This window comes from Hoplias malabaricus, chromosome X2 (genome assembly GCF_029633855.1).
Source record: "Hoplias malabaricus isolate fHopMal1 chromosome X2, fHopMal1.hap1, whole genome shotgun sequence".
Classification (NCBI taxonomy): domain Eukaryota; kingdom Metazoa; phylum Chordata; class Actinopteri; order Characiformes; family Erythrinidae; genus Hoplias; species Hoplias malabaricus.
The window spans coordinates 41,311,714-41,455,892 of NC_089819.1; the positions used below are offsets into that span (position 1 = coordinate 41,311,714).

The window sequence follows — 144,179 nt, forward strand, 5'->3', positions numbered from 1 at the left end:
GGTGGTTCCCCTTTTTAAAAAGGGGGATCGGAGGGTGTGTTCCATTTATAGGGGATCACACTCCTCAGCCTCCCGGTAAGGTCTATGCGGGGGTACTGGAGAAGAGAGTCCGACTGATAGTTGAACATCGGATCCAGGAGGAACAATGCGGATTCCGCCCCGGTCGTGGAACACAGGACCAGCTCTTTACCCTCGCTAGGATCCTGGAGGGTGCATGGGAGTTTGCTCAACCAGTCTACATGTGTTTTGTGGATCTGGAGAAGGCATTCGACCGTGTCCCTCGGGGTATTCTGTGGGGGGTGCTCAGGGAGTATGGGGTACTGGGCTCATTGTTACGAGCTATCCAGTCCCTGTACAAACAGAGCAGGAGTCTGGTTCATATGGCTGGCAGTAAGTTGGACTCTGTCAGGGCTGCCCGTTGTCACCGGTTCTGTTCACAATTTTTATGGACGGAATTTCTCGGCGTAGCCAAGTGGCGGAGGGTGTCCGGTTTGGTGGTTTCCATGGTTTCCGGTTTCCATGTCTGCTTTTTGCAGATGATGTGGTCTTGTTGGCTTCATCGAGCCGGGACCTCTTGCTGGACCAGTTTGCAGCCGAGTGTGAAGCGGTAGGGATGAGGATCAGCACCTCCAAGTCCGAGTCCATGGTACTTAGTCGGAAAAGGGTGGAGTGCTCTCTCCAGGTTAGAAGCGAGATCCTGCCTCAAGTGGAGGAGTTTAAATACCTCGGGGTCTTGTTCACGAGTGAGGGAAAGACGGAGCGTGAGATTGACAGGCGGATTGGTGCAGCGTCAGCAGTAATGCGGGCTCTGTACCGGTCCATTGTGGTGAAGAGAGAGCTGAGCAGAAAAGCAAAGCTCTCGATTTACCATTCAATCTACATCCCAACCCTCACCTATGGTCACGAGCTTTGGGTAGTGACCGAAAGAACGAGATTGCGGGTACAAGCGGCTGAAATGAGTTTTCTCCGCAGGATGTCTGGACTCTCCCTTAGAGACAGGGTTAGGAGCTCGGACATCCGGGAGAGACTCGGAGTGGAGCCGCTGCTCCTACACGTCGAGAGGAGCCAGCTGAGGTGGTTCGGGCATCTTGTTTGGATGCCTCCTGGACGCCTTCCTGGAGAGGTGTTCCGGGCTTGTCCAACAGGGAGGAGGCCCCGGGGCAGACCAAGAACACGCTGGAGAGACTACATGTCTCGACTGGCCTGGGAACGCCTCGGTATACCCCCGGAGGAGCTGGAGTCGGTGGCTGGGGAGAGGGAGGTCTGGGTTTCTTTGCTCCGACTGCTTCCCCCGCAACCCGGATAAGCGGTGGATAATGGATGGATGGATGGATGTTTGTTCTAAATGGTGTGATTTTTCTAGTTAATACAGTTCAGGTTTAGCGCTCCAGGAAACTACCAGACTAAGTGCATGCTTTTCTGCATATTACAGAAGAAGCTACTCAGCCAATCAGATCTGTTCGTTATGATAAGTGCTGTGATTTGTATGAGTGATAAACACAGGGCAGGGCTCTGGACACCACTGTCCAATAAAAATAGCCCAAGGGTAAAAGCTCTTTTGGGACACTTTGGGACAACAGTGTTTTGTGAGGTAAAACCTCTAATAAGAAGGGAATGATTACAGGTTGAAATGTTCTCATAACAGTGAACCAAGAGCCAATTCACTTGCTGTTAATGGACAGAGTCCTGCCCTCCAGCAATAAGAGCCAATCAGATTGCTGGTTATGAAAAAGCAGTAATGTCAAATGCAACAACAGGACTTTCAGCACTTTATTTACCTACACATTTTTTTCCCCCAAAATCATTGTTTTAGTTGTAAATTTTGCTTGAAATGGGAATAGGACATTTTATTTAGAGTATTTGATATTTTAAAACTAATTGCATTAAAGTGCAATTAGATTTGACATTCAGATGTTAACTTTTGCTATAACTACAAGGCTGCTTCAGTACGCAGGATATGGTACTGATCATTCATTCATTATCTGTATCCCTTATCCAGTCCAGAGCCTACCTGGAATCCTTGGACGCAAAGTGGGAATACACTCTGGAAGGGGCGCCAGTCCTTCACGGGCAACACACACACTCACATTCGGGCACCTTTGAGTCGCTAATCCACTTGTAAACGTGGTTTTTTTTTTTTTTTTTGGACTGTGGGAGGAAACCAGAGCACCCAGAGGAAACCAGAGCACCCGGAGGAAACCCACGCCAACACGGGGAGAACACACCAACTCCTCACAGACAGTCACCTGGAGCAGGAATAGAACCCACAACCTCCAGGTCCCTGGAGCTGTGTGACTGCGACACTACCTGCTGCGCCACCGTGCCGTCCTGGTACTGATCATAATGCCAATAAAGTTATACTCTATGTTCTGGACTTTTCTCTAGTTGGACCTTAATGAATTTTAATGAATTACCCCTCTTCTAAAGAATGTAAAGCTCTTTGGGTGTCTGTAGAGTGTAAGAGAGTGTGACTTGGACAATATAATTCAGGTGGTCTCAGTGTTTAGGCTGATATTCATTCATTCATTTTCTGTAATCACTTTATCCTGTTCAGGGTCGTGGTGGGTCTAGACTCTACCCAGAGTCACAGGGCACAAGCTAGGAACACACTCTTAACAGAGCTGTCCATAACAACGCAAATCACATACACACACATTCACAAACAGGAGGAACCCGGAGAAGCCCAGAGAGAACACACCATGTTCCTTACAGTCAGTAACGTGAGGTGGGGTCTGAACCCACAAACCCAGGATTCTGGTGCTGTGTGTCAGAGACATTACCTCTTGCGCCTCTATTCCACCCTGATTAGTGTATTGTATGTGTATTTCTGTCTTTCGCATTGTGTCAATGTTCTGTGCGTTTGTCATCAAATAAATATTAAACATTTATTTGACTGAGCATTCAACATGGAACTGGGACACCTCTGTGGTAAACAAATCCACTGTAATATGTTTGAAATTTGAATAAAACGTGTTATTACAACAGCAGTGTAAATTAGTCATTGCAATGCTGTGCTGTACAAACAAACTTGTTTATGAATTTTGGGATTAGTTTTGATTATAATGTGATTTTCAACATAATCCCTTTGGAGTGTGTTTTGGTGTGTTCTGAAATGTTCTGATGTGTTTGAGAGAGCGAGAGAGAATGTTTGAGCATGTGTTATTAATACTTTTTGACATTGCATACAAAATATATCATCAATCAAAAAATCAATCGCTATTATCCTGGTTTGCATCCCTCCCTCTTTCCCTCTCTCTCTCTCTCTCACCCTCTGTCTCTCTCGATTTCTTTCCCTTCAAACACACACTCACACACAGAGTTCTGTGGAACATTAAAGTTTGAACAAAACCGATTTAACCCTGTCATTAAGAGAAATGGCCACACAAATACAAATAAGTGCGAGTGTGTGTTTGGTTTTAAAGTTATAATAAATTTCTCTGTTGCTGTAGGCCACAGTAAAGCATTCCGAGAAATCAGATCTATCACTGTTTTTTTTAACTTTTTACTTATATCTTTATTTATCATCCTGTTTGTTTGCACACCCTTCCTTCCTTTCTGTGTATGTGTGTCTCATTAAGTTTGTGCTGTGATATTAACAAATGAAAATACAAAACTGTCAAATAGTCTGACCTTTACAGGCCTGGGGTGTGTGTTTATGACACTGTAGACATTGTAGATGTGATTGTGTGTTCTCCCTGTGTCCGTGTGGGTTTCCTCCGGGTGCTCTGGTGTCCTCCCACGGTCCAAAGACACACGTTGGTAGGTGGATTGGTGACTCGGAAGTGTCCATAAATGTGAGTGTGTGAGTGAATGTGTGAGTTTGTGTCACTCTGCGAAGGACTGGCGCCACCTCCGAACCCACAACCCCAGAACCCTGGATCTGTGTGACAGTGACACTACCTGTTACATCACCAATGCTGCTTTTTGTTATTTATAAGATACAAAATGAACAGATGATGGACATGAAAATATTTTGTTTACAAACCTGTTTTTAAAACTCTTGATTAATAACAGACCTGTCCTTTGCAAATATTTTCTTTTGACATGGATTCTTCTTTTAGCCTATATTTTGACATCACACTAATATTGTTAAATATGCAGGGTTTCACGTGCTGAGAGGGTGTTTGATCATATCATAGGCATTTAAAGGCATAGTTCACAATTGTAATCAAAAACACTTTGTACATTTCAGAAGATGTTTCCTCGCCATTTGCTAGCTCTCCAGTCTGTTTGCTTGCTGGAAACCAATCTGATGTGTTAAGTCCTGTATATGAGTGAAAAGACAAAATGGATAGGTTCATTATGGTAGTCTTTCTCTCCCTTATGACAGAGGCATCTGGAGTATTTGTAGACAATGGAGAGAATTCCATACATTGAAAAGCACGAACCGAAATGAGGATATTGCTTATAACTACTCCATAGAAGAGTAATATTGACTTATATTTGCTGTTTCACTTAAGGTGGAAATGTCTCCAAATTTGAGAGACGGCTAACTGCACTACAAAACTAAACAACTCAAGTTACAAATATAATTCAAACAGTAAATAACATCTTACAGACAAGTCAAACTTTGTCCACATTCAAACAACAGTTGTTTTTTCTCTTCAATCACACAGTCCAACTTTTAGCTTCGGAATGTTAACAATCAGAGAGAACTGCAATTGCCCACAATCTTAGATGTTCCCTTTAAGAGGCAAAATTTCACTTGGACTGTTTGAGACATTTCACAGAATACTCAATGTATTCCCTGCACCTCTGGACCTTTCAGTATATACTTGTTATAACTTTCCCATATCTGGAGAAACTCCAACTCCCAGTAGAGACAGAGAGTTAACAGATAAGACAGAGAACATAGCAGAGGACAAGAACAGAGAGAAAGAAACACACAGACCAAGTTTAAAGAGAGAAAGGGGCCAAAAGGAGAGAGTTTGTATGTTTTGGCCTTTTGTCGAGACATTCTGATGACTCAGGCTGCATGTATACATTCCATGGAATTGTGCTGCTCTCCTCAGCGTGGAATTTCCTGTTGGCTGTAATTATGAACACTGAGCTGAAATTAGAATAAAATCCGCTCCATTCACGGATGTAATTACTGACATTCAGAGGCTTGCTAATCCTCGTCTGGAGGAGTAGAGCGTGACCGCCGCGTTTCTCGCCTTCCTATGCCTGTTTGAAGCTGAAGGCCAGGAGTAACAGGGGTCACGGCAGAGCTCTGTTACAACCCCCCTCCCCCCAACACACACACACACAGACACACACATCTCTATTACTCTACCATCCACACACCCTCAAGCTGTCTCTATCCTTTCATGTTCTTGCATAGTGGACCTAAAGGCTTTTTCACGCTCCAGTCTGTCCACAGCCATTACACTCACACACTCAGTTTGGAAATGGATTTAAAGCTCAGTATGTCTATAATTATCACTAAACCGCTCTATATATAACACAGTCTACCTCTAACTAGCAATATACCTGGTCTATCTCCTTCTATCTGGTCCTATTTATCACTAATCCCATCTCAACCTACCCTAAACTATTAGCACTAAACCTACAACAAACTTATTCCATCTTCTACATGTACTCCGGTCCAACCTCTAACCTACAGGTATTGTTTTATTTCAAATTATAGCTCTACATCTTCAAACACACAAATGTTTATTTTAAACAGGTATTGACAGAAACGCACCTGAGGAGAAAGACACATTGACGTCCTGCTGCAGGTTTAACACACAGTCACATGGGCGCTTATCGATGTGGGTTGCCACACTCCACACTCCATTTAGAGAAGATGCTCCAATCGGTACACCTTAAAACTAACTGCTAGATGCCAACTGCTGCTGGCCAAGCAATCATTAGCCCCAGGCCGGACCCTTCTGTCCAGCGCTGAAAAGTAATTGATCCAAAACTGAAACTGTAATAGCTCCTTGCCATCCAGATCACTCCACAGGAAATCAATAGGTCTGTAGCCTTAGTGCTAATCATCACTACCAGAGACAGAGAGGGAGGAGTGCAGCTGAATTTTTCATGCCATCAAACCTATGGCTGTTAAGTCTTCAGAACATTAGCCCACAGGCCTGTTGACACACATTATGGTTTGTTTGCTACCATGTTTTTTTTTTTTTTTTTTACCCAGTTTTTGCCACACACTACATATGCCTCCTCCAATCACATGAAGATAATGAGCTGTACAGAGCAAAAGCTTTCACAAGCTTCACAGAGCTCAACAACCATAAAAAAGAATGCTTACTACTAACTCCCATCAGGTCAACACACTTTGAGAAGAACTCTAACTGCTAATTCTGTTACATCAGCTCAACATGCTTGAGGTTGAACACACTAAATGCCCATTTCTTTTGCACTCTACGGGCTGATTGCGAAAGGAAGGTTTGATTATGGCTTACTTATTGGTGGATTAGCATAGCTGCAGCGCTAGGTTGATTTCTCACTTCAGCTTAGAAACGCTAACGGACAAAGGCAATCAGGGTCCATACAGCCCTTCATTCTCAGGGAGAAAGAGAAGGACTTCTCTGTGGAAAAGCTTTTTAACCATAATCTTTTTGAAAAATTGACATTTTAATTTATTTTAAATCCTACCATTTTCCATGAGAACTATATTTCTGTTTTTATTTATGTCTCACTTATCTGCTTAAAAGGTGGCACATTTTTGTTACAGTAAAATGTAGCACCACGTGGTATTGGATAGAGAATTGCTACAGATTCATAATTGCATTCTCTCTCTCTCTCTCTCTCTCTCTCTCTCTCTCTCACACACACACACACACACACACACTGAAGAATGAGGGTTCATTATATGTCCAGTGAAACCCACTGTTAATAACCCCACCCCCTCTCTTGTTCTCTGGTGGCTGTAATGTTAGCTGGGGGCAACGATGGGCTGTTATTATGTTTCCCCTTTTTTTGCTGGGTAAACACAAACATAATCAAACTAAAAACAATGGCTGTATGTGAGCTTTCTCTGGGACTTTTCAAAGTTTTCTCTTGTCTTAACACCCCCAACACACACACACCCCCCATTTTCCTCATATTACCTTGCTTGCCCAGCTCCCTGCGGGAAACACACACACACACACACACACATAAACATTGAGATGAATATAAAGATGTTATTTTTGTTGTTTTGTTGCTCTTTTGCCTCTTTATCAGAGACACACACAACTGAAGTGAATAGTTGCTGGAAGAAAAGGACCAGCAACTGACAGAATATATCATAATGCATTGCACATTAAAAGCAATAATGAATGTTAGAATACAAATTATTAATTATTTTGGGTAATAATTTATTATAAGAAGTCATTCAAAATTACTGAGGCCTAAATATCCTTTCAAGTGTCTGTTGTTATCATCAGTTTGCTTTTAGAAAGTGCAATCATAATTGGCCTTTATTTGTGCTGGTTTATATTTATGTCTGTGATTAAGAAAGGCAAATGTAGGTGTTATGTGTCTGGATGAATGACAACAAACAATTTTCCAGTATATAACTTATTTTAATTAAACACTCTGCTGTATCTTTAAATCCTTTTAACCTGAAGAATCCTCAGCGTGTGTGATGTGGTTTGGAGTAAATCTTTGTGCTTCAAACCATTGTTGTTCTGCTTTGGGAAGCTTTGTGAAAGTAGCTCATTATAGCAGTTAGCATGCTAACACCTCCCCTGCTTATCCACCCACTGCTGGTACCACTTTAATATTTCATTCCATCATTACAGTGGGATGTGGTTCAGCAATAACTATGGAATTACACGTTATGGACACTACAGCAGGGATTAATCTTTTACATGTGACCTTATAGTTTTAACACTGTAAAACTGTTTGAATAATAATAATATGGCCATTTAGCAGTTGTCTTTATGTTTCATTAGCAAGAGAAACATTTAGATGTATAGCTCCCCACCACACACCCCCTTCCATAAACATTATTACATTATGACAAGGGTCCATAGTAAGAATACAACTGGACTGTGGTGGTTGGATTCTTACTGGTTTTAGATTAAAATTGTGCAACTGGTTGAAAAAAATGACAGATCGGTTTAATAGAATGACCTGAATTAATAAATATAAAGCATTTGGTTGAATAGGATTAACTACATGTTTGAAAAAAATTAGCTTAATGATTTAAAATTATACTTTGAACGGATTAGTAATTTAATGATACTGACGAAGCTTCTACATAGTATTTTGAAACTGGCTGAATAGGTTTAATTAACAGATTGAATGATATTGAACCAACTGGTTAAACAGGGTGTGTTCTCTTTGACTGGGGCAAGAGAGAACATGCTATTTGTCTAGGTGGTTGATTAGGGTTGACAAAGTGTTTGGATATATTCTAAGTGGTTGAATGGGATTGGCTAAGTGATTGGACATTAATTAACTGAAAGAATTGGAATAGTTGCCTGGTTGAAAACTGTTTTATATGAAAAATGTTTTGGTTGAACAGATTTAATTATATGATTGAACTAGTCCAGACGTGTCACAAAGTGAAAACAAACGGTGCATTATGAAATGTCCTGGGTGTGTTACTGCAATGTGGCCAAGGATTATAGATAGTCTCTAGACTCATTGCAACCCTATTTAAGATGAAGAGTTAACAGAACATGAATGAATGAATGAATGTATAACAAATGATAAATGGGACTTGTTTGAATTTGATTAGCTGAAAGGTTATTTATTGGTTAACTGGTTGAAATGGATCTAGGTCTTGGTTGAAGGGTTTCAGCATCTCTTGCTAGTGTTTTTCTTTGTAACAATTTTTTTTATAGACTACAATCTACAGCTATACCCTCCAGAACAATTCATTAAATTGCAAATCATTTTCACAACATATCAATGTCAAAATGCTGAGGAATCTGGGATAAATACTGAATGAATTTTTTTTTCCATTTGGCTAAATTTACTATTGTTTCTTTCTCTCTCTGCAGCAGAATAGCTGAGCCTTTGCAGATTACAGAATATCATTTATATATCAGCTGTGTGCTCCATTTAATAGCATCCCGTCACAGAGAGACAGAGGGTGAGGGAGAGAGACAGACATGAAACGACTGCAGAATGAGGAATGAGGGAAAAAAGAGAAGCTAAGACAGAGGGGATTAAGAGGTGGTGCCAGGATGAAGGGCAATATAGTCTCAAATTTGTTATAAATAATCATAAAACCCATTTACCTGCCAGAATACACTATACATATTTTAAAAGAACTGCCCAGGAATGAATTAATGAATAAATAAATAATCCTCATTTTTGACTAATTTTCTGTCCTTACCCCAGACCTGTCTAGACGTCTATAGTGATTGTGATTTGCGTTTTTTTTAATGGGCACTATGTGACTAATGTACTATTTTGATATATACACCCATGAGAATGGTCTCAGCTTTTTAAACAGACATTCTATAACAGGAGTCATGAATATGCAGACAGCGGTCCGGGTCTGGACCCAGACACTGTCCTATCCAGGTCTGGACCAGTAACTGATAAACTATAAAGAGTTGTTTAATTTTGAAGTTTTAAGCAGTGTGATTCTTCTAGTCATTGTCGTTCAGGTTTAGTGCTCCAGGAAATTCACAGAATAATCTTCTGCATATCAGCCAATCAGATCTGTGCATTATGATGAGTGCTGTGACTTGAATGAGTGACACATACAGGGCTCCAGACTCCGCTGTACGGATTACTGGTTAAAATTTTAAAAATAATTTTTCACTGTTAAAGTCCCATCATTCAACTTAATAAGCCAATCAGCTTGCTGTTAATGAATAAAGTCCTGCCCTTCAGCAGTAAGAGCCAGTCAGATTGCTGGTTATGGAAAAGAAGAATGTCAACCGCAACTACAAAAGTCATTAGTGAATTTATTTATGGTTTTTTTTTTGTCATTCTTTTATTTGTGAGGGCGGCACTGTGACACAGCAGGTTAGCGTCACAGTCACACAGCTCCAGGGACCTGGAGGTTGTGGGTTCGATTCCCGCTCCGGCTGACTCTCTGTGAGGAGTCTCCCTGTGTCCGCGTGGGTTTCCTCCGGGTGCTCCAGTTATCGTTATCATATCACTGTACCACAAGAAAGACAGACAAACTGGAAATGTTTTTATATTATTAAACCGCTATGTATTGTGGAATATTGGTCCGTAAGTAATGTACATGTGTTGTTCACTGGATTTATGGTGCATTGTGGGTAATAATCTAGTGTACTTTATAGGTAATCAAATCACTCACTGAGAATTCGGACAAAGTACAAAATGGCCGACACACTAAATAGTACACTAACCAGTGAATAGGGAACGACTTCAGACACAGCCAGAGACATGTTGCTGGATCTTTGTCTCATTCTGAGTTATAAGAACCAGCCGGTAATTTTGGGAAAAATATTTTGCTTTAGTTTTTACCCTATTTTCCCTTACTCTTGGGAAAGCCAGCTTTCCCCTGGCGTCCTGGACCTGCTTCCTGATGGGTGGCACGGTGGTGCAGCAGGTAGTGTCACAATCACACAGCTCCAGGGACCTGGAGGTTGTGGGTTAGATTCCCACTCTGGGTGACTGTCTGTGAGGAGCTGGTGTCTGTGTGGGTTTCCTCCGGGTGCTCCGGTTTCCTTCCACGTTGGTGGGTGGATTGGTGGCTCAAAAAGTGTCCGTAGGTGTGGGTGTGTGTGTGAATGTGTGTGTTGCCCTGTGAAGGACTGGCGCCCCCTCCAGGGTGTATTCCCGCCTTGCGCCAATGGCTCTGGACCCACCGTGACCCTGAACTGGATAAGCGGTTACAGATAATGAATGAATGAATGTTTACTGGCATTAGACCATGCTGGGGCAGTATCTCTAGGGACTTGTCCAGTTTAATAAGGGAAAAACATTTTTTGATGATGTCATTTAAAGGCAGGAAAAATTACTTTGGTGTGGATTTGATGTTTTGTTAGCGGGTGGCATGGTGGTGCAAGGGCATTGTTGCTGCCACACAGCTTTTGGGTCTTGAAGTCCTGGGATCAATCCTTGCCTCAGATCATTTTCTGTGGGGAAATTGGTGTGTTCTACCTGCATATCTGTGGGTTTCCTCCATGATAACTGGAGGAATAACTGGATAACTGGAGTTATCCACCGGATAACTGAACTGGATAAGCAGTTACAGACAATGAATGAGTTTTCAACTGGCACTGCCTTTACAGCTCAAAGGAAGAGTCAAAATGAACTACTTATAACTCATTCATAATTGAGACAAAGAAGGCTTTTGGGAAACACTTAAAGTTGTTCATAAATTGCTAAGATTAATCATTATTGGGAAATGCACCCAGATATTTTGTATTAATTTTCCACTGAACGTCACTAATCTGGATTATGAGCTCATTGAGGATTTAAACATGATAATGCTATATGCCACAAACGAGCTAACAATCCTGTGCACTGAAATGAAGACAAAGTTAAAGTCTACTATTAAATTTCAGTGTTTGTTAAAAATCATGATCAGCTCCTCAAACTGGAGCCTAGGAGTTATTAACTCTGAACTACATCACAGGACAAAGATTGTTGCTCTGTGTTTTGGGGATTATGAAAGTTTCAGTCGATGATGCTAGCAGCAGTGTTAGCTTGTAAGTAAATAGCTAGCATTAATCTTATTTAACTCCTTAATGAGCTGGTAATTCAGAGAAATGATATTCAGCGAAAAAAATAACACTGAACAAAAGTGGATCTGGGACTGAGACTGAATTTCTTATATCAGAGTTAAACACATTAGCCATGAATACAGAACATATCTATGTGTAAGAGACCGTTTTTCCTAGTAGTGATGCTTGATTAACTATGTGACTGACAGAGAATGCATGCAAACACACACACACTGTAATTTTAAGGAGTCTCCCAGGGGTTCTGTTTCTCAGTGTGTGTTCTCTGTTTTACACTATTTGCCTCATATTTATTGTGATTGTGTGTGTGTTATTACTGAGCTAAGTGCTAACATAGAGCAGCTCCTGCTGCGACTCTTACAGACTTAAGCTTTTTTTTTATTGTCATTCACCCTAGTTTCCACAGAGACCTCTTTCCCTCTCATTTTTCCCATCTCCCCTTTTTTCTTTCTATTTAATCCCCGTCTCACCATCTCTCTCCGGGTTGTGTGATTTTGTTTTTAAAAGAATAAATGAACATATGTGGGTCTTGATTAAAACTTTTAAATAAACAATCTGATGTGAACTGCAGCATTTTGGAAAAAAAAAAAAAAAAAACAGTCATGCACCACTGCTCAAGACACATATTAATTAGCTTAAACAGAACCAGAATGGGAAAGGTTCGGATTCAGCAGTGCTTACTGAAGGATAGACACACACACACACACACAGAAGGAGAGAGAGAGAAAAAGAGAGAGAGAGAGAGAGAGAGAGAATCATATGTGCATGAATATATAAATAAAGAAAACTGGTGAAAAATCATTCACAGAGAAAGGATTTGCCTTTTATCTTTTTAAAAAAATTTATTGCAAATATAGAAATAGATCTTTTTGTACAGAAATCGGAAAAGACAGGATGAAAAACATTAACAAAAAGATAGAAAAGTAATGAGTTTTTCATTGTTTTTTAATGTAAATGTCTAAACCAAAACAGAATCTGGAGAAAATGGGTATAAAATATATACAATTTGGAATGATGGCACTCTGGATTTAGCTTTGAGGCTAATGCTATGCCTCCCAGCCTGAGATAAAAATGCTACATTTACCAACACAGCTCACAACATGCACTATATGTGCAATAGTTTGTAGACACCTTATGATGAGTAAATTAAGGTAGTTGAAGCTACATGCATTGTGGATAGTGTGTATAATCTGTATAGAAACACTAAGAAACACTAAGGCTGTGGCCTGGTGGTTAGGGAACAGGGCTTATAACTGGACGGTTGCCGGCTTGATCCTGAGCAGGCAGGTCATGACTGAAGTGACCTTGAGCAAGGCACCTAACCCCCAACTGCTCCCTGGGCACTGTGGCTAGGGCTGCCTACCGCTCCAGGTATGTGTGCTCACTGCCCCCTAGTGTTCACATGTGTGTGTGTGAGTTTCACAGCACGGATTGGGTTAAATGCAGAGAGCAAATTCCTCTGTGAGCAAGCACAGTGGCCAATAAAGTAATTCTGATTCTAATTCTGATAATTAATGCCCCAGCACTGGGCCGTGGAGCAGCAGAACTGGTTTCTCTAGAGTGATGTACATCCATGCATGACCTTACTAATGATCCTGTGGCTGCCATCAAATCGTGACAAGATGGAAACTTAGAAATCTGAAGTGGTTTCGTAAATGTTTGGCAAAAAAAAAAAGTACAAGCAACAGAAACAATTGAATTGCACAAAATGTAGCTTAATTTAGTTTTAAGTAACAGTTTGGAATATTTTGTATTACATTACAGTACTCTGAGTCCTCTACTGTACTCAGAGATGATAATTATCTGTAAAGAACATGAAGGTTAGGGTGAGAAGTCTGCTGCCAAACTCTCTTCTTTCTTTTAATTGTTTCAAATTTAATCAAAGGCCCAAAGGCACTGTGCTACTTCTAGGCACTAACATCCACCCTAGCCTCTTAAGCTACCCCCACGTCTTAACACCCTCATCAAAAAATCCAATCAGCTGGATGCTAATAGCAGTACTCTGGCATGGTAGTGTAAGGGCAGAGGGCTATTGATCAGCAGATGGAATAATTTTGCAAGCGGCCATTGGTTGTTTGTGGAGTTTTCCCATCAGGCCGTGCATGTTAGAGATGCTGGCTGGGAGCCATAGCAATTAACCTCAAGCATGCTGGGAAAACAAGCCAACAATGGTGCTGGAGCACCATACGATAAACACACAAAACATTTCATTCCAGCACAGCCAAATTGTTCAAGTCTAAATATATAGGAACAGTGGGGTATTTCCCAAAGCAACATTCCTCAGTTTAGCCAGATAACCTAATACCAAAATTAGGCTTAATTAACATGAAAAGGGATGAGATGTACCATGCGCTTGAGTTGGCTAACTTAGCAACAGCACAAACAGATGCTAAAGAAAATTTGATTGAATTTGGCAAATATGAGAAACAGCTTCCTGCTCGTGGTAGAAACCAATTAGAATGACCACTAGGATGTGCTAAAGAAACCCACGGTTTAGCAGCCAACTTAAACCCAATGTATAGATTGTCTAATAGAAAAAGAAACAGAAAAGATTCTATTTAAATATCCTCAATTTTAGGCTTAAGCTAAGTTTGGGAAATACCCAATCTGTAATGGTGCACTCTTATCAGAACACCCCTAGGGTGTGCTAAATAAAAACACAAATTACATCAAAAACAAAATATTTCATTAAAAATTGTCCCCAGTGTAGTTTTGTAGGAACAAGAAGTGGACACTTAAAGAGACAGAAAAAAAACCCCACAAATAATATGAATAAAGAATAAAAAGCGATTTGTGGTGCAAATTCTGTTATATCAGCCTCTAGGGGTAACTAAAAAAATTACATGTTGTAAACATCAACGTGATGAATGAATAAAGGCAGTAAAAGAGAAGGATTACAGAATAAAGACAGAAGTTTCGGTTCCATAATTTGTTTTCGTAGTCGACATATATCCACTCAGTTTACACAACGATAAATTTCTGCTCGTTAAAAATACAGGAAGTCATGCAAATATAACACTATTTCATTTTAATCTCTCTTTTTTTCATGTCACTATATTTTTTGGAGCTGTCTCTAGTCTTTCATTGTTAACTCTTTAATTACAGATCATTGCACGACCCCGACCATATGGAGAATAAGACCCACCCCTTCAACAAACCCCATCCACCCACCCCACGGGAAAAACAAAAAAACAAACTAAAAAACAAACAAACAAACAAAAAAAAAACAAATACAGAACAGGCGCCGTAGAAAAACAGTCATTGATATATTTTTTTTTACAAAATTCACAGAGATTAATTTAATTTTTTAGGTTTTTAGAATATAATTCAAACAAGGTCAGTGACCAAAACATTATCTAACTGCGAGACCAACAAATAAATACATGAATAAGTCTATAAATTAATACATTTATCCACAAACATACAAACAGTCACAGATACATTGATGTGACAATTTTATCACAGACTGATTCCATAGTGTTCTCCTGATCAATATTACAGCAAATATTTAATATTTTAATAATATTTAATAATATCTGTTTGTGGGGGCAAAATGCTGAAATGGCAGGGTGAGGCTACTGTGAGTGAATGTCTACTCTAGTCACCTAGTGTAATAAAGTAGCAACTGTCCAATTAAACATTTCATACATTACTTCTTATATTTTATACATGCACGCACACACACATTGCAGATATTCATAAAGTGTGCTTGCTGCATAGGCATTTTTCTGTTGTTACAGAAAAAATAAAATGAAAAATCCAATGCTCTCCAGCTGAATCAAGGTGTAGCCTTGTTTCAGCTAGCCACCAGTCTTTGTCTGGTTCTGCTTCAAACAAACATGAGACTGTCATGGGGGAAACACTGGTCTACTTGCTCTACCACAGATCCAGCCCCAGCCCAAGGGGGACCCTGAAACCCTAATGGGCCACTACTGGCATGGGAAAATGAAAACTGGAAAAATAGAGCGGTGTGTCTCCTCACTTAAGGGCAAGGCCACACGATTCCTCTAGTTTTAAGTTCCACAAATTGCGAGGTGGTCTTTTGTAGCCTGTGCTCTAAATAAATGCACTTCTTTTAAACAGGAAAACTATACTTTGGGGTCAAATATGAGCACATAACTGAGATTAATTTTGATTAACTACATGAAGAATGTGATTAATCATGTTTCATTATTTTAGTAATTCTACACACCAAATATATACGTATATAGAGACAGTAGAACAGTGCACAAAGTTTCCAAAGAAACTGCAAGTTGTGGTCCTTCATCAGCTGTGCAAGCAAAGTGCTTCTGAATTTCCAAGTCGTCAGAGATTACATAATCAAACAAACAGAGTAAAGATGGAGCAGGGGCCTGTTTATACAAAGATTAAAAGCAGTGAAGTAGCTGTACTGCATTAGCTAATGCATCTGTCCATCACCAAACTGTGAGCGAGTGTGTATGTGTAGTTAATCTGACAGGCTGAATGTATTTTACACACTGTGTATGGGTCAGCATTATCTCTATACATACACACACACACACACGCAGACTCTTTAGACAGGTTCCCGATAGCAAAAATTTAAAAGGGAATTCAACCAACATTCCCCCATAATTTAAGTCATTTTTCTTTTTTCCACATTTCGTTTTTCCTCTATACATATTAGTCGATGCATGTCTTTATATATGCATTCATTTCACCATGGAAGCAAAGTTGATATTCTTGAGTGTTAATAAACACACATAGAAATTAAACCAATGATTATTGTAATAAACAGTGAGCTACATGTCAAACTGTGACATATGTAGAGCTTAACTGTAAGGAGTTGGACCAAGGTGAAATAGTTCTTCAGATTGATGGAGAATGTGTTCTATAAGGAACATTTCTGAAAATTATTCTGTATAGATTAATATTATAGATTATATAAATTTTCCATCAATATAAAGAACCATTTTACCATGCCAAGAACAATTTGGTTCGATATAGAACATTTGCCTTTACTAAGAGACCCTTAAAGAGCCCCCCTTTTTTTTAATTAATTAATTTTTCTATTTTACATGTATGCATTTTTCCTGGTAATTGCATGACATAATATGAATGTAGTAAATATAGTGCATTTTTTATTCTCGGAGTCTTCAAAGATTTTAACTAATTACTTAAAAAAAACCTGATTGGAAATTTCACAGATTTTTTTATTTATTATTATATAATATCACTGTATTGTGGGAGATTGTATGTAAAGCTATTTGAATTAATTCTGTGGTAAACGAAAGTAATGGAAGGCCTAAATGTCCTAAAGCAAACTAAGGGTGCAAGGCTGCAAGTGTAGAAGTGTAAGAACTGAGACATGGCACATGTCTATGTTACAGCGCTGTACACACTCCTACCTCTCCTTGGTTAAAATGCTGTGTAAGCGAAACTGATGTAAATACTGCTAAATATAGCATCATGTTTATCATCTCCGCCAAGCCACAACCTCTCCCTACAAAAAAAAAAAATAAATAAAAAAAAAGGCACAAAATTAATCTTCAGCAAAACCCTGTAAATCCAGGCCACGCCGCAGTCAGCACTGGTTCATTTTTAATGAGATGCTCAGCTCAGAAATGGAGGAAGAAGGATCAATACTTAAGATTCGAGACAAAGCCATGTTTAAGAGAATTCAATTTATACAAAGTTCTGCAGGGATTAACCCAGAGAAGGCTACTAAGAACCAAGCTAACCATCCAAAGTGTACACTTTTTTAAGTACGTTAACTACACTGCAAAAATGTCTTAACTTTTACTGTATTATCAGTTATGTTTCCTCTTAAGGAACTCATACTTTGGTACTGAGACTCAATTTTGATTGCTGGAGAGTTACATTTACTGCAGTCAGTAATTAAACTGAACTAAAAAGAGTTTTAGTGGATGATGGATTTTGCTAAAAGTAAAAAAGAAAAAAAAAACTGGACAATTTCACAAGACTGATTCAACCAAAGGTGTCAAATATTATGCTACACTGCTTATGCCAGGATCAGACTACACTATATTTTTACACAATATTACAGGTTTGATACTGAACAATCATCATTCACGTTCTTCCATGAGTTGATACGTCATCATGGAGGTAGGTGAAGAAACTGTCAGCAATGTCTATAGAAGCACCGTGTGTGTTCTGAAAAGAAAAAAAACAAACAAAAAAAACTATTTTGACTCATTCCTGGGTGTCATGAAGAGAAAACATCAAAGGCAGATGTATTATTGCCAAACATCTACAGACCCTTCCTCAGTTTAGCAGTTCCACCTCACAGCTGCAGCAGCACGGTCTCTTGTTCTCTTCTCCATGTTTATACATGTGTGCCAGAGAGTGCTCTTTCCTCCTATTGGTCAAAGAACATGCCGCAGAAGATGTCAAACTAGGTGGGAAAAAAAATCACACATGCCGAATATTTCATCAGGGTGTCATGCTGCATCCAAGACGTTACATCGCTGTACTTTGATTATGTCACAGTACATGGCCCATTCCATGTTCCCAAATATCATATATGGTTGTGACGCTGGAACATTGTTGGATTGTGTTGCAAAACTGGGGGGGATATTTGTATAGTCTGATCCCGGCATTATATATTCTATAATATTTTAAGTTCCTTTGTGTCTGCACTTCTTTGTTGGGCATTCCCTTTCACCTTCAAGTCAGTTTGTGTCTCTCTTTTGTCTGTTTCCCCTTTAACCCAGTACACTTTTAGTCTAGTCTGTTTGTAACTCTAGTCAGTCTTTGTACCTCTCTCTTGTCTGGTTCCCTTTCCCTCACTTTAACTCTTTGGTTGGTCTTTTTCTCTCTCTTCCCTCCAGTCTGTCTATTCCAGTTTGTGCCATTGTTCTATTTGTCTAAGATGTTTCTACTGTTTGTATTGTTGTTGCTTGAGTTTGTTAGTGTTTCCCTCTCTCTCTCTGATCTGGCAGTATTTCCCTCTGTCTCTAGTCAGTTAGTAATTCCCTATCCTGATCTGTCTAGGTCTAGTCTAGGTCTGTCTGTATCTGTCTCTCAGTCTAGGTCTCTCTGTATCCGTCTCTCAGTCTAGGTCTCTCTGTATCCGTCATTCAGTCTGTCTGTCTATTCCAGTTTGTGCCATTGTTCTATTTGTCTAAGATGTTTCTACTGTTTGTATTGTTGTTGCTTGAGTTTGTTAGTGTTTCCCTCTCTCTCTGATCTGGCAGTATTTCCCTCTGTCTCTAGTCAGTTAGTAATTCCCTATCCTGATCTGTCTAGGTCTAGTCTAGGTCTGTCTGTATCTGTCTCTCAGTCTAGGTCTCTCTGTATCCGTCTCTCAGTCTAGGACTGTCTGTATCTGTCTCTCAGTCTAGGTCTCTCTGTATCCGTCTCTCAGTCTAGGTCTGTCTGTATCCGTCTCTCAGTCTAGGACTGTCTGTATCTGTCTCTCAGTCTAGGTCTCTCTGTATCCGTCTCTCAGTCTAGGTCTGTCTCTATCCGTCATTCAGTCTAGGACTGTCTGTATCCGTCTCTCAGTCTAGGTCTGTCTGTATCCGTCATTCAGTCTAGGACTATCTGTATCTGTCTCTCAGTCTAGGTCTCTCTGTATCCGTCTCTCAGTCTAGGTCTGTCTGTATCCGTCATTCAGTCTATGACTGTCTGTATCTGTCTCTCAGTCTAGGTCTGTTATGTATCCGTCTCTCAGTCTAGGTCTGTCTGTATACGTCTCTCAGTCTAGGTCTCTCTGTATCCGTCTCTCAGTCTAGGTCTGTCTGTATCTGTCTCTCAGTCTAGGTCTGTCTAAATCTGTCTCTCAGTCTAGGTCTGTCTGTATCTGTCTCTCAGTCTAGGTCTGTTATGTATCCATCTTTCAGTCTAGGTTTTTCTGTATCCGTCTCTCAGTCTAGGTCTCTCTGTATCTGTCTCTCAGTGTAGGTCTGTCTGTATCTGTCTCTCAGTCTAGGTCTGTCTGAATCTATCTCTCAGAATAGGTCGGTCTGTATCTGTCAATCAGTCTAGGTCTGTTATGTATCTGTCTCTCAGTCTAGGTCTCTCTGTATCTGTCTCTCAGTCTAGGTCTTTCTGTATCTGTCTCTCAGTCTAGGTCTTTCTGTATCTGTCGCTCAGTCTAGGTCTGTCTAAATCTGTCTCTCAGTCTAGGTCTGTCTGTATCTGTCTCTCAGTCTAAGTCTGTCTGAATCTGTCAATCAGTCTAGGTCTGTTATGTATCCGTCTCTCAGTCTAGGTCTCTCTGTATCTGTCTCCCAGTCTAGGTCTGTCTGTATCTGTCGCTCAGTCTAGGTCTCTATTTAGCACTCTCTGTCCAGGTCTTCTGTTTGAGTAAATCTGTTGGTTTCCCATTTCAATAAAGTCTGTGTTATTGCATTTGCATCCGCCTCCACCAGTCCACCCAGTCCTGACAGTTGCAATTGTCTGTTTTTGAAATTAATACAAGTATTTTTCAGTGTTTTGTCATATCACCAAAAATATTATCACAAAAATTCCATGAAATATTGTGATATTATTTTATGGCCAGATCGTGCACCCCTAGTCTGATCACTTGTCTGATACAGCCTTGATATATTAGAATTATAGACCTGATGTCTTTGCCCCTAGTCTTTAACATTTTGTAAATGTGCAGAAACCATCATTTTCTTTTTTTAAACACAATATTCCTAGAAGTATTATTATTATTGGTGCAAATGTCTTTACAAAATCTTCACTTCAAAAAAAAAAACATCACACAATGGAAGGAAGCTGAGCATTTGCATTTTTTAAACATTGTAATAAAATGTTCCCACAGCCAAAATGGAATACTAGAACATTAAGGAAACTACATATTGTAGTGGAGTGTTCCCAAAACAAAAATGTTGTCTGGGCTTTCTTTTGCAAAGAAAAAATAATAATACCCATTAATATCAAGCCTACAGTAAAGTAGACTGAGACTAATTGTGTTTTTACTGTGCTTACTTCTCAGTTCTGTAAGTTCTCAGGGCTGTATTTCTGGAGCAGAACTGAGTAAATTACCCACTAGCATTTAACAACTGATCCTGTTAGCGAAGCCGCTTGGATTTTAAGGTGCTTTTTGTGGTTCCTCTGCCTGACCACAAGGCTTTAACCCAGAGAGGATCTGACAACCCTTGACCAGGTGATAGCAGTGTCAATAAAGTTTAAAGAAAAAAAATAAATAAATACTGCAACACAAATTAGAACACTAATTTCAAATTAGCAATCTCATACCCAGGGCCAGGGATCAATTATCTCAGAGATCAACTACATTTAAAACCACTACAACTATGAAAAAACTTGGAAATCTTTATAAAGAGTGACATCAGCTACTTTAAGATTCACTATTGTGGATATGTTTAAATAAGCAATTTAAATAAGAGATAATTCCTGTAATTTATGACATAGTTCCAAAAAAAAAAAAAAAACATTAATTTTACATTACCAAGAAATCACATTTACAGAGCAATTAAAGAAGGCACAAAAAGGAACTATGAACTTGAGACAAGCATATATTGATATAATGGTAGATAATGCTAGCATGTACTAAAATTTCTTTAATAAATCCTGTATTCATAAAGCTTTACAAATTCACAAGGTGTTGAATGACATGCACACATGTATTGTTACCACACAAACAGTTTATGATGTGATCATTTCAGGCTGAATGATACATTATAATATCATAAACACTAACACTGTTCTTATTAACATGTTGTAATGCACTGTGGAGCCTTACACAAGAATAATATACTCTTGTTATATATAATTATAATTACTAAGATCAACTATGCTGGCTTATTCCAGATATTATAAACTATTATATATGTAATATAATGCAATATAAATGCATTTATGAAGCCTTAAGTATCTAGGTTTAGATGGATATCTTGCTATTTTTATTTTGATACTTTAAATGCAGAATTGACATCTAAATAGGTAAATATTGATCAGGAGGTCACTATGGGGAAAAACAGACATTCAGTTGAACATTTTTTAACAAACAGACCATACAATTGAGAAAATAAATAATAATATATTAAGATATTCTTGAATAATAACATCAATAACAGAAACAGTGCAAAATTCAGTATCACTAGAAAGCAAATAAATATATCAATCAATAAATAAACAGTACACAAATACAGATCCTATCTCTCCCATGTTTGGCACCTTCCTTTGGGTTTAGTCTTGTGTTGTTTTCTTTTTCAAAAAATGCACTTAATTACCATGAGTCTCTGTAAACGTAGTCTATAAGATTTTACCTGGAAATGCACATATTTAATATATGAGTAGATGATGTAGGTGAATGTGATCTTGTACAAAACAGTGTGTTTTATGTGTATAACTTTCAAGTGAATGTTCATTTTACTGTATTTTACTCTTTGTAAATATGTCTATCAACCTTAAAAAATAGACTGAGTTTATGTGAAGTTTGTCACAGTTAGCCTCCGGTTTGTTTCCCAAAAAACAAAACAAACAAACAAAAACAGCTGTGTTTGTGTGTTTTGTGTAGGTTTATGAAAAAACCCAGCTGAAATAACTGACATAAAAAAATAAGAAATAAAAGGTAATGCACTATCATCAGTAATCAGTATTCTCCAGCAGATGAAAGCAGGTGAAAGCAGATTGAAAAAAAAATATATTGTTAAGTGAAATCATCTTAAATCTAGTCGTTATATTTAACATATCTATTTATGAGATGTTAAAATATTATTAGATTATTCAACTACTACTTTTTTTTATATGTTATGCAATTTCTATCAATAGAAATTGTCTTTTTCCACTGGCCCACATTATTTCACCTAACAATGTTATGATCTGCCACAAGAAAAACACATTTTCACTGGATGAAATTTCATAAAACAAGTACAGTTTTCTAGACATAATTCCATAACATTTTTACAAATATCTCATAATGAGAAAGATTAGGTATATGAACTAGACTTACAGTGATTTCACTTCATTTATTGCAGCAAATGTCAACCCTAAAAGCAATTATCTAAAATGCTTAGGTTTCAGAATAATACACATAAATACAATTCCTGGGGCACCGAAATTATTTCAGAACTGAATAACTACCACCACTGGAAAGAAACTTAATTTAATGATTTAGAGTTTTATTGTCACCATGTGGGTTTAATGATCACTTCACAAAGTACAGTTTAAAATGAGAACATAAGTCTTATGTGCAAAACCAAAATATAAAAAATATAAAACTAGTCCACAGTAAAAATGTTGAGGCCAGAAAGAGAGTACCCAAACTTATCAATAAGCCTGGTCCTTCACTAAATTGAATGTGATTTTAAATCACTGGTTAGTGTTTTGGATAAAGCATCTATGCAACCGATCAGCTTTGATAATCCCCCCAGTTAACTACACCACCCTACTCCAATAAGAATCTGTGGGTACAACTCAGAAGCCGAAAGCAGTAACAATATAAACATAGTTAGTCTGAATTAGAACATCTGCCAAATTCAATAAATCTAAACAGCATTACGGGCACAATTTGAACTTGTGGAGATGAGCTATACACCCTGTATTCAAATTAGTAGGGGATCAGTTTTTTCACATGGGAGTATCTTTCATTTATTAACAAGATTTTTTTTTTTTATGTTGGTCATCCTCCAGTCTTTTGTCATTGTTCACTGAATGCTGCCCACAGGACACCATTGGCTGGTTATTTTTGGTGGACTACAGTGACACTGAGGGGTTTGAAACACCTAATCCACTTGGTACCAGCACATTTAAAACTAACACACAACTACTGCATCAGCACTGAGAATGATCAACCACAGAGGGGGAGAACAAAGTATGCAGTGCTACAGATCTACAGACTACAGTCTAATTGTAGTACCACAAATTGTTCCTGTATGGGCAGTGGAGTTAAGTGAATGAATGAATGAATGAATGAAAAAATAAATAAATTTTTCCTATTGTTATTTGTGTTTCTATAAAGTTATTTTTAAAATAGTCTTTGCCATAACAGAAGGAATATACATCCACTGCTCTTCATTATGTTCTAGTTACTGGTATAATGTGTTTTTATTTGAAAAATTTCAGTCTGTTTGTTTTGTTTCCAATGAAAACCAAGTGTGTTCTTTAAAATACACTCACTGGAGACAAATTAGGGGTTAATATTAGTTAACCTTGGTTATTTTAAATATTAACATTCCTGTATATATTATACCGTTAGAAAAGCTTTAAAATGTGGAAATTCTGATAATAAGCTCACAGGACAAGAATGTCATTCACTCTCTATTTTTTTAAGATAATTTAAAATATTAAATCATCTAAATTTTTTTGTGACAAAAAGACAAGCCTAGCCAAACCTATTTTATCATACTCTCCTAAATCCTTGACATTTAGACACAGTACATCTTCATTTTTTTTTGTTTGTCATTGATGAGTTTTTAAGTGTTTTTTTTTTAAATGGCTAAATCCAATGTATAGTCTGTACATTTTACAGTAAATGTCTTTACTGTGACTTTGTGTGTGTGGGTGTGTGTGTTTTAATGGAAATGTCCAGTAAACTGTAAATTTTGCAGTAAAATACTGGTAGCTTAGATACAAGTAAAAGTCAGAATATCCAGATGTACTGTATTGTAATATAAAGAAAATTACTGTGAAAATTCTGGGAGAGTAACTTGTTACTCAACATTAGGATTCAGATCAAAAATCATTGACATCATGATAATGGAAATATTTTTATTTTTTTTTAAATAGTACTGACATTTACTGTAAAATTACAAGACTTACATGACTTAGTATTTATATACGGAAAGAACTTAATAAATTGATGTTTGTAGTGTGTGTGTGTGTGTGTGTATATATATATATATATATATATATATATATATACACGCACACACTGGAAACATCCATTTATTTTTTTCAGGTTCAACTGCACTGAAAACCAAGACCTCAAAAACTGACCAGTTTAAACAAGAAATTACCATTACCATCTTCCCAATCTTATTTTGCCTTTAACTCTAATGAAGTGGGAGCATAAAACATCTGTGTTAATAGTAAAGTTAATGTTATTAAGGCAAATGTATGTCCAGAGCTCCTCAGAGCCCAGAGCCTTCAGCTTCATCAGCTTCTCGACTGGTTCCCTGCTTCTTTCTTCCTCTTCCTCCAGGTGATAATCACTGTTTGGCTGATTAAGTCATGTCTGAGGCCCACAGAGTGGAAAAAAAAAATCGAAAACCCAAAACCCTCCAGACGCACTTGCATGGATTTTACAAAGACCCAGACATGGATCTCAAGGGAATCTTGGGCATTTAGATTTTTTCTGGTGTCAATTCTCAATTACAGTGAATTGATCACAGACTTTTACTGCATGGATGCCTGCTCTGGGCCAATCACAGTGGCTTTCAGAAATTTTCATTTTATTTTAGTCACGGAAAGCTCTGCATATTCTTGTCACTGAAAGATCAATATCGTTAAACAATATCAGAGCTGACAGCACTTGATGTTTTTCTCAAATTCACTCTCAGTTGTAGACCAAGTGTCAGAAGAACTGCAAAAATGATACCTTGATTACATTTAAGATTATAGTTTGATTATCATTACTTCGCCCAGCTGTGTCCCACATATTGTCCAAATCTCACAAGATTAGGGCTCTGTTATACCCTACACTGGTCTCATATCAAGTAACATAATTTTATTTTATATTTCTCATTATGAATTTCTCAAGGACATTACAAGACACCTGAACATATGTTTATATATAGATTTGGCTTGTTTTAAGTAATTTTTATGAAGTGAAAATGTTTCATTTCATTTGCAGATAAGACTTGTTCAAGAAGAGGATACTTTTGTTATTATCACGAAATACGGCTCAAGAAACAAGTGATCTTATCTGTCACTTTCTGAAGATAAAATATCTTAATGAAAATGTAGCTGAGAAATAGTTGAAAAATCCTGGAACATTCATAACACAATCTCATAATGACAAATAATAGATATATTGACTACATTTAAGATGCATTAACTTAATAACAAATCATTTTATGCAGTAATCACAAAATGTGACAGACCAATTAAACCTCATTGATTAAAACAGTGAGTGTCATTAGAGCCTAGTCACGTGTTCATTTAGTGAATCAATTAGCATAAAGGCCATTGATTTGCATAAAGTCCTCCCTCTATGGCCTTTATGCTGTCCAGAGATCATATGGTGACTCCAGAGGGTAATGACCTGACTGAAGAACGTACAATTAATTATAATCACATTTTCAGAGCTGGGCAGTGTTAATATCGGCACTCTCACAACCTCATGACACCCACCCTACAAAACGGCTAATTAATTTACCCAATTAAACTGGGTAAGGATATAGCAGCTTAAAAATGAATTAATTACACTGCCCCAATATTTTATACCTCTTCCTTTTTCACTGTGGTCTGGCGTAGTTAACAAAAATGCTGAGTATTTTCATCAGGTCTAATACACACTATATATCCAAACATTTGTGGACACCATTTAAAATGAGTGATATCAGATAAACCCTTTGTAAACATGCACTGACTTTGTGAAATCTCCATAGTAAAACATGCTTAGCTGTGAGGCAGAACAGCTATATTTCTGGGCCAATAGAGGAGAATCCAGTACTTTTGAGGTGATCTTTTATCCAGTGTCACTACCTGATTTCACTAGTTCTGAATGCTTAATGCCATGAAATTCTCATAGCAATGTTCTAATATCTACTGCAAAGTCTTTCTAGAAGTGAGCACAAATTAAAATTGAGTACGCTAAATTACAGGAGAAATGTTGAATGAACAGTTGTCCACAAATGTTTGACCATGTTTGGATTTAAAAGAAGGGATTTTTTTTACCCAGTCACATTCAGGGCTATTTATAATGGAAGATAATGTGAACAGTAAAATGCATTTTTCTCCACTGACAGTGTAATTTAGCATCAAGGCTTATTCAATATATAGGACTTCATCTGGCAGAGTGCTGTATATGAAAGAAATATCAGCAACCACAAGGACACAGCATCTGTATTAGGGTGAGCATATGTCTTAGGATTTACAGGTGCAAGTGGATATGATTAGCAAGTCTAACAACAGTCTGACTATACTTACATCCAATGCTACATCTAGCTGCCAATTGTAAAATAACCAGAATTCTGTATCTAATTCAATTTTCCTTCTCCCAAATTCCATACAGACCTTTCTTTTTGGTCAAATTTGTGCAAAGATCACAAATGAATAGCCAATCTCTTTTTCTCTCTCTGAGGCAAAAATGTGGAAAGTGTAATGAATTAGAACTGGCTAAGCTACAGAAGAAAAATAAATAAATATCTGCCTCAAAAACGCTATGCTTTCTGAATGCAAAGTATCTCCAAATCCTCCCTCTCTCCTCAACGCTCTGCATTGAACATGTGTAGACGTCTCAACTGAACAAGCTCGGTTTGAGCTTAAACAGAGACCAAGGAACGGGTGCCCAGATTGTTTGAGACCTAGGCTTCAGCCATGCTGCAATTTGTGCCATCAGTTAGAACTGACAACGATTAAATTGATGAGTATCCACCTAAGATCATCCCTACAGGCTTCGATTCTACACAAACACCAATGACTGATTATTTAAGTCTATTTTCCTGTTTGAAATAGTGCACATCACAAAAATATTTTTTAGAGCTTTCGGCCTTTCATTATATTAGTACCACATTTTCCTGTGCATTTATTATTAATTCCTTAAAGAATATAATTAAAACTTAATTTCTGTCACAATAGGGTCTAAAAGTACTTAGCTTAGTTTCTGCAGCCTTTGTGTCATTGTGCCTCTGGAACCATCTCACAGTTTCTGCTGAGCAGACACCCCCTTCCAGTAGTCAAGAATGTCATGCAGATCCTCATCCTTGGCAAACTGCACTTTCTTCCGGAGGGCGTGGCCAGCAGCAATGTAGGCCTCCTCTCGGTGGCTCTTCTTGTAGGGCCGAAAGCGCTCCCAGATTTTTAGGGTGGTCTCAGAGGAGTACTCTGGGCTGGACGAGTATCCCGAGTAGTTGTGGTGGCGAGGTGATAGCTGAGAGTAGGCAGCGTCCCTCTTGGTGCGAGAGAGGGGCTTCAGGAAGGAGGCCTTCGGGGCAGGGGAGTCGATGGCACCTTCATAGTAGAGAGCAGGGAAGGAGTGTCGGTGCTCTGAGCAGTGGTAGTCTGGGTGTACCTCTAGGAGGTACTGTGGTGCTGTGCCTCCTCCACCCGAACCACCACTGCCACCGCCGCCTCCCCCTCCTCCCCCGCTGCCACCTTCTCCCCTGCCATTGCTGCCCCCTTGGACACCCACCAGAGGAAGCATCTCAGTGGGTTCCCCGCAACCAACAGGGCTAAGGCTACCTTTCTCTAGGAACTTTGAAGAATCTGGGCTAAGAGGCTCAGGCACATCCAAGCTAAAGACTCGTGCATTCTTTATGGATCCTCCAGATGTGGCACCACAGCGGTTCTTTACATTTCCGGGAAGAACAACAGCCGCATCTGCACTCAGCTGCCGTTGTAATGGCCTTGCAGCAGTGGCAGGGGGTGGGTCCCTGTAAGGTGGTGAAAGAAAACCACCTCCACTAATGCCTGGTCTTTCAGAGAGGGGCAGAACAAGAGGTACAGGGGGCAGTGCAGGGATTTTGGGTGATGACATGATCTGGCATGTCTCTGTTATTGTTGGGGAAAGAGGGATGAGTACTCTGGCAGAGGACGTTACACTCTGTAAGGGAGGAGAAGGTGCGTTTTCATTAGTGGTAATAGCTGCAGCTGCTGCCGCAACACCTACAGAGTCCAACTTTAGTGCATCAATGCAATTGTTGATAATCTGGTTGACCTTGTCCACCTCCTTTGCGATGGTAGAGATCTCTGAGTTTGAGCCTCGACCATCGTCCTCAGAGTCTTCTCCAACATCAATCCCATTCTCTTCCCTCACAATCTCTTCCCTGGCTGCTGGTACAGATCCATCTCTCACTCGTTCTTCTCCACTGGCTGATGTCCGAACATCCATGTAGTTTCCCTTGCTGGTAGTCAATGCCTCAGAGAAGGCTGTGGCCATCTTCTCCACCTGTGGAAGGGAGGAAAGGCGAGAAGAGCTGGTGTTGGCAGAGCTATGGAGCATTCCCATGCTGGAGGAAGTGGACTGCGACATCTTGCTTTGGTGGTGCTGGTGGTGGACCTGTTCGTGGAGTTTCTGCAAGGCCGAAGGGTCATTGGCTGCTGCTGCTGCCGCCTCAGGCCCATAACGCATTTCCAAAATGGTTTTCTTGACACTGATGGACTTGTCCTTTTCCTCCTGCATCCGACGCCTGCGTAGGCAGTAGTATACCAAGCCCAACACAATGACCATGCCGAACAAACAGCCCAGGATGGTCATTATGTAGTGGGTGGTGGTAGAGGGGCCTTCTCGCAGGTCATCAGGTCCTGGGGATCTTGTTGCAAACTGTAAGCAGGTGTGATTATACCTTTGTGAATTTCTGATCGAGGCTACACAGAAGGTATAATCAGTGTGGGGCTTTAGGGTGTCAAGTTTGACGATTTGTTTCTTGCTTTTCAGGTTAATAATATCAGAAACGTAACTGTAGTTGTACTGAACTAGGACGTACATCTTGCTGTAAGGCTGAGGAATCTGGACCAGCAGTGAGGCTGCAGTGAGAGAAACGGATTGCAACCTAATGGTAGGGGTGTAGGACGGGCCTGCTGTTGATAATGCTGTGGGTTGATGGTATGATCCCATTTGTTCTGAAATACCTGGCCCTATCCCGGAGGAGTCCAGATCTGGAGGCAGGGAGGTTATGCCATGAATGATCATTCCATCCTTGCACATGGATGACAAGATGGAGCGAGCATTGCGCCCATGACTTGAGACTGGGCTTAGCAAAGGAAACCCAAAAAATTCTCTTGGAGTCTCACACTGCAGTCTGTCATAAGTGTGGGTGACATTGTTGAAGGCTTCCAGCCAGGTTAGGAAGCTGTACAGTTCACAGCCACAGTGGAAAGGATTCCCAGCAAGTTCGCATACCATTAAACGCCCAAGAACTGTAAAAGTGGATGAGTCTAGTTTGGCCAACTTATTGGAGGACAAATCAAGGCTGCTAAGACTGAGACACTCCCAGAAGGTATTGGTGGAAATGACCTCAATGATATTGTGCTGCAGGAACAAGCACTGCAACCTTCCCAGTCCTCGCAGCATGCCTTCAGTTAGGTTGGTCAGCTTGTTGTATCCTAGCTGGAGCACCTGCAAGTTGGCCTGTCCTGCAAAGGCTCCATCTTCAATGTAAGAGATGTCATTCTTGGTAAGGTTGAGATCGGTCAGGTTGGTGAAACGACTCATGGAGCTGAAGAAGATGGCTTTGAGCTTGTTCTCATTCAGACGAAGGTCATGCACTGTGTTGTTGATGTGCTGAGGAATAGTTTCATAGGGTGGCTGGTTCTGGCTGCATATCGCCAGCCATACGTAACCCTTATCTCCTTCAATAAGCCAGCAGTCACCCATCACTAATGAGGGTAGAGGGAGGAAAAGCAAAGGAAGGAGAAGGAATGAGAGAGCAGTGGAGGAAACTTGGGAAAGGCTGGGCCTGATCCTTCTTTTGGCCATTTTGTAAGTGGTTGTGAGGGATGAATTTGCTTTGATTGAGAGGAGAAAGGAAAGAGATTAGAATCCAAAATAAGGAAAAAATGGCCACGGAGTGAAAGGATTACTAAGACAGTTTCAGGAAACGGGTTTCCCCCAGGGCAGTCACAGCTGTTCCAGACACAAAGAGCCAAACATTGTCCCCATTTTAACTGTTCCACATTAAAGGCTTATAGCTTTGCTTGCCACTGCAGTGACTCATGACACCTGACCTTGTGACCTCACTCTACTCTTCTCTTTGGAATATGTCTGCTCCTGTTCACACAGTCAGTTAACCCAGTGAACCACAGCATCTGAGAAAGAGAAACAGAGGAGAGAATTTAGTATAGGCAAATTCTATTATTCTATTTTTTTTTTTTTTTTTTTTGTGGTAGCATCTGAAACATTAGATATTAGCCCAAAATATCTAACTAAGCTTGCGTTGAAAAATTAAAAAATTAAGTAAAATGAATAAAAATTTAAAATTGAATGGATTGTATTGTAAAACCTGAAGATTATATTGCTATAATCCATAGTTAATTCTGAAAAATCATTTTTATGAAGTTTTTATGTTACTACAGTTATTTGGGACAATCATTATAAAAACTAAGTTTGAATTCCACAGAATTTGCATGTGTATATTTTTGGTTAAATGTGTTGTAGATTTCAAAATCTTCTCACATGCTACCACAGTCATTCATTCATTATCTGTAACCACTTATCCAGTTCAGGGTCGCGGTGGGTCCAGAGCCTACCTGGAATCATTGGGCGCAAGGCTGGAATACACCCTGGAGGGGGCGCCAGTCCTTCACAGGGCAACACACACACTCACTCACACCTACAGACACTTTTGAGTCACCAATCCACCTACCAACGTGTGTTTTTGGACTGTGGGTGGAAACCGGAGCACTCGGAGGAAACCCACGCAGACATGGGGAGAACACACAAACTCCTCACAGACAGTCACCTGGAGCGGGAATCAAACCCACAACCTCCAGGTCCCTGGAGCTGTGTGACTGCGACACTACCTGCTGCGCCACCGTGCCGCCCCTACCACACTCAGTGAAGAAGTCTATAAAATGCAAATGAAGCAGGCAATAAAACAAACCTCTGTCTTTTCTGCAGTGTTTATGAGCTGACAATGTGTGGTTATAAAACCTTATTTGCCATCATGCTCTTTGGCTTTTCAGTGAAACAAGAACAAGAACCTGCTGAAAAACAACTACACTGCAAAAATGCTGTTTTATTAAGTGTAATGATCCAATCTAATGAAGATATGCAGTTTTTCCATTATAAGTGTGTTGTAAATTTTTTGTAGAAGTATATTAATTGTATTAAATAATTTTACCCAAATAAGCGTTCCTTAATCCATTGGAATTGTTCTACATCAGCCAATGGAATAAGACATTTTCACTGGATAAAATAACTTAAAATACTTATAACAAGAAAAACTGTATAGAAATAGAATCTAAATGGTGACCAGTCAGTGTTATTCACGATCAAATCTACAGTTCTAGCATAATTCCATAAATATTATGGGATTGCAGGTCTTCTGAGGATTCATTCTGGTTTATCTTAATTCACATTACACACTATAACACTCTGTTGTTTGTTGGTTTTTGGTTTTGAAAGCAAAAAGATTTGCAAAATAATAATGGATTTTTAATAATGGATTTTTGCAAAAGGATTTGCAAATGCCATACAATTGCCATCCCATATTTGCAGGGGAGCTAAAGCAACAGAAGTGACAAAACTTAGCTGTTAGCTACCCAAGCAAAAAAGTGAGAGAGAATTCATAAATTTGCTACATCACCACTCTGTGACAGACCAGCGTTGGGTTCATTTCCCAAAAGCATAGTTGCAACTACGTTAGCAACATACATAGTTGGAACGATGCAGTTGTGACACAAGTGTTTCTCATTGGAACTATCGAAGTAACTACGTTGGTAACTTGCATAGTCCGAACCATCGTTAAACAACACAGGTGTTTCTCAAAACCGCAGTTCCACCGAACGTTCGCAACACTGGCGTTAAGTTGTGTAGTTAGAACTACAGTTTCAGGTCTGTGGTTAGAAGCTTACTTCCTGGTGACTATATATATATATATACACACCAGTGGCGGATGCTGGTCTTTCAAGGAGATAAAGCTCAATTTCGGCCTACATCATAAAATGTGTCGGTTTATTTATACATAAATTCTACCCCTTGTGACGGTGGAGGGGATCAGCAGCACTCGCTGGACAGAAACTGCGATAGAAGTCAGAAAGAGTGATAGAAGTCAGTCTCCAATAACAAGCAGCTACAAAAAAAACCCACCAGAAATAGAAGCTCGATTTGTCACTAGTCGTTTTTAACAAAGAAAATGCCGCTAAGAGGTTTAAGAAAGTCTGGTTCAACTCAGAACAGAATGAAAATTTAATACTCCCACGGATCTCTATACCAAAGGATCGCTGATTCGCTCATTTCGCTGTCAATCAAAAAGGGATTCAGACAGATCATCCAATCATCATGCAGAAGCTGAGCGTCCGGGCCAGCCGAGGCCAGCCCACTGCCCCATAGACCCCCAGAGACGCTGAGTGTCCGATGGGCGGGACAAAGCCCAGCATTTATCCAATGACTCGTCCCGTTTCGCTGCACTTCGCTATTGAACTCTGTGGACGCTCAGTGTCCTCACTGTTTAAATCACTGTGAAACTGCGGGAATGATTGAGAGGAAAGCCGCGTCTTTACCAGTGATAAGAAGCTGATTGTGAACAAAAGCTGAGCGTGTTGTAGTGCATATTTATTCAATGACATGTACACACAACAGTATATATTTGATCACTTATTTTTTGACATTTTAGGAGAAGCTGAGCTTCCCTTGCAGTCTTAGAGCAATCGCCTCTGATACACACACGCACACACACACACACACACACACACACACACACACACACAAATCATAAATAAAATAATATAATATAGTGCAAATCATAAATAAAATAATATATTTACATAAGATTTAATACAAAAATGAGGGCAGTTTTAAACTTTTAAATAAAAACAATATAGCCTATAACTAAATTAAATGTTATTATAATTAATGTTTACATTTTATTTAATTTTATAACAATTATAAAAAGATTGAAAAATGTATATAAAAACCCTGGTATTAATACACAGTCATCATTTAAACTCTGGTTTTAAATACCTCATCATGATTTTTTTATATACCTGATGTTTTGAAATATGAATGACTATTATGAAATACACTGTGTTTTAATAAAAGGAACAGGAGAGCAATACTAAGATTAGCAACTTTCATTCCCTCAACACTGTGTTATGGTATTGTTTTCCAGCATTATTCTGTCTCATCTTGTCCCACTTGAAACAATAAAAACATTACATGTTTAAGTTATATGTCGGGAATATAATAACTTTAATGTAGTAGTTCAAGATGGATTTGAATATTATTTTATCTTCAGTTCACTGAAGGGATGTCAACATGTCTTTTTAAACAGGTACAGATTTATAAATTCATTCATTACTAAATCCACCACAGATCACATTTCCTGCAGAACTGTTGGACAGAATACATCTATTTCCTATTCCCCACCTCTAGGATGAGGAGTTGGGGCAGCATGTAAGCCTGATTTACAGGCCTTTTTTGAAGTAGGGAATGGGTAGAAGGGATTGGATGCAGAAAGGATCAATCAAGGTCTATAAAAGTAAAAAAAAAAAGCTACTCATTATACAACCAGTACATTAACACAAATAAAGAGCTATATTAATTACTCTCTGGTGGGTGGGGGACACTGGGGTCTGAGGAGCTATACACTGCACTGGCAGCAAATGCTTCAAAGTCAGTGGGTCTCGGTGAGGGCCTCTGTGTTGAGGCAGCAGGATGGGCAGATGAGCTCCCAGACTGAGGGGATTCTGGAGTCTAGGGGACAGCCCAGCCCTGGGGGAGAAATGGTTCTCTATAGAACCCTAAACACTTGAAGAACCTTAGTAAGATTAAAGGTTTCTTTGTATTATGAAAGTGTTCTTCAGACTGATGGCGAATGTGCTGTAGATGGCTCTATATAGCAACATTTAGAAAAGGGTCCTATACATCACAAAAAAAAGTGTTCTATTATTAGGATTTCAAACTTGTAACAATAAAGGAACCATTTATGGTGCCATATAGAAGCATTTTCTACAAGGTGCTCTATAGAACCATCTATAGTACATTCTTCATCAATCTGAAGAACACTTTCATGATGTAAAGAAGCTTTAACCATGCAAAGGTTCTTCAAGTGTTCTATATAGAACTGTTTTCTTTACTAAAGAACCCTTGTAGAACCATTTTTAAGTGTGAGATTAGGGCATAAACATATAGCAGTTGTTTTCTCACAGATTTCCCACCTGCTATAACTGTTTAATTAATACAGGACTCACCCAGATGTAAAAAAAAAAAAATGAGTGCAAACAAAGGATGAAAAAATACAGAGTAGCACATTAACTGTACCATTTGTGTGTGTGTGTAAAAAGATTCTATCATGTTGGTGTATATATTCATTCATTATCTGTAAGCGCTTATCCAGTTCAGGGTCGCAGTGGGTCCAGAGCCTACCTGGAATCATTGGGCACAAGGCGCCAGTCCTTCACAGGGCAACACACACACACACACACACACTTTTGAGTCGCCAACCCACCTACCAACGTGTGTTTTTGGATTGTGGGATGAACCCGGAGGAAACCCACGCGGACACGGGGAGAACACACCAACTCCTCACAGACAGTCACCCGGAGTGGGAATCGAACCCACAACCTCCAGGCCCCTGGAGCTGTGTGACTGCGCCACCGTGCCAACCTCATATATATATATAAATAAGCAGGGACGTCCCTGAGAAACATGTTGCTTGTGTAGCAGCATATATTGCTCCAAAAACTGGATGTACCTTTCAGAATTAATGTTGCCTTCACAGATGTGCCAGGTTACCCAGGCCATGGGCACTAACACACCTCCATACCATCAGAGATGCTGGCTTTTGAACTTTGCGCTGATAACAATCCAGACAGTCCATTTCCTCTTTGGCCCGGAGTACACGGCGTCCATGATTTCCAAAAACAATTTGGATCACTTTGCATCAGTCTATCTCAGAGGGATCGAAGGTCATGGGCATTCAATGCTGGTTTTAGGCCTTTCCTCTTTCTTGCAGAGATTTCTCCAGATTCTCTGAAACTTTTGATGGTATTATGGTCTGTAGATGATGAAATCCCTAAATTCCTTGCAACTGTAAGTTGAGAAACATTGTTCTTAAACTGTTGGACGATTTGCTCACGCAGTTGTTCACAAAGTGGTGAACCTCGCCCCTCCTTGCTTGTAAATGACTGAGCCCTTCTGGGATGCTCTCTTTATACCCAGTCATGACACTCACCTGTTTCCAATTAACCTGTTCACCTGTGGAATGTTCCAAACAGGTGTTTGTTGAGCATTCCTTAACTTTCCCAGTCTTTTATTGCCTCTGTCCCAACTTTTGAAACATGTTGCAGGCCTCAAATTCAAAATGAGTGAAAATTTGTAAAAAACAATAAAGTTTATCCATTTGAACATTAAATTGCTTGTCTTTGTAGTGTATTCAATTGAATATAGGTTGAAAAAGATTTGCAAATCGTCATATTCTGTTTTACATTTTACACAACGTACCAACTTCATTGGAATTACTTGTCAGGTTTAATTTGTGTAATTAAACATAAGAATTTTTTAGGACCTCAGTATCTACTCTAATTTATGAGAAGCAGCATTCCCCTGTACACACATTTGCTACCATAAACCAATGTATACATTTTGCATCCAGAAACATTTGTATATATTAGAAGACACAATGGCTTGACCAGGCTGTTTGGAATCTAAAATTAATAAATTGGATAAAATTGTATAGGAAAATGAATATAAATCTAATATGAAGGAAATGGCAGATGACAAATGGGAATCTTAATGCTCAAATAAGGTTTCTTTGCATTTATGGATCTTCAACCCCCCACACCCCACCCCTTTGCTAATACTGCTAATTGCTTTGTTTTTTGTGAATACATTAAATTATTGCACTTACTAGTGTTTTTAGACCAGGCCCAAAAATGAAAAATATAAGGTTCTGGTTTTCTGACAGTGGCCAAATGTGTCTTCATGTTTTGAACGTAATCATTTTGTTCATGTCCCATCCTCAATCCAAAGCTATCTCACACATATATTGAGCACTCTGAGATAAATTGTGGTTGCTCCCGGCAACTGTTAGAGCAATACATGAGGGTGTGGGTCTATTCCACAGTGGTCACTCCTCATTTCTGAAGCTTTCACACACCGTCCTCTCAAGCTTGAAACTGCGATTGAAATTGACGATTCAATCTCAGCCCCAAAGCTGATCAATTTGCGCTCGTCCTCCGGACTCAGTCGTAACAGGGAGATAGCCCCATCCCAGGAGCTCCGCCTCCCCGGAGGACCTCACTGTGTGCAGCTTGTTCCTGGCGGCAAAGACGTCCCAGAGCATGAACTCCATTTGAACAGTCTCTAAGGCTGCATTCAAATGTAATCATCTTCCTCATAAAGAGAGCGCTGTCTAAATAGAATCGCTTCGGGAGGCCATTCTGCAGTGCCTCTCTATCTCCACAGCGACAAACACAAAGAGCCTGGATGAGCCATCACAAAGGAACACACTTAAACATGTGTAGAGGGGCTTTTTTATCTGCACAAGAAGTAATCATGCTGCCCACAACAGAAGAAAATGAGAGAGGATATAAAGGACTCATCTATGGATGGCAGTTTAATTTATTTACGGTCTGCTGAGATGCTAGCATTTTTTTCTAGGGCTTTGTCAATCCCAAGAAACCTGAAGATTAAGTCAAGAGTCTTTTAGAACACCAACTCAATTTTCTTACATATTTCAAGTAGTTTGGAGTTAACCCAAATGTATCCCAATTTTAAGTCTAATGACTAATTTCTTTGATTAAACACGTTTCTCATAAACACATGACACTACAAGCTGGAAAGGTCAGTGCTGACAGAAAGTCAACAGAGCTTGACATGCATGGAGTAAAACAATTCGATTTGCACCTTAGCTCAAAAGGCTTCTACTGTATTGTCCCAGTAAGGGATGGATTACTAGAGATCAAACTCACAACATTATTATTATTATTATTATTATTATTATTATTATTATTATTATTATAATTACTATTATTGAAAGTGCTTTGTGTTACAATTAGTGCTGTCAGTGTCACTGCATTAATGCATGTGATTAATCTGTAAACTTGACCTTTTTTTACGAAAATTAATCATTCTTCCATTTAAACGTAGGCTGCTACTATTAAATTCAAAAAGTAGGTTTCATTATTTTTATGTTGAAATAGATTAAATGTCATAACTAATTCTCACTGTTACATCTCTCTCTCTCTCTCCCTCTCTCTCTCTCTCTCTCTCTCTCTCTCTCTCTCTCTCTCTCTCTCTCTCTCTCTCCACACACACATGTGCACACACACACGTGCATGTACTTCTGATTCCTTGGTTAATCCACACATATATCTCTTATAACATGTTTGAAGCTGGAATATGGAGGTGTTTTATTGTCTGACCTGTGAGCTGCACGCTGCAGTTGTCTTAACTTAGTTGTGTTTGATGTTAACTCCATCCCTGAAACTTTTACTCAACAAATTTGATTCTCATTTGAATACATTATATTACCAAACTTAGTCACTCGGCAATCCAAATAATTGAATTCAAGTGTTCCATTAAATTCCATGTCCACAGGTGCATAAAACCAAGCAGCTATTCATACAGGCTGCTTCTACAAACATTTGCTTCAACAACTCACTCTCAGGAGCTCAGTGTATTCCAGCATGGTAAAATGATAGGATGCCACCAGTGCAACAAGTCCAGTTGTGAAGTTTCCTCATTACTAAATATTACTATCTAATAACTTTAAGAATGGGATGTCACTCAAGTTCATATGTGTACAAAGACAGACAAGTGAACACTTTACAGTTTCCTCTACTTTGTTGTAGATACCATTCAAAATATATGTTTTATCTTCCTATGCCCCTCCCCCAAAATAAAGAATGAATAAATTAAGCCAAGGAAATACTAGCATTTTAACTTGCTATTCTTTATGATTAATCACAGAATGTTGTGATTAACACAATTATTATTTTTTAATTGACAGCACTAGACGTAATATGACATTTAGACATAATATGACATTTTGGTTTGGGTAGTAAAATGGCAGGAATAGGGATCCTAAAAAAATGCATTGAGTATTGTAGCGGATACATTACACCCTCTTAATTCATAATCTGAGCTACTTCCATTAGGCAGACATTACAGGATGCCAAAAGCCACCAGGAGTATTTACAGGAGGTCATTTCTACTAAATGCAGTGGAAATTAAGCATACTTTGGGATTAGGTTTTTTCGGTGTGTTTTTGTTATGTGTTTACATGCTGTCAGCATTGTTAATGCCATAAACAAATGTTTAATGTTGCTGAAATCCTGTATTAAAAGAGGTGTTTAAAACATTTAGACATATAACATATATAGTGAAATTTGTATAATATACTTCATGATGGGCCTAAGGCTTATTTTACCATAGTATGAAGAAAAAAGATGAAAAGAGAGAACACTCATGCACTGCACATAAAAATGAAACCAGCTTTAGTCATGATCCCCTCTCTCGTTATATTTCCACTTCTCTCTCTCCCACCCTTTCCGTCCCTTAATCTCAGGTCTCCTGAGGCTTTAGCCCTTCATTATTCTCTCTCTCTCTCTCTCTCTCTCTCTCTTTCTCTCTTTCTCTCTCTCTCTCTCTCATCCTCTACATAGGTTATATCATTTAATGTTACACCCACTTGACTTGCCCTCTCTCCCTCTTCCCTTCAGTTCAAATGGGTTTATTACCATCGCTAATTTACAGCAATATTGGCAAACAGTCCCCCACTCATTCACTAATGTTCACTCTCTCTCTCTCTCTCTCTCTCTCTCTCTCTCTCTCTCTCTCTCTCTCTCTCTCTCTCTCCTTTCCTCCCACTCTCTCTGATCCACTCCAGATGTGATTTAAACAGTGTAAGAACCAGAATCTCTGTATAAATCTCAGCTGTTTCTTTCTTTTTATACATTTTATTCCCATTTTCTCCCCAAACATTAGTTGTCATCGAATCCACCCTGAAACATTGCTAAGACTCCCACTAGTCACCAAAGTGACATCAGCCTGGGAGGATGAAGGCAAGCATATGCTTCCTGTGAGACACAAATCTAGCCTCCTCCTGTTTTCTATGCTGGTGTCATGACACTGGACAGATTCACATGCTGGAGGAGAACACCATTTGCCCAGAGCTGTCACATCAGCCAACAGAAAGCTGTTGAGCTGAAAGAGTACCATGGTGCATGTGTGATGGGGAGAGGAGAGGCCATCCTACCCTCCTAGAGAATGAGACTGCTTTGGTTCTAAAAGACAGCTATACCTAAGGAATTAGGGATTACCAGTATTCACATTTTTCATATCGTCAAATTTTAACATCTCCAAACATAAACATGGCTATACAATAAAATTGGTGGGGCCTACTTTTAGATCAATAAATGATCAGTCTAACTGCTCAGTGCAGTTGCTATTCTGACTGCAAAGTTCTGAGATACCAACACACATTCTGATGATAAAAACGTCTGAGAGAAACTGTCTGAGAGTACGATTTGTGCTGGACTAACAGAAAGAAAGGAATGAGACAGATTCTGCAGTGTTTGGAACCATAGCTGGCCAGCTAGGCTTAGATATGTGAGCTAAACATCACAGCACAGACCATGTTCCAGCAAACTGAGGCTCAAATCCCACATTAAGAGGATAAAGTCCCATACAGGTGCTACTTCTGGTGTTTATTTCTTTTAATGATGATGACTATGGCTTACAGCCAATGAAAACCCAAAAGTCATTATCTCACTAAATTAAAATGTTATATAAGGCTAATTTAAAAAATGATTTTTTTAATACAGAAATGGTGACCTACTGAAAAGTATGTATAGTATATGCACTCAATACTTAGTAGGGGCTCCTTTTGCATGAATTACTGCATCAATGTGGTGTGGCATGGAGGCGATCAGCCTGTGGCACTGCTGCAGTGTTAATGGAAGCCCAGGTTGCTTTGATAGCAGCCTTCAGCTCATCTGAATTGTTGGGTCAGGTATCTCTCATCTTCCACTTGATAATACCCCATATATTAGGCGTGCTCTCTGGCCAATCAAGCTAGGTGATACTCTTGTTATTAAATCAGGTATTGGTACTTTTGGCAGTGCCCAATCCTGCTGGAAAATGAAATCCGCATCTCCATAAAGCTTGTCAGCAGAGGGAAGCATGAAGTGCTTTAAAATTTCCCTTGGACTTGATATAACACAGTGGACCAACACAAGCAGATGACATGGCTCACTATACCTCAAGCAGCTTGGATTGTGTGCCTCTCCACCCTTCCTCCAGACTCTGACACCTTGATTTACAAATGAAATGCAAAATCTATTTTCATCTGAAAACAGGACTTTGGACACTGAGCAGCAGTCGAGTCCTTTTTCTCCTTGGCCCAGGTAACACACTTCTGGTGTTGTCTCTGGGTCATGAGTGGCTTGACACAAGGAATGCAACAGTAATGGCCCATGTACTGGATACGTCTGTGTGTGGTGGTTATCCCTGTTGCTTGTGCAGCTTTTCCCGCACTTTTTCTTTCCACTCACATTTCCATTAATATGCTTGGATACAACAGGAGGGTGTCAGTGCCTGCCTTCTGGACATGTGTCAAGTCAGCAGTCTTCCTCATGATTGTGTAGCCTACTGAACCAGACTTAGGAAAACTTTGCATGTGTTTAATTTTCTGAGATAATGACTTTTGGGTTTTCATTGGCTGTAAGCCATAATCATCAATATTAAAAGAAATAAATGCTCAAAATAGGTCATTCTGTTTGTAAAGAATCTACATAATATATGAGCTTCACTCTTTGAATTGAATTAATTAAATTTTTGATGATATTCTAATTTTCTGAGATGCACCAGTCTGTGAGCACACATTCCAGTGAAGGTTCTTCTGAGTGTTTTTGTTTGTTTTCAGCAGTCATCTCCTATAGCTAATATTTCCTCTGGCTCTCTTAAAGTCACACAAATGAGCTTATTTGATAATGTACTGACCAGACAAACAGAAAACAAAAATTGAACACCCATGACATGTCATTATTAGAATATCATCCTCATTTTAAGACAGAGACAACATTTTTATATTCGGTGGTATATGGTATTACTATTATACTGCCCCAGGACTAGCAGGTATACAATCAAATACATGGATATTGAACTCACCAAATCCAGAGCTATGTCAGGCTGAGATGAGCACTCGAGTTTGAATTGCACTTGAGTCGCATATAAATACATTTATTTCGACTTGTAACTCAACCCTATTGACCCCACCTTTGTCAAAAATAAAAACAAGCATCTTTCCATCATCATCCGGGCACAGTGCTTGAAAGATAGAGATCTCTTTCTCTCACTCTGTATTCATATTATTTAGTTGATTTTGGTGCATCACAAATGTATACTGTAATCCGTGGCACCTTAAAGCTGCAGTGAGATTTCGATTACATTGAGTATTCATTCACTTATCCAATTCAGGGTCGCTTGTGAGTCCAGAGCCTACCCGGAATAACTGGGTGCAAGGCGGGAACTCACCCTGGAGGGGGGCACCAGTCCTTCACAGGGTGACACACATATTCACTCACACACTCTGTACATTATGGACACTTTCTGAGTCGCCAATCCACCTACCAACATGTGTTTTTGGGCTGCAGGATGAAACCGGAGCACCTGGAGGAAACCCACATGGACAAAGGGAAAACACACCAAACTTCTCACAGACAGTCACCCGGAGGAAACCCACATGGACACGGGGAGAACACACCAAACTTCTCACAGACAGTCACCTGGAGTGGAGCTCGAACCCACAACCTCCAGGTCCCTGGAGCTGTGTGACTGTATATATATATATATATATATACACACAGAGTCACAGTTGTATTTTGTGAACATCTCTGGTGTCAGTTATTAATTACAGTCAAGTTGATAGCAAAAAGAACTGAGCAAAAACAACTACTCCTACATTCTTATTATTTCTTTCTAAAACAGAAGTCCATGTCAGACCCAGGATTCTTTATACGGTCATGACATCCACTACAGACTAACAGCACAATTTAAGTGTGATATATTTTCAATCTCTCTTTCTCTCTCTCTCTCTCTCTCTCTCTCTCTCTCTCTCTGGGATAGATTGACAGTACTGAAGCTCTACAAGCCACAGAGACATAATGGATAGAGGCTAAGGGTCAGAGACACTGCACTTCTGATACTCCTTCAGTTTTTTAATCCTCTCTCCAGCACTAATCTTCACTCCATTCATGCCTTCTCTTCTCTTTCTTTATTCTTTCATCCTCTCCTCCATGAAAACTGAAACCTACTTCTGAACTGCCATGGGAATAAAACTCTGCCTTACTCTTTAACAAACTAGTAAATGGATGCAAAACTTTCTTGTGTCCTAAAAATGCAAGTGTAGACAGTTATATAAAAGGTTAAAAAAACATCTTAAACTTCATGGTGTTCTCAATTTCACAGTTCCCCCCTGTCTTCTTCTTTTCCTCCATGACTGCTTTATCTGTGTATGTGGTCTGTGTGTGGAAATTATAGGTTAAAATAATACATGACTTCCCTCACTCTCAAATAAGCTCCACACAATGCAGCCTATATGCTGTTTTAGGCATAGAATCCAGAGAATGTAGGCCCTAAAAATTAATGAACTAACAAAGGGCCTTGAGAAAATCTACCTGTAATTACACAAATACACTATGTGCTCACTACACCTGCTGAGCTCCTACAGCTCCATATCCACTAGGGTGGCCAGATGTCCAGCTTCAGGCGGACAGCACATTTTTCAGCTCCCGGGGAAATAGTGTCAAGTCAGTTTCAGATATGTGTGAACTTTGTAGAAAGATATGTCCCACAAACTCCCGACCAATAGCAAACTTCTGGCAGCAGTGAGGAACGACCTTAAATATCACAAGTAGGTGTCAAGTTTCCTGAGTAAAATAATAAATAATGTTATAAATTCCTTGTTCAAAATTGTGAACTGTTATATAAGTTATTACCTCCATTATGTGTTGGAGTATCAATCCTCCTTGTTTCTGGAATGATGTCCTCTTTCTGAGGGTGAAAATAGCCATCCTATTATCTACCCAGTACTTCCCCATGCTTCATGGCTGACGCTGTGTAGTTACTGCAGTAATCCTGACCTGGGGTCAATCCTTATCTTTCCAGATAAGGATTAGTCCTACCGATTAAAAAAAAAAAAAACTTTAAGAATGATGTAACTTTAGGAAAGCAACATTTAGGAGTGTTCCTAAAAGCCTTTTTAGTCTCCAAGATTAATGAATGTTAATTACTTCTTTGTTGACTCCGCCTCTGCACCTACACTGAAGCAATGATTTACATACATTTTCACATGATTATCCCAGAATTGTATTCATTTACTTCTACAATTACTACACTGAAAATAAACCCCATTTAAATGCATTTACACATCTGTACGTAAATCAAGTAAAAAAATATATATGTGTGTGGGTGAAACATTATATGCGTTTATGTTCAGAATCAAACTAAGCACCTAAGGATTAGTCTCTAATACTAGGAACGTACTAACTACATAATCCAAGGTAGTAGATTAGATTTCTGTAGTTGTTAGATGTAGTATATGGGACACAATTACATTTTCAAAAGTGAATATTGATTTTCATAAAATTGTGTTTTATTTCAAGGTGCTGTTGCTGTGCATTGAACCAGCACACTTTTTTTATTAGGAAATCAGCAGACACTATCTTATTTGGGGGTGGCACGGTGGCGCAGCAGGTAGTGTCACACAGCTCCAGGGGCCTGGAGGTTGTGGGTTCGTTTCCTGCTCCGGGTGACTGTCTGTGAGGAGTTGGTGTGTTCTCCCCGTGTCCGCATGGCTTTCCTCCCGGTGCTCCGATTTCTTCCCACAGTCCAAAAAAAACACACGTTGGTAGGTGAATTGGCAACTCAAAAGTGTCCGTAGGTGTAAGTGAATGTGTGTGTGTCTGTGTTGTCCTGTGAAGGACTGGTGCCCCCTCCAGGGTGTATTCCCGCCTTGCGCCCAATGATTCCAAATAGGCTCTGGACCCACCGCGACCCTGAACTGGATAAGTGGTTACAGATAATGAATGAATGAATATCTTATTTGTGGCAGAACTGCACATGTTATGAAGTGTTTCTGGAAGGGCTAGTAATTTTAAGAATGTTCTTAAGTGCAATTTTATGTATTACTTAGAGTTACGAATGTTTTGGGAGACCCAGTACAGGTCTAGATAGCCTTGCGAATAACTGAGTATATATGTCCCTGGCAATATTAAGATTTGGGATTATAGGAATTTAAGAGTATGGGTCAATAGGATGAAATTAATATAGGACCCTGAGAATAAAAATAAAAATCACTGGGAATGTTGGGTTCTAAAATCATAAGACCCTCCGGAGATTTCAATCAGCAAATAAAAAGCAATTGATGATAACTCTGTTTACTTTGCTAAATAATAGCTGTGTAGATCTTACTAACTATGGTGGCAATGCCACTGCTTGTGTTCTTTCTTTTACAGCCTCCATCACTGTTCCTCTATTCATAGTCCTTCCACCACTTTCCTCCTTTTTCTCTTCTTTTTCTTTTCATTTTCCAGCTGTCATTTATCACAAAGCTCCTTTTAGACTGAGCAGTCAAACTTCTTCAAGCTTCCTGTCGGCACCACACTCGCTCCTGCTCTTTCTGATGCACAAGACAATCTCTCTCCACCCCCCCACCCCTCTCTTTACGCTGACTCTCCCCAGTTCTCCTGCAGAAAGTGAGATTTAATTAGAACCAGAGGCAGACAATGTTAATTATGTCTCTCTCCAAACAGGTGGACCAAGAGACGTTAGGGAGCCTTATTCACTCCCAAACCAAAACACTGTATTAGAGAGAGAGATAGAGGGAGAGAACGAAGGAAAAGAATGAAAGAAACAATGGAAACACAGAGTGAAGGAAAGTCACGCAACAGTGATCTCAATTCACAGCTCATGCTGAACAGATGCTGCTGTAGAAAAAGCATTCAAAATGTGGACAGAGCTAAGGCTACTGAAGGATGCAGCAATTATTTTATGTAAAATCCATTGGAATCAATGCTACTACGCGGAATATGCCCAAACACTTATGGAAACCCTTTAAAATGACTGAATTCACTACTTTAAATTTCACCCACTGTGGACACAGTATATATATTCTCTACAGAAAAGAAAGAAGTGAAATAGGATGCTAAGGGATGGCTGCACCTGAGCTGGAAATTATGCACTGGAAATACAAAGGCTAAGGAATATAGATCTCTAGAATCTAAAAATGTAGAGTTCATGAAATAGGGAGCACTGGGACCTATGAATATGGGGCCATCTTAATCCAGTCTTATTTATGAAATAAATAAAATTTCACAAATTTACTGAAGCCTCTTCTCCAGTTGATGCAAAATAAAAAAGAACAATTAATTAATTAACAAACCATTTTATGATTTAGATTGAACCTCTGCTTTATCCTCGTGAGGGAACAGTTTCACTCAACCTTCATTTAGTCAACGGCATCTGCTACTATTACTAGAGAGAAAAAGAGAGAGAGAGAAAGAGAGAGAGAGATACTTAAACCACACTATGTAATACATTTACATTTAAATTCATTCTTTCATTCATTCATTCATTCATTGACTGTAACTGCTTATCCAGTTCAGGGTCGCAGTGAGTCTAGGGCCTACCCAGAATCACTGGGCACAAGGTGGGAACACATCCTGGAGGGGGCGCCGGTCCTATGCAGAGCGACACGCACTCACACATTCACTTACACCTAGGGAACCTTTGGAGTCGCCAATACACCTACCAACGTGTGTTTTTGGACTGTGGGAGGAAACCGGAGCACCCGGAGGACACCAAAGTGGACACGAGGAGAACACACGAAGCTCCTCACAGACAGTCACCTGGAGCAGGGCTCAAACCCACAATGCCGGTACCCTAGAGCTGTATGACAGTGACACTACTTGTGGTGCAAACTTCAGGTGCAGCTTCAATAATCTGTAATAGGAAGAATGGGCCTGTGTTTCTGCTACTCTGGGCTCAGCACTGCAGAAAGTATGCTATTTAACTTTGGGAAGAGGGTAGAAAACCACACCCACCCACCACTCCCCCTTCCCCTTCCTATTGATTTCAATATAGTGCTGTAAAAATAAATTACACTAGGGGGAGCCCCAAGAGCAAGAACCCCAAATCTTACCTTGTGTTAAAAAGGAAAGTTCACAGAAAAATTTAATTGCTAGTTGCTCTCTTATTGCTATTGTGTTCTTCTGCCAGCATTTCTATGTTGTTTTGCTTCTCTCTCTTTCTCTCTCTCTCTCTCTCTCTCTCTCTCTCTCCTCTCTCTCTCTCTCTCTCTCTCTCTCTCTCTCAGGTGCCTGAATCAAACCCACTCTGCTTAGAATTAAACTGAATTGATTTCATTTTGAGATTAAACTAATATTATTTTTGTGAATGTGAGGCTGAAGTTCAGATCTGTGTCGTGATAAACACCTGTGTGATTTCAGGCGAAGGACAAGATTCATCAGCTCCATTTCTTTGCTTTTTTACTTGTCTTTTTTGTGTGTTTTATTTCAGAACCATCCAACTGTTCTGAGCTGCTGTTTGGAAGCAGTTGTTTAGAAGTGTTTATAGGTTTAGAAAGTTTCAAAATCTGCCTCTAAATCCAGGTAATTCCCCTCTATATACCAGAGGGGAATACTTAGTAGAAAACACACATACAAACACACACACACACACACACACACATTAGGTCAGGTACTGATACTGGACTGTTAGCTCCGGATCACAATCCAGAGAACACTGTTCCACTGTTCCACAGCCCAGTGCTTGGGGAGCTTTATTACAGCTGTAGCCTCCACTTGACATTGAGCATGGTGATTTTGATCTCATGTGCAGTTGCTCAGTGATCACACAGACAAGACAAGGCTACAAGAAATGGTCACAGAGACAAGGTAAGGTCACATGGAGTGATCACATAGATGAGACAAGGCCAATGGGAGGAATCACAGACAGGAAAATGCCAGAGGGAGCGAGCACAGACACATGACAAGGGCAGAGGGAGTGCTCCCAGACACAGGACAAGGCCAATTGGAACGAGTACAGACACAGGAGACAGGACAAGACACAGAGGGAGCATTCACAAAAATGGGACAAGCCCAGAGGGAGCAATCACAGAGACAGGCGACAGGACAAGTCCTGAAGGAAGGATCACAGACATGGGACAAGACCTGAGGGAGCGATCACAGAGAGAGGACAAGGCCAGAGAGAGTGATCACAGAGAGAGGACAAGGCCAGAGAGAGTGATCACAGAGAGAGGACAAGGCCAGAGAGAGTGATCACAGAAAGAGGACAAGGCCAGAGGAACCAATCACTGAAGTAATAGTAAACTGAAGAGACTGTGATAGATAACTACTATTACTTCTCAATCTGTACTATTGGCACCCAGCGTTTAAAATTGGAACTATAATACAGTTTCAAAACAGTTGAGTAATCCTTCTGCCTCTTTCTGCTCATTCCCAGACATGACGCTCGTCCAGGTTGCGGGAACGAGGAAAACTGAACGAACAAGCAAGAGACGATTTTAAGAACTATGGACAGTAATAGCTAAGAAGAATGTGCCATAATCAACATATTTACACAGAAAAGTGTTCATAATTTCACTAAAATATCTAACTACGCAAGAAAAAGTGAATGAGCACCCACTATTTTCCTGCATTTACAAGCTTTTACTGTCCAATTACATCTTAAATATTTAGACTAGACAAGGCTGGTGTATTTTCGTAGTCAAACAATTAGTTCCACCTTAAATGGGTCCTATAAGAGTTTTATTTGCCTTATTCTAAAGCTTCTTATTGAATACTCATTCCACTTTAAACATCTATGTGAAGCTAAAGCTAAAACTCATTTTGAAACACTTCTTATTTCCCATTTTATCCATTTAAAACACAGAACCAAGTGTCCATCATGCCACTAAAACATCTAGCACTACCTACTATTGAAACGCTTACAGTGCTAACATGTTTTAGTCATGTTGTTATTCACCTTCTTCATATAAAACACAAAAAACATCTTTCAAACGTCACTATGCCTGATTTTCTTTATATGAAATTCACAGCCTATGGTGTTCACTCCATTTAATCTATACTCCATTAAATTAGCCAGCTCTGGCTCTGTTCTCTTGCAAGTGTTGCTGCTTCTAAATTGCCTCCAACTTTCAAACACAAGGCCAATATTTCCTCTAATTGTACTCTGTCTCTGGTCATGGAGATTTTTAGAATGGCAGTGGGTCCGGTAAAATATAACATTAACTCAGTTCACTTGGTAATTTAGTTAGCTGCGAGATACTATGTGTTTAGACCTGGCAGCTGTTGGTTTGGACTGTAAACAGATTGGACAGAAGGTGGGATCACAGGAGCTCCACTCCAGACTGGGCACTTCTCAAAGAGATGCAGCAGTGTTTTAGCTTTCACAGTTTGTTTAATCTATGATCGCACACCCTGGACATTTTATGACTAAGTACAGTAAATATCATACAGATTGCTCCTTTAAGTATCCACACAGCAATGTTCAAAAAGGGGAAGAGACCATGGTCCTTATGTGAGGAGTTCTCATTATGGGTTTGCTCTGTTTGCTCTCGTTTCCTCCCACAGCCAAAAACACATGCTGGTAGGTGGATTGGCGACTCAAAAGCATTCATAGATATGTGTGAGTGTGTGTCGCCCCCTCTAGGGTGTGTTCCTGCCTTGCCCCCAATGATTCTGGGTAGGCTCTGGACCCACCGCAACCCTGAACTGCATAAATGGTTACAGACAATGAATGAATGAATGAATGAATGTAGTGCTTATCTCGTTCAGGGTCCTGTTGGGTTGGACCAGGAACACTCTCTGCATAGGGCACCTGTACATCACATCTCATGACCTCGTGTCGGTTTATTTATACATAAATTCTACCCTCCGTTCCTTTTCAAGAAAATGATCTGTGACCCTGTCGTACCAACAAGGGTTTTTTTTCCAGGGAACTGACTATTGTCCACTCAAAGGCCAGCAGAGCTAGGCTGCTTAAACGGCCTTGGCCCATTTGAAGTGTGTCCGCCTGTGAGTGCTTTGTGACGGTGGAGGGGCTCAGCAGCACCCGCTGGTCAGAAACTGCGATAGAAGTCAGAAAGAGTGATAGAATTCAGTCTCCAATAACAAGCAGCTACAAAAAAACCCACCAGAAATAGAAGCTTGATTTGTCGCTAGTCGTTTTTAACAAAGAAAATGCCGCTAAAAGGATTAAGAAAGTCTCCGGTTCAACTCAGAACAGAATGAAAATGTAATGCTCCCACGGATCTCTACACCAGAGGATCGCTGATTCGCTCATTTCGCTGTCAATCAAAAAGGGATTCAGTCTCAGACAGATCATCCAATCATCATGCAGAAGCTGAGCATCCGGGCCAGCCGAGGCCAGCCCACTGCCCCATAGACCCCCAGAGACGCTGAGCGTCCGATGGACAGGACAAAGCCCAGCTTGTATCCAATGACTCGTCTCGTTTCGCTGCACTTCGCTGCTTCGCTATTGAGCGTCCACACTGTTTAAAGCACTGTCTTTACCAGTGATAAGAAGCTGATTGTGAACAAAAGCTGAGCGCGTTGTAGTGCATATTTATTCAATGACATGTACACACAACAATATATATTTGATCACTTATTTTTTGACATTTTAGGGGAAGGTGAGCTTCCCTTGCAGTCTTAGTGCAATCGCCTCTGATTAGCAAAACCAATCAACCTACTTGGACTGTGGGTGGAAACTGGATCACCCAGAGGAAACTCACAAAGACACAGGGAGAACACACTCCTCACAGACAGTCACAAGCTGTAAGACTAAGACTATCTGACAACAATATAGAGTTTATTATTTAATTTTAATGTCTTTATTGTGGTTGTGTTGGTGTAGTTTGACATTTACCTTTATGAAATTAGCTTTTATAGTAGGTATGCCTTTCTTTTCACTTGGAATTTTGGATGTTTTCAGGGTAAGTAGTTGAACAATATTAATCCATGTGTGCTGAAGGCTGAGTAATTGTATTAGTACAGATGTGAATGTACGACAACTTTCATTCATGGTTTCAATAAGGATTGTAAGATAGCTCACTGAAGTCTGTGCTGTTTAATTAAAATCTGTAACAAACTACTCAGAAATACCCTTCAGATTCTTCTTGCCTTCATTGATTGGATGAGCAGGTCTAGATTGATGGATGGAGGTGGCAGATGTACACAATATATATATATATATATATATATATATATATATATATATATATATATATATACATATGTGTGTGTGTGTGTGTGTGTGTGAGCAATTTACACAAAAAGCTGTGCTTGTTACTACACTAAGAAAAGGCATGAATTTGTGTTAATTGTCAGACTGTCTGCAAGACACTAATTGTGGGGGGTTTAATTGGTTTGTGATTAGTGTGTCTTGTGGGCAGGGGAAGGAAGTGTTGAATATGAGGCACTCATGCTGTAGAGACAGAAATACTGTGGCCCTCCCGCGCTGGGGGAGGTATGTTTGTGTCTGGAGAGGTTTTGGAGCTGACAGTCGCCATGTGTTCCCTGGTGAGTTTCGTCGAGTTGCTGCCAGGACTTTCCTGAGAGTCAGAGCAGAGTATATTTGAAATGTTTGCCAGCCTCGCTACCTCCTCCTCTTCATCATGGCCATGACCTCATCAACATTGAGAGTGGGGCTCCAGATGAGTTCATCCAAAGCCAAAAGGAACGATCCCTGTGTAGGTTTTTATCCCCATAGGAAACAAAACAGTCTGGCTGTTACTGCTCCTCACTGCTGGGAAGAAGCAGTGGTTTTCTCTGCTGGAGATAATCCTGAGGAAATTCCTCTGAATATTTCTCCCTTTTAACATTTGGTTCACCTCTACCTTAATCATGTAGTAGATTAATACTTTGAGACCCAATGTATCACAGCATTCCATGAGATTAACTATCTCTATAATTGCTATACATTTTGTTTGTGAATCCTTGCGGAATTTCCTCCCAATTATGAATTGTCTACCTTGATCACACACACCACCAGCCTCAGGAGAGTGGGACACACTTGTGTTTCCTCTGAGACTCATGAGGCCAACCCACTGCTTCTTTTCAAACTGTCGCTAACACAATACCACGATACCATAACAGCTTAACACACTGGAGCTGCCAATTCTGGCACATCAGCTAGATAGCATTGTGGACAGAGAGATCGTGGGAGAAAAAGGACCATCCTACTTACCCAGAAAGCAAAGCCAATTACACTCTGTTGGACTCCAGTCCTTGGACAACTGGAGCATCACTTGGGATCAAACTTGCAATTTCCTGAGGATATGACCAACACTTAGACCACTGTACCACCTGGGAGCCCCCCTATTTTTATAACACTTCTGACTAGAGACGCTGTCACTGAACATCTTTAAAGAAATCTAAGCCCTAAAGGGGTCACCCACAGAGTAACAGGAAGAATTATTGAAAGAAAAAAGTACTCAAAAAAGTTATTTGTACAGAAATCTTATACAGGGAGTAGAAAGACTGACAGTATAATCAACTATATATGGCCTCTGTTTCCACAGTCTCCAGATTCTTCACAGTTTCACAAAAGAGTAAAGAACTGCACGCTTCCTGAGTGAGTTGCACATGTCTCAGAGCTTGTTAAGCATCAGGAAAAGCTTCTGTTCACAGGTAAACACGGAGACAGCCTTCACTGCAAATTCCTTTAAATCTCAGGACACTGACTCTTTTTTCTTTCTTTTTTATTCTTGTTCAGTAATTGTAAGTCGACAGATTAGTCCCTGGTACTGAAAGTAAATGCTTCACCATTTAAGGTGGACTTACCTCTTTGAATAAGTGGCCATCATTTCAACCATTTCCAGCTTTTAGATGGCTCTCATGACAATATTAAAATAAAGTTTACACTTTTTAACATGGAACAAAATATAATACTTTAGGATCACATTTGAGCAAATGAGCCAAATGTGATCAGTCATGATGGATTGTTTAGATCATTTGGTAACCCTAGGTATGACATTGCAGTGGTGTCACACTGTGTTCTGAAGCAGCTGATCCGAGTGTGGTCGAGTGTATCTGTGTCTGACGGAGAGATAAACAGAGGAGAAGTGGACAGTGAGGGATGAGTCTCATTGCTAACGCTGCAAGTCTTGAGAGATTTACTCAGGGTCTGTCTGAGACGATGATGTCATCACCTGTCTCATTAAGGACAGTGATTGATGAAGGTAAGAGCGGTAGAAAGAAAAAGAGAGAGCGAGAGAGAGACAGATTTGAGTGAGGAGTGAGACAGGCATGAGGCTCTTCACTGAAGGTGAAATGTTGTCATTTGCAAAATTGCTGGAAGAACTCTTCTGTTGGTCAGTGTTTCTAAAAATAATTGAGTGGCCAGTGAGTGGACGTAGAAATGGGTGTTTCTAATAAAGTGGCCAGTGAGTGGATGTGAAAAGGAGTGTTTCTAATAAAGTGGCCAGTGAGTGGATGTGAAAAGGAGTGTTTCTAATAAAGTGGCCAGTGAGTGGATGTGAAAAGGAGTGTTTCTAATAAAGTGGCCAGTGAGTGGATGTGAAAAGGAGTGTTTCTAATAAAGTGGCCAGTGAGTGGATGTGAAAAGGAGTGTTTCTAATAAAGTGGCCAGTGAGTGGATGTGAAAAGGAGTGTTTCTAATAAAGTGGCCAGTGAGTGGATGTGAAAAGGAGTGTTTCTAATAAAGTGGCCAGTGAGTGGATGTGAAAAGGAGTGTTTCTAATAAAGTGGCCAGTGAGTGGATGTGAAAAGGAGTGTTTCTAATAAAGTGGCCAGTGAGTGGATGTGAAAAGGCGTGTTTCTAATAAAGTGGCCAGTGTGTGGAAGTAGACGTTGGGTGTTTCCAATAAAGTGGCATGTGATCCAGTGTTCCTTTGAGCCAGGGTTATTGATCTGTTTATTGATTGAACAACTGTAAGACCACAGTCACTTCTACACAGTGAAGTTAACAAGAAAAATTCATGCAAATTTTTTCCTCAGGCTATAGATCACATGTGCCAAATCTTGTTCAAAATTGACCCCCTTTTAGAGTTTAATTCCAGCCCTAATCTTTCACACCTGCTCAAACTGATCAATATCTTTAGAAAGATCTAGAACAAAAGAGCCAGTTGTGACAGATGTGGAATTGATTTTTCCACAGAGCTGGTAGATTTACATGTGAAGGAATTGGGAAAAGAGGGCCATTTTTGTAAAATAAAAAAAGACATACTATATTTTGAGTTGAAATGTGTGAGAATTACATCTAAAGATATTCTTAATCCATCACATCTGATAAACAACTAATCAAATAATAAATAAAATATTATCCAAATTTTTAAAAATGAAGCTTAATATGTTTTCTTTACCCCTTTCAAGATTTATAACCACCAGACTACTGGAATAAAGGGTGTTTGAGTCAGACTGACTCTCAGAATGTTAATCCCAGAACTCAATATCAAAGCAAACCTTGGGTTTGATCTCCACTAGGACACAGTGAGTGGAGCCAAGTGTGAGAAACCAAAAAAAAAAAAAAAAAAAACCTACAAATAAATTCTAAATAAATAAATACCAGTCTATGGATTTAATTACAATTCAATATCAAACCCACAACCTCCAGATCCCTGGAGCTATGTGACTGCGACACTACCTGCTGCGCCACCGTGCCGCCCTAATTCAATTATCCAAGTATTACTTTAAGAGCCAGTAAGAAAGTTTGTTTTAGATTGTAGACTCCTGATTGGTTGTCTTATTTTCAAGTATCTGTACGCATATTACTTATATAAATTTTCTTGAGTAAACTTGCTTTGAACAATTCTAGCACCTCAAATTTAAGTAAATCTGACTCCAAATATAGAATACAGGCTTCAGAAAAAAATTTGAAAGAAACTCCAGGCTCCAAGGACAATTTTGGGTCACAGTGAAAACTAATGCGTCAGTTTTTCATATGGGCCACAATGCTATTTTGGCCTCTGCGGATTTGTGTGCATGTATATGTGTGTATATATATTACATGTTTGTGTGTGATGTCAGAAGGCTGAGAAAATCTGGCATTCTCATTCTCCACCATAACCCAGAGCTTTATGAGCTAATTATCAAATAACGTGGCATTTAGATTTTAGCACCAAGCTAATTAGGACAAGAATGAGGTACTGAACTGGACAACCAATACACACACACACACACACACACACACACACAGGCTAATGGAGTCTGTGCATATCAAATACAAATTAAAAGTGGATAATTTCTAAGGAACACATTACAGTTCATTACACTGTCACTCAATCACAGACTCTTACTAACACTGACCTTCAATGACCATTTTTTATTGCTGGATTCACTATGTTGCCTATCATTTAAGTATCTTAATTTATATTTCTCTTCACGTGTTTGCTTTAACAATTTCATTTCCAATATTGTATTAATCATCACTACATATAAAAACCTTCAGACTGGTTGAGTGGAAATAAAATGTGTTTGGTTGTAGACAAGAAGATGTCTGGTTCCATTCAGCAACATGGTAAAACCAAAACAAACAAACAAAAAGAGTCTCCTCCACCTCTTTCTCACCAATCACCCACTTCACACCAAAATACTCTTAATCACATTGTATAAAAACTTAAAACTGAAAACTTAATATGCTGAGTTATTTATTAGCCAGGATTCCAGAAGCTGGTCTTGAGTTCATTCAGAGTTCATTACATAATGATGTAATAACTACAAATGAGCACTGAAATCTAAAGGGGATGTTTGTTCATAATTGATGTTTGTAAAAAGCCAATTCTTTCTAGATGGCTGTTTAGGGGTTAACTGCAGCACTGACCCCTTTAAAAATAACAAGCTTTCAGAAGACAAGCCAATAAACCAATAATCAATATCTCACATACAGCCAAAGAGAAATTGATTTCCTTGAGGAAGCACACAGAGTATCATTGTTATTGTTCTCAGAATGATTTTTGTTTTCACAAGTAGATATCAGATTATCATGAGCAATGAGTATTCATTGTATGATTTTATATGTGACTTAATTCTGGCTCATAACTCATTGGAACAAGTGGAGAAATTGTGTGGAAAGTGCAGGTTCTCCACTTTTAATTCAGACCAAATCTGTATTACCATGTGAAATAATAATAAAGATGAATACACTACAGTTCTGGCATGGGATGAGTCTGAACTTGCTCTGAATGAGGAAATTTTCTCCCAGTAAAAAAAAATGCTCATAATATAATATCTTGCCCTGGCTACTTGTTATTTTGTGTCTTTTCAAATTGCTGTTATTTTGTGTTTCTATGAATTGCTGTTTATTACAAGAGAGATAAAATCCCTGGGATCCTTAATATTTGATTTCTGCCAAAAGTCAATTAAACATTGCTTACAAAATCCAGAAATGTTGGATTTTGTAATGTTGTAAATAAACAAACAAAAAGTACACAAGTATATAAATACTACCACTATTACATCATAAATGTCACTGCTTTAATATATTTTTACATATATTTTAAATATAATTTTTAAGTAATATGACTTAAAAGTCAGAAGTACAATGTTATTTTATTTATTTTTTATGTAATTAGTGTGTATTTAGGGACCTGGAGGTTGTGGGTTCGAGTCCCGCTCCGGGTGACTGTCTGTGAGGAGCTTGGTGTGTTCTCCCCGTGTCTGCGTGGGTTTCCTCCGGGTGCTCCGGTTTCCTCCCACAGTCCAAAAACACACATTGGTAGGTGGATTGGTGACTCAATACTGTCCATAGGTGTGAGTGTGTGAGTGAATGTGTGAGTGTGTGTGTTGCCCTGTAAAGGACAGACGCCCCCTCCAGTGTGTATTCCCACCTTGCGCCCAATGATTCCAGACAGGCTCTGGACCCACCGCGCCCCTGAACTGGATAAGCGGTTACAGTTAATTAATGAATGACTGAATGTTTCTTTCAATAATTCTTCCTGTTACTCTGTGGGTGACCCCTTTGGGGCTTAGATTTCTTTAAAGATGTTCAGTGACAGCGTCTCTAGTCAGAAGTGTTATAAAAATATATTTGAGTGGGCTCCCAGGTGGTACAGTGTTCTATGTTTTGGTCATATCCTCAGGAAATTGCAAGTTTGATCCCAAGTGATGCTCCAGTTGTCCAAGGACTGGAGTCCAACAGAGTGTAATTGGCTTTGCTCTCTGGGTAAGTAGGATGGTCCTTTTTCTCCCACGATCTGTCTGTCCACAATGCTATCTAGCTGATGTGCCAGAATTGGCAGCTCCAGTGTGTTAAGCTGTTATGGTATTGTGGTATTGTGTTAGCAGCAATTTGAAAAGAAGGACTCTGGAGGCCTGGCGCCCCCTCCAGGGTGTGTTGCTGCCTTGTGCCCAATGATTCCGGGTAGGCTCCGGACCCACCGCAACCCTGAACTGGATAAGTGGTTAAAGATAATGAATGAATAGTGTATAATTACATTCCAACATTGAAACTCATCTTGGACAAAATGGGATAATGAGCAAATATAATAAGTATGTCTTGTTAACTTTCCTGTATTTCTTGTGATTCACTGCATGAACAAGAGGAAAGCAAGATATTCTCTGTGTGCAGGGAGGAAAAAGAGTAAACATTTATCAGAGAGGTTTCTGGGATGGTCCATAAAGCTTTTAAATGCCGCACTATCAAAGCTTTATGATAACACTCATAATTCATAAAAAACAGTCCTCTGACTTGTGGCGATATTATCTACGCTTTGTGAGCAAAAACCTTCGGTTTTTCTGCTTGTAGTGGCTGCCTGAATCAGAATTATTCAGAGGCCTGTGTAACAGGGCTGTTGCTAGATTTATTTATCAGCCAAACCTAAATCTCTATTATATAGTTTTATACCACCTAGTGGCGGCATGGTGGCGCAGCAGGTAGTGTCGCAGTCACACAGCTCCAGGGACCTCGAGGTTGTGGGTTCGATTCCCGCTCCGGGTGACTGTCTGTGAGGAGTTTGGTGTGTTCTCCCCGTGTCCGCGTGGGTTTCCTCCCACGGTCTAAAAACACACGTTGGTAGATGGATTGGCAACTCAAAAGTGTCCGTAGGTGTGAATGTGTGTGTGTCTGTGTTGCCCTGTAAAGGACTGGCACCCCCTCCAGGGTGTATTCCCGCCTTGCCCCCAATGATTCCAGGTAGGCTCTGGACCCACCACGACCCTGAACCGGATAAGTGTTTACAGATAATGAATGAATGAATGAATACCCCCTAGTGGGGTGTTGGTATAGGAATGGTGACTCTAGACTTGCGTGTTTGCTCCATGTGCTGAATTTGTTTATTAGTCCAAGTGAAATCTAAATTAAATTGGTGGCAGCCATTTCCATAATATTAGAGAAGCTAGCTTGGGACTGGAGAGTTGCCAGTTTGATCCCCAGGTCTGGCAGGGGAAATGGGAAAACATCAAGTTACTGTACTTATTTATTTAAAAAAATATACATTTATTCTACATATCTTCACTGTCCAATCAAAACATATATTTCCAAAATAGCAGGAAATACAGGAGAAGGAATACCCTTCTAAATTTCAGTGGAAGTCAATATAAAGAGATTTTATTTCAGTAATTTTGGAGCATTTCTATTGATTCCTTCATCATGAATTTTTACACAATGTGAAGGAAAGCTGCTGTTTTCAAATGATGTAGTAAACTAAAAATTGACAAATAGATAATAGAGATACATGTTTTTGATTGGACAGTGACAATATTTGACATATAAAAGCCATTATTTCAGATGCACAATGGCTGTTTGGTAGATGTCATCAAATGGTTGCACAGACAGTGAACATTATCTTATGGAACAAATGTGTCACACTGTGTTGCTGTAAACACAGCTTCCAAAAGCCTTTGCTCCAGTGGCATTTAATTCATTCAGTAGACCAGAACTGCTAAGAGACTTGACTGATTCTATTGGTTTTAAGCGAAGGCTAAAAGGACTCCTAAAGCCACAGAATATGGAATGAAAAATGTGTGAAGATTTGTGAACATACACTGGATTCTCTCCTGGTTTTTAGCCAATAAACGGACACTGAAAGTGAAAGTATAGCCTTAGCCATGGAAGAATATGATGTAGGCGTACAGTGTTTCTTCATGAATAAAGGCACATGTCTCCAGGGGCATCTGCTCCTCATCATTTTGACTCCTCTGTGGAGGCTGAGCTGTAGTCCTGTATGTCCAAGAGAGAAGGTCCACTACCACTGCAACCATGGCAACATATGTGTAGCAGGACTTTTACAAAAAAATAAATAAATAAATAAATAAATAAATGTGGTGTTTTACAATGTTTATTATTGAGATAGAGAAATTCAATTAAGGCTAATTAAGGCTTGCATGTGTTACGAACTTGGGTCCTTTTAAATGCAGAGATTCAATTTCACTATGGAGATTAATAAAATAATACTTCTTATTTTTCTTCTTCTTCTTCTTTTTATACTTCTCTGGTGGGCTCTTGGCATTCAGCATGGTGACCTTAGTCTTGTGCGTGATATAGAGGATCCCATTCTATTCTATAGTGCTTTTTTATGGAGATTTTACAAGCTTAGGTTTGTAGCAATAGGTTCAAATAAAGGCTGACTTACCTTACTTTAAGGGATTTCTTAAAGTTTTGAGCATATAGTGCTATATCAGTGCTGTATCAGGGTTAATATGAGAAATAGGTCTGTTTTCACCACTGATATACATCTCTTACTCAGCAGCCGTTAATAAGGTCACCTTGGTGACTATGGTCACATGGCCGAGCCTGTGGATCTGATTGGCCATCCTCTGTTGGCTCTAAGCTTTCTTTAAGGCCTGGTTTTGTGGCCTCTTTCTGCAGAGGTGTTTTAGTCCTGATTTCATTGTGTCTGGCTGATTAATGCAAGTTCTATTACAGACTTGAAGGGATAAAGAGAGTTTTGCTCTGTGCAGGGGATTGTGGGATTCTGAGAAAGCCAAGCCCCAGTCACTCGGGACTCTGACATTTTAATCTGCGTCCCACTCTCTCACTGACCTTCTCCTCCACCCGCTCTCCATCTTTCCCAACGTCTTCTATTTTTCATTTCAACAGGTGTTGACATTTCAGAGTGTCCCGGATCATCTTGCTCCAAGGCCCGGGCTGTTTCAGCACCAAATCGCTTTACATCAGCATCTCAGGTTTGTTCTAAATATACCTCCAGTCTTAGCCTGGTTCAGCTCTAAATTTACTTCCTGTCTCGGCCCGGTTCATCTCTAATTTAGATCCTGACTCGGCCCAGTTCAGTTCTATATTTAGATCTTGTCTTGGCCTGGTTCATGTCAAATTTAGATCGTGTCTCTTCCTGGTTCAGTCTTTATTTAGATCCTGTCTCGGCCCGGTTCAGTTCTATATTTATATCCTGACTCTGCCTGGTTCATCTCAAATTTAGATCCTGAAAATGTACACCCAGTCTTGATCTGGTTCTCCTCAAACTTTAACTCTTGTCTTGGCCTGGTTCGGACCTCATAGCTCAGTACAGTTTTGCTCTGAATACACATAAATCCATATTTTCAATATTAGGTCAACCATGGGCTCATGAGCAGCTGAATACTCTTGTGTTTCCTATTAAATGTGCTTCATGTGCTTAAGGCCACCAAGCTCAATGCCAAGATTCCAAAAGAGCATTATAAAGCTCAGAGCACAAAAAATAAAGCTTCCACGCTGTGGAATAGTGCAACTCTGATCTCTAAACTGATGGAGCTCTATCCAGTCTTTTTAGGTGAGCTGGAGTGGTGTTTATGATCCAAAACTAATTATCCAACGCTAGTACCTGACCTCTTTTTCTAACATAGTGTAAAGTTTTCCCAGAAGAATAGATACTGTTTTTGCATCAAATGGGATCTTCCATTTCCATTTAAATAGTGAATGATTAGCCATATACTGTAAACTAGGTTTAATTGTAGTTAAAGTGGATTTTTTATCAGTGTTTTGTAACGCTTGTCTAACTCTGCAACTGCTGCTATGGGGGAATGCATTTTGGGGTGGAGCCTAGGGAGATGAAGTCCCAAATGTAAATGATTATCTCGTCCTGTTTTTATGAGCAGTCTGCCATCAGCAAAATCACCAACAAAAAAAAGCAATAAATAACCAGAATACAGTGGACATTTCACTGCCTTTAACACAAAGAGAGAGAGAAAGAGAGAGAGAGAGAGAGAGAGAGAGAGAGAGAGAGAGAGAGAGAGAGAGAGAGAGAGAGAGAGAGAGAGAGAGAGAAACTGAGATTTACCCGCTGTTCTGAAAGGAGGACACTGGTTGGCTGCAGGCACTAAGCTGAAGAAAAAGAAAAAGAAAAAAAAACAGAAACCACAAATGAGCTGAACAAGACTGAGAGACTGAAAGAGAGGGAGAGAGGGAGAGAGAGAAAGCAGGTGAGCAAAAGGAGAATGAAATGGACAAAGACAATGACAGGATACAAAATTAAAGTGGATGGAGAGAGTGAAAGAGCCAGAGAAAGAGAAACAGAGAAAGAGACAGATAGAGGGGAGAGAGATGGAGTTGAAAAACAGGGATGGAGAGTTAGAGGGTCTCAGCATGTTTCTGACCAACGAGAAAATGAGCTCATTCCCTTCCACTGTCTCTCTCTCTGTCTCTCTGACTCTCTCTCTCTCTCTCTCTCTCTCTCTCTGTAAGTGAAGGATCAGTAGTTAAATGCCGACAGCTGCAAATCTGAGCTCTTCTGTATTTCTGAAATTCAAACTGGGTCAGGAGAGACAGGGGTGAGAAGAGAGATGGATGAGAGGAAGAGACAAAACAAGAGAGAGAGTAAATGATAAGGTATAGGACCAATGCATGTTTTAAGCCTCTATATAAGTAACTTTTAAATAGAGTTTCACCATCAAAGATTCACATAAAACTAAAGCAAGAAATGCACTGAAATTCAGCGCTAACATCAAACCAGCAAATCCAACTATCTCCAGAAGAACACAATGTACTTACAGTGTCTAAATATAGTAAAGCTAATTTCAGACCAATTATATGAAGATTTCATCCAGAGCTTCTTCATGGACTGAATCATGGTCTTCTACTCTAGCTATTATAGAAGGAAGAAAAGATATGAACAAGGCTGTTAGTTTACTCTCTGAATGTGTGAAACAGTCAAATTTAGAAGATTCGTAAAATTCATAACACGTTTAATCTTTTAATGACTTCCAACACAAAAAATTAATTAAATTAAAGTGGTTAATTAAAGTGTTGTATTGATAGAACAAATTGAAATGGCATTAGAACTGTGTATATGCACTTCATTTGCTTCCTACTTCTGGTGTTATTTTAAAATTTGAACACAAAATGGACAAAAACATCTGTAAACATTAAATTTAGAATGTTTCCTAACATCAGATTTGTGGTTTCTACATCAAAATCATATATATCTTTTCAACAGATGGGTGATTTATTCTTCATACTTTCTGAATTGTACTCATAGGAGAGTTCCAGTATGGAAAAAAAATGACCATTATATTCATAGCATATCGAGGCACACTAGCGCAGCAGGTAGTGTCACAGTCACACAGCTCCAGGGACCTGGAGGTTGTGGGTTTGAATTGAACTCCGGGTGACTGTCTGTGAGGAGTTTGGGGTGTTCTCCCTGAAAACACACATTGCCAGGTGGATTGGTGAGTAAAAAAAAAAAAGTGTCCATAGGTGTGAGTGTGAGTGAATGTGTTGCCCTCTGAAGGACCAGCACCCCCTCCAGGGTGTGTTCCTGTCTTGCGCTCAGTGAATCAGGGTAGGCTATGGACCCACTACGACCCTGAAGTGGATAAGCGGTTACAGACAATGAATGATGATATATTCACAACATCTATATGCTGAGCCAGGCTAGAGGCAAGCTCCACTCCCATTCCAGATCTGAACAAATCCACAGCTATTTGTGTTCATACTTCCACTGTCAGAAGAACAAGTCGTTTTCTCACACATAGACACAAAAGACAAAAAATAAACAGGGAAGCTTCTGATGTTTCTCAGAACAATGGACTGATGGCCCCAGAGCCCAGACATCAATATCACTGAATGGGTTTGGGTTTCATTCATTCACTGTAACTGCCTATCCAGTTCAGGGTCATGGTGGGTCCAGAGCCTACTCTGAATCATTGAGCACAAGGCGGGAACACACCCTGGAGGAGGCGTCAGTCAGTCGGGTTTGAGATTCACTTTGAAGAAATGTAAAATCAGCTTCTGAAGCTGAACTGTTGAGGTGTGGCAGCAGATTTGCTGAAGAAATCGTAAGTGAGTCTTCTGAAAAGAATGGAAGCTGGAATAAAGGCATAGAGGGGACACAGCAAACACTGGTCCATTCATTCATTCATTCATTTTCTGGAAATTCATTCTGATCAGGGTCACAACAGGTCAGAAGGGTATATATGAAATAATTGATGTCAAAGCAGGGGTGCAAGGTGGACATCGTAAGAGTCCATCACATGGCATCACACACTCACATCTGTGGACAATTTCACACAGCCAATCCACCTATCAACATGTGCTTTTGGACTGCAGGTGAAAGTCAGAGCAACTGGAGGAAACCCATGCAGACACAGGGAGAACACACTAAACTCCCTGGAGCTGTGTGACAGTCAGACTATTTGTTGCGCCACTGTGCAGCCCCTAAGATAAATATGTCTGATGTTTAAAACATTAATGACAGTAACCTGATCTGATGGAAAATTAAATAGTTAACTGGTTAAACATGATTTATATCATCCTGAATTTTAAACAAAAAGTAAAATGCAGTAAAGGATGATTTCCTCTTTTTGGTTCAGGGCAAAGTACAGCTATAATAAACCATGTAATTTGCATGACATTTGATTTTAAGTCTCTTTTGTTTGCGCTTGACAGTGTTTGCTTTGGTGGCATTCAGGGTATTTTTGGCCACTGATCACTGGGTGAGACGTAGTGGTATTTGAGTCTTTTTTTGAGTCTTTTTGAGTGCTTTAAAGTAGCGATCATTCCAGCAGTCACCATGATATTTCACACAGTTTCCTAATTAAACTCTCCACTGTGTAAAGGACAGTCAGAAATCTAAAAAAAAAAAAAAGAAAAGAAAAGCCCACTAAAACATAACCAGAGTCTAATAATAGACAGAGTTCACAACAAAGCCCCTGCTTTTTAAAGGTTCTAAGGCCTTTTTTAAAAAAGTTCCACTCCTTTCTCTTACTTTTTCTCTCTCTCATCACATTCTGCAGAGAAAACTACAGCCTCAATCATAAACCAATCACCTGACCCAGTTTACTAACGCTGACACAGAGAAAGAGCGTGAGGGAACAGACAGAGAGTAAGAGAAAGGGGTGGAGAGCAGAGAGAGAGAAGCAAGAGGAAAGGGTGGAGAACAGAGAGAATGAGAGAGTATGTGGTGGAGGAAGAAAGTGAGAGACACAGGAGAGAGAGAGAATACGAAAAGATCCAAACCAAAATGCCTAAGAGAATAGGTGCAAAAGAGTGATAGATAACAGGACAGTAAAAGCAATATGCAAAAAAGCGAAAGAGCAATAAAGTAATATAGAATAGAATAGAATAGAATAGAATAGATTTTATTGTCGCTGAGAAAACAATGTTCAGAACAGTGTTAAAACAGTGAAATATAGATTTAGCGTCCTCTCTCAGGCAGCAGTTAAAATATAAAAAATCTATACATGTGCAAAAATGGCAGATTGTTCAGAGTGCAAAAAAAGAAAGAGAGAGTAGAAAGAATACCAGAAAGAGAGAGTAGAAAGAATATCAGAAACAAAGAATGAGAGTGATGACTCAGAAGATAAAGCAACCAAGTTGGAAAGAGTGAGTGAATTACTGGGCATAGCATTTTTATGACATCAAAAAAAGGGCTCTTATTATAGAAACACTCTTTGTAAGTTTGAGTGTGAGTAGGTGGGGTTGGGCATATAGAGGGCATGCTGTTTTTCTGTGACATTACAAAGCACTCAACCCGAAATGGGCTGCTGTAGTAGTCACTAAAACATCAGTGTGCTGCATATCTGAGGGTTACATATATTTGTGTGACATCACAAACACAATGATCTCAAAATAGTTCGCTGATGTAGACACACTCTTTATAACTTCAGTGTGCTATATACAGTGAAAAAGTGTTTGCCCCCTTTGTGATTTCTTAAATAGGACCTGCCTGACAAAGCGAAGTAGACCAAAAGGTCCTCAAAAGCTAGACATCATGCCAAGATCCAAAGAAATTCAGGAACAGATGAGAAAGAAAGTAATTGAGATCCATCAGTCGGAAAAAGGTTATAAAGTCATTTCTACAGTTTTGAGACTCTAGCAAACCACAGTGAGAGCCATTATCCACAAATGGCGAAAATGTAGAACAGTGGTGAACCTTCCCCAAAGCGCAACAATGACCCATCCAAGAGGTCACAAAGGATCCCACAACAACATCGAAAGAACTGCAGGCCTCACTTGCCTCAGTTAAGGTCAGCAGCGTTCATGACTCCACCATAAGAAAGAGACTGGGCAGAAATGGCCTGCATGGCAGAGTGCCAAGACGAAAACCACTGCTGAGCAAAAAGAACATTTAAGGCTCGTCTCAATTTTGCCAGAAATCATCTTGATGTTCCCCAAGACTTTGGGAAAATACTCTGTGGACTGACGAGACAAACGTTTAAATGTATTGAAGGTGTGTGTCCCATTACATCTGGCATAAAAGTAACACAGCATTTCAGAAAAAGAACATCATACCTACAGTAAAATATGGTGATAGTACTGTGATGGTCTGGGACTGCTTTGCTGCTTCAGGACCTGGAAGACTTGCTGTGACAAATGGAACCATGAATTCCGCTGTCTACCAAAAAATCCTGAAGGAGAATGTCTGGCCAACTGTTTGTGACCTCAAACTGAAACGAACTTGGGTTCTGCAGAGGACAATGATCCAAAACACACCAGCAAGTCCACCTCTGAATTGCTGAAGAAAAACAAAGACTTTGGAGTGGCCTAGTCAAAGTCCTGACCTGCATACTCTTGAGATGCTGTGGCATGACCTTAAAAAGGTGGTTCATGCTCAAAAACCCTCCAATGTGGGTGAATTGCAACAATTCTGCAAAGATGAGTTGGCCAAAACTTCTCAACAGCGCTGTGAAAGACTCATTGCAAGTTACTGCAAATGCTTGATTGCAGTTGTTGCTGCTAAGGGTGGCCCAACCAGTTATTAGGTTTAGGGGCAAACACTTTTTCACACAGGGCCATGTAGGTTTGGCCCTGTAAAAACCTTCATATAAATATTGCATTGTGTTTACTTGTGATGTCTTTGACTAATATTTAAATTAGCTTGATCTGAAACATTTAAGAGTGGCAAACATGCAAAAATATAAGAAATCATGAAGGAGGCCAACACTTTTCCACACCACTGTACCTATGGGGCTGGATCTATGGATGAATATATGTAAATGTATGGCTTTGTTGTAACATCACAGAACAAATGGTGTCAAAATAAGCTTAGTTACTATGGATTTGTGAATGGTATGTTTTGAGACAACTTCAAAAGCTGCTCAGTTTTCATATGAGCCTTTTAAAGTGCACCTCTTTTACATTTCACATTTCCCATGTATTCAGTAGCGCGTCTGCTCTCCGCCAAAAGATCCTCACCTCTTTTTAAAATGAGATTGAATAAAACCTGGCTTATTTTGTTGTGTGTTTGAGTGTACAGGTGAGAAGCTGTGATGTTCCTCAGTCAGATGAGTAAAAGAAACTGTGTTCAGGCTCAAGGGGGATAAAAAAAAATCATGGAATAAATTGAGGAAACAGAACATAAAGACAAAGAAAGAAAAATGAGTCCAGCTCGTGCTGGAGCATGGGAAAAAAAACTCAGAAAACCAGACCACGGCTAAAGCTACTCCTTGGGAAAACACAACATTCTCCACTCCACCGGGGGAGCCACTGAGCTTTTCACATTCATTTCCAGTATTTTAAGAGTATTTTACCTTACTCTTATAAGGTAAAATACTGTGCTTTTATGGGGAAAATAGGGGAAAAATGGGGGAAAAAAATAACACTGTGTTCATATACTTTTGGACAACATATAATGAGTGAGCTCATCTACTTTAAGGTGCACCATTTTGGACACAGATGCATGGTATAATTAACAAGCCAAATGCCTGGAGAAATATACTGCCACCCCACCCCACCCTACCCCAGCACTGGAACACAGTGGACCTGTGTTCTCTGGCATGAAGGGGTTCCATCCAATTTCTTAAGGGAATACAATGTGAGAAATGTATTTTTTTTTTGTCTCCTGAGCTCCCCCTACCTACTGCTGAGTGTAATTCCTGTTAACAGTACTCAGGGCTGGCACTAGCCATTTGGATGACTTTGTGATTTTTTTAATAACTTGATAAACACCTGTCTAATTTGTCACATCACATCACATTCAGTTGCTAGGTTTCTTCAAAGTTCACATAACCATGAGCTGCTTTCCATTCATCCTGATCAGCTGATGTTAAGCCTGGGGAATGTGTGAAATCGAATATAATGATTTTAATGAAAAACCTCATGTCTGTTTCAGTGCACTGTCCTTTATAAAGTCAGTATTTTTGTCATAACGTCAGTACAAGGAATACTGAGCTAGATTCATCTTGTATCAATGTAGACACCCGTGAGATTTGAGCCATAAAGCGATATGCTTTTCTCATGAGAGCTCTCTACCACTCTTCGAGCCTTCAGAAGTTGCTTAGCCCAGTAAACCAGCAGTGGACCCGGCATAGCAGCCACAGAGGCTCTACTCTCCCTATTACGGCTCCATGGTAGAAATACATTACAGTGTTCCTTTAAGGATGAGTTGGAGTGTTACTTGTGACCCAGAAGTAATTATCCAACATCAGTACTTGAGATAGGTAACGTTTATGCAGCTGCATGCAGTATTCCAACTGTGTAAAGCCTTCACAGAAGAGTAGAGACTGTTACAACAGTAAAGAGAAACAACCTCCTGATTAATAACCTTCGTTTTAGAAGAAATTTTGGACAAGCAGGTGTGCAAAATTGTCCTGGAGTTTCTGGTATTTTACCGTGGACACAAACCAGAGCAAAAGAGCAAATGGAAGCTGCAGAGGGGTGAATTAATTTGATCGATGATCATAGCATGTATCCGCACTTGTGTTTGTGAAGAGGATGGTTAATTTTATCAAGGTTTATCTGTGACTGAGGTCAGCAGTGGAGGACTGACTCGGCTGGTCAAGGTGTGTGAGAGAGAGAGAGAGAGAGAGAGAGAGAGAGAGAGAGAGAGAGAGAGAGAGAGAGAGAGAGAGAGAGAGAGAGAGAGAGTAAATAATACAGGACATAGCTCTGACAGCATGACTCTGCTGGAGAACGCCACTCCAGTCCAATCACCTTCATTCACTCTCATTACGCTCCACACTGCGACCTTCACACGATCTCTCTCTCTCTCTCTCTCTCTCTCTCTCTCTCTCTCTCTCTCTCTCTCTCTCTCTAGAAGTGGGGGATAAGTAGTTAAATGCCAAAAGCTGACATTATGCAATGCTAGTGGAACTAAGACTCAACAGACTAACCTCCCTCAGAACAAGAGGAAGAACAACTCAAAGAAACCAAAAACCAAGACTCAGAAGTTGACCTATCATCAGAATAAATGGATGAATCACTGAGAGGAACAAAGACACAAAAAGGAGGAGGAACAACTCTTGAGAGGAACCAAGACTCAAGAGGGAAACCTCCCACAGAAGGAGATGAAAGACCACTGAGAGAAACCAAGACTCAAAAGCAGAACTGCCCTTAGAATGAGAGGAAGAACTTCTGGGAGCAACCAAGAACTCAAAAAGAGAACCTCTGTCAGAGGTAGGGGAAAAAACACTGGGAGGAACTAAGACTCAAAAAGGTGAACCCTCAGAAGGTGAGGAAGGACCACTGAGAGAAGCAAGACTCAATAGGGGATGCCAGCCTTCTTTGGTCCACTCTGGAGCGAATGACGACATGATGAAAACATGATGATATTCAGTCGTTAGCAACAACACATCTCTAACTGGGATGGTGTGTGGGGTTTTCAGTTCAGAGGAAGAGGGTTGGGTATAAAAACGAGTCGAGGGGCTTTGGGAGAATGAGTCAGATACCACTTCCTATTGAGACAGCCCTCTTCTGGGTCCCTGTCACTTTCTGCTGAGAAACCCTGCTGGGGGATGTCCTGTGGGCTGGACAGATAATGTCCTTCAGCTTAATCAGCTACAAGCTAACTCCCACTGAGAGAAACGTGCCTCACAGACACTGGAGACTGGATAGAGAGAACAGAGAGGGGAGGAGGAGAAAGGATGGAGTTGACACTGAAGGGGTTTAGGAGGAGAAGGAGGAGGGGAAGACTGGACAGAACAGAGAGGAAGGAGGAGGAATTATGGAGAGAACAGAGTAAGAGAAGATATGATGGAAAGAAAGAGAGAGTAGGAAGAGAAGGGTGGAGAGAACAGAGGGGAGGAGGAGAAAAGATGGAGAGAACAGAGTGAGTAAGAGAAAATATGACGGAGAGAAAAAAATGTTTGAGGAGAAAGGGTGGAGAGGACAGAAAGGGGAGGAGGGGAATGGATGGAGGTAAATAATGAAAAAGAGGAGGAGAAAGGATGGCGAGAGCAGAGGAGGGAACAGAGGAAGGATGCAAAAAATCATAGACCTAGTCTGCAGAGAAAGGATGGAAAGAAAAGAGGGGAGGAGAAGAAAGTATGGAGAGAACTGAGAGTTGGTGGGGATAAATGATGGGGAGAACAGAGTAAGAGGAAACAAGAATGGAGAGAACAGAGAGGGGGAGGGGAGAACTTATGGCAAGAACAAAGAGGGGAGGAGAAGAAAGAACGACAATTAAGTAGATGTTATACATGGTTCAGGAGATGTTCCTGAAGGAATTACAAAAAATGAAAATCAAAAGGAAAGATACGTGGAAAGCGGTCCGAGACTCTGGGGGCCAGACAGAGGGGCTCAGTTCAGCTGAACCTTCTTCCCTGTGGCTCTTCCCTCGGGTCTCCTGGGACATGGGCCACAGCAGAGAAATGGGAAATGGGACCTGGACCTGGAGCCTCTCACCAACACTGTCCCCCATGAGATAAACAGCACTTAAAGGACTTTAAGAAGGTGCAGAATTTCAAGCTCCACCCTCACTTCAGATCTAACAGCTGTGAGTCCATCCTTCCACTGTGAGAAGAAAACTCAACAGTTTGAGTCTGAAAAGATGTCCAACTGGAGAGAAGCTGGCATGGAAAAAGAGTATAGAAACTGACCCAAACGTTACTAATGATAAAAGAGTCTGATTGTTTGCATTCCTGCCTGAGCTGGGAATCAAACACTCATCTGCCTAGAGATGACTCTTAGAATAACGAAGAAGGTCTCTCTGTTTCTCTATCACACACACACACACACACACACACACAAGTCCTCATGCCCAGAGTCTACCAGAGGAGTATAAAGTCCTCTACAACTGAAGTGTGGAGCTTCAGTTGTACTGACTTGAACTGTCTTGTAGAGACGTCTGCAATTTTTGGGGAGAGATTTTATCCCAGGTTTTGGTTCTGGTTCTTGGTGCTCAGCAGGGGTTCTACCATGGCCTCACAGCTGTCACTACACCCTGCTCATATTCACTCTCAGTGAAGAGCCTTGTGCCTGTCTCATTCCTCACCCAAGTCTGTCTCTCTCTCTCTCTCTGTCTGTCATTTCCTCTTGCTCTTATGTCTCTTTCTCTCTCTCTCTCTCTCTCTCTCTCTCTCTCTCTCTCTCTGTCTCTCTCTGTCTGTCTTTCAATCTCTCTCATTCTTTTTCCCTCACACAGTTTCAATTTCAAGTCACATTATATGTAGGAATTGCAATTAACAATTTTTGCTTTTAATCTCTCTCTCTCTCTCTCTCTCTCTCTCTCTCTCTCTCTCTCTCTCTCTCTCTCTCTCTCTCTCACACACACACACACACACACACACACACACACACACACTCACTGATGTTTTTTTTTTACAATTTATTTTTACATTACTTTGTCTGTATCCGCTAATGCAGTTCAGGTTTGCAGTGTGTCCAGAGCCTATCCAGGCAGCAGTCGATCTCAGGGCATCACAAATTCACACATTCACTCATACATTCAATCCAACTACCAACATGTGTTTTTGGACTGTAGGAGGAAACAGAGGAACGCACAGAGGAAACCCACTCAGACACAGGGTGAACACACCAAACCCCTCAGAGCATATTTCATGTTCTTGTTGGTCTTTTTTAGGTGAGTGTATATTGCTTCACTTATGAATTGCCATCTTTAGCAGAGTATCAATAACTCATGACTAAAGTGAGACAGTACAACTCTGTTTATGTCTGCCTTATTCAAAAGCTTATTCACCTACATCTGATCTTGGCAGAGGGGAGATAAACTCTGAGGGGCTTGGAGGGGACAGCTTTGCTCTGGGCATGGAAGCCAAACACCCCCTGTCACTCAGCAGTAGACAGCAAACAAGAAAGCATTGGACGTAGTGGGGTGGCAGAGGGATGCAATGTTTTCCATCATTGAGAACTGAATGGAAAATGAAGGATTTATAGGATTATGGAATATGTAGGAGGAGGGGTTACAGGTGCACTCATGCAAATAAACATTTAGTAGTTTAGATCAGGATCTGTACATATCAGAATAATCACCACAACAGCATTGAGAAATCATGTTATTGATAAAGAAGAGCAGATTCCTGTAAATTGGTGAAGATGAGACAGAAGTGCAAATAGTAATCCATGTCTGTATAAAATGATGCCTGCTTTTCGTCCCGATATCTCAAAAGTGGTAATTATTCTGGCTAGTGAATGTTGGTATACTGCCAATTCCATGACCTCGCCTTTAAAGCGTGTCTCAAATACAATTTGTTTACAGGTGACTTCAAGTCACAACGCTGACTTTTGAGGCACTGAATCATGAGACAAGGGCAGCAAGTACCTTCTGTTTCAGACACGGAGCTTTTAAACATAAAGAGAACAGGGAACACTTGACCACAGATACCTCACAGGTGCAGCAAGTGGCAAGGGCAGGGAACACAAAGTGACCTGAAAACCAAAACAAGAGAAAAAAGAGCAATTTACAGCAAAAAAGCCACTTTCTTGTGTCAGGCCTAATACAGAATGTCTTGCATCCCTCAAGCTGTTCTCCAAAGCTCTTGCCTTTTGAAAACGAATCATGCTCTTTGTTTTTTGTCTGATAAAATGCAGCGCACCACATTTCATAAATTGGAGCCACCGTGAGGAGCTGTTTTGTGCAAAAAATTATTTCCAGAAACGCCAATGTGGAACCAGCTGAGCTGTTGATCATGCACTCGGCGGACCATGATGCAACGCCAAAAAAAGAAAAAAAGAAAAAAACTATCATAATCTACTCATTCAACACACGCTCTTCCCTAAAGAGGAACACCTACTTTAATATTCCTTCCACAAAACAGGAGCTTAAGGTGCAAGTACTGGACAGGACCCCTTAAAATATATGAAGTGAGCGCTCTAAAAAGGCCTGGAAGGAAAATATGAAACATTGCCTTTACAGCAGAATAGCTTGCATCATCACTTCCTCACCTACCGCACCTCCCACAACTCTACACCTGAATATGGCGGCTCTAACAGCAGTACTCTACAAGCAGCTGGAAGAAAGATCTCAAGTATTGATTTGTGCTGGGTATTTGTGTCTGACACCATGAGCCTGACACAAGTTCTCAGTGATTCTGTTGATTTTCACTCAGTGAAAGTGTTGATTTGGGTAGTGTTAAAGGTTGAGGTGTGTTCATTGTTAGACTAGTGTTCACCATGATCAGATGGGTTTGATCAATATCAGATTAGGTAGGGTTGGTGTATAGTTAGTGCCATTTCCTGTAATGTTGCATTGTAGTTAGTTTAGTGCACTGTAGGTGGGGGTTTGACCAGTGTTTGGTGTTATGACATAAGCAGTGTTTGTGTTGATATAGGTCCAGTCTAGTTTTTGTTTGGGCAGTGTTTGTGTTGGATCAGGTCTAGTTTGGCTGAAGGTTGATGTTTGTGTCTGGGCAGTGTTGGGCCAGGTCCAGATTGGCTGGTGTTTGATGTTTGGGTTTTACACAGTTTCTGTGCTGGGTCAGAACTAGTTTGGATGGAGGTGGGGTTTTAGGCTAGAGCAGTGATTGTGTTGGTTCAAGTCCAATTTGGCTTTTGCTTGGTATTGGGATTTATGCAGTGTTTGTGTTGATTCAGGGCCAGTTTGGCTTCTGTTTGGGTTTGGGCAATGTTTGGCTTGTGTTTGGGTTTGAGCAGTGTTTATGCTGGATCAGATCCAGTTTGGCTGATGTTTGGTGTTATGACATTGGCAGTGTTTGTGTTGATTCAGGTTTATGTTGGATTTCCAGTTTGTCTGGAGGTTGGTGTTTGGGTTCGGGCAATGTTTATTTTGGATTAGGTTCAATTTGGCTGATGTTTGGTGTTTGAATTTAGGCAGTGTTTGTGTTGGATCAGGTCCAGTTTGGCTGATGTTTTTTTATAGGGCACTACTGCACTGTGTTGGATCTGACTCATTGTTTTGTGTGGTTTGGTGCTGTCAAGATTTTGAGAGTTCTCATTTGTAAACAGCCCCATCCTTCGGGTAGTCATCCAGTTCCTAAGTTTAATTACTGTGGGTTTGATTGATTGCCCTCAATACCCTGTGTGCCAGGTTCTGTGCCAGCATTCAACTATTCCTGGTGTTCCCGAGGCTCTGCCTGAGCTAAAGGAACTCCACAGGAGCGCTCAGGGCCTGGTTTTGCTTGACTCGTTGAGTAACTCATCACAAAGTCAAATTAGATTCTCAGCTTTCTAGACACTCTGCCTCCCCACACTCATACTGGAAAAGAAGATTTATTATGAAATGAAATAATCTGAAATCTAATCAGTTAATCTAATATTTCTCAATACATGATTGTTGTAATAATATTATAATACTGATTAATCTATGTCTAGGTGTATTTGCATGTTTAAAGCATCTTAATCCAAGAAAAATGGGCAGAAAATCTGACTTGTTTAAAGAAATAATATTTAAAAAGCAACATGATATGCAATAGCTACAATAATCTCATAATATACTTATTCACAAACTAATAATGACATATATTAGATTTATTGACTAGATTTAATGTTTTTACTTAATAAGAGACCTTTCTGCAGTGCAACAGCATCTCTCTCTCTCTGCATACTTATTCATTCAGAACACAAACATCAGCTAGAACATATATTTATCTCTCCTTCTGCCCATTGCTCCATTTCTGAAAAGATGTATCACATAAACATAAGAAAAACACCTGCTTCCGAGCCTCTACACATCTGTTTCAAAATGCTGACTGAAGGAGAAAAAAAAGGGAATCATCTTTTATTCATTCTCTAACACTGGAGTGATTTCACGCCAAATCATCTGAGAAAAGATGCTCTCAACAAACAGCAATCACAGTGCTCAGAGCCAGTGCATGGGAAATGCAAAGTGACGTCAGCTTCAGCTTTACTTGATGAAAATCAATGAAAACAAATCACTATGCCTAACATGAATGAGTAAAACTATAGTAAAATCACTGTAGCAAACAGTTTCTCAGTACTTACAGCAAGAAAATGTAATTAAGGACAATATGCCATACGTTAAAATATACCAGTATACCAGTGGTGCAACAGGTAGATTCAGTGTCTCACAGCTCCGGGGCCCTGGTGTTGTGTGTTCAAACTCTGCCTCAGGTCACTATCGGTCAGGTGTTTGGTGTGTTCTGCCTGTGTGGGTTGCCTCTGGGTGCTCTGGTTTCCTCCCACAGTTGGTAGATTGATTAGCTGTTCCAAAATGTCTTTAGATGTGAGTGTGAATGATAGTGTGAGTGTGGGATGCCTTGTAATGGCATGGCACCCTGCCCAGGGTGTGTTCCTGCCTTGCGTCCAGTGATTTCAGGTAGGTTTGAACCAACCACCACCTTGAACAGGATAAAGCAGTTACAGAAAATGCAGTTGATTATATTTTAATAGGATCAACCAACAAATTAAATTAGTTTAATTAAAAAAAAGAAGGGTATTACAGCAGTGAAGCAGGTATTGTCTCAGCCATGCAGCTGCAGGATCCGGGATTCAATTCCCACTGTGGATCACTGTGTTTGAGGAGGTGTTTTAACTGTCTCCCTGTGGGTTTTTTCTAGTTACATTTTCCCCCCAAATCCCTGGTTAGCATGAAGCATTTATAGCGATTGAATGATGGATGGACAGTTGACTAAATATATGCTGACTTGTCTTATAATTTGAATAGACATAAGTGGATGAGTCCACTTAAAAGTGATGTTAGCGATGTTAAACAAAAAAAACATTTTTAGAAAATACAGCTGTGTGGAGACACAGTGGAGATAATAGATTAGGATGTTGCTCTCTTTCTGTTCCATAAATGCATACTATAGATGTATTTTTGTTGTTACAGATTACTTAAGGTGGAACTGACTCCAGATTTGATGAGGCCACTAACTGCATGAAAGTAAACAGACAGAGGGTAATTCAAAGAGTTAAGAGTTAATAAATCAGAAAGAACACAAACACAGGGAGTTGTCCAGGATCGTCAATGTTACTTTTAATAGTGGTTGGGCATGATTCACATGTATAATCTAATCTTTACATTATCACGTCCCTCTTGATTTCTTATTGTCTCTAATAATCTGATATTCCAATTATTTATACATTTTTATCCAATATCACATATTCCAGTAGATTTAAAATTATGAAATTGCTTTACAATTAGATCCTGTGATGTGTTTTGTGTTAGAAAAAGAGTAAATTACAAGTTGTTTCCAGCAGATAAAAGCTTCCAGAAACCTGCACACATAAAAAGGAGATGAATAATGATGTATTTAAATGTGTTTATAATGCACCTGCTTTATTCTGAATAATGTGTTCGTATTCAGTTACATCTCCGCTGGGTTGTATTTACACAATCTGTCCTAATAAATATGACACAGAACAGAGAACCATTTATAAAATCCTTCCAGAATCGCATCACTGACCCAGCATCTGTTTTTAGTATTTTCCCATCTTTTACACAAGCGCTGGAAGGTTACCTGAGAAAATCAACAGAGAGACTGAGTGAGAAGGTGGGCTTTCATTTTCACTCTGGGTCTTTGTTCACTCCAGACTTTTTCAGAAAGGTTAGAACAGGTTTGAAAAGGTTCAGTGATGTGGGATGGATAAACATACGGTGACCCAGAGAGTGAAAAAACACAATGGTTTCTATGAAACAAACTAAAGGTTCTAAACCAATGTTTATATTTTGGTTCTACACAAGTGAGGAATACATGGATAGAGAACAAAACACACACGCACAAACACGTCATCTGAACTGTAGGGTCTTTATTAGATTGGTCTTATTTACTGCATTATTATTTCTACAATACAAGGGAGCCTTTACATTAGACATTTGTAAATTTTTGTGAGGATTTGATAGTGAGGTTAGGTATTGATTTTGGATGATTAGGTCTGGATCACAAACACCACTCCAACAAATTCCAAAGGGCATTTGGAAGAATTTACTGCAGACAGCATAGTTTCATGGTTCCACGGCTTAATGCTGGGGGTTTATACATCTCTGGTGGACTTTTGTGGGCTCAAGTGCAGCATCCTGCAGCATCCCAGTTCATTTCATCATCTCCTATATATATATATATATATATATATATATATATATATATATATATATATATATTAGACACTGCATCATATGTAAGCAAACCTTAAATTAGTTTAATTCAATCAGAATGGTTTGGACATGGTTCATTTACATTCCACTGGGTTCAAGTCCAGTTGTCTCTGGTATGTTCAGACTGGGGTTATTATGGCTCAGTTTGTTTTAAGGTGGCAAACAAAACAAGGGGTATTCTTTACAAAGACAGCAAAGGGGAAACCGGGCAAAAAGAAAAAAGAAAAAAGGCTCCAAAACTGCCTGACAGGGAACACAGCCACTGAACCGCAGCAAAAAGAACAACTTCAGCCTTCAGACAACAGCCTATTAGCTACAGTCTGCTGTTTCTGTCCAAAAACCCAGAGATTTCCCCTATAAATTAGCAACTAACTCACATCCCCAGGAGCTCATCCAACACCCAGCTTCAGTGATCCTTTGTATTCAGTGGAAAAGGAGATATCAGTGCCTAATAAACCTTGTTAATCCTTCACATACAGTGGAATAGATATCAGTTCATAAACAATGAAAGAGGAGATCAGTCCACGTGTGTAACTGTTTATATATATTGAAATTAGCTATATCAATTAAAAACTTCAATAACCCTTTATATACACTGGAGAAGGGAATATCAGTCAGTAAAAATACATACATGTCTACAATAATGTACAAATATGTGATATTAGTCCATTAACTGCTTAAGTAAGTCTTTAAACTAGAAAAAGAGATTTAAAAAAAAGGAATTATTCAAGGACGCAGGAAGTTGGGGGTGCTCAGGATACTATTCAGGGCGCTTTTCAGGAGTGTCAGAAGTTCAGCTGCTATAAACATACATTCATTCATTCATTCATTCATTATCTGTAACTGCTTATCCAGTTCAGGGTCGCGGTGGGTCCAGAGCCTACCTGGAATCATTGGGCACATACACCCTGGTGGGGGCGCCAGTCCTTCACAGGGCAACACAGACACACACACACACACACATTCACTCACACACTCACACCTACGGACACTTTTGAGTCGCCAATCCACCTACCAACTTGTGATTTTGGACTGTGGGAGGAAACTGGAGCACCCGGAGGAAACCCACGCGCACACGGGGAGAACACACCAACTCCTCACACACAGTCACCCGGAGCGGGAATCGAACCCATAACCTCCAGGCCCCTGGAGCTGTGTGATACTACCTGCTGCGCCTCCGTGCCGCCCCTGCTATAAACAAAATACTTGTAATGTAATGTATTTTGGGTATATACTGTGATGAAGGAGTTTAGGTTTACTTGCTAAAAAATAAAATTTGAAATATTATGAGATTAAAGTCATGATATTTCTAGAATATAAAGTCACTATGGTCTCATTCTGCTAGTGAATCTACATTGGGTTTCATCTTCCTATTGCTGAAAGGTGCAGATATTGAATATCCAAAAGAATTCCATTATTTATCTATCTATTACATACTGAGATTTTCATTGGCGCAGCAGGTAGTGTCGCAGTCACACAGCTCCAGAGTTGGTTTGTTCTCCCTGTGTCCGTGTGGGTTACCGCCGGGTGCTTCAGTTTCCTCCCACAGTCCAAAAACACATTTTAGTAGGTGGATCGGTGACACAGAAGTGTCCGAGTGCGAGTGTGTGAGTGAATGTGTGTGTGTTGCCCTGTGAATAACTGGCGCCCCTTGAGGGTGTATTCCTGCCTTGCGCCCAATGATTCCATGTGGGCCCTGGACCCTCCGTGACCCTGAACTGGATGTTGTCATTTGGTTTTTTTTTGTTTTTTTTTCCCGTTCGCGTGCTCATGGGAAGGTTGTATATACCAAGACTACACTCTGTTCGGGTTAGCTGAGGGGAACTTCAGTACAAACAAAACATGTCCCCAAATTGTGATTTATCATTAAATGCCAACTAAATGCTTTTTCAGTAATGTCATATCTGATCATAATATTTGACTTTTATCTACAGAAATCAATGAGATGATTCAAATATGGCATATTTGCCATTTTCTCCAGTTGAAGAGTCTGCGATATATGCGCAAAGTTGTGTATCATCTAGAATCCCAGAATTTACCAGTGGTAAATACGACTTTGTCCACCGTTCAGATGCAATTTACAAGTGGGAGTTCATAAAGGACTTAAGTAACATAATAAATATTCCTATAAACTAAGAGAGTTTTTTTTTTACTAAAGTCCTAAAGCTTCAATGATTATATAGTAGAACATCAGATATTAGTATTAATAAATGCATATTTTGCATCCAAACTCCTATGAAGAAGAGACATTCAGCATAATAGGAAGTAAATATTTTTTTCGTTTGGCTGTAATGCAAAATAAGCAGCACAGCTACCACTGACTTCAATTAGGATCAGAAACAAAGAGAGAAGCTAATGAATGCTAATCTTCCCAGTTTTGAGTAAAGAGAGATATTGTTCTTCTCTGATAAATCTGTTGTTCTTGAGTTGTTCTTCAGATGATATTAATGTGAATAAATGACTGAAAGTAGCTTTATCTAAAAACCTCTCCATGATTTATTTTATTCATTCATTCATTCATTATCTGTAACCGCTTATCCAGTTCAGGGTCGCGGTGGGTCCAGAGCCTACCTGGAATCATTGGGTGCAAGGCGGGAATACACCCTGGAGGGGTCACCAGTCCTTCACAGGGCAACACAGACACACACCCACGGACACTTCTGAGTCGCCAATCCACCTACCAACGTGTGTTTTTGGACTGTGGGAGAAAACCGGGGCACCCGGAGAAAACCCACGCAGACACAGGGAGAACACATCAACTCCTCACAGACAGTCACCCAGAGCGGGAATCGAACCCACAACCTCCAGGTCCCTGGAGCTGTGTGACACTACCTGCTGCGCCACCCTGATTTATTTTATAATTTAATTTATAAATGTATTATTTATATTTATTTTTTTATCTTTTCTCTCTCTTTCTCTATACATCTTAAACTCTGCTTACGTGATAAAAAAGAACACTGTGTAAAAAATGTGCATAAAAGCTTTGCTGTTGTCTCTCAAAAACCATTTGTTATTGTTTACACAGGGTTTATCAACATATTATATAAACACCTTTTTATTCTGAGTGAATTCTGATATCTAAGCGGCATCCAGTTAGTAAAATCTATAGAAAAGCACTGACAAATAGAAGGGCATGTTCAACTGCACATGAACCTAAGTTCATTATATCCAATGCCGAGAGCACACCAGAGTGGAATGTCCTGGCATTAGCTTGTGAAGAAAAGGAACTGTATTCTCTGGAGTGAGCTCCATCTAATATATTTGGGATGAGTTGGAGCATTGTTGGCATTGAAAACTAATAATCCAGCATCTGTATTTGACCTCATTAATGCCATGTACTCCTCACAGCAGTGTTTCAAAAACCTCCTCAGAAGAACAGAGACCCTTACTCACTTCTGAGTAATACCTTTCAATTCAGAAAAAAAATGTGGATCAGAAGTGCCTACACATATTACTATTTAATGTAGAAGAAATACAACAAGTGACAGGGTGAAATAACATAGAAAGGGAAAGAGAGAAAGAGGTGTGAACAGGACAAAGAAGAAAATAAGACAATTCACAGAGAGACAGAGAGAGAGAGAGAGAGAGAGAGAGAGAGAGAGAGAGAGAGTTCTGATGTTGATTTTAACTAACTACTGTTTGCCCAAGTCAAACATTTTACTGAACCTAAGTAATAGGAAATAATTGAGTTTAAGGTGGTCTGAAAGATAAGACATGTCTTTCGTTTCAGCCCTTCTGTATTTTATATAAGTCCCATTTTTCATTTTATCTAAATTTCCTAGAATATTCTGCAAATATTCAGAAAAATATAAATCCATCAGTATTAAGAGCTTCTTACAATAAATATAAGGCCCTCTGTGTGTGGGTGTTGAAGGTTAGCTGACATCTAACAGTTTCCCCAGTTTGTTCCTGGCCTTGTCAATGAAATTCTCCCATTAAGCCCATGCAAGGAATCTTTGGTCTAAGCTAGATTTCTATATGAAATAAATGAATCCGATGTTTGAAGATCTCTGCTGGAATGCCCTGTGATAAACAGCTGATGTTGAAATAAATATGAGTCTACTATTAAATATTAACACCTGAAGTTCAATCAACATGTCTTTAGGTGTAAGAGCAATTGAGATGCTTAAAACATATTCACTCAAACTACCACTACTACAGGTAAATGTCTGAGGTGTATTTAGTCAGCTATTATGAACATGTAAATATATCAGTCTCTCCAAGCCAAGTGAACCAAACATTACACTTCCACTACAAGAGGTCACAATGCCTGTGATCTTTGACTGTGAGGAGGTTAGTCATGGAGCTGATTTGCATATTAATAGAAAGGTTCATGATTGGAATAATAAAAAAAAAACATGTTTTATAAAATTTTGAGCATGTCTTCTCACCATTTGCTTTTACAGTCTGTTTTCATGCTCAAAATGGGGCTAATGTGTTTACAAAACTCCGGTGTCAGTAAATGGTCTTTCTCTCTGTTAAAAGCAGAACAACTGCTTTTTTGAAGGATTTTACAGAATAAAGAGACCTCCATATATTGAAAAGCATGAACCAAGATGAAGATATTGCTCTATTCCTACTCCATTGGTGGGCAATATTTACTTATTTTGCTATAGATGGAACTGACTCTAAATTTGGGATAACACAAATTGCATGAAAGTAAACATAGATTAAAAGTGTTACAAAACTAAACAACTTGAGTTACAAATGAATATCTGTGGTAATTTAAAGAGTGAATAAAAACAAGTTCAACTTCAACCATGTAACAGTTGTTTTTCCCTTCAAACATTCTGTTCCACCTTAAAAGACACAGAGCTTCTGAACTTAAATCAAACAAGAAAACAGCATTTTCCCACAATCGTAGATATTCCTTTTAAGGGCAACATAACAATCAGGTTGCAAAGGGTCTAACCAGAAATGCTTGTGACTACTTTACAATTATACCTGTCTGTTGTTCAAATGTTATCAGGATTCAATCCTACTAGTCACATTACATGCCCAGGTGTAGACAGGGTTAATAAACCAAAAACAGCTCTCAAACTGGAGTCTGACACTGACAAAACCCATTAAAGACCCCTTCTAACCATCAATAAACCCCCTAAAAGCTCATCCCTGTTCATAAGCATGAAGCTATTTCCAAGGATAATAACCTGCCACTTACCTGCAGCTTGAAAACCCCTCCCCAAAAGTTGACAAGATTGGCTCAGTAGGTTTATGCCACAAGAAAACCCTGGCTGTCTGAATCCATTAGTTTGAGGTTGTATCTTAATATATGTCAGTGTTTAAAGACAGTCTTTAAGCAGTGTCAAAATGGAAATGTTCAATCATGTTCCTGCTTATTTCACTTAATGTATGTTTCTAGCAAACCAAAATTTAAAGAAAATGCCACATGGACATGTTACCAAGGTAAAAGATTTGATTTTCACTGAAATGAGTCCTTGGAAACCATACTATAAAAGATAAATTGCTTTTTGCCATTTACCTCATAAGTCACATGTTTGAGTGGGGAATGACGTCACACCTGAGTTGACCACATTCCAGTTAACCATTCAGAAATCCCCATGCTCTAGGTTTTCATTGTTAACTTGTACTCTTTCACACCTGCACAGAAATCCAGAAATGTTCTGGGGTTTCTTTTGCACACATTGCACAGGCTTCATGCCTAAAGCACGTTTCATTTCCTACTGTGAGAGTGCACCTGACACAGAAAATCTTCCGTTGTGAGCTGCATGTGTGAAAGACCATCTCCGGACCCGATACTCCCGAGTTTCTCTAGAAATTCTCCGGAGTTCATGTGTGAAAAATGCATTAGAAATAGCAGTGGATATCAGAGCATTGTGAAATAATTCACACATTCAAACCATGGAAACACAAACACATACAGCAGTGGGAGGGTACTGTGTGTACAACACATCTAGACTGTAGTGCTAGTAATCTGTATGTTACTACTGCTTTCACAAACTGATATGCAGGCAGCCATCTTGGATTCAGAACTCTGGGTTGTTGAGTCTGCTAACTTCCTGAGTAGGAAATCCTACTTGTGAACGTGTTCCAGTTAAAATGTATTAACTGGAGCTCGAAGATTTTAAAATTTTCAATTTATCTGATATGATAAAAAACAAGGATGGGGAGATTGTGGGGAGGGTTACAGTTTCATGATGTTAAGTTAGCTTAATGTAGCAATATTCATATTTAAATTCTTACTCAGCTCATAATTCAGATCATTGGCAATCAGTGGAAAAATCAACACAGAATTAACCAAATCTCAGTTTGCAAGGTTGTTGTTTAGCACACGACGTGACAGCAGAGATTTTCCAAAAAACCACATTCATGCTGTTCACAGTAAAATCCAGCTTAGACCAGAAATTCATTATATGGACATAACTTTAGAGGTTGGTTTGAAACCGCTGCAGTGCTAAAACTACCTGTCCTAAATGCTAAAATGGGAATAAATCTAAAAGAACTGAAGAAATAAGAAAAAACATATTGAGCAAATAAGAGGACAGAGAGAGTGAAGAGAAAACAAGAAAACAACAGCCCCACAACACAACAGGATAAAGGGGGGGGGGGGGGGGAGCGAGAGAGAGAGAGAGAGAGGAACAATATATATATAGGACACAGTTGATATTTACCTAAACAGTTGATGGAGTCACCAGGTGAGTTACTATTAGACTGGAGATAAATGAATGCACACACGCACACACACGTCACCCACAGAGGATGCCATTCGTTAATCAAAAAGAATTAACACGAACAAAGCAACATCAGACAGCAGTCCCTCCCTTATTCTCCAGCGTGCTCTCTCTCTCTCTCTCTCTCTCTCTCTCTCTCTCTCTCTCTCTCTCTGTGTGCATGTGTAACTGACTGAGACTCCACCCTGTGTTGTACTATAAAATAAATATGCAGTGACTCTGCTGACAGCTGCAGGTCTGGTTGCATCTGATTCTTTATTCATGGATGACATTATTAGGAAATCTCCCTTTAAACCTTGTCTTTCTGAAGGAGAACACCCCTCATTCCTCTGTCTGCATCACTCTCCTCCCCCCTAGAAATAGCAGACAGAGTGAAAACACAACCAGCCAAAGCAAGAACTGCTAAAGGACCTACTCTCAGCACTATCTTATAAACACATACATATACACTGTGATGAACGCATAATGAGCGCATAAACGGGTATGAATTCAGTGTTTATCTTAAACTGGTTTAGGCTGGTTTATGTTGGTTGCAGTTTGGATTTGCAGTACTCAGTCGAGTTCATGCTTGTTAGCCAGCATACAGCATGCAAAACACTACATAAGCTTATTAATGCTTTTTTTTTCCCAGGTAGTGTTGCTAAATAAATCCATACCAAACAGCATGTTAACAATAAAATCTAAACAAACAGAGGGAGAAGGAGAGGGAATTATGGGGACAGGGAACATGAGGCCAGTGCAAAAGTATTCAGTACAGAGAATATGCTAGTTCATGCTGTTTGAGGGAGAGGGAGGGACAGGAGTGGGAGGGGAGACAGAGAGAGAGAGAGAGGGTTAGGGGGCTGGGAGAGGGATGGTAGGGAGAGGTAAAGAGAAAGGTAGAGGGAGACAGACTGGGAGCATGAGGGGAAAATTAAAGGGATGTGGAAAGGGAGAGTGAGAATAGGCAGAGGTGAGGACAGGGGATGGGGATAGGGAAAGGGTGAGGGTGTGTGTTGGCTTATATATATATAACGCACATTACTCAGATTCACCGGAACAATAACCTTTTCTTACCACAAAAAAGTAGTATCTATGTCTCGTGTCATGAAATCATTGTTAGGGCATTGCCACCTCAAGAGTTTAAAGAAGCAGAAACAGTAAAAAGTTTGATTAAGAAGAGTTTAATCCAATAAATTCATAAACATATTACACTTAATCCATTAAAAGGCTTAGAACAGTGCTTGTAACTGTGGGAAAGCCAGAACGTTTCCAGTTTTGCACGTTCATTCATTCATTGTATGTACCTGCTTATCCAGCCCGATCTATGGCGTCGGATCCAATTGAAATCTGAGAGAAAATAATTGCGTGCGAGGAAAAACCATGTCAGGCAAAGAATAGTGCTCTCATAAACGGGAAAACATTTCCCAAACGAAAATACAATTTGATTGAAGAAAAACCCACATTCTGTGAGGACAGTCAAGGTTCTCCCTGTGCACTAGGACAAAATACATTCCAAAACAGAGTAAACACAGAAGCACTTGAGTCAAACCAATACTTATTTTCATTCTCAATTTAATGTCTCCTACGTATATTTACCATAACAGCAGGAGTATAATAGTAGTAATAATGGTATACACACAAATGAAGAAATGAAGGTTTATTACCCAAAGCTTATCATGCTTTCATTTTCAACAATGGATGTTTTCTCTCTCCATTAACAGTTTAATGAACTTGGATGCACTAGGACCTGGGAGAGCTGTTGCTGCTAGCTTTGGCTTGGTCTGTATTGCTTTCTTGACAGAATGCGCGCATGGTGTATAGGTATAGTGAGTTCCTGAGTTCCTTCCAATAATTTGATCCCCTCTGTCAACGTCTCATTAAACTAGAGGTGCAAAAAGAGTTAAATCACATTCTCTACACTTGTCCTACCTCCCTGTAACATATGACCAGTGTGGGAGGTGTAGATTAATTCCCCACCAGTGTCAAGAACCAATCTACGCTATTGGATGAATGTAAAGTAAGCCTGCTGAAGAAGCCAGTTAAAATGCATTTAACTCATTAAATTTAAGGCAGACTGAATTGATGCTTATGTTCTATCCTGATGTTATGACTTTATATATTAGAGATACCTGTATATAATGAGTTAATAGTTATTCATCACTCGTTTTTCTACCTGTAGATGGATATTAGAACATTTTTTAAAAGGCAGCAGCTCCTCCAAAGACCAGTCAAGCAAGAGGATTTATTTTACAGTTTAAAGAAATCATTCTAATTAATTTTAATAGGCTCTTGATGCTGAGTGCAGAATGTGGTTTGGCATTGTCTTGCTGAAATAAGCAGGGATATCCCTGAAAAAGACGTCGCTTGGATGGCAGCATATATTGTTCCAAACTTGAACCTTGTAGTGTATTCAATTGAATATAGGTTGAAAAGGATTTGCAAATCATCGTATTCTGTTTTTGTTTATGTTTTACACAATGTCCCAACTTCATTGGAATTGGGGTTGAAAGTAAAATTGATAATAAATTATTTATAATAAATCTTTATATGAAAATTAAAAAAAAAAAAAATAATTGAGACAATACTTTTGCTGTCAAATGTCACATTCATACATTCACATTATTAAACAGAACTACAACTATAGAACAAATACACATGAATTGTACCAGTTTTTATTTTAAATATTTGAGCATATTTGGGACCTGATACTGTAAATAACATTGTGGCTTTGCTTTATCTGTACCTTGGCAAAGAAACTTGCTGCTATGAGGCAATTACCCCCCCTGGTTAAAGCTTAGACCCCCTAATCATTCATCTCTAGTGATGGCCCTGGTGTGGGACAAACATTGAGTGAGGGGAAGAGGGAGAGAGAGGGTATTCAGGGACATGTACGAAATAGGAAGATGGAGACAGAGAGGTAGACGGAGGGGAAATTACGGAGACCGGGAGAGAAATAGGGAGAGGTAGCAGGAGTAATATGGAGAGCAAGATGAAGGCAGGTTGATAAGCTAGGTTATGTTGTCTGAGCTAGAGGGAGGCAGAGGAAAGGAAAGGAGGGAAAAGGGAATGGGTGAAAGAGAGTAGGGTGGCAACTTCTACCCATTTGTAATTAATAGGAATATCACTATGATGTCATTTATTGGGCGTGGCCACAGATTAAGCTCTGTGGCGTTTTACATGACGTATAGTAAACAGTGATCAAATGCTTACTGTGTTTGTCAAAATGCACAGATTCTAATGTTTGGATCTGGTTTTGAACTCAGTGCGACGTTAATCACAGCGAGTGGAGGTGTGAATCCCACTCTTTAGCCGGAGCAGATGGTGTATTCTCTCAGAATTTGTAAAGTGCTAATGAGGCTTAGCTCTGACTTTCAGTTATCTTTTGAGAAAAAAACAGCCGGATGGACCTCTAAAGACTTCTGGATCCCTCTCACCATAAAGATGTTTATTAAACAACAACAAAAAATATGTAAAACTGTCTCTAAAGTCTGTTTGCTTCACCTCCTGCTGAAGATGGGAATTACCAAAATTCAATCTGGCAACCCAGGAGAGAATGAGCTAATACAAACATTTCTGAAAATATACTATATGTTTACAAAAATGCATGGACACTCTTTATCAAAACTGCATAAAAAAACATGTGTAGATGTGATTGTGCTGAATGACATACAAACTACTCTTCATGTTAGTCATGCCATTTCGTACGAGTTGGAAACAAGCAGATATTTGAGGGCAGCTGATGAATCAGTTTCAAGCACCAACAAACTCCAAGCCGTGAGTCATTAGCTTGTAGTTAATTGCAAAGTGTGGAAATGTAAGTACACTGCTTCCACTATAGACCAAACTTCATAAAGTTAAAATTACAATGAATGGAAAATGTGGGATAAGAAAACAGATAAATTTTATTACATTTTTTTAAAGATGGTAAAATGATTGTGTAGTGTGGTTATTTTTCTAAAGTGATATATTTAAACAGTGAAATACTGTAGTGTATAATTGGACTAGCTTGGAATTGCACTAGCTTTGTTCATATTTTATTTCTTGGGCTGTAATTGTATATAAAAAGTGTAATAAATCCTTAAATGGAAGCAAGACAGCGGCAGCAGCATTGGTTTCCATCGGTTTAAATATACATATAATTACATCCTCATTTTTATTTTATTTTTATACTTCTTATTATAGCTATTATAGATGATGTTTACATTTTTTATTATTATGGGCATATCAAGCACTTTTTCACTGTTAAATTTCTATGCTCAAATTTACCCATTTACATTTTTTTTTCAAATTTCACTTGCAGCAGACATGAGTTTGATCATAGAAACACACTTAAGACAAAACATGAATACTAAATGGTAAGTGAAATTTGCATACCCTCATTTTACAATAAGATTTGACCATACACAACTCTGATAATAAAGTTCCACTGAATATACCATCAGTCCTCCTCATTCAAGCTCCACTCTCACTTCAGATCTGAACCATAGTGTTCATGCTTTCACAGTGAGAACTATCATGTCAGAACTATGGGTTCCTCTTTCACTTCCGGAGTCACATCACACCATCTCTCCATCCATCACTCATTCCTCATGTCTCCCTCTCTCTCTCTCTCTCTCTCTCTCTCTCTCTCTCTCTCTCTCTCTCTACTTTCACTTTAATCTTTCACTGTATTTTCTTGGTGTTTATAATTTTTAAATCAAGAGTTTCACAGAAAAATACCTCCCCATTATAAAACTAAAGAAGCTGAACTGTCACTTTAATAGTTGTCTATACATAAAGTGCTAACAGTTAATAAATGGTTCCATTTATAAAGAAAAATGTGTGTTCTTCATTTCTGCCAGCATTTCAATGTTGTTCTGCTTCTCTCGCTTTCTCTCTCTCTCTCTCTCTCTCTCTCTCTCTCTCTCTCCCTCTCTCTCTCTCTCTCTCTCGTCAAGGGAACCGAAGCTGTTTCTAATTAAGGCAGCAGCTTCATTAGCCAGCACTGCTACTGGAGATATTTACACTTCAAAGACAGAGAGAGAGAGAGAGAGAGAGAGAGAGAGAGAGAGAGAGAGAGAGAGAGAGAGAGAGAGAGAGAAAGAGAGAGAGAGAGAGAGAAAGAGAGAGAGAGAGAGCGAGAGAGAGAGAAAGAGAGAGAGAGAGAGCGAGAGAGAGAGAGAGAGAGAGAGAGAGAGAGAGAGGCATGCGTAAGAGTCATTGTGGTAGGGCAAAAGAAAAACATATTCTGGTGATTGGAATTAAAATAAGTAGAAGCAGAAGTCAAATAATAAATAAGAAAGAGCACTGTAAAATAAGAAGAAATGATAAATGAACACAGAGGAAGAATAACATCTTCAAGCCTAAGATGACATCACATTTTTCTGGCTATATAAGTCATGCATGCTCAAACCCTTCCAAATCTACATTCCTCAACCCAACTACTCATACTTTTATAACAAATTGATGTAAGCATGTATGGAATGACAGATGGAAGTAAGGATGAATGGATGGATAGTTGGACAGATTGATAGTCAAACACAATCTCATAAGCCAATCACATTCGCTCTCATCATATATGTGACCAATGGGAATCACTCTCAAGCCCCACAGCAAATCAAATACTATCTCTTAAAGTCTTCAGTTAATCAAATAAAATGTCCTCAATGCCTGTGCCAATTAAAGGCTACATTCACGATTGTAATAAAAAAAAAAAACACACACACATTTGATACAATTCAAAAGATGTTTCCTCACCATTTGATAGCTCTGCAGTCTGTTTGCGTGCTAGACACAGGCCTAATGTGTTTACAAAGCCCCAGTGTCAGTGTAAATCCAAACTGTCTTGGTCTGGTATACTAGGCTTTCACTCTCTCTCTCGACTCAAGGCTCATGACCATTTTTAGACAACAGAGAGAACTACAGATGTTGAAAAGCCTAAATGAGGACATTGCTCTATTCCTGCACCATAGGTGGGTAATATTTTCTTAATTTTGCTGTTTCAGATCAATTAATGTGTAAATGTCTCCAAATTTACAGCAAATTTAGGGTGACTGTATTTTGGATTTCAAAAAAGAGGACACTTGGGGCAGACAAACACGTGCCTTTATGGACAGATAATATTCCTTTCCATTCAACTTAAACAATAATAATGAATAATAACAAATTATAAAAATAGTTTGTCTTGTCAGTTGCTGAAAGTGTGTGTATGATCATGGAAGCCTGTTATTTTCTGTTCATACCAAGCTACACAACTGAAGCACCGTGTTGAGATTATAAGTAACTACTTTCCCAGAAAGCAACAAGACAACATTTTAACATTTCTAAAACCAAGCACCTTAACATTTTATCAACCAAGTAATCTACACTAGATAAAGAAGCTGGACATCACGGAGAACTAGATATTTATTACTGACTTATATTTCTATAAAGGTCTGACTGATAACACGGTGCTGTAATTAATTCACAGCCTCATTTATTTTGGGTAACACCTCACCCTTTAAGCCGTTCTGGCTTTAATAATCTGGAGATTTTGACCGTTTTCAAATAAAGTTAAACAAAAAGCTGTGCAGACGTAATTTACTCGTCAGTAAATACTGCATATATAATGAATAGGGCACAGTTTCGGACACAGCATGAGATGTTGATCTCCTAATCCAACCAATCAAACCCTAAACTCTGCAACCAATTAAATACAATACGCTAAACTCCTCAGCCAATCAAGTACAACTACCTAAATACTGTTGCCAATCATATGCAAGCTTTTAAACTCTCCATCCAATCAAATATAATTTACTAAATATAATAGACCATCAAGTACAAACCCCTGCTTTCTGTTAAGCATGCTGAAATTCTGGTCCATGCATTCATTTACTTCCACTTAGACTACTGTAATTCTCTCTTCATTGGCCTTCCTTCTAAGACCATACACTCCCTTTAGTGTGTTCAGAACTCTACTGCTCCGGTCCTCTCTTATTCTAAAACATCAGCTCATATCACCCCTGTTCTTCATCAGCTCCACTGGTTACCAGTCTCACTCGATATTCAGTTTAAAGTTCTCCTGCTCACATACAAAGCTCTGCATGGCCTGGCGCCAGTGTACCTTTCTGAACTTTTACACTCCTACTGTCCTACAAGATCACTGAGGTCCTTTGAGAGCGGTCTCTTGTCAGTACCAAAATTTAAATTAGTTACCGCTGGTGGTAGATCATTCAGCGTGATGGCACCCAAGCTCTGGAATTCTTTTTACCACAAAGTCTTCGTCTCTGCTCTTCATTTTCTGCCATTAAATCCCAGCTAAAGACCTACCTCCTTCTCTCAGTACTTCTATCAAATACAACCTCCTTAATTCTTTGACTCCTGGTGTCACAGTCTGACTTCTGTGTTGATTGGAGTTTCAGAAGCTGATACTGAAATGCAGCACTTAATTACAATCAAATTAAAAGCTAATTACCTCCATTAACTGATTTATGACATGTAAAAATGACGCTGAAAAGTTTTGGAGGATCAATTTCAGTTGAGTCTAATATATATATATATATATATTATATATACACACACACACATGCACACACATAACATTTACACTATTTCCATAAACATTTACATGAGAGAATGCTTTGTGATTCAATCTACAATTCAGCACAGCTATCATCCTCATTTGCATGTTAATTCATCCCATCAATTATTCATCAGTATCGCTGGCATCTGATTGGGCATAATTTATGTCAGCTTTGTTATTTGCATCCACGTTTAATCACTGATCAAGTTCCCAAAGTGACTTACATTAACAGAGCCGAAGTGATTTGTTCAAGGACATCAAAGCCCCTGAACCAGCTTAAACTATACACAATACCTCCAAAAGATTTTGGACACTTTTCATCCAGGAATTCTTCAGAGATGAAGGGTATTAACTGGAGTTTCAACCAATGAATTTGGGATGAGTACCTTACCTCACCAATTATTATATGGCTGAATGCCATCGAATCCTCCCAGCAATGTTCTGACATCTGGTGTGAAGCATTCCCAGAAGAGCTGAGACTGTTACTGCAGCAACAGAGGAACAAACTTCAGATTAATTCCCTTCATTTCAGGTGGAATGTTGGGTAAGTAGGTGTACAAAATGTTGACCTTCAAGGCAAAGTTCATGATTGTAATAAAAAAAAAAACACTTCTTATAAAATTCAGAGGATGTTTCCTCAACATTTGCAAGCTCTCTAGTCTGTTTGCGTGTTCAAAATCAGTCTAACACCTTTAAAGATCACCTTAAAAGTCAGAATTTAGAGCAGTGTTTCCCCATAAACATAGCTCCTTTAAGGAGCTGGTGTTTCTAATAAACGGAAGGAATAGTTCCTGCTGGTTTTAATCTAGAGTTTTGTCAGTTGGTCAAGACGGTGTTTATTTTTCATTATCCACATATTCATGAACTCAGGAGGAGACAAATTGTTTCAAACATGCGCAAACACACACACACACACACACACACCAAATCAGCAGCATCACATTTGAGGGTATGCTGTTATACCAGCACAACTAAGGTCCAGTCATAAACATAAGGCTGCAGGCCAAGAGCCAAAGATTATCACAGCAAAAGCCTGACCTTAAGTGTGATATTGCACTTACACAAATGTTCTACAGGAGCTACTTATAATTTGTTTACTTAATCATTTATTTGGTTCCAACCACAGAAATATTTCCTCAACTAGACTGCGACTGGGCTGCTGCCAAGCAACACGTATATGTTCTCCTGTACACTAGTGTGCTACTTGGTGTAGGTCTATGTTACCACAAGCAAAATACTTTGCATCATGTACATTTAAATGTATAAACACACCCAAAATCAGAGGTCATTGCTGAAGCTTCTGAGCCCCATCTTTACTCCCTCTCATGTGAAATTGCTAATGATTAATAGAACACTGCTGTAAAGTGGAGTGATACATGTAGATGCAAATGTCCCTGTGCTGTTATACCCTCAGGGAATATCTTTTGTTTAATTACATTACTCGGTCAGATGTAAATTTTATATAAAAGGGTTCATTAAAGGGGTACATTATACTTTAAGAATTATACAGCTCAAATAGAACAGCAACATGTGTTCTTCAAGAAAAAAAAAATCTTGTTTACAAACCTAAATTTGTGGCTCATTTGTATTCAAACATTTTCATACAGATTTCCCATTTATTAGATTTGGATACCACTCTGATTCATCTGATCACCCAATGAACCAATCGAATCTATAGTAAAATTGTTTAGTGATGGCTTCTCCAAATGTTAGCTCCAGATGCCACATGGAGTGTTTCATGACATATAAGTAATTTTATAAATGTATTTATAAATAGTTACAATCATAAATTTAGGGTTTATACAGAACTCTTAAACAGTTAAAGACCCCTACTATGGAAAACCTACTTTTTCACAGTTTTCTGAAATAAACAAGTTTGAAGTCCATACAGTCCATTAATGCAACTAAAACAGAATTCAGATTTACTGTATATCTGATGTTAACAAACTCCTACCCATTCACCCAAAAAGAAATTTATTCTTGCCTATTCAATCTGAAGTTATAAGGAGTGTTGTGTTTTGAATGATGTACAATGCAGGGCAGCTTTTTAATACTAAGTAGAAAGGGAAATGAAAAAAATGTAAACACTTTATGTTCTTTGATTTTTGTTGGAATTATATTTAAGTGATTCTCTATAACTGAAAGTTTGTGTGTGTGTGAGTGGGTGTGTGAGTGGGTGGGTGATTTCATAAACAGCAATGATATATTAGAGCGAGTAGTATGATATTCTGATGGCATTTCATCACTTTCACTGCAGTGTGCTTATATATGTGTTGGTGAAATGCAGATGAGATGGATTTACATGTTTATCAACCTTTGTCTTTATCATTTCATTGCTATTTTGCAATTCAAATTAGTCTCTTTATGTATTTCTTACATCTGCAGGCTTACGCATATATATTTCAGTATGTATATGAGTTTCAGTGATACCTGAAATAAAAAAAAAAACGTGTTTTATAAGTTGATTTTTCAATCCTAAATACTGTGCTGACATTTCTGATGAGACTAAATAATATTCCACATATAGGGAGTGGGGCAATCAAAGGTAAGCTGTAGTGTACAAAATGCATGCTACATAGAAAAGATATAGAGAAACTGGGACAAATAACAGCTGAGCAAATTGTGGTGTCTTCTAATCCAATAAACAGCAGAGAAAATCAAGCTCAATTCTCACTTCAGATTTGAACATATTCACATGTTTGTGTCCATCCTTCCAGTGTGAGAATCAACACAATGTGTCAAAAATTATGTAGAGCCATCAGAACTTCCACAGAGTCCACATTGGGAAAAGTAAATAGACCTAGATAGTAGTGTTTCTCAGAATAGTGAACTGACCACCTCAGAGCCCAGATCTAAAGATCACTGAATGTGATTGGAAATCACTTGAAGCACAGGCAGTAAATGAAAAACCAACTGAACAGGAGATGTGGATGTAGATTTGTTTGACAAATGTAAAGTGAATGTCCTGGAATGAATTGACACTGGTGTAAAGGGTTGACACAATTGTCACTGAACATTCATTCATTATCTGTAACTGCTTCATACTGTTCAGGGTTGTGGTAGGTCTGGATTTTACATGGAATAACTGGACACAAGGCAAGAACACAACCTGGATAGGGGGCCAATCCATCACTGATGCAGTGGTTTTAATCTTATGGCTGATAAGTGTATTCATATTCGAATGCACTACAGTACAAATGTGCATTTCTCATGTGTTTGTATATGCAAATATCTCCAAATTGTTTGCCGTCACACACACACACACACACACACACACACACATACACACACAGTAGATGTCATCCAAAAAGACACTGGCAGTTCTGTTTGTGTGAATGAGCAATGGAGCATATGTTTAACACACTCTGAGAAAACAGAAGGCCAGAAACTATCCACAGGAAAACAAGCAGCACTCAAACACAGCTAGAAGGTTGTGGACATCTCAATTCAACCAAGATTTCTTCTGAAATTAAGGGGTTTGTTCCACTTTACTACATTAATAGTGTCAATTCTGGAGAGGCTTTCCAATATGTGTTGGTGTGTTGCTGTGAGGATTTGATGGTATTCAGCCACATAAACATTAGTAATGTCTGATGGTTAGTTCTCAATCACAAAAAACACTCCACCTTATCCAAAAGGTATTGGATGGAGCTTCATCACTCCAGAGAACCCAGCTCCACAGCCTAATGTTTGGTGGCTTTAAACCCCTATGTCCTTGGCACTGCTTCATGCATATTTTTTTTTACATCTTTTCCTCTGGAGAGTAGCAGCTGCACATGAGTCTAAGGTCACGGAGCCCAATGTAAAATATCTATCTGAGGGGTCATCATGGGCACTGGACCAGCAATCTTTGGACTGGTAGACAATACATTTTGAAGAAGCTGGAGTGCCACTACATGAATGCCATCAATTCCTTACAGCAATGTTCTGACATACAGTTAGGTCCATATATATTTGGACTATGACACAAATTTTTTACTGTTTACTGAAAAATGTCCAGACTTTCAGCTTTCATTTGAGGGCATTAAAATTGGATGAAGGGTTTAGGAGTTTCAGCTCTTTTATGTGCCACCCTGTTTTTAAAGGGACCACATGTAATTGGACAATTGACTCAAAGGCTATTTCATGGACAGGTGTGGGCAATTCCTTTGTTATGTCATTCTCAATTAAGCAGATAAAATGCATGGAGTCAATTTGAGGTGTGGTGCTTGCATTTGGAAGATTTTGCTGTGAAGAAAACATGCAGTCAAAGGAGGTCTCCATGCAGGTGAAACAAGCCATCCTTAAGCTGTGAAAACAGAAAAAAATCTGAGAAATTTCTACAATATTAGGAGTGGCAAAATCTACAGTTTGGTACATCCTGAGAAAGAAAGAAAGAAAGCACTGGTGAACTTATCAATGCAAAAAGACCTGGACTCCCACAGCAGACAACAGTGGTGGATGATCGCAGAATAATTTCCATGATGAAGAGAAACCCCTACACAACAGCCAACCAAGTGAAAATCACTCTACAGGAGGTAGGCGTATCAGTATCCAAATCGACCATAAAGACATGACTGCATGAAAGTAAACACAGAGGGTTCACTGCACAGTGCAAGCCACTCACATCACACACCCACATCTAAAAAAGCCTGCTCAGTTCTGGAAGAACATTCTTTAGGCAGATGAAACCAATATCAACTTCTACCAGAATGATGGAAAGAAAAGTATGGCGAAGGCATGGTACAGGTCATGATCCAAAGCATACCACATCATTTGTAAAACATGGCAAAGGCAGTGTGATGGCTTGGGCATCTGAGGTATTCAGAGACATACCGTGTTCTCAAATCCAGCAAAATGGTCGGTGTTTCCTAATGCAGATGGACAATGACTCAAAACATGAAGCCAAAGCAACCCAGGAGTTTATTAAAATAAAGAAGTGGAATATTCTTGCAAGGACAAGTCAGTCATCTGATCTCAACCCAATTGAGCACTAAACTTCAGACAGAAAGGCCCACAAACAAACAAACAGCAACTGAAAAACTCTGCAGTAAAGGTCTGGCAGAGCGTTAAAAAGTAGGAAACAGCCTCTGGTGATGTCCATGAGTTCAAGACTTCAGGCAGTCATTGTCAAGAAAGGGTTTTCAACCAAGTATTAGAAATTAACATTTTAATCAGAATTATTCAATTTGTGGTGGCAAGGTGGCGCAGCATGTAGTGTTGCAGTCACACAGCTCCAGGGGTTTGGAGGTTGTAGGTTCGAGTCCCGCTCCGGGTGACTGTCTGTGAGGAGTTGGTGTGTTCTCCCCATGTCCACGTGGGTTTCCTCCAGGTGCTCCGGTTTCCTCCCACAGTCCAAAAACACACGTACGTAGCAGTGGTGGATGCTGGTCTTTCAAGGAGGGGAAGCTCAATTTCGGCCTACATTATTAAATGTGTCAGTTTATTTATATGTAAATTCTACCCTCCATTCCTTTTCAAGAAATTGATCTTTGACCCTGTCGTACCAACAAGGCGTCTTTTCCAGGGACTTGACTAGTGCCCTCTCAATGGCCAGCAGAGCTAGGCTGCTTAAATGGCCTTGGTCCATGTGAAGTGTGTCCGCCTATGTGACGAGTGCTTTGTGACGGTGGAGGGGCTCAGCAGCACCCGCTGGACAGAAACTGCGATAGAAGTCAGAAAGGGTGATAGAAGTCAGTCTCCAAACACAAGCAGCTACAAAAAACACAACCAGAAAAAGAAGCTCGATTTGTCACTAGTCATTTTTAACAAAGAAAATGCCGCTAAAAGGAATTAGAAAGTCTCCGGTTCAACTCAGAACAGAATGAAAATATAACGCTCCCACGGATCTCTACACCAAAGGATCGCTGATTCGCTCATTTCGCTGTCAATCATAAAGGGATTCAGCCTCAGACAGATCATCCAATCATCATGCAGAAGCTGAGGCCAGCCCACTGCCCCATAGACCCCCAGAGACGCTGAGCGTCCGATGGACAGGACAAAGCCCAGCTTGTATCCAATGACTCGTCTCGTTTCGCTGCACTTCGCTGCTTCGCTATTGAGCGTCCACACTGTTTAAAGCACTGTCTTTACCAGTGATAAGAAGCTGATTGTGAACAAAAGCTGAGCGTGTTGTAGTGCATATTTATTCAATGACATGTACACACAACAGTATATATTTGATCACTTATTTTTTGACATTTTAGGGGAAGCTGAGCTTCCCTTGCAGTCTTAGAGCAATCGCCTCTGGTACGTAGGTGGATTGGCAACTCAAAAGTGTCCATAGGTGTGAGTGAATGTGTGTGTGTGTGTGTGTCTGTGTTGCCCTGTGAAGGACTGACGCCCCCTCCAGGGTGTATTTCTGCCTTGCGCCCAATGATTCCAGGTAGGCTCTGGACCCACCGCGACCCTGAACTGGATAAGCAGTTACAGATAATGAATGAATGAATGAATGAATTATTCAATTTGTCCAATTGCTTTTGAACCCCTGAAATGAAGGGATTGTGCTTTAGTTCATCACATTTTTATGCAATTATTTTGTACAAACCACTGAATTAAAGCTAAAAGTCTGTACATCAACTGCATCTGAATTGTTTTGTTCAAAATTAATTGTGGTAATGTACAGAACCAAAATTACAAAACATTGTCTCTGTCCAAATATGTAGGGACCTAACTGTATTTAACCTTCATAGAAGAGTAGAGACTGTTACTGCAGTAAAGAGGAACAGCTAAATGATTAATAATTTTTTTTTAAATCTGTAAACACACACACACACACACACACACACAGTAGTTGATCAGTTTCAGTGGGCTGAGGTCAGACTGGCAAGTTTAATGACTGCAGTCAAGCTATGTGTAATGCTGGACATTTTCATTAATTCTAACCGGTCCAACCAACACACACACAAACACAGTGTACTGTTGCTTAGGAACAAATCACACAGCCACAACTTCAGCCCCATAGAAATAATCTCTCCCTCTGACCCACGATGGCGGGTTGAGAAGGAGTACAGGAAGAAACTAAGATCTGGATGAAAAAAAAAAACTAATTCCCCCAGTAAGAAAGAGAGAGATAGAAAAGGTGAAAGTTATGTTCTGGTGCTGCCGATCCACCTTAAATACTGCAGCAGTTACAGGATATCAATAATAGACATCTGATAATGGACATCTGAATTTTTTTTTATTCAGATGTGAGATATGAAAAAAGTTTAGAAAAAACAGTCTCTAAATGCACATATATGCGCGCACACACACACACACACACACACACATAGCTGAGATTAACTCTGTGGCAGCATTACATCCCAATCCTCTTAAAAAAAACCCTCAAATCTCCTCATTACATTCATACTGTGGGAATTAGCCTGAGACCGGACGACACATAATTAACCCGCCAAGTGTGTGTGTGTGTGTGTGTGTGTGTGTCTATACGAGGGATAGAGAGAGAGAGTAAGAAAACCACAAAGTTACATTCTGTAGCCTCCAGTCCACCTTAAAAGATGTAGCAGTTATGTTCTGCTGCCTCTCCCCCACTTAAAATGTTGAGCCAATTACATTCTGGGGTCTCCAGTCCACTCTAACAAATTCCACTGCCTCTGGTCTCTCCCACGTTCTCTCTGGCTCTTTCTATATGTCCCTCGTTCTTCTATATGTGCCTCTCTCTCTGACTATCCTTCTTTTACTAGAGCTCTCTCTCTCTCTCTCTCTCTCTCTCTCTCTCTCTCTCTCTCTCTCTCTCTCTCTCTCTCTGTTCCATTCACAATGTCCACATTTCTTCATATCCATCTGTCATCTTTATTCTCACACTCTATTGCTCTCTCTCTCTCTCTCTCTCTCTCTCGCTCTCTTTCTCTCTTTCTCTCTCTAGTGAAAGGCCCCTTTACCCTCCTTGTCCTTCCATTTTCTTCTCTTTATTTATCTCTCCATCACAGTTCTGCCACTTTCCCCAGCCTCCTCCCTCCGTCTCTCCTCCATTTTCTCATTTTCCCCTCCTTATTTTGCCGTACATCATCCCTCTCTCTCTCTTTCGCATTCCTTCGGCATGGTGTTGCATCACTCTTCTTTTTCTCCTTTATTCTCTATAGTCATTCTGTACTTTTCTGTTTGTGTTAACACAAAATATTCATTAAGCTGAACCAGAAACACAAGAAAGTTCATCTGTCCACAATAAAAGTGAATGCAGCTGTAGACAATTTCTCCAGCTGAAGTTGATTAATATCTTTTTTATGTAACAGAAGATAAATGTTCCATGTTATTTTTTGTGGAATATTGTTTATGTGTGTATATATTTATATATAGATATATGCAATACCAGTCAAAAGTTTCACACATCTCATTAGTCATTGGTGGAATAGGGCTATTCACTGTATAGAACCGTGTACCAGCCCCTACCTCTGCACAACCCAGGTTGTCTCAGTTCTACAAATTAACTCTTGACGAGGCCACGGATGTTCACTGAAAACCATTCCAGGTGACGACCTCATGAAGCTGATATATATATATATATATATATATATATATATATATATATATATATATATAAGGGCTGTGCCATATCATATCTTTCGCGATAATATCGTCATACATTTTAAAACTTAAAAAAAAAATCAATATCATGATAATCATGATATTCTGACTTGTCTGACTCTCAACTACTCTGTGTTTGTTTTTTTTATTTACTGTGAAACTTTAAGGTTACTTTTTGTCTAATTGTTGTTTATACGCACTCACTATATTTTCTGCACTTGCCGTGTGGTACATTTTTATGCTACATTATTTTATACAAAATCAGAATCTTGGTAAATTACTGTTGTTAACAAAATAAGCAAATGTTTGCTGATTTCTTTTGTCATTTCTTTATATTTGAAACTTTTACATTTGTAGTAAAATAGAACTTTTTAATACAACCATTTAATGCTATTAATATATATATATATTACATATGTTTAATTTAATATAATTAATATCAATATAACATTTATTTTGTTGCATTAGTGTGTTCTAGAAATTATTAAAAATATTTTTCAGTGATTTGTTCATGTCGCCAAGAATATCGTTATCACCAAAACACCCTGAAATATCATGATATTATTTCAGTGCCATATCGCCCACCCCTGTGTATGTATGTGTACTAAACCATTTTGAATAACACAAGTTTGTTGACGGAATTTGAGCATTGCCTTGTGTGACTGGATTCCAAGAAATTAGTCATCCACCCTATAGTCTGGACTGAGCCCCAAGTGGTTTTTACCTTTACTCAAATTTGAAGAAAAATCTAAGTGGAAAGTGTTTTTTTGAGTAAAGACTAAATGTAGTTTTTCAGGGAACTGAGAATATACAATAGACCTAACAAATATAACATTAAGTGTAATTACATGAAAAAAATAAAAATTTCATATTTGTTTTACTTCATAGCTATACAGAGAACTCACAGAATGTCCCTTGAGTATAGTGTAATAGGCTTAAACTCCTCTTTCCCACCGTTTAAACTCAGATTAATTTACTTGGCTTTCTCCAATTTCTGGAGACTGAAGCTCTTTTTTCCAGATGTTGAGTCAACCACAGGCTGACAATTACACTCCACAAATTGAGCTTAAAACTGTCACTTTAAATTTCAACAGCAGGCAAACACAGCCATTCTGCAGCTGTTACCATGAGGATCTGGCAACCAGGATAGTCAACATCTGTTTTACTGAGAGGAACTGGCAACCTGGGCATAGATAACACATAGCTCGTAAAACAATCCACTTCAATTACAACTTGTAAACACAATATTATTCAAGAGAGAAACTCCCAAAGGAATTTCAAACGCTTTTAACATTGGAGACTTAAAAAAAAGAAAAGAAAATAAATCAAGAAACCGCATAAATGATCCGTGCCCAGTGTCTATGGCCATGACAGAGATATAACAATACAACACAGATAAAAGGAATATTTGCATTTATAACAATGTGATAAACTATATAGAACATGCCATTTTATATTAATATTTACCAATATATGTATTATGTATGTAATGTGTTGGAAATATGAGCTCATGGAAATTGTGTTAGTCTGAGTAAATAGCACATAAGATTATTATTATTAGCCTTTATTAAAAATATATATGTTTTGTATAGCATGGACACTTGGGTGTCCTTAAAGTGTTTAGTGTTTGTTGGTTGATGAAATGAGTCTAAAAGAAGCAGGCTAAATTTTTAATAACCAAATTACCAAAAAGCCAAACTTTTACTTACTTTTCTATTGAATTATGAATTGCTTAGCGTTTCTCCTGACGTAATAAATTATCTTTAACAGCAAAGGAGGAACCAGATTTGCATTAACTTTGTTCCACCACTCCCAGGTTAGTTCTCTGAAACACAGTTGTCTCCAGAGCACAATGGTAACACAGTTCACACTGATCCAGTGTTTTGGTACTAGCAGTGAACGATGTTATCCGCTAACCCTAGGATGGGTATCGGAGGGACTTATTAAACCAAGCTCTCTTCTACAGAAACCCAATCACTCAACACTGAAAAGGCCAAAGGCATTTATTAGCATAGAACTAATGCTAACGATTGTGTTAACTCTGGCCTTTTCAGTGGCATGAGGGTGAAATAATGGCGATGATAAAGTGCTCTTCTGCTACGGTGAAGAACAAGAAAACTCTTCCGGTGAAGCAAAAAATGAGAGCATTGCTGTGAGTATTTGATTAGAGAGGTCTAAGAAGTTGGATGTATAGTCACTTAAATCTCAGTATTAGATTGAGCTCCATAACTCTAAATCAGGGGAGCCCATACATTTCTGGCTTGAGATCAAATTTTCCAGAGAACAGGTCATCATCAGGGGTGGTGGCGAGCTGGGTTGTACAAACTACTTCAGAAACTATTTCAGCAACAGCCGTTTTCACTTAATTTACTTCCATTTTCACTTAATTTACTTTTATTAGATCAATTCTGGGTGGCGCAGAGGCACAACAGGTAGTGTCGCTGTCACACAGCTCTAGGGATCTGGTGGTTGGGGGTTTGTTCACAAAGCAACACACACATGGACACTTTCGAGTCATCAATCCACCTACCAGTGAGTGTTTTTGGACCATGAGAGAAAACCGGAGTACCTATAGGAAACCCACATGGACACATGGAGAACACACCAAACCCTTCACAGTCAGTCACCCAGTGTGGAACTTGAACCCACAACCCCAGGACCCTGAAGCTATGTCACTGCAACACTATCTGCTGTGCCACCATGCTAGCCTTATGGAACAGTATGTCCAAAGTTGGTTAAACCTTAAAAGTATATATTAAAATATTGGTAAGTTGCATTATTAGTATTAATGGTGATCAGATTAAAGGAAAAAATGGCCATCATTTTTTGCGGTCTCTCTTCTGTTTTTCATGATTCTGCAGATGGGAAGACTTAGGACCTGAAGTATTTTCACAGAACCACTATGGTTGTGAAGTAATATCCAGCTAATTAGATTACCACACCACTAATGCATATGAGCCAGCCATTGGGACAGCACATAGCAACTCTTTAGCCATGCCGACAAATCAATATGAGAGAGAGAGAGAGAGAGAGAGAGAGAGCTAGCTCAGCAAGAGAACAGTATCTGGATCTTCTCTCTGGAGAACTCACTCAAACTAGCATAGCAAAACAGCATTAATCAAAGCCATCAGAAAGGACTCACCAATTTTCTCGACTTAAACTCCAGAATGACATTATTTATTAATTTATTTATATTTTCAATTATGCAAATTCTACTGAGAGAACTGGAAGAATCAAGAACTGCTGGGAAAACATGATTTAGAGATAGAGGAGAAGAGTTGTTCATTAAATGGCACAAGGAGGCTGAGAGAGAGAGGGTGGGGATGGAGTCATTTTGCCCAAAGCCCTGGATACAGCACTGTCCTCTGATCCACGTCTCACTAAATACAATGACATAGCCATCCCTCAAACTATGCTTAGATATTCTTACATGTCTCATATAATCCAAATTATTATCCAGTGAATGAACATTAGCCAGTGTGATAGGTGGAATTGCCCGATTGCATGAGTTAGCCTTTAGCCTTGCCTGCACCCCTCTATGCTGGCCCTGCATCTGCGTCGTGTCACACTGCTTTCAGTGCTTCTCTTTCAGCATAGTCCCAGGCAAGACTGTGGTCTCATTCGGGCCTAAAGGGCATGACAACGTTCACTAAAATGGCTTAGCTCTCCTAGCCAGTGACTCATGCGACAATATTCTCTGTATTTTATGTCCCAACAAAACTGCACACACACTGTACACCCACATCCCTTTACATTTGAGTGTTTGCTCCACAACACAATGAAGACCAGGACATAGACATAGATGAACAATACAAACTCATTAGAACAAACAATAAAATATTAGAAGCCCCTGCAACACTAGTTTATTGTAAAGGATTAAAAACTAAACAGAAATATATATATATATATATATATATATATATATATATATATATATATATATATATATATATATATATATATATATATATATAAACTGTATAATATTTTTATTAATATTTAATACTATAAATTTTTTTGTTTTTTTACATTGTTTATGATTCAGATACAGAAATCTATGTTTTCAAAAATGTGCACTGTTTTACACAAGTGATTTTCTTCATTATTCTTGCACCCAGTCTCTTGTTTAAAGCAAAGTAAATTAGACAAATTAGACAAATCATGACCAGAACATGTTATTACATCCTTAATTATCTTCATAACAAGTATGGCCAATAAATAATCTTATGGATCACTGCCAGGATCAGACCATAGGGTATGTATGTATGTATACATGCATTTGTTTGTTTGACATATCCAACAAATTTCCAGTGTAGGTATGGTCAGAAAAACTGTCACTGTGGTGGTACCTGTTCGCTGTCTCTTTGGCAGTACCCTCAAGGGAACATATCCTGTATCTTTAGTTAGGGAACGTAATTGTACCTTATTGTATTATAATTGAAGATTTTCAAATTGCGTTAAAAATAGGTGATTTCCTGCACCCAATTTTAAACGTTATAATAGTTTACACTATTCTTTAATGAAAGATTACAAATTTTGTGACACATTTAGGTGACACAACTGGACTGTAAAACTGCTGTTGTACCTTTGTACTTTTAGTAACAATACTTTACCCTTATTGGAACTTTTATCTGAGAGTGTAGTGTGACATAATCATAGAAGATCAATGTGGCACTTGGAATGCCTCACAGTCAAAAATTCCAGAATGTTTAAAACGAGTTTGACGTTTCCTGTAGCATCCTCTTTAAAATTGACCATAGAAGGACAGAGCATTTTTGGGCACATATGTATACATGGAAGAAAAGAAAGACAGACCGTGCTGCTGCAGCTTTAAGGCAGAACATTGAAACCGAGGAAGAAGGTTCATTGAGCTATGGCCAAAATACCCTGGCCTGATTGACGTTTCCTCTTCATGACACCCAGTAACTGGTCCACAATAGTTTTTTCCTCCTTCTTTTTATTTTTAGAGTACAAAGCTTTTCTGTTGACATGTAGGCAACTGTAGGCAGACTTAACCCCCCCTCTGCAATGACATATGAACTCAAATGATGATCTGTCAGCATCAAACATGTAAAATTGCCAGTCTCCCTTTCAAAATACAACACACATTTATGGTTATTGCAAATAGTGAGAGACAAAAAAAATTGTGTAGTCTGATCCCGACAAAAGGTGCTATTTGGGACTGGGCTTTATACCACGCACACGCACGCACGCGCACGCACACGCACACGCGCACGCGCACACACGCACACGCACACGCACGCACACGCACACGCGCACACGCACACACGCACACAGTGGGAGGCAATGCTGCTTATCTGTTGAGGAGCTTGAGGAGAGAATAGAGCTGTTTATCACCTGCTTCCATCAAGACACACACACATGCTCTCTCACAGAGAGAGAGCACATACTTCGCTAAATAGGATCGCCATGGTGATCTGGAGAGTCTAACAAGTGGCATAAAGTGTATCCTGCTTCTAGACAAGACATCAGGATGTGTGTGTGCGTGAAGAAAATAAACATTAATAAGTGTATATACAGTATGAAACAGTCACATTACAAAAACAATGAAGCTTAGATTCAGCAACAATGTATGTCCATTTCAGCCTTATCCACAAGTGTCTAAATACTTTTAGAAACAGATTTTTTTTTACATACAATGTTTTTATATAAAAATCTTCATTAATTCATTATCTGTAACCAGTTATCCAGTTCAGGGTGGTGGTGGGTCTGCAGCCTACCCAGAATCACTGAGCGCAAGGCGGGAACACACCCTGGAGGGGGAGCCAGTCCCTCACAGGGCGACACACACTCACACATTCACTCAACCACTCCACACCTATGGACATTTTTGGGTCGCCAATCCAGAGGACCCAGAGCACCCAGACGAAACCAACATGGACACGGGGAGAACACACCACCACCAATTTAACCCACAACCTCCAGGTCCCTGGAACTGGAGGTTGCCTCCTTTATAAAAACTATACTACTCTAAAATAAAAAACAACTAAAGTGCTCAGATGAGCCCCCAACCCAGTAGGGGGTGATACATTCTCATAATAATCAAAGAAAATGTCTTATTGTGAACATACTGAGCGAAGTACTTCACATAGAGAAGTCCTATTTCACACAAAGAAGTCCTATTTCTGTCAGAAAAAAAGCCTTGAAAGCAAGAGAAATGGCATCAGCTGTTGCTGTCGGCTTGTTTACATTGCCATGGTTACATGGCAGTTCAGACTTGGAGCTTTTCTCATGTTCATCTGTATACCATTATTGTATCACCAGTGGTGGCTGGTGAAAAACATGCTGTTTGGGGGCTATTTGCGACTGTGTGCCACTTTTCAGTTTTAACAACCATCCCAATACAATTCAAGATGTTTAAGTCATTTCTAACTGATTTTAAATATAAATCAGCAGACTATTTTTTATCAAAATAATCATAAATTGCAGTGTGTGTGTGTTTCTGGAGAGTACTTTTTGACCTATAATTTCTCCACAAATGTTCTCTTCTTAGATGTTTTTTGAAGAAGAGAGAGATACTGTATTACTGAATTACTGGGGTGACATTTGAAGCACACTAGAGGGGTCTGATTCGAAGATGCTGATTGGCTAAATGCACATTTTCTCACAGAATTTATTTTTGATTGGCTGAGTTTCTGCCATTAACGGGCAATAGAGACATTAATTAAAAGGAAAGTTTTTACATCTGTAAAATACTCATATTTTTATGCAAATAAGTAAAATTATAAAAAAATTTCTGATGTTTTTAAAATAATACAGTTTCAAAACAATGGAGAGAGCTGTCTGCCTCTTCCCCCTCCTCCCCAGATGTGAAGCTCGAGCAGGTTGCCAATTTGAGGAAAACTTATACTCATTATTATATCTCTCATAGTAGTCGGTAATATTTTTATTAGTTTGTTTTCCAGAATAAAAGTTTTTGTGAATTTAAAATCTGTTTGAGGAGATTAAAAATTTGTTATATCCTGTACAGGACAATAATCTGAGTGGTCTGATAGTGGACCAGCAGTGGTCTACAGTGAGTGGTGTGCCAGGCTTTTTATGCCAGTGGACCGATATATACTCGCTGTCTGGGCGAACGAACTAGCAAGAGACGAATATAATAACTTGGGCCGTAATAGCTAAGAAAAATGTGCCATAATCAACATATTTACACCAAAAAGTATTCATCAGTTCACTAAAACATCTGTCTACATAAAAAAGTGAACAGGCGGCTGCCATTTCCCTGCATTTACAAGCCTTTACTGTCCAAATCCACCTGAAATATTTCCACTAGACAAGGCTTATCGATTTTCCCTTCCACCATAAATGTCATTTAGGAGGCCAATCTTACCCACAATTTTCATAGTGAAACATTTAGTTCCACCTTACATATGTCCATTTACAAGTCCTTGATTTGCTGTTACCTGTTGAGAAGGAAATTAGCCGGCTCTGGCTCTGTCCTGTAGTGTGGCTGCATCTAAACTGCTTCCACTTTTCAAACACAGGGCCAATAATTCCTCTTATTTTACTCTGTCTCTGGTCATGGAGATTTTTAGAAGGGCAGTGGGGCTTTTTGGGTCTGGTAAAATACAACATTAACTCAATTCACTATGTCATTTCATGGCTGTAAGACACTGTTTGTAGACCTGGCCACACGGTGGACTGTAAAATGATTGTACAGAGGGCGTGATGACAGGCAGGACCTCGGAGGGCGGGATCATATGAGCTCTGCTCAGGACTGGCCACTTCTCAAGGTGAATATACACCAGCTTTAGCAATGCTGTGAGAGGCAGCTGTGTTTTAGCTTTGATTGTTTCCTTAATCTATGATCGCACACCCTGGACATTCTATGACAAATTACAGTAAATATCATACAGACTGCTCCTTTAATTTTCAATAACTGCCAGACAGTCATGGACAGATAGCCAAAACATTAATAAAAAACATACCCTTTCATACATGTCTGGACACAAGTGGACAGAGTGTCCCATGGCACAGGCTCTTTAAACAAAAATCTGACTTGACATTAATTCATCATGGCAAATATGCAGATCTATAACAAAGCTATTTAAAGGCCATTACAGAATGAACTGATGGCTATCGCAGTGGCCTTTGTGCATTATTTAAAGGGGTGAAAATGGACGTGGTGATATTCTTTGATTAAAATTCATCCTATGAATGGCACGGAGTGTTTCAATATTACAAACACATCAAAGCCATTTAAAACACATAGATCATATCTGAACATCTCCACATTCTAAGTGGTGATTAATAACCCACCACAAATATTTATAGCAATCCATGACGACCAAGTTACAAGTAGGGGTTGTTATAGAAGGGGATTTTATACTCCTCTGTTGGACTCTAGACTTTTCTATGAAGATTATTCAGACTGTGTTAGCAATGGGTGAATCTTACAGTAAATTAATTATTTTGTTATACTGAGAGTTCATAAATGTTTGGACTCTAAATAGCTTTGTGAACATGGTTAAAATTACAGTGAATTTACAGCAGTATGAGAAAGTGTCAGTGCTCCAGGGTGTGGGAGACTGTTATTACTGTAGATTGAATTAGAAATATGACTTATACACACGTGGTTACAAAAAGCATTCTGCAGAAAAGAACTGTGGGTGGAAGAGCATCCGTCAACCTACATTGTGCTAATGCACTCTAATCTCATTATCAATGTAATTTCTGCATCATTTCTGTTTCTTTTTTGCACAAGGCACTTTCTTGTATGTTGTAAATATGTTGTCATATAGCTGCTGTTTTTGTACGGTTTTTTATTTATGTTATTTAAAAAAGCTCATAAATCTATATTGTTCAGTTGGTGTGGACATATTTTGCATAAATAGTCCAATAGCAATGGTCCAAAATGATCTCTATCCACCGTATCTTCACAGCAGAGTCAACACATTTTTCTACACTTAAAAAAAGAAAAGGAAAAGTGCTGACTTAAAATAAACTTATCATGAAAGCCAATACATGAAAGTCAATGGGCACATGCTTTAAAGGGATGAGGGTAGAATTAATCTCTGTCTGCACATATATACATATACAGTAATGTGCAGAAGTCTTAGGCACCTAATATAATTTTATATTAGTGTGGTGCTTGTATGAAGTTATATATATATATATATATATATATAATGGTAAATACAAATAAGAGTTATAAGATTTTTTTTTCTATAAAGTAGTAGGTGTGAGTTTGAAGAACAATGTTTTGTTCACATTCTCCTTGATTAAATGAATTTGTTAAATCTAAAGCACATATTATTTAAAATTGTATTAGTCGGTAAAACTAAGTATTGGACGATAACCTCAAATAATATGGACTTCCACGAGTACAGATTTGGAAAAAGTTAAACCAACACATTCACACACAGAATATCACACTTACTGGAATAATGTTACTTGTTTTTTTCTAATGTTGGGTGTTTGTTGGTTTTTAGCAAATAAACCCTTACAGCCCAAATAAATAGCTTTTTAAATCTTATAATCTCTGGGGCCTAAACCCTTTGCACAGTACTGTATATTATAGTACATTACTACAAACAGTTATTTTAATACATTCCCCTAACGAACAGAAAATGCACTGGGTCAATAGGCAGATGTTCATTATATAAGCACAGCTGTTGTACTGTGAGAGTGATAAAAAAATATAGAAACATTTAAAGAGCAAATAAACATTCAAGTTGACAGTTAACTTCAGAAAATAAGGCATACTTTCTCTATATTTTAGTATCAAACATCAAAGTGTGTTTCTGAATTTATTTATTCTGATGTCTAGTCTCATAAGAATTAGATACAGAAAACAGGATGGAAAATAAAGTAGTAAATGTCTCAGGCTATTGAAGTTAAATGTATAAGTCCAAAAAACATTGAGGTTAGGTGAACTGGCTTCTCTAATAACTGTCCTGGTGTGAGTGTATGAGTGTGCATGTGTCTGTATGTGTGTGAGCACAGAAATGGATTGGCAGTCTATTCTTGGTAAAACCCTAGTGTAGTCCACTAGGTGGACGGTGGTACCTGGTTGAGAGTACGTTGTGCGCATTTGGCTGCCTGCGTGTATGTGAATTGAATGTTGAGTGTTGTTTGTAAAGTGTCCCTGGGTTTCTAGAAAGGCACATTTTAAGTGTAACTTTAAATAATAAGTAAGAATTCACCATTGAGCTAATTTAGAGATAGCTTTAACATGAGTTTTCATCACCAATCTTGGAAAACTGCAGTACTACACAGTTTAGCATTTAGCATTCTCAATGGATACCAACCAAGTAAGCACATCTTCCTCCCATTAACTGATTCAACTTGATGATTAGCTAATGAGATGAACGCTAACACTGCAGAACTATGGCTTAAAGGGATAGCTACTGAGGCTATTAAAGGTAATAACAAGTGAAAGTTAAATGTTTAACATACCATCTATGCATTAATATTAGTTTTCTTTAATGTGCAATATGGGAGAAGGAAATGTACTCCTTTGGATTGTTTAATTTAGATGGCAGTCTGCATAATATTTTGTTAGAGCTATGTTGGTTTATTTGAGCCTTTCCGTTGCTATGCCTTAGATAGGTGGGGGCAAATAGGCTAGCCTAAGTGGAAATAAACATGTAAGGAATTTGGAAATCTGAAGATTTATTAAACAAATCAACAGGCACTGCGCCCAGGAATGCGTGTTTCCTGATGGCAGAATCATGTATATAGATTTCTTGCATTGGGCAAGAGCTGCTAAAATATTCCAGCTTTATTTAACTCTTGTGCAGGGACTAGCCTACTCATTTATTGTTGTTTCATATGAAATGGCCAAAGTAATTGCAACTTCTTTTCAGCTACCCTAAGCTGTTTTAATATAGTACTAGTCTAAGTTCAGGAAATCATACTATAGCCATTGGGATAGTCTTATTTTCACTTTTATCAAAATATGAAGACATAGTTGTTTGGGCCATAATGGAGTCTAAAAAAGAACCAGTATAAATGGTAATTCATAGTAAAGCTTACAAAAACAAAAGTCTGAGTTAGACCACAGTGAGGGATTGGAGTGGAAAAATGTAATGACAACGTGAAGGCAAAGAACCATTACAGCCCCTAGGAACCCATTTTGTTATTTTGAGGGTTTTTTTTTTTTTTTGTATAATTCTAAACTTGGGTGTTATGTGAAACGTTCAGCAAAGTTTAAAAAAATAATAATAAAAAAAACACAAAACAGAAATATGATAAATTTATCCTCATAAATGACCAGTACTGCTCTTCTCTCGACGTAGAAAGGGCAGTCCTAAAAGGGGATGATGCTTACGTTACTATTACCCTGACCAATCACAAGGCTACCACAGACACACCTCCTCTCGGAGTTGAAGAGACTGATGAGCTAAAGCTTAGGAGCTATTAGTGTAAGAGCTAGCTATCCAGCTATTCACCAAGCTATGGGGAGGGAGTGCAAGATACAGAGCAAACACAAAACAATACACACCGAAGAATGGATTAAGTCTGAGTGCAGCAGAGATAGATAGCAGCAACACTCGGTTGGGGTGTTTAACGGCGTATCAGTGGAGATATCAGCTGCAACTGGCCATCGCGCAGAGCAGAGTAACAGCAGGGAAGGCAGACCCACTAAGTCGGCAGTACAGAGGAGATAACAGCCACACTGGGCTGGTGTGTACAGCAAAGTAGCAGCGGGGAAAAAGCCACACTAGGTCGGTAGTACAGCAGAGTAGCAGTGGTAGAAAGCAGCAATTTAGAGACATCCTAGAAGGTATCCAATTCGTATGGTTATGTTAACATATTAATATAAATTATTACATGAAACCACACCAGAGACACATAAAACACAAAAGACTGCCACAGGTATAGTACAGTATAATGCCAATTCTACCTGCCTGTCCCATTTTATTGTGTAATGTTATCTTCTGTAAAATGAAAACTGCAGTTCAGAGTAAGAACCCTGTGACTGCTCTTTCTTGAGGTTGTGTGTGGCCATGGTAACGTAAACATTTTCCAGTGATAGAGAGCTGTCAGTCACGCACAGTCATTAGTATTGGACCACGCCCACACCGTTCTCAGAGAGCTCTGAGGAGCATATATTTGTCATTTTTGAGTAGAGATTTATCATATTTCTCTTTTGTGTTTTTATTTAAACGTTGACGAATGCTTCACATAACACCCAAGTTTAGTATTATACAAAATATAACTGTATAACTGGATACCTCTATAGAATAAAGCTCATTTATATATATGCTATATATCTAACATACCTAACAAATCAATCAAATTTTGGACCACAACCTTCAAAAACACATATTTAACACAAGTATGTACATTCTATAGTTTGGAATAAAAGGGCATTTTGTGTTTACACTGGATTTCTCTATGACAAACTAATGGGACTTTTCAGAATTTATCTTATTATGTTCTGTGTTAAGCAACATGAAATATGAATAATGCTGCATTATAAAATCAGTGTTATAGAGACATACAGCTTAAACCTGGAATTCCTTATATGGGCATGGCAACTACAACAGAATGCCAAATAATTCAGATATGGCATAGCTTTAAACAAAGCTGCTGAAATACACTACAAAAGTAGTGAAACAGTAATAATGAAATAAAAGAAATAAAATGACCTATCTTCTTGTCAGTATATCAAAAATTGTTTGTGTTGAACCGAACTTTATAGTAGAATAAAATGTGTTACATTTACAAATACAGTAAATATTGGCATTAAACAAAAATTTATATATGCATTAAATGTATAGACGCAGTTTAACATTAAACAATTTAATATTCATGTTTAAGATTACATATTTTTATTGTTGTTGTAATGTTTCTGGAATTATTTTGTATATGAAGTGGGAGGTTTTAGTGTAGTATGCATGTACACTCCCACATAATCCATCCATCTCACAGGTGTGGCATACCAAGTGCACAGATGTGCCTTAGGCTGGCCACAATAAAAGGCCACTCTAAAATCGGCAGTTTACTTTATTATTAGGGGGTCTGGGGGGTCAGAAACCAGTCAGTATCTGGTGTTACCCCCATTTGTCTCACACAGTGCAACACATGTCCTTCTCATAGATTTGATCAGGTTGTTGATTGTGGCCTGTGGAATGTTGGTACACTCCTCTTCAATGGCTGTGTGAAGTTGCCTGATATTGTCACGAACTTGAACACTCTCTCATATACGCTGATCCAGGGCATCCCAAACATGCTCAATGGGTGACTTGTCCAGTGAATATGCTGGCCATGCAAGAACTGGGATGTTTTCAGCTTACAGGATCGTGTAAAGATCCTTGCAACATGGGGCCGTGCATTATCATACTGCAACATGAGGTGATGGTCGTGGATGAATGGCACAACAATTGGCCTCGGGATCTCATCACGATATCTCTCTGCATTCAAAATGCCATCGATAAAATGCACCTGCATTTGCCCACTCAAGTCGGTTATGATGACAAACTGCAGTCAGGTGGAGACCCAGATGAGGACTACGAGCATGCAGATGAGCATCACTGAGATGGTTTCTGACAGCCTGTGCAGAAATTCTTTGCTTATGCAAACCGACTGGCTGGTCTCAGGCGATCTTGGAGGTAAAGATGCTGGGTTTGGTTATACATGGTTTCATATTTTAGAGTGGCCTTTTATTGTGGCAATAATGGCAATAATAACTGTTTAATAATCATGTTGTCTAATCAGCATCTTGACATGTCACACCTGTGAGGTGGATGGGCTATCTCAGTAAAGGAGAACAGATTTAGACAAATTTGTGAACAATATTTGAGAGAAAAAGGCCTTTTGTGTACATAGAAAAAGTCTTAGATCTTTGAATTCTGCTCATGAAAAATGGGAAATCAAAATCAAAGTGTTGTGTTTATATTTTTGTTCAGTATAAATAAAAAAACCTCTGTGGGGTCCTCCAGCTAACGCCATCATGTATTGCCATGTATTACACCAGCCACACTTTACTATCCAATCATTGTTAACATATTCTTCCACAAGTCTCTGGACACTAGCTCCTGAATCTCGATCCACAGTTGTCATGGAGAACCTATTTTATCCTGATACCTAGTTACACGTCGTCTATATTTATCACCAAACCTGTCAATAACCAAGGCCCCGCCTTCTCAAACAAATAATAAATGGAATCGCTCTTACCTGATCTAGAACCTTCTCACAATATTCTCATCTGCTCCGTTATGTTCTCAGCTTTTGTCTTCACTCCAGCCAGTCCAAAATATTATGATTTCAAATCAGTCCCAGAATTTCCAACAGAAACGTTCTCCAGAACTTCAAAAGTCCTAAAATTTCCTTAACACAGTGTAGATAAACCTACAGAAAAAAGAGGGAGATTAAGTGATAAGTCAAAGACAAATAAGCTTAAAAAGATATTTTGGATTCCAGGTCTCAAAACTAGCAGTTACCAAAGCAAAAGTATGCAGACACTTCTTCAGGACACACACCTTGTATATGTCTCTATTGAAAAAGTTTGAATACAATATCAATTATATTGGTGTTTCTGATCCACAACAGATCTTCAAGACCATTAACTGATTTCACTAATGTTTATGTTGGTGATGCCATCAAATCCTCACAGTAATGTTCCAGCATCTAGTGACTTCACAGAAGAGTAGAGGTTTTTACTGCATCAAAACTTTTGCTCAGATAGTGCATATGATATAGAAATATTACAAAGATGGAAATTCGTACGGATAAGCAGTTATGATGTCATAAACTCCAATCTCCTGAAAACATATTTCATTACTATTCTCCTCCATTCCCACACACCATGCACCATATTCCATACATTTTCTCCCTCATACATTACCGTCTGTAGAAGCCGATTGAATATACATGAGCCTCGGTGCGCATACATTAGCATACATTACCTAGACATCAAGCCCTGAGAACAAAGATACAGAAATAAATCGATTTACTTTATTCTGCATTTAAACTGATTCAACCAACAGCTAAAACACATGTGGAATCAACTGCACATCACACACACACACACAGATTGAGAGCCAGAGAGAGAGAGAGAGAGATTAGATTCCTCATCTCTCTCATTACATCTGAAGCCACACAGGTCTTTTTTCTGTTAACTGAACATACAGCTTGGATTAGAGAGGTGAAAGAAATGTGGAAAGTTGAAAGAAAAAGGAAAGAGAAACAGGCAAGTGAGAGAAGGAAATACAGCCACACACACAAAGAGAGAGAGAGCGAGGTCATTCTGTGCAAAAGTTTCACGCTCTTATTTATAGAACAAGAGAAAGGAGCAATATTTCTCGGCTTCAACCAAGAAATCAACATTACTGAAAAAAATCAACCTTTTATTTCTCCGTAGATGATTAATGATCATAAGTAACTGCTGTTTCTATTTCTGTTTTTTAATTTGCCTTCTTATGTTTATGTTAATTTATGTTAATTGCTTTGGCAATGTGTGCGTGCATGTGTGTGAGGGGGAGAGAGAGAGCGCATCAGAATGAATGAATGAGATGTGGAGAACAGAGACAGGAGAAATGAAAAGAGAAAATACAGACAGCAAGAGAAAGACAGAAACGGTGGGGAATAGAGAATAAAAAGGAAAAAAGTAAATAAAAAGAACAAGTGATGAGATTTGAGGAGAGAGAGAGAGAGAGAGAGAGAGAGAGAGAGTACAGAGAAGGGTAAGCAGATAATGAAGCTCTAGAGGAAAATAGACACAACAGTTCAAACAGCAGAATGTTTTGTGGCCAGATGCCGAAATGCAGCAGAGGAGTGGAAAAGTGAAAATGAGAGAAACATGGGGGTGGGGAGGGGGGGAGACAAACATAAAACAGATGAATAAACAAAGATTAAAATCACAGTGATGTGTTGCACCCAGTGGTGATAGGACCACAGGGGCATAGAACCAATTTAGTAAACTTTGGTGAGCTTACTTTGCCTTGTATATTTAGCTGCAGCAGAAAGTGTTTCTCATCACTCACATATAATTGTGATGCAGTCACATAAATGGAATAATAATCTTTTGACAGATTCACAAATTATTGTTTAATTTTTATGCAGTAGTGTCACAATTATTATGGAAAATTAACAGCCGGTCTTACACCTTTATCTGTGTCTGTGGCTTTTTCTGGAACTAAGACACAGTTTGGAATTATTTATCTTTATATAAACAAAGAATACATACTGGACACCAAAATCATTTATTAAGATCATATTATTATCAAAATCATGTTTTTATTATTAATAATTTATTACTGAGGTTACAAATCCAAAGAGGGCCCTGGGAAATCACATCCTTCCTTACCTAGCCCAGAACAACAAAATACTGCATAAATATATGAAGAATATATTAGAATATATAATAGCTCCAACAAAAAGTAAAATGAAAGGGAAAAAATATTCCATAAAATATATATGAAATTCTTTTGTGAATTTAGTCACTTGAATTCCCAGTTTAACCTGTTTATGCAGGCCACCTTATTGTCAATAAAGGAGAATACCCTTTTCTCTCTGTGAATGAAATGTGATGATGTGCTGAGCTGCTAATTAGAAATGAGGTTTATAATGCTTGATACTTGGTTGTTTTCAATATGATTTCTCATGCATCTCAAAGCAAAGCTCATGTAAGACCACGTTAAATGACCGGATGATATGGATATGGATATGATATCTCAGAAAATCTTAATTGCATCATCATTTCAACTGCAAAAATCAAACAACAGCCAAGCAACACGTTGCAACCACCTTAGGTTTGTCGGCAACAGGCGTGCAACACCATAGCAACCACCCTAGACCCCACAGCGATGGCTGTGTTGAGCCAAAATTTTTTTTTCTTCTTTTTCCTTCTTCATGATGATGGTTATTATTATTATTATTATTAATATTATTATTATTATTTGTTCTCTTAATAATAATAATAATAATAATAATAATGTAATGGCATTTATATGCCACTACTTCATTACCTTTTTCTGCACGCACACTGACTTACCCAACATATGTGAGACACAAATACAAATACACACACACCCCATTTCACATTTTGGATTTTAAATTAATTATTTCTTTCAATTAGCAACAAAAACAAACACTACAATTCTGTCATAGCAGTGGGGTCCTAAAACAACTTATGCTAAGGAGTATGTCAGCCTGTTTAATTATGCTAATGACCAGTGCTAATGATTTTGAATTAGTCAATTAATGGCCTGCAGCTAAGTGTCCTAGGCAATGCTAACATCACTGTACACAAACACACAAAAAGAAAAGCACTGTGTCGTCCAATGTGCTAATGCTAATTCTGCTTTGATTTACAATAATTTAAGATCACTGTAAAACTCTCACAATCTGTTGTTGATTTACTTTAATTAATGTATCTAAAGTTTCATTATTCATGTCACTCAACTATTGTGTTGTCTGTGACTACTGATATTTTCTGTTTTTCTGTTTTTTTATAGTACATTGAAATAAAACAAAGCTTCAGAATGAACAAGGTCCACATAAATGTAACAAAACTAGCATTATAAATCACTTTTTAAAAGAAGTCTTACAACCTCTTACTCTTTATGTAGTGTATTACAGTCAGTAAGGATGACTGTGTTGTCCAGCTAATTATTATGCATTAGGTTATAATGGGGCAATTTTTCAATTAACAAATAGGTTTTACCCCATGACCACATGGATCAAAGGAACATTACCAAGCACTTTACATAAAAGACTTGTGTTAGCTCCTCTTCATATACTGTACAAAGGTTTTAGGCACCTGAGAAAATGAGATATGAAAAATGCTGTTTCTTTGAGCAGTAAGAGTTTATTTGTTAAAAAATAAGTAAATAAATAAATATAATAATAATAATAATAATATAAAAACTAATAACATTACAGTAAGTAGTGTAATGTTCTGTATGTGAATGTATTGGTTTAACCCTTTCAAAATCTCTCATCATGGCAGTCCAGTATAATTCATTCATTCATTGTCTGAAACCGCTTATCCAGTTCAGGGTCGCGGTGGGCCCAAAGCATACCCAGAATCACTGGGCGCAAGGCAGGAATGCACTCTGGAGGGGGCGCCTATGGACACTTTTGAGTCGCCAAGCGACCTACCAAAGTGTGTTTTTGGACTGTGGGAGGAAACCGGAGCAACCGGAGGAAACCCACGCGGACAAGGGGAGAACACACCAAACTCCACACAGACAGGTCCCTGGAGATTATCTGCAGCGCCACTGTACCATCCCATACTTAATTTTACTGAGGTTAATAAATGCATCATTATGTTACATCAAGTGTGCTGTTGCTTCAGTCCATACAAACAAGTAGAACATCTGAAAACAAACTTTGTTTTGTGTACTAACACTCTACTAAAAATCTACTACATTTTAGGAAATGTTTGTTTGTTTTTCTGTATCTATTGTAATAATATATAATTTTATATAAGTACCACACTTATTAAGAAGATTAAATATTTGAAATAATAATAATCGTAGGTGACTAAGACTTTTGCACACTAAGCATTATTTTTGTAACATATAATTGTAATTCAAAATTCAAATATTCTCCTGCCCATTTGTCTTTTAATGGTAACTTTCATTCAATCATTCATTATCTGTAACCGCTTATCCAATTCAGGGTCGCGGGGGGTCCAGAGCCTACCTGGAATCATTGGGCACAAGGCGGGAATACACCCTGGAGGGGGCGCCAGTCCTTCACAGGGCAACACAGACACACACACACACACACACACACATTCACACCTACGGACACTTTTGAGTCACCAATCCACCTACCAACGTGTGTTTTTTTTTTGACTGTATGAGGAAACCGGAGCACCGAGAGGAAACCCCACGCGGACACAGGGAGAACACACCAACTCCTCACAGACAGTCACCTGGAGCGGGAATCGAACCCACAACCTCCAGGCCCCTGGAGCTGTGACACTGTGCCGCCCCTTAATGGTAACTTGCTTAGTATTAATAATGACAATTATCATTCATGTGTTGTTGTTGTTGTTTTTTTTTTTTTTTTTATACAATATTATCCCCAAGAACAGAACAAATCGATGGACATGCATTTGCAGCCGTTTTTCCTTGACGGAAATGATCATAAATACACACTTCTCACCTTCCATTTTAAACAATATTTTAATTTTTTTATTATTATTTTATTGCATACAATTAGAACTCACTAATAAATCTTGAACTTTAGAATTTAAGCCATTTTGCTCTCTCTGTCACTCTCTCATTCTCTCTCTCTCTCTCTCTGTGTGTGTGTGTGTATGTGTGTGTGAGTATGTGTTTGTTTGCTTGTGTGTGCGTGTCTGTGTGTTTGTGTGTGTGTATGTTTCTAGTAAAGACATCAGCATTTTCTCCCACTTTTTTCCACCCAGGTTAAGGTTCCATCATTAATCACCACTCACACACTCTCACACACACACACACACATGAACACACAAAACATTGGACACAGCCGCAGAGAGACCTCCCATCATGCACTGCTCACTAAGGCATCAATACTCCTTTAAATACGCCCTCGTCCTCTTGCCCTTGCTGTTTTCCCTTGGGGGGAATCCCCAATACCACCTTAAATACCAGAGAGAGGAAGAGAGAGAGAGAGAAAGAGAGAGGAACTGGAATTTTCACGCTATGTACAGAAATAAGACACATAAATCTATTCAGCTAATTATGTAATGTTTTATAATTAATTATAAAACATTTTTATAGTTGTACTTTTTTTTTTTAACTTGAATGTAATCATATGGCAATGGCAGTAAAGTTATTGTAATGTAATGTAATCAGGTTCCAATACGGAGCATAGTTTTAAAACAGATTTGACACACTCTCAGCCACATGACAATACAAACACTGTGTACATTAAACACGTTCAGATATAGACATTCCACCCACACACAGTTTCCATATGTCTCTAATACTGAACAAACAATAGACCACCTTCTGTCCTCACCTCTCACACATATGCACACACACACATATGCACACACACACACACACACAAACACTGTATTTTACACTTTTAATCGTGAAAACTAGAGTAGATGTGAAAGAAGTGAGATCCAATGTTTTTAAGTTGCTTTTCCACAGTTAATGCTTTAGCATATCCATTTGAATCTGTGTCCAATTTTCTCAGGAATTGACAGAAAACCATTAAACATGGAAATATAAATATACAAAACCTGACTACACATATCCATTGATTAGTCTGAGCTGGAATAAACCAGATCCAGATCGGAAACCTCTCAGACTGACTACTACTGCACATTTTACTAAATCAGTACCATATAATTTTTATATATGGTGTCTTGAATTTTGGATCTTGTACCTATTTTAGTGAATATGGCATCTCCCAATTGGATTTGGTGCTCGCCATTATATAATTCACCATGTGGATCAGACTCTTCCTGTATTAGATCTGGTGTCCATTTTAGTGAATACAGCACCTGCCATACTGTATGTGGTGCCTATATAAGTGAAGCCAGCACATCACCTTAAACTCCACATGCTTTAATCTCTTACATTGAATAAATAAGTAATTGTAATTCTTAAAATCAACAAAATGTTCTTGGTCTTCTTTGTTCTTGGTGGAGATCATCTAGAGTTTATTTTTAAATAAAAACACTGATGCCAATATTATATAAACATAGCCCAAAAAGTAAGGAAATTTGTATTTGGTAGATTATTTCTTTGTTGTAAAAATGCTTCTTGGCAATAAATCCTATACCATTGGAAAGCCTGTTCATTTCCCTTTTAAATGGTGCCACATTTGTAAGGAACATGCATTTATGGGATGAGCAGTAGAGCAGAGTATGTGGGTTGTGCCCATGAAATATTTGCCAAATCCTCTCTGCCAATGCCAAACAGCTTATTCTGCCTTTGACTTGTTTGGTATTTGGTGGACTGGATTATTTAAGTTTAAAGAAACAAGGCATATTGGCAATTTGACAATTTATTCATTCAAAAAACAGGAGCCTCAGTAGTGTGTGGAATACACAGCCACAACAGCCTGGCACCACCTCCTCATGCTGGTCACCAGCCTGGTCACACACTGCTGTGAAATGGCATCCTGTTATTCAACCAGTATTTGTTGCAAGTCAGCCAACGTGGTTGTGTTGGTCACTCTGGCACGAACAGCACGCCCAAGCTGATCCCACAAGTGTTTAGTGGTGTTGATGTCAGGAGCTGGCAGGCCGTTCCATCCTCTCCACTGCCAAATTCTGGAGGTAGTCTCTGATAATCACCGCTCTGAGTGATGTCGTCTTGGAGGACAGAGCTGGGTCCCAGACTGTGGAGATATGGCACTGCCACTGGTTGCAGAATTTTATCTGTATATCTCTCTGCATTGAGATTTCCTCCAGTGATGAAAGCCTTGTTTTTCCAGTGAGGGAAATGCCGCCCCACACCATCACACTAAATAAGCTGTTTGGCATTGGCAGAGAGGATTTGGCAAATTTTTCATGGGCACAACCCACATGCTCTACTGCTCATCCCACAAATGCATGCTACTTACAAATGTGGCACCATTTATAAGTCAAATTAACAGGCTTTCCAATGGTATAAGATTCATTGCCAAGATGTTTTGTTACAAGAAAGAAATAATCTACCAAATACAAATTTCCTTACTTTTTGTGCTATGTTTATTATAAACACAACTTTGTGCTTGTGTACTTTGTGCTTTGTTTTTTTATTTCTGCATTAGTCCTGCCCTCGATATTTTCTGTAAAACACATTCACATAATAAAAATCACATGAAAACAAAGACATTGATATGAAGCACCAAAGCTTCTCCAGACCTTCCAATGACAAGGGTATGTATTTTGGGCTTTCCTGTTTTTGAAATACCAGAAAAACTTCTGTGACAATGGCTATATGGCTAATGGCAGTCTGGCAAAACTAGGCTTGCCTAGTCTTGTTTTATTGCAGAATATGTCTCTAAATTCCCAGTGTTTGCATCCATATCATTGCAATCTTCTCACTTATGCAAGTAATCAATGAGCTTTTGCACCTATCACTGATAACAGTCAGGATGGTCCCTTTCATCATTAGCGTGAAAAACATCACATCACTTTTTTATGAAAACAAGCTGAAACATGGTCTCCTCTGGCCATAAAACAGTTTTCTATTGTCTTTTGGACCAGAGAATTGAATAATATTTCCACATAGAATTGATGTGTTCTCCTTGTGTAATACAGAATCAGATTGCTTGTCTTGTAGCAGTGGATTGTGCAATGTGACAAGGGATTTCCAACTTTTTTGCAAGCCCATGTGGCTGTATTTATCACAGTAGCATGACAAGTTGTTAGAGATCCCAAGTCACGCATTTCAGCAGTGTTGCCCTACAGAATCCTTCAATCCTTTTACTATATTAGGTAAAGTAGAAGGTGAACTATATTGAAATTTTACATTGAAATTCAATTCATGTTGATTCTGAAATGTTTGATGATTCTCCCATAAAGTTTGACAGAAAATGGCAAAACTTAACACATCTTTGCTTTCAAAGAGTGAGACACAATACATAATACCTGTCATAAATTTACCTGCTTATTTTCGAATGCTTGAAAATTAAAAATTAAAATGCTGGCACGGTGATTAGCACGTTTTCCTCCCAGCACTGGGATCAAGTCTCCAGTTTCCTCCCACAGTCCAAAAACATGGAGGTTAGGTGAATTGGCTTCTATGTTAACTGTCTTGGTTTGAGTGAATGAGTGTATGAGCCCATATATGAACTGTTGCTCTATCGTAGGTGAAACCCTAGTGCCCTATGCAGTCCTCCAGGTGGTCATTCCTGGTTGAGAGTACGCTGTGTGCGTTTGGCTGCCACTTCTCGTCAGTGTGTTTGTGGATTGAGTGTTAAATGGAAAGGCGTTCTGAGCAGTGTTGATTGTAAAGCATCCTTGGGTATCTAGAAAGGCACTATATAAGTGTAACAATAAATAAATAAATAAAATAACTTTTTCACTTTTATTTTACCTTATTATTTTGTCTCAATCAAACTAAAATCAAACATTAAGTAGCCTTGTAAACATAATTGCATTGGCTGTAATTTATCAATACATTACATATTTGTGAAGATAACTTGTGTTCTACACATTCTCATTAAATTGACATTTTAGCATTGGTAGCTGCAAAACAATACATCTGTGTGCATGTATTGTTTGAGTGGTATTGAATGAGTACCTTGCTTTAGCACTGATTACCCTCACAGTGAGAACCTGCTGACGTTAGCACTGACCGCTAATTAAGGAGCACCCGACAGCTTCCTAATGAGGGAAAGCTAACAGATTAATAATTTCTGTAATCATTTCTCTAATCATCATCCAGTCACGTCTCAGACTGTGGAAATCAACTTTGAGCCAAGGGCAGCAGCAAAATATCAACTCAAAAATACACACACAAAACCGTTATGTAAATCAGAGTACAAATAGATCAGATGGGGAAAGTGCAGAACAATGGACCTGGCTTGTTTCCATGCAAATAAGCCCACTGCACAGCCATGTGGTAAAGAATGGAATGGATTATTATCTTATTCAGATTATTATTCACCTCGTTATTGTGCAAATAACTTAATAGTGATTGAAGACGTGATACCATACACCATTCAACTGACTATGTAAAGAGAGAGGGAGAGAGAGAGAGACAGAGAGAGAGAGAGCTTTAGTGAGACAAATGATGAGAAAGGTATGTGAGTAGCTGTAACATGGCTCAGAATAGAAACAATTCTCTTGCTTGTAATTTTCTTTGGTCTTGTACAAAATACTTTCTTAGAAAAGCAAGGAAGTGATGCTCAAACCTCAGATTTCAGCATCTGTGTTTAAAAGAGGGGTGGCATGGTGGCGCAGCAGGTAGTGTCGCAGTCACACAGCTGCAGGGACCTGGAGGTTGTGGGTTTGAGTCCCGCTCCGGGTGATTGTCTGTGAGGAGTTTGGTGTGTTTTCCCTGTGTCTGCGTGGGTTTCCTCCGGGTGCTCCGGTTTCCTCCCATGGTCCAAAAACTCAAGTTAGTAGGTGGATTTGCGACTCAAAAGGGTCCCTAGGTGTGAGCATGTGGGTGATTGATTCTGTGTGGGCTCCTGGGTGAATAAAGCCCAGCGATTCTGGGTGGGCTCCGGACCCACCGTGACCCTGAACTGGATGGGCGGTTACACTTTTCCAAGTTAACTAGAGCCCTTAGTCTTAATGAAACATCAGTAACACTCTTTGGTCAGGATATTACACAATACAACACTCTGTTTCTAAACAGCCCTGTTCAGTGCAACCTGTTTTAGCAGTTGCAGAGAATTAAGCTCTGTTCACTCCAAATGCACTCATTGTCATTTTGTTCTCTGACATCTACTTAGTCATGCGGGAATGCAGATCTCTACCTTATACACATCTAATGTATGAAACTGCATTCACGGTTCTTGCAGCTGACTAGATCATTTAAAAAATGTTCATCTTATCTGCCTAACAACTGATGTGTATGGTAGAACACCAAAAAATAATACTAAACACATGTTGCATGTGGCCCTTTGACTGCAGCTTCCACACCCTGTTATAAAAGATGCATGAAGCTTCCCTTATTGTTGGATGCCCCCAGTTTCCTATCATTGCATAAATGATGCTCAAGGCTTGAGAGAGAGTGAGGCGAGGGGGGGGGGGTGGCCTTAGAGAGAGAAAGACAGAGAGGAATAGAGAGATTTTTGGAGCAAATGCATTCTAATAGAACAGAAGATGAAACACATTTTCTCCTCTATCACCCAAAATATGAATCAATAAGAGACATAGCCTGTGAAACGTGTGAAACATTATTAATGTATTCTCTTTTCTTTCTCTCTTAGAAACAACATTGTTATTCATGAAGAACAGAAAGAGAAAGAGAGTGTAGCTGCTAAATCAGTCTCAGTTTCATATAGCTCTAAGAATGTGTTTAGAACTATTCCCAAGCACACATACAGGATTTATTCACACTGATCAGCCACAACATTAAAACAACTAACAGGAGAAGTGAAAAGCATTGATTATCTTGTTACAGTGGCATATGTTAAAGGCTGGGGTATTATTAAGCTGCAAGTGAACAGTCCATTCTTGAAGGTGATGTGTTGGAAGCAGGAAAAATGGACTGAGAGAAAAAAGGATTGGAACGCCTATGACAGTGGCCAAATTGAGACAGCTAGTTGACTGGGTCACAACATTTTCAGGACACCAGAACCTTCCCAGCTTGCAGTTGTTAGTACATACCAAAAGGGATCCTAGGAAGTGTTATGTCCACTCATGCAAAAGTTATAAGGAGTGTTTCCTTTTTTTTAAGCATGACACAGCAGGAGCTAACATTTCATAACAGAGCTCAGTTATATTCTGTATATCAGTCTTTGCTTGTACACACCACTCATGTGAAGGCTGAAACAGGTACGTGAACTCAGATATGTATTGAGCTGGAGTTCAGAATGGCTTTAAACATGCATGGAGCCCCCCACTGGAAAGGAGAACAGAAGCAAAGGGTGGAGATGGAGCAGACGTGGAAGCAAGACGTCCGTCACAGAGATGGTGTGAGGTTGGAGGGTATATATAGGACTCAGGGGAGAAGTTTGGGCAATTCCCTAAATTCAGTTATTGTATAGCTCCAATTAAAGGCACTGTAGCAGAACAGCAGTGTTACATTTAATGGTGTTTAAACTTGTCAGCATTGGTTAGATTAAAACGAACCCTGGTGTGATAGCTCTGTTTGTGCAGTCTCTGTCTGTTTCTAAACCAACTTTGGTGTGGTCTATTTCAAGTATGAATCACAGCACCGAAAAGATGTGATGTTCCAAGATGTAAAAATAATGCTGCAGAGGAACAGAGTGCCTTAAAAAACACAATGAGCTGAAGACAATCCTCTTAACCTCTTCTCTTTGTTGCGGACCCTCTTTGGTTCAAACTGTGGAAGAATTTATTCCAATGTTTTGTCTCGTTTATTCATTTTACCAGCTTATGCTGTGCTTCCAGTTGGTAAAACTACATCCACATGAACACACACAACCCCAATAAGTGCATTAAAGGTGACATTCATTATTGTAAACATAAAACGCTTTTATTCAAATTCAGAAGATATTTCCTCTTCATTTGCTCTCCAGTCTCTTTGTGTGCTAGAAATCAGGCAAAACTGTTTACTAAGCCCCGGTGTCAGTAAATGAGTAAATTTATACAATGGAGAGAACTCAAAAGAATAAACCGAGATGGGGATATGGCTCTATTCCTGATGGGTGATATTGATTTATCTTTATAGTTTCTGATTACTTTAGGTGGAAATGTCTCCAAAAACTGTATTACTGAAAGAGCTACACAACTAAACAACTCAAGTTACAAATTAAATTATTTTGTAATTCAGTGAATAAAAACTTACAGACAAGTTAAACTTCAGCCACGTTCAAAGAACAGTCATGTTTCTTTTCAAGCACACCATTCCACATTAGAGAGGAACTGCATTTCCCCCACAATCATAGATGCCCCTCTGTAAGCCAAGCAGACGACTCTGAAGACTGGCTTGCAAATTAAATGTCAGACATGCAGAATATTTCATTTTTTCAATTGTAAATGTGTCAAGTTTGAACTCTGGACTAAACTTGGACTAAACTGAAACAATGTATCATTGTTTTATTTGGTTCAGCCAAGTGAACCAACCGACAGGTCTGAACACACTCTAAGACATAAGTGAGTCTTCTATAATATGATATCTTTAGGCCTAAGTTGTTCAGTGGTTTCTCCAGTTTTATCCCTCGGAACCTTGTTTTATTGCTCTTCTGTGAGGGTCAAATGGGCAGAAACTCCTGAGATTTTAGCAGTGAGCGCAAAAAAAGGCTATGAGTGATGAGACCAAGAGGAGGAAAGAGACGTTTTCTGGTCCCATCTGGTGTTTTAAAAAGAAACCCTTCTGAGAATGTCACTCTTGGAAAAGAACACATTTCAATCAGAGACTTACAGAGAGACTTCAGTCTGTCATTTCACCTCCAACAAAATAAAACAATTTCCTCTGCCACACACTTACACAAACATATTGCGGTGAGGAAGGATGAATTTAATATTGCTCTGGACACCATTCCAGAGTTTTATGAAAAATCATAAAGTTTCAGATGGAGAGGATGGAGGAATAAAGATTTTACCTGGAAACAGGAGTCAGAAACACAGCTCTGCTGAAACAGAAACGTCAGTTTCTAGACTCACAAATCACTACCCAGGAGGACAGCATTAACTTTCTGTTATGTTAGCTAGTGTGTGCCCATTGTTTACATCCATCCATCCATTATCTGTAACCGCTTATCCAATTTAGGGTCGCGGGGGGTCCAGAGCCTACCTGGAATCATCGGGCGCAAGGCGGGAATACACCCTGGAGGGGACGCCAGTCCTTCACAGGGCAACACAGACATACACACACACATTCACTCACACCTACGGACACTTTCGAGTCGCCAATCCACCTGCAACGTGTGTTTTTGGACTGTGGGAGGAAACCGGAGCACCCGGAGGAAACCCACGCAGACACGGGGAGAACACACTAACTCCTCACAGACAGTCACCCGGAGCGGGAATCGAACCCACAACCTCCAGGCCCCTGGAGCTGTGTGACTGCGACACTACCTGCTGCGCCACCGTGCCGCCTCCCATTGTTTACATTCTCCAGTAAATTTTTCTTCAGAAAAAGAAATAAATTATAATAATAATATCAATACTCTACTCTAGATATTTGTGTGTGTGTGTGTGTGTGTGTGTGTGTGCTTGTGTGGTTGCTAGTTAATCTGTTTACACATGCAATGCTCCCATCTGTTTACTCCCAGATAAACACATAAATATTTAATTAGCCTGTTCAATAACAATAGAGCTATTTAACAAATCTCTCTCTCTCTCTCTCTCTCTCTCTCTCTCTCTCTCTCTCTCTCTCCCCCCCCAAAGGTTCCTCTCTCTCCCCATGTGTTCCATTGTCAATGAAGACCTAAATATATATATTTTTTAATCTCATGAATAATTCATTATACTGTGTTTCTCATGTAAACTGTGAGAGATTGGGGTTAAAGTTTGAACTGCCATTTTTAAAAACATTGCTTCATTCTTCGTTCCCCTGTTTGTTTTATGATGTAACAGCCCCTGGGCCCCGTTAATCTTTGGACATCTGATTGCTGCCGATTTCCCATGAGCCCATTCTGATGCGTTCTGCTGTAATTTGGTCTCTGAAGCTCAGCGGTGATTAGATGAAATGTCAGGTTTGGATTTTATTATTAATCCCAGTCTGTCACTGCTCCATTAGAGTCCAGCAGGAATCTTACAAAAAACTCATATGAAATGTCAGATATCCACCCTCTCTATTATTTATTCATATTCTCGTTCAATCATTCTGTCATTACATCATTCACTGTCACTCACTTTATCATTTTATTATTTATTAACTATATACACCTCACTTACTCATCCCATTAAAGTATCTCTTACTGTTTTACACTATAACCCATTGACTCCTGCAAAAAGTAACACACTCCCACCATCACTCTAGAACATGCTCACTACGTCATTCTCAAACACACTCAGCTTATCACTCTCTTACATTCTCACTCCATTACTTTGGAATACACTCATTCCAACACTCTCGCATACACTTACCCGATCACTGTCTAACACACCCATCCATTACTCTGGACATTAACTCCATCACTCTGGAACACTCTCACTCCATCATAGTGGAAAACATTCGCTCCATCACTCTCCACACATTCGCTCCACACATTTAATCACTCTGAAACACACTCACACTATCACTCTGGAACAAAATCAGTCACTCTATAACACACTATCACTCTGGAACACCCTTACTCATCACTCTGTAACACACTCACTATGGAACATATTCACTCACTATAGAAGACACTCACTCTGTCATTCTGTAACACACTCACTCCATCACTGTTTATTTTCACCTGTAACACTCTCATTCTATCATACAGAAACTCATTCACCCCATCACTCTGGAATACATTCCCTCAATCACTCTGGAGTGCACTGCCTGCGTAGACCATCACTATGGAACTAGCAATCTGTCACTCTGTAACACACTCACTCCATCAGTCTGTAACACATTTACTCCATCAGTCTGTTCCGTTTCACCAGTCCAGTATAGAGAGCAACCTTGTTAAACCTTGGATTGTAGATATAAGAACAGTTTATGCTTATTTGCCTTGTTGGGCTCTGTTTGAGAACAGTTTCACCATGTTGGATTCTGTATATGAGAAGAGATTCATTTTGTTGGGCTCTGTTTGAGAACAGTTTCACTCTGCTGTGTTCTGGATATAAGAACAGATTTGCCTTGTTGGGTTCTGTGTGTTGGGTTTGTGATGGCGTCTGTGAGGAAAATGCCTGGAGGTAAACCTGAAATAAAACACTCGTACAACCGAATGCCTCTGGCTTACACACACACACACACACGCACGCACACACACACACACAGTCCACAGAACTTACAGCTCTGCAAGATCCATTCATGAGCAGAATACATTAAGTCTATTCTCAAGGAATACTCTGAGTCAGAGGGAGGAGGTAGACTCCTAAACTCTGGTGCTGAGCTTTCAGTCCGGAACTCTTTAGTGCTACTATCAGGGCTACAATCAAGGTGAAAATTATGCAATGTAACTTCAGCTTAAAATGACTGTAATGTAGCAGCTTGAACAACTTGAACAAAGGTCCTCATTGTGGCCTGAGTGAGGTACCAACTGAGGCCTAGCTACATTTTCCCAGGTATTTTATAAAACGTGTTTTCCTCCTTTTTTAAATTTTTTAGCACCTCCTCTACATTCATTAATTCATCTTCTTTAAACCCTTCACCCAGGGCTGTGTCATGTTCTGACCCTACGCAGAATCACTGGGTGTAAGGCAAGAACACACTTTAACATCTTAATAATACAGGTTCTAAAAAGGTTTTTGAATGATGTCATAGAAAAACCTACTTTTGGTTTCATAAAGAACCAGTTTTGCTAACATATTTAAATGGGTAAAAAACCATAGGATGGAGTGAAGGTTTTTGAAACCTTTAATAATTGTTCTTCACCCTCACACATCTCTTAAACAAACATGGCTCTTTATGGAACCAAAAGTTATTCTATGGCTTTGCTCAAAAATAATTTGTAGCTCCATTATTTTTAAAAGTGTGGAGGAGGAGTCCGCCCATCACATGGCACCACACACTCATACAGTCACTCACACAATCACGCCTGTGGATCATTTTACACAGCCTATCCTCCTTCCAACGTGCATGGACTGTGAGAATAAACTGAAGCACTTGGAGGAAACCTGGGCAGACACAGGAAGAATACACCAAACTTCTAATAGACAGTCACCCAAGTGAAAGGTTGATCCAACAACTGGAGTTATGTGGCAGCAGCACTACCTGCAGTGCCACCATGCCACCCACCCGTCTATATGAAAAAACAAAACAAAACACTGGTTTGCCCTTCAAAGTGAAAGGCAAAGCAGCTCACCCAGTGATAAAAACAATATACTTAGCCAACCTTATCCATCCTTAAAATTCTCTTGCTATTCTTCTGGAACAAGCACTTAATTTTCCATGTTGTCCAACCAGGTCCTGTCCAATAGTGGATGCACTGGCAGCATGTATTTTGAGGGTGCTTTATGTAGCACTTTCTGATACCTCTGTTAATTAGTATAAAACTATGAAGGACATCTGTTAGCCATTTCCCACCAACGAGGAACCAGTTCTTTTCCCATTTTCAAACCTACTTTGCAACACGTTGACAAGTTATGACCAACATAAATTGGTTCCCTAATCAGAAAAGGTAGTTCCCAGCTGGAACCAAACAAGAACAGGTTGCTGAGCAGGAAGTCCATGGGTGGGTTGAACAAAAGAAGCTCAAGAAATCGACACTGGAACCAAGCAAACCGATTCTCCTAAAACTCCATTTTTAGTGACCTCTAATGAACTTTGCATGTCAATGAAATGCAAAAACACTTACAAATGCTCAGTAAATACCCATGTACATGTGGATACAGCCTGAGTATATGAAGATGGGCCTAAGAACAGAGCTACTTGAGAACTCAAAGCATTTAAACAGCCTAAAAGCTGTCAGGGGGAAGGCTAATGGGCTCGAAACTCAATAACAAAATAGATCCAAACAAATGAACAAACAGAGTTTCCCAATAAAAATGCTGGTAATCAAGGAAAGAGTTAGAGCCTTATAGTGGCTTAGAGAAACCAGAAAAGAAGCCCAGAGGCAGCCTGAGAGATTACCCAAAATACTGGCAAATCTATGCAAGAGCACATGGCAGTATGAACTCAGGACTCTCTTTAACAGGGACCGGTACAAGTCTTGCCGATTGTCCCTAATCAGGGTGGAGATGTTCCCTGCCTACCCCTGGGGGCTGGAGATCACCCAGTCATAGTTTTCACTGTTATAGTTTGTCACATAAACTGGTGTTTAAATAAGTCTGTCAGCAATAAGACATATTTCCGACAGGTTAACACAGTTCTCTGGGGTTTTAATAAAAGAAATGTGACATACAACAAGAATCAAATCCTGTTCAGAATGACCATTTTGCTCAGTTCTCACTGTTTTTGCTCAGTACTTTCATTTCACTGCTCTCCTTTTCACTTGGATCTCATTTCTCCATTTTTGTTTTTACAGTTTATGTTTAATTTTCTTATTTTTTAAGTAATTGTTTTTGCTGTTTATTACAATGGCTATTTAGGACCACTGCACTGCTAAAAATAGACATAGAGACTAAAGGCAGACATTTTCAGGATTTTCATGAAGGAAATAAATCTAAAGAGGTTCATCTGGTCCATCTAGAAGTCCATCTGGTTCTTTCTTCTGAATATTTTTTTTTTTTTTGTACAACTTTGTTTCATGCTTAATAATTGTAACACTTATATCGATCCATTTTTGATGTACCAAAAAACTAATATTGTGAACCTATACAAAAGTATACTTGTAAAAATACTTCATTAAATTCTTGTGTCTGCCCCCTTATAATTCCAGTGCAATATTCTGACTTTATTCTCAGTAAATTTAGACTATATTTCTGAACCTTTTGGATTTTATTCTCAAAATATATATTTTTTTTCACTTCATTTTTTTCAGCCTTCTCTCAATCAGCTTCATGAGGTTGTCACCTGGAATGTTTTTCAGTGAACAGCTGTGGCCTCGTCAAGAGTTAATTTGTAGAACTGCTTGCCTTCTTAATGTGGTTGAGACCATAACGTGAGTTGTGCAGAGGTAGAGCCTGGTACACAATTCTATACAGTGAATAGCGCTATTCCACCAATGACTAATGAGAAGATGTGTCCAAACTGGTACTGTTTGACTGGTACTGTATGTTCTGACAGTGAAGGCAGATCAGTCGCAAAAATAACTAAGGAAAACTGTCAAATGAAAAACACAGTGGAAGATCAAGCCTCGAGAAGAAAGTCTCTCTTCACTGTAACCTTCCTAAAACAGTCAAAAATCATAAAGCCTTTCCAAGCCAAACTATGGTCAGAAACAGAGGACATTCCAAAGAAAATCACACATTCACTTAAAGAGTTAATATATGAAAGCCAAGTAGTGTGGATGAAAATATTTGCAGAGTCTTCCATAAAATGGTTCTCTAACATACGATATCTCTTATTATTATTGTATCTTCTGTGTAAACCCTTTATAATGAAGCAGATCAGCTACTTTTAGATTCACCCACATGAAATGAAACAAGATGCTCTGGAGCAACTGCACATGAGCCCAAATCACCATGTCCAGTGCCAATCATAGGCCAGAGGAGTCAACTTAGAGGATCAGCAGAGAGAGGAAAGAGCAGGAACTGCTACAGAGAGACTAAATACAGGCTTACAGTGACTAGACCTGGGTTTAATGGGACACCTGCACGGTGAGCTGCTGGAAGGGTGAAGGACATCCATGTGCCACAGGACTGGAGGATAATTTTCAATACAGGCACCACAGACTCTCGGAAAAATGAGGGATCAGCATTTGTTGTTGTGACAAATAAAACTCTAAGCAGCATAAGCCTTAGAAAAGAGCTTTGTGTTTCCAAAAATGTGGCCAGTGAGAAGAACTGCATTCAAATTAATGTTTTAAAATTGTTATTGTTATAAATAAAAACTTTTTACAGCATTTTAGGAGACTAAGATGCTCTGGAGATCACCATGCCCAATGCCACGTGTCTGCCAGATGGGTATAAAGCCCCGCAGCACTGATCAATGGAGCATGTTGAGCAGTGGAACTGAGTACTCTGCAGTGACTGTGCTGCATCAATGACTGGCCTTATGTGATGTGGGTGATTAAAGAAAATGAGAAAATGACTTCTGCATTGTGGCAACATTAAGGAAATTTGCACACAACCTGCAAATTGCTCCCTTAAAATAGATTTTCTTTCTGTCTCTCTCTCTCTCTCTCTCTCTCTCTCTCTCTCTCTCTCTCTTGGCAGGTCTCCACTACAATTACCATAAGCAGAAAGTCAGCATCTTTTTATCAGCCTCTCAACTTCTTAGTGCACATTAAATCACTAATTTGGCCAAAAATCAAATTCCCCCCAGTTTTCCCCCAACCTTTACTCTGAAAGTATTTCATCAGCTGAGACTTGTTCTGTATGTTGTAAAGGTTAATTCTTTAGTTTAAGCATGGGGAGTTACAAGATAAGTGCAGGTAATGCACTTCATTCAGCTATTAGTCTCACACACTTCATTCATTCACTCACTGTGTGCGACCACTTTATACTAATCATGGTCAAGGTGGGTCCAGATCCTAACCTGATTCATTGGATAAGAACAGACCCTGGAGAGGGCGCCAGTCCATCAAAGAATGAATGAATGAACGGAACTGAATAAATTAATGAATTAAAGAATGAATGAATGAACAGGACTGAATAAATGAATGAATGATAAACTCTAACAGACTTCATTTTGTGGATCCTGACATAATGATGTAACTCATTACAAAATTGTATAACTGAAGCCAAACTTGTGCATTTTACCAAGGTGTTGAAAAATATTTGCGCAGAGCTGAATAAATGAATAAAATGCAGACAAACTCCACCTTATTTGCATTTTCTGAGCTGTGTGGTGTAATCCACACAAGGCTAATCCCATTAGCTGCTCTTGTTAGCATGCTTAAGAATGCTAGCGCAAAACACGATTTTCTTCTCCATCCCTCCCATGTCCCTTGCTTTATTAATGCTTTTAGATCTCTCTCTCTCTCTCCCTCTCTCCCTCTCTGTCTCTCTCTCTCTCTGTCTCTCTCTCTCTCTCTCTCTCTCTCTCTCTCTCTCTCTCTCTCTCTCTCCCTCTCTCTCTCGCTTCTGTACCATTTACTCTTCTACAAAAACTCTAGAAGTTGGAACTTTCTTGTGAGAATTTACAAGGTCAGGTAATGATGTTGGATGATTAGTTTTGAGTCACACACATCACTCCAACTTCATTGAAAAGTACAGGATGGAGATCCATTAAAGTCCATTTCCTTGATGGGCCAGAACACACATCACACACAAGGAGGGCCATTAATGACATCTGATGACTCTCATATTAACACAGCATCCATCAGAACCAAAAATAAACCCTAGATGACTAAAAACATTTAGAACAAACCACTGATGTACACAACACAGTAGTACTGACCTCCCCTTACAATTCTGCTCACTGGCCACTTTATTAGATACACCATCTTCTACTATCACCCACTGGCTACTTTAAAAATCTGTCTACTTGCTGATAGAGAGAGAGAGAGAGAGAGAGAGAGAGAGAGAGAGAGAGAGAGAGAGAGAGAGAGAGAGAGTTCAGGGAGAGTCAATGACATTTAGATGAAAAGCTGTAATATAGAAAAAGCTATTCATGTTGTCTAGATCTCCAGTCAGTGATTCAGGCTAAAGCTGGGAATCTTGGGAACCCTATGCGTGCTGTTTGATTTGAGTTATGTTTCTGTATGTTGTCCAAATGCTGATGATGGGCATATCCCCAGGCTAGTTAACCAATCTCTGTAAACAGCATCATTAGAATCTCTATTAATATTCAAACAATGCCCTTCAAAGAGGCAACAAACCCTACAGCTTCTCAGATACAGAACCTGTCAATGATGAAATCAACAGAAAACATGAAGATGACTTCTGGGCCAGGTTCATATAAAAAAAATCTACAAGGGTGTTTATAAAGAAAAAGAAATGGGTGAATGTGGGAATATAGATCGGCAGATCAGACTTATATATCTACAAAGCAGAGCCTGAAGCTTTGAGAAGCCCAGTCCTAAAAAAGCTTTACTTTCACCTTGATATGTATTTACAAATATTCTACGGTTAGCATCTTGATTTTGATGAGTGCAACATGTTCTTAACAGTTGTAATATTACACTAGAAACATGGTGAAATGCTCCAGAACCACCTTTAAGCAGGTATGATGATACAAGGAGATAAAAGAAGCTCCTTTATTAGCAAGGACTGGGTGAAGAGCAACACTATAACAAATGCTGTACTGAATAATGCAACAGATCAAGTGCAATATGTACACTCACTGACAAAAAAAAAATCCATGCTGTTGTATCCAGTAGATATGTAAATGATTACAGGTGTCATCTAATTAGACACTTGGTTTTGCCACAAGGGTATGTGAAAGTGTTTTCCCCTTCTGCCTTATAAAAAAGCTCTTAGATGCTACTTTTAGTTAGTGTACCTCTTGGTGAGAGATTGTTGACTGCTGGAAATGCCTCTTTGATGCACTCAAAGTCATTTTCAAAGACTTTGAGAGTGGTCATGTTCCTGGACTGAGAGAAGCAGGATTATCGTTTCAATAAATTGCCTGCCATCTTAAGCCATTCTGACTAAGATGTTAGGTGGTGCCACGAATGAGAAACCTGGCCTGCTATGGACTGGAACTGTATCGACCTTAGCGACGAATCCAGGTTTTATTTGGGATATGAAATGTTTTATTTGGGATATGATATGAAGTCTGGTTTGATTATGGAGGCCTAGTAGTAACAGCTCAGCGATATGTGAAGAACATCATATGGCCAGATGTGTTACCTCTTATGGCAGGGCGTGCGACTGGCATGTTTCAGCAGAATAATAGGCTCAGCTGCAACACCTGCCATATCTTGTATCCAGGATAGAAATGCCCCAAAGGGTACTAGAGCCTCCGATCAATGGCACAAATGGTTTTCCCAAATAAAGGTCCTTTCTCTCTAATATTGTGATCACTTACATATATCATCATTACCACATATAAAGTTTCAATCAACTCCAGCAACTCCTTCTTCATTCGTAATTAGGTTTATCAATGAGTATTGTTGCAGTTTAGGTTTCACCCTCCACAGCACATACTATCATCAAAACATTCAGAGAAGTGTGTGTGTTTAAAGATCAATAAGAAAAGTAAAAAATATACGAATGCCTCTATTGTACTGACTGCTCATTATCCTTAGCTCTACACTCATGACTCTACACCTACTCCTATTCATAGCCTTATACTAATGGCTCGATACTTAATGCTCAATATCCATATGCTCATAGCTCTACACTTTTGCCTCTATACTCATGGCTCTATATACACACCTTTATACCCATGGCTCTTTATACATAGATCTATACTCATCTTTATTCACTGCTAAATATCCATTATTCTATATCCATACATGGTTTACACTAACAGAACTACAGGGGTTGGACAATGAAACTGAAACACCTGGTTTTAGACCACAATAATTCATTAGTATGGTGTAGGGCCTCCTTTTGCGGCCAATACAGCGTCAATTCGTCTTGGGAATGACATATACAAGTCCTGCACAGTGGTCAGAGGGATTTTAAGATTCTTCTTACAGGATAGTGGCCAGGTCACTACATGATGCTGGTGGAGGAAAACGTTTCCTGATTCGCTCCTCCAAAACACCCCAAAGTGGCTCAATAATAATTAGATCTGGTGACTGTGCAGGCCATGGGAGATGTTCAACTTCACTTTCATGTTCATCAAACCAATCTTTCACCAGTCTTGCTGTGTGTATTGGTGCATTGTCATTCTGATACACAGAACCGCCTTCAGGATACAATCCTTGAACCATTGGATGCACATGGTCCTCCAGAATAGTTCGGTAGTCCTTGGCAGTGACGCACCCATCTAGCACAAGTATTGGGCCAAGGGAATGCCATGATATGGCAGCCCAAACCATCACTGATCACCCCCAAGCTTCACTCTAGACATGCAACAGTGTGGATAGTACGTTTCTTTGGGGCTTCTCCACACTGTAACTCTCCCAGATGTGTGGAAAAACAGTAATGGTGGACTCATCAGAGAACAATACATGTTTCACATTGTCCAAAGCCCAGGATTTGCACTCCTTGCACCATTGAAACCGACATTTGGCATTGGTATGAGTGACCAAAGGTTTGGCTATAGCAGCCCAGCCGTGTATATTGACCCTGTGGAGCTCCCGACGGACAGTTCTGGTGGAAACAGGAGAGTTGAGGTGCACATTTAATTCTGCTGTGATTTGGACAGCCGTGGTTTTATGTTTTTGGATACAATCCAGGTTAGCACCCGAACATCCCTCTCAGACAGCTTCCTCTTGCGTCCACAGTTAATCCTGTTGGATGTGTTTCGTCCTTCTTGATGGTAGGATGAGATTACCTTGGATACCGTGGCTCTTGATACATCACAAAGACTTGCTGTCTTGGTCACAGATGCGCCAGCAAGACATGCACCAACAATTTGTTCTCTTTTGAACTCTGGTATGTCACCCATAATGTTGTGTGCATTGCAATATTTTGAGCAAAACTGTGCTCTTACCCTCTGCTAATTGAACCTTCACACTCTGCTCTTACTGGTGCAATGTGCCATTAATGAAGATTGGCCACCAGACTGGTCCAATTTAGCCATGAAACCTCCCACACTAAAATGACAGGTGTTTCAGTTTCATTGTCCAACCCCTGTATATGGATCTATACTTATGCCTAGATTTTCATGGCTTTAGCTCTGTACTGCAGCTTTATTATCAAGGCTCCCAACAGATGACTCCAAAAGCTCCATAATCAAAGCTCTTTACTAACTGCTGTATACACACAGTTGCTCTTGTCTTTATATCCATGGCTGAAAATCCATTACTTTATACTCACAGGTCCATACTCACTTTTCCATACTCATAGCACAAAACTGTATGCTCATAGTTCTGAACTGATGGCTCTATATTGAACACTCTGTGTGGCTCTTTATTCTTGGCTCAATGCTCGTATCCTCTATAGAAATATACGCTTCTTTACCTGCTGCACTATACTGCAGAGCACATTACACTGCATGGGCTACACATTAAAGACGCTATTAAATATGCACACTATCATTCCATGGCTGTTAGAGTCAGAGCCCAGAACAGACAGCAAACCTAAATAGCTCCACCCACTGCTGTTATTACCCAGCACACTTTTCACTTTAATGTCCAGCTCTTTAAATGTCAGAGCTTCAGAGTGTCAGCAGAGAGGAAAGGGCAGAAACAGCTACAGAGAGACTAAACACAGGTTTACAGGGACTAGACCCAGGTTTAATGGGACACCTGCACTGTGCACTGTTGGAGGGGTGAAGGGCATCCATGTGCCACAGGACTGGAGGATAATTGTAAAAAAAAAAAATAATAAAAGGCAACACAGACTCTCAGAAAAAGTAAGGATTCAGCAATTCTTGGACCAAGATGAAAAAGGCTGAAAAGTATAACAGGAAAAAAAAGTGTAGCAGCACAAGCCTTAGAAATGAGCTATAGCTGTGGCTAGTGATTAGAACAATAAAGTGGCCAGTGAAGGGAATACATCTACCGCTTTTATTCAGATGCAGAATGTATATATTCTCTGTAGAAAATATGAAACTCAGTGGGATGTTAGGCCTATTTTCAAGCATTAGTGTGACTTAATGTCATAAAATCAGAACAAACCTATCAGAACTATGTTTAAAAATATAGTGTAAAGTCTTTTGAGAAGATTTAAAAATGTTACTGCATTAAAGATGTATAACCTCCAGATTATTGTCCAGAAGAAATGTTGGATACACGTGTCTCCACAAAGTTTTGGTCATATAATGTGTGTCCAGTTTGTATACAGTGTGGACTGATCAATAACATCGCTTACGGTGGGACATTTTACGCCAGACGGAAACATTGCCATTTGTTGTTCCTTTTGAAAACACTATTATATTTATTAGCTTGATCTACACTGTATAATTTGTTGCCATGGTGATGGAGAATTTACTGGTTGGTGATTATTATTATTATTATTATTATAAATACCCGATATTTTATCAGTATTTACAGATTTGGGTATTCAAAAATTCATACAAAGAAAACCCCAAAGCAACATAAGAGTGTGAATCATATTTTATTACATCATTTCCTCTCCCTGTAAGAAACAGTGGCCTGTGGGTGGCACCACAGTGAGTTGAGGGCAGTTTTTGGGCATATGGCCCACTGGCACCTCTCCATCTGAGAAACAACACAATGGAAATCACAGCTTCTAATTGGACCAGATGGTCCAGAGAGAGAGAGAGAGAGGAGTTTTGTTGACATTGTGATGAAACACGAGATATATATCTACACTCTACACACTTAAATATCAATGTGCCAAAATATGCTGGAGCATTTCACACCAAAACATTCTCAAAGACTTTACAAATTTACCACTTAAAAATTATAAGGAAAATAATTAGCTTTCTACCATTTAACGAAACACTATGATCAGGTGTTTTTGCTTCTGGGCTCCTCCTACAACTGTAAGTGTAATTCCCGTTTACAGCACTCCTCCAAAAATGACATAGTACAGTTTCTGTAGTGATGAGCGCAGAGTAGAAATGACAGAGGCTCTATTCTCCCTATTATAGGTCAGTGAATCATCACAATTATTTTGAAGCTGTAAATGTAAAGTAAACATACTAAGGGCTCCTTTAATGTACTCTTTCTCCTTTAATAAAATTTGTGCCTGAGCTATTGCTATTTATTTACATGTTATAGTTTATTTTCACGTTGTGCCACCGTGCCACTCTCATCCAGCTCCAGGGTCCTCGGGTTGGGGGTTCGGGTGACTGACTGTGAGGAGTCTCTATTGGCTTCTTTGGTATTTGGTAGTGTCCTCATTAGGGCTGTACCATATCGTATCATTCACAATAACATCATCATCATTTTTAATTGAAAATAAAAATCAATATCATGATATTAGTGATGTTCAGAATCGTTTACCTAATGACGTCATGCAGTTACCCATAATACGGTATACGTTTTTTACACGAGTCACCTAGCCACAGTGAAGTACGATGGAAAGTGGTTCTGCGGTGGAGGAATTTGCTCCAAAAAAGTGGAGTGGCTTGTGGAGGTGGTTTGGTTCTAAAATATCAGCTGTACTAAATAAACCATGCTATTATGTTACAAATGAAAGAAGCTTTTAATATTATTTATATATATATTAAATATATATAATTTAATTTGATTAATATTAATATAAGATTAATATTGTTGCAAAAGTCTGTTTTTGAAATTAATACAATAGTATTAAACAAGTAGTTTTTTCAGTATTTTGTCATACTATCATTATTGCCAAGAATATCATTATTGCCAAAATACTCTGAAATATCACAATATTATTTTAGGGCCATATCGCCCACCCCTAGTCTGTATGTCAGGAACGCAGGTGGGGGGGGTATGGGGCTGACTGACAGAGGCAGACGCATACGCTAAAACACACAGTGAACTTTAATTTACAAAAGAATATAACAAAACAAAGACAGACAACTACAATATGATATAGGAAATGAAACGACAGAGACAGACAGACCGGACTAAGCAACATGACATGGAAACAAGGGAAGCGAAACATGACTTGTGAGAATGAAACAAAATGACGACATGGAAAACATTGATGAAGAAACAGCGGAGACAGACAGACTTGATAGCATGACAGAAGTAACAACGTGGACCGAAACAGTACAAATGACCGACAAACAGGAGAGATACAAGGGAACTTAAATACCAGACACAGACAAGATACACCTGGAACAGATAATGAGAGGGCAGGGTAACAAATGAGACACAGACGAGGAGGCGGAACAAAGGCGTGACTAGGGCAACAACAAACAGAGCCATGTGCTGAGAGAGCACATGGCGGGGAAAACAGACATGACAGGACGAGGGCGTGACCCCGTAGGTGTTAATGCATGAGTATGTGTCACCCTGTGAAGGACCCAGTGATTCCAGGTAGGCTCCAGACCCACCATGAACCTAAACTGGATAAAAGGTTATCTTATCTATGGTATGGTATCTTATAGAAAACTCTTGTGCAAGTATTATAAAGTGATAGGAAATATCACCCAACAATAAGAATAAGATAAGATAAAGAAATCCTTGTGCATCTTATATACAGTGATAGAAAACAAGGTAGTACACTGTAACTCGTCCAGTGACAGATATAAGCAAGTTTAAGGAACAATTAAGAAATTGTAGAAACGTATCACTAACGATCTGTCCATGGTACTGAAAAATGGATTTTACCTTTGATTCTGAGAATCAGTGAATGAACCCAAGAAGAGGCTCTGGGATTAAAGCTGGAGTCAAGCTAGAGAATGTTTTATACATAAACATTAACACACACACACACACATGCGGGCACACAAACATGCCAGATCTAGAGGCTCTCTGATCTAATTGTCATGAATCATCCAGTTTGGCAGTACACACAAACACATATACACACACATACACACGATAAAGCTTTCTGGCTGATCTAACTGCTATGACTCATACAGCAGGAGCACACACACACACACACACACACACACACACACACACACACACACACACACACACACAGTAATGAACAAGGTGTCAAAATGAGGGGAAGCTTCTCAGTATGCAGCAAGTGTGTGTCTGCACTAATGAAATCTGTAAGACAGCTCAGCATGTGTATGTGTGTGTGTGTGTGTGTGTGTGAAAGAGAGAGAAAGAGAGAGAGAGAAAGAGAGAGACCAAGAATCACCTACCTTGACAGGAAGAGGTCATTTAACTGACACACAGACAAACTATTCGTATTTCAGGAAAAAATTTCTGAGGAGATCAGACATATTAAAATCCACTTACACAAGGAAAGTGAAAGTCAAATAAATAATGGACCTCCAAAAAAGTGGAATTCATAACAACTGTGTGACACCCTGATGTCCCTATCACAAACAGCCCTTAAACCTTTCATCTTTGAGAGAGAGAGAAGAACATCAAGTTCCACTCTTGCGCCAGATCTGAAAAAAGGACACAGCTGTTTGTGCCCATATACTTCCATGAAAAACAATGGGTCTGAAAGGACGTGACGCTGGCTCCAGTAGAAAAACAAAAAGAAGCTATTGGTATTTCTCAGAATAAGGGCCAGACCGCTCCAGGTCCCAGACCTCAAAGTCAATGAATGGGTTTGGATTCACTTGGAGAAACTGTTAAACCAACTTCCGAGACTGAACTGAGAAGATGTGGCTGAAGGTTTGTTAAAGAAAATATGTCGCCAGAAAAGAATTAAAGCTGGAATAGAGGGGAAAAGTGTGGACACAGTAAAGACTAAAAAATCAGGTTTTTCTCTTTCTCTTGATAAAGGAGGATTAAGGAAATTTTCTGATATATCAGATCATACATCCTCAGGGACCACAAACACACACACACACACACACAGTGTGTGATATGAATTTGATGGACAGGTTCGAAGTGAGTGTGGTGTTGGGCTGATTACCCTGAGGAACTAAAACCGCTTACAATTTTAGCAAATTCTCACTTGTTTAAACCAGTTGATACATAAACACGATATCACACACATACACACACAAACAGGCGCACACACACACCTCACTGCCACAGGGGAGCTTTCTTAGCCATCAACAGAGACAGAGAGAACGTGAGTAAGAGAGTGGGGGTGGGGGGTGTGACAGAGAGAGTATTACTCCAAATAGTATAATATGTGATCCAATGAGGGTTTCTGAACACTGAATTCTTAGTTCAATGTCTATACCTAGAAACTGCCTATTAATAATAATCATAATAATAATAACAATAATAATAATAATAATAATAATAATAATAGAAATAATTCACCTACTAACAAGAGTTTTTGAACTGTGGGAGAAAACCAGAGCACCTGGAAGGAAACTACTCACAGACAGTGACTCAAAGAGATAACTGAACCCAGGACCCCAACATCCTGGAGCTGTGTGGCAGTGACACTACCTGTGGTTGAGTCTATATCTGTGTGCATAAAGGTAAACACCGCACGTGATTAAATGTTCAAGATTAATTTGAATGTCACTACACTTGTGTCAATCAAAGATCTTCCTCTCTCCCTCCCTCTCGCTCTCTCTGAGAGAGTTAATCCATACATCTTCCATCCACCCACCTACTCCCTACACTGAGCACCATCTGTTACATGGAGAGAGAGAGAGAGAGAGAGAGAGAGAGAGAGAGAGAGAGAGAGAGAGAGAGAGCGAGAGAGATGAGAGACAGAGCAAGAGAGAGGAAAATGGATGTCTGACGATTGTAACAAGTGCTCACCATCAGAGTCTCTCTCACACACAGAGAGTATTTCTGAGCAGATAACAGATGTAGAGGAAGACAGATATCAACTGTAAAACACCTGGGGGTATTCCACAAAGCAGAACTTCTCTTTTAACCTGATAACTATTGCACAAACTCAAGCTTAATCAACAGGAGAGGTAGATGTCCCAGATAGCAGAAATCTTACGGCTAAGTTATGGCACTGGCAAGTGTTGTCTCAGCCAAACGTGGGCCAAATGTTGATTTGGCCCAGATTTGTTCCACAAAACACCTGACATCTGGCCCACATAAAGTGAACCTGCGGGTGAGTTTAGGTAGCTAGACTCATCCGGACTCTATGTTATTCAAGGCCAAGTGTGGGCCATAAGACAAATGCTGATGCACCACATTTGGGTTATCCAGTTAAATCTAAGATTCAAATTTTGGAATACCTTCCTGCTGCTTTTTGTGTGTCATGTAATAAGGAATATAAATATTTAGGTATTGATAGAATACATCCAATATTGTCATTGAGGTATTGGTCACAGGTTATTGGATGGTGCTACATGACTCCAAAGAACATATCTCCATTGCTCAACAGTCCAGGGCTGGGGGGCTTTGTAGCCCTCTGACAGATGTGTGGCAGGGAGCATTGAAACAACAGGCTCATGTGCAGCTGTTCTAGAGCATCACATTTCACGTTTGTTCTTCTATAGCGATTATAAACACTATGCTCATATTTTTCTGGTGTATTTTGTCCATTCCAGCTTTTCCTATTTTAGAACTACAAAGTACCATGATGCATGAGGTGTAATATTGTGATGTCATGTTCCTCCATATTGTCCAGCCTTATTTAACAATATTCCTAACATAGGAATCACCTTGACAGTGCTGGTTTAAGCTTTCAGGTATTCCAGAGTCATTTATGCTAATGCATCTATGCTCTAAACGCATTCATTAAACAAGGCGACGCCCTCCATCTCAGCCTCACCCTTCACTGACCTGAAGAGCTAATTAATAACCATCCTTCATCTCTACCTCACCACTCTCTCTCTCACTCTCTCTCTCACACACACACACACGCATACAAAATCACACACACTGACGAGCCAGAGACACTAATTGGATAAATAAACACATCAGTCACGCACAGGTCAAATTCCGCCTCATTAAGAACCCGTTTGATGTGGGTGGGCGGGCTTAACAAGGCAGGGGGTGTGTCATCCACCTCCTGCCGCTTAATTAGTATGACAAAGGTAATTAGAAACATCCATCCTTCTAACACATACACACACTATCCATATATGAACACACTTGACAATTTATAAGGAACACTGTATTTCTACTACATTCTGTAGTGTGGGGAGTTATTACCATATAAGAAATGCCAGGTATAAATAGGATGATTTAAACACAGTTGTTATGTCCTGTGTTAAACAACATGGTTCCAAACTAGAGTTCCAAACCTGAATGTCCCTGCACTGAATTAAAAGGTCATTAAAGAGTTAAATATCAGTAATGCTACATGTTAACTTTCTACTGTTAAAATTCAGCATTACTACAAACTGAAGAATATACCTGGCATAACTTCTTAACACAAACACACTGGACAAAGCTTGCATTGGTTTATCATTAGGGGGAAGTTTCCAGTTGCATGATGCCACAGCAGTGTTAGCTTGTTAGAATGTAGCAAAATTGGAATATACACTCTTTAATGAACTTGAATTTAAACTTTTGACATTCAAGGGAAAAATAGTTCAATCTTTTCTGTCATATAGCTGGTATTACTAAAAGGGCATGATGCCAATTACACAATGACCACACGACTTCAGTGGTCTATTACTTTAGCTACATTAGCCTCCAGCATAAAAAAGCAAACCTTAGACACTAAACATGTCTCAGCTGACTGAGTACACTTTGGGCTAATGATGGGGAAAATATGGGTAAATTTGAGAATGTACATTCACTGCTTTTAAAGTTCTATCAAATATATGCT

General features: G+C 39.2%; 1 protein-coding gene across 1 annotated transcript; it reads right to left on the minus strand.

Moving 5' to 3' along the window:
- Positions 1 to 26,516: 26,516 nt before the first annotated feature.
- Positions 26,517 to 112,895, minus strand: LOC136677109 (protein phosphatase 1 regulatory subunit 29-like). The gene is made up of 3 exons (XM_066654525.1): positions 112,853 to 112,895; positions 90,594 to 90,687; positions 26,517 to 30,470 (listed from the first exon to the last, which is right to left on the minus strand). Exon 3 carries the CDS (start codon positions 30,139 to 30,141, stop codon positions 27,364 to 27,366), a length of 2,778 nt encoding a protein of 925 aa, XP_066510622.1. The 5' UTR covers positions 30,142 to 30,470; positions 90,594 to 90,687; positions 112,853 to 112,895; the 3' UTR covers positions 26,517 to 27,363.
- Between the last annotated feature and the right edge of the window lie 31,284 nt (positions 112,896 to 144,179).

What these genes read in the sequence shown, in the direction of transcription:
- LOC136677109 (XM_066654525.1), bottom strand. Translation starts at nt 30,141, where the DNA reads ATGGCCAAAAGAAGGATCAGGCCCAGCCTTTCCCAAGTTTCCTCCACT.